This window comes from Thamnophis sirtalis, unplaced genomic scaffold (genome assembly GCF_051295495.1).
Source record: "Thamnophis sirtalis isolate CommonGarterSnake01/CBP01778 unplaced genomic scaffold, rThaSir2_p1.2 scaffold_5, whole genome shotgun sequence".
Classification (NCBI taxonomy): domain Eukaryota; kingdom Metazoa; phylum Chordata; class Lepidosauria; order Squamata; family Natricidae; genus Thamnophis; species Thamnophis sirtalis.
In genome coordinates, this window is record NW_028261385.1 from 132288907 (window position 1) to 132409720 (window position 120814).

General features: G+C 40.0%; 5 protein-coding genes across 6 annotated transcripts; 3 read left to right on the forward strand and 2 right to left on the reverse strand.

Annotated features, from left to right (window-relative positions):
- The first annotated feature begins 2459 nt into the window (after window positions 1–2459).
- Window positions 2460–6883, forward strand: PROB1 (proline rich basic protein 1). Its single transcript, XM_014054083.2, has one exon. The coding sequence runs from the start codon at window positions 2471–2473 to the stop codon at window positions 6872–6874; it is 4404 nt and encodes a 1467-aa protein (XP_013909558.2). The 5' UTR covers window positions 2460–2470; the 3' UTR covers window positions 6875–6883.
- Window positions 6884–20847: 13964 nt separating this feature from the next.
- LRRC63 (leucine rich repeat containing 63) lies at window positions 20848–45368 on the forward strand. The gene is made up of 10 exons (XM_087716920.1): window positions 20848–20969; window positions 22122–22225; window positions 24948–25406; window positions 26825–26986; window positions 30600–30757; window positions 33562–33660; window positions 38604–38740; window positions 40082–40165; window positions 41428–41667; window positions 44699–45368. The coding sequence occupies exons 2-10, from the start codon at window positions 22141–22143 to the stop codon at window positions 44856–44858; spliced, it is 1584 nt and encodes a 527-aa protein (XP_087573046.1). The 5' UTR covers window positions 20848–20969; window positions 22122–22140; the 3' UTR covers window positions 44859–45368.
- A 1373-nt stretch (window positions 45369–46741) lies between these two features.
- ESD (esterase D) lies at window positions 46742–62099 on the reverse strand. 2 transcript variants are annotated; one of them, XM_087716922.1, is made up of 9 exons: window positions 61983–62099; window positions 54889–54961; window positions 53202–53290; window positions 52609–52707; window positions 51204–51328; window positions 50406–50525; window positions 50032–50130; window positions 48550–48717; window positions 46742–46968 (listed from the first exon to the last, which is right to left on the reverse strand). In XM_087716922.1, the coding sequence occupies exons 2-9, from the start codon at window positions 54954–54956 to the stop codon at window positions 46888–46890; spliced, it is 849 nt and encodes a 282-aa protein (XP_087573048.1). In that variant the 5' UTR covers window positions 54957–54961; window positions 61983–62099; the 3' UTR covers window positions 46742–46887. The 2 variants fall into 2 exon arrangements, with proteins under 2 accessions (XP_087573048.1, XP_087573049.1); XM_087716923.1 differs by having other exon boundaries at window positions 61921–62031.
- A 135-nt stretch (window positions 62100–62234) lies between these two features.
- On the forward strand, window positions 62235–85943 carry NHLRC3 (NHL repeat containing 3). The gene is made up of 7 exons (XM_014054104.2): window positions 62235–62395; window positions 69166–69318; window positions 73838–73991; window positions 77170–77370; window positions 79124–79215; window positions 80122–80234; window positions 81327–85943. The coding sequence occupies exons 1-7, from the start codon at window positions 62291–62293 to the stop codon at window positions 81553–81555; spliced, it is 1047 nt and encodes a 348-aa protein (XP_013909579.2). The 5' UTR covers window positions 62235–62290; the 3' UTR covers window positions 81556–85943.
- A 1054-nt stretch (window positions 85944–86997) lies between these two features.
- Window positions 86998–115104, reverse strand: LHFPL6 (LHFPL tetraspan subfamily member 6). The gene is made up of 4 exons (XM_087716924.1): window positions 114822–115104; window positions 111938–112536; window positions 88665–88763; window positions 86998–87149 (listed from the first exon to the last, which is right to left on the reverse strand). The coding sequence occupies exons 2-4, from the start codon at window positions 112332–112334 to the stop codon at window positions 87031–87033; spliced, it is 615 nt and encodes a 204-aa protein (XP_087573050.1). The 5' UTR covers window positions 112335–112536; window positions 114822–115104; the 3' UTR covers window positions 86998–87030.
- Window positions 115105–120814: the final 5710 nt, after the last annotated feature.

The following is a 120814-nucleotide window of genomic DNA, read 5'->3' on the forward strand; positions in this document are numbered from 1 at the left end:
TCACCAGATGATAGCAATACACCACTTCATAATGATTTAGAGCCCTCTCTAAGTGGTTTACAGAATCAGTATATTGGCCCCAACAATCTGGATCCTCATTTTAAGACCTTGGAAAGATGGAAGGCTGAGTCAACCTTGAGCCGGTCCGGAACTCTTGTTTGTGGACAGATTTAATTTGCAATACTGCATTCTTATCACTGCAGCTCCTATTATAATAATATAATTATAATAATGCCACCTGATACCCAGCTATACGCTAGGCAGTTTACAACTTTTAAATCAGCTGCAAAGTATAATGCAAAAACAGCCATATTCCAACCATCTACTATCTGAGTTTAAGATTTAGTCCGTCATTAGATTTTATATTTTTTATTTCACCTTTATTATTAACTCAAGATGGAAACTTACCTAATATTCCTTCCACCTTCAATTTACCCCACAATAACAACCCTGTGAAGTGGGTTAGGCTGAAAGAGTAAAAAGAATACTAGCTCAAAATCACCCAGCCTCCTTTCATTTCTAAGTTGGGACTAGAATTCATAGTCGCCTGGTTTCTAGACCTGTAGCTTAATCATTAAATCAAACTGGCTCATGCAATGATCTCTTTTCTGCTTTTACTGCAAAGCAAAGGGCTGCTACTTATGTGGCTGTAATAACCAATGGAAACCAGAAGTGGAATTCAGCAGGTTCTGACCAGTTCTGGGGAACCGGTAGTAAAAAGTTTGAGTAGTTTGGAGAACCAGTAAATACCACCTCTGACTGGCCCTACCCCCATCTGTTCTCTGCCTCCTGAGTCCAGCTGATTGGGAGGAAATGGGGATTTTGCAGTAACTGTCCCCTGGGGTGGGGAAGGAATGGAGATTTTACAGTATCCTTCCCCTGCCATGCCCACCAAGCCACGCCCACCAAGCGATGCCATGCTCACCAAGCCACACTCACAGAACCGTAAAAAGTTTTGAATCCCACCACTGTCAGAAACCCAATTTCCTCATCAACCTTTACACTCATTTTTTTCTCCTCATGGTTCACAGATGGAAGCCCATTTGACAGAAAGCTCCCTTTCACCAGCACATAATCATGTACATTAATAGAACAACCCAAAAGAGGCCTTTTTATGTTTTACTTTTGATGTGTAACAGGAGAGAGAAGGGGCACTTGTTGATTTCATGGAGCCCTCAGAAATAAGATTAAAGTGAACCCTGGCAGTGTAGATTTATTGGTGGAGTCAAAACTGAGCAATTGGCTGATTTGAGGAGGAGAAGGAGAAAGGGCTGAGAACGACAATGAGTTTCTGCAAACTCATTGCCATGAAGAATCACCAGATGGAGAAAACAAAGTGGAGTGAATTATGTACTGGGTTTCAGATGTAATAGAATAACAGAGTTGGAAGAGACCTTGGAGATCATCTAGTCCAACCCCCTGCTCAAGCAGGAGACCCTATATCATTTCAGACAAGTGGTTGTCCAATCTCTTCTTAAAAACGTCCAGTGTTGGAGCATTCACAACCTCTGAAGGCAATTTGTTCCACTTGTTAACTGTTCTGTTAGGAAATTTCTCCTTAGTTCTAGGTTGCTTCTCTCCTTGCTTAACTTCCATTCATTTCTTCTTGTCCTGCCTTCAGGTGCTTTGGAGAATAAGTTGATCCCATCTTCTTTATGGCAATCCCTCAAATATTGGAACATTGCTATTATGTCATCCCAGTCCTTCTTTACACTAGACTAGCCAGACTATTCATCTTTAGGATGAATTGCTAATACAGTGGATGCTGTACAACAGAATTCCTTGACTCATAACCTTATTCATGGACATTTCAGTTATATAAGTACAAAGTTAGAAGGTTTTTTTTTTAATTATCCCACAACATCTTTCTAGATACTTCCCCCCTTTTTCTCACTACTATTTAATGCAACTGTATGTAGATAAACTTAACACAATTCAAAGGCTAACATTTCTTTAATTGGATTGCAAGCTGAAGATTCTGGTGGTTACTGTAATTTTATGTTAACTCATTATATTTATGGGCAAAAGGTGTTCTGCAAAGCATTCACATTTCAGAGTAAGTTGCATTTTGAAACCAGCTATTGCATATTGACATGTGATAGTGTTTTCTCTCTCTCCCTCCCTCTCTCTCTCTCTCTCTCTCACACACACACACACACACACACACACACACACACACAAGCAATCAGAGGTAGCACTGATATTTTTGTTTATATGCTGTTTTTATAGCACACTGTTTATATGTGTATGTGTGTGTGTGTTTCTATTTTCTCGGCACGGTTTGCAAAGCCACATGACCTAACCAAGGATTTGGCCTTTTTTCTCATGAGGGGATTAAAGGCAGGGGGAGTGGAGGTGGAACCTGAGCTTCAATTAGGAGATCAAGTTCTCAGGGTTGAGTGGGAAGAGTCCCAGCTGCACCCAGGATGAAAAAAGGATCCAGTCTTCTATTGTCTCATTACAGACTCATATGATCTCCACAGCACCAAAAATGTTCTCCTCCGTGTCAAGTAAGAGCCCACTTTCTTCTCAGCCTGTTGGAGCGAATGAAGAAGAGCTTAGAAACTACAACTGCAGAGTCCATTCTACCCTGGAGAAAGAAGAGAGCCATGTTTCTAGCAATTGTACCTCCGACACTTCTAGCTCTTATCGTTCAGCACCAAGCTCAGAAGAGGCCGAGAGTTTTAAAGACTGTATTGAATATTTGGAAGAAGCTGGGGGGGATCGTATCATGCAATGCACTTACTGTGACGCGGAATACGAACAAGCAATGTTGATCCTCTCTGCAGATCAGACAAAACTTGCTCGCAAAAGCAGAATCTCCACAGCTACGGCCAGGCAACCACACAGGACTTTGAATGATTTCAGCAATGCTTACCAAGGGAAAAGAAATAGTTCTTCTGCAACTTCTGGAGACATCCAAGTTCATTTCCCCCCAAATAAGAGCAAGACTTTAGGAGGCTCAATGCCAGTCCAAGGGGCAAGAGTACAGAGCCTGCAAGCAGACCTCCCCAGTGCTATAAAAGATCAAAACTGGAGAGACAAACTCTGTTCCAGTGGTAAAGAAAGCCAACAGGTTCAGACGTCAATCAAAGCTAATAATAGCTCAGACCCAGTATGCAGTAGTGGAATGGGTCTAGTCACACCAAGGCTGCAGCCAGGAGACAGCAGCGGATCTAAATACTTGGATCATTCTGCACAACTCAGTGCTGATAAATCCAAGGAAATGTTGCCCAGTGCTCGCAAGCTGAAGAAGAGCAGCCTTGGCAGTCGACCTCATGGTCCTGTAAGTAGCAAATTGGCATGCCCCAGATATTTTGTTGAAAATTCAAGTGTTCTGAGTGATTCCGATGAGGCTGATAATGAAGTGGAAAAGCTCACCGCTGGGTCTTTCCAGAGCCTCTCGTGTCCCCAAGGCAGTTATCTAGATATGTATAGTTCTAGTAATGGGACGTCATCCAGCCTGTCCAATTCCTTGCCAGAAGATTGTAATGGACTGAACAGGTGGCCGCCGTGCAGTGATCAGAGGAAAACAATGGTGGTTGGCCACAGCAAAGGAAACTGGCCATTCCCACCACCAGGCAAAGACCCAGAAACAGAACTGCTCAGTGGAGTCCTGGGGAAGGAACACTTTGAGTGCATTGATCTCAGACAAGAGAATGCGGATGGCAAAAAGAGCCTGTCTAAAAAGAGAATGGTGCCCAAACGCCAGATCCAGTTGAGACGGAAGGACAAGAAGGAGATGGGCTTTTGTGTTCCTGGCGAGCCTGCGCCCGTGCAGTCATTCACACAGCCAAGGAAAGACCCGTCTGCAAAGGGGAGGAGTATTAGTGATGAGTTTCGGATAAATTATAAGCAGTTTCTAAAAGCATCTTCTCTAGGCAACGCTTATAGCAAAACCAAGCTTGCTTCCAATCTAGTGAAAAACGTCTTAGCTAAAAAATTGCAATATGAGCAAAGGATTAAAATGGAACAAGCTTCCATCCAGGACAGTTCACCTTCTTCGGTACCTTCCTCCATCAGTACTGATCTCCAGGGAGATAGCTTGGAAGGCAAGTCAAGTTCTTTGTCCAAATCCGATTGCAGCTTCTCAACCGAGGATGTGCAAAGCCATTCCACCACCAGCGAGCGGTCTGAACCTCTTGCTATCAGTGAGGGCGGAAGAAATGCCTTAAGGCCAACGAAGGGAGTTGTGCTTAATAAGGAGCTAAGAGAGAATGTTTACAAGCTGAAAAATACATTTAATGAGCTGAATGAGAGAATGAAGTACCAAGAAGACGCTCCATTGGACAGACTCCCTGTCTCAGCAAAAGGTGGGGTGAATGTGCTAGAATCGAGCAACATCAGAAAACAGGCCTCAGGGGAAAGGCAGGAATATTGGAGAGCCCGAGCCGTGTTTGAGGCCATGCAAGATGACCCCAAAACCTTGCCTCTGGTTCCCAAATTTGCAAAGTCCCAAAAGCCATGGCCAAATCTGAAGCAGCGAGCTATCCAGCAAAAGAAGGCCCTGCATTCAAAAGAAGATACCTTTCCTTTTAAACCTTCAAGCCTGGCGGTGCCCAAAGATACCCCTAGGAACACCTTCGTATCCAAAACTAAAGAAATGAAACTCATCCCACAAATGAAGGATAAGCACAGGGCTCCCAATGCCTTTAGGCACACGTGTTGGGACAGAGGTTTCGCCATCAAGAGGATGCCGACATTTCAGAGCATGAAACTGTCCTCAATCATTATTCCAGATTCTGGCAAATTCCACAACACTGGCAGATTCGATTGTCCTAAAGCATCTTTCACCGAGGGAACTGCTCACATGCCAGACAAAGGGAATGTAAGGACACATCAATCCAGAGACGTTAGAAAAATAGTGAATGAGACTTACAACCTTGGCTTTAAATCCGCAGAGGGTTCCAGTGCTGACCAGAGTTCTAGTGCAGAAAAAAGTGAAAGCGACAGCTTAACTTGGTTTCCAAAGGAATCCGCTACCATCTCTCCTCTCTTCATACACTGCACTTCAATATGTAGGAAAGACTATGTACCGGCAGGAAGTTATGCGCAGGAGAAAAAGCAAGCTCAACCTGAAGGCTTAGATATGTCAACACTTTCTCTCCAGGAGGCCAGTACAAGGAAGTCCAGGGACCATTTTCCTCCCATGCTATCAAACAAATGTTCAGCAATAGGTGAATCTGGGGTGCATATTACTACAATTCAGTCCAAGAAGTTAGCTGTCGAAAATAAAGAATTTCAGCCCCCAGTTGAAAAGAAACCAATACTTTGTGAGCGGAGTGAATTAAATGTCAGACCTGCTTCCACCCCCACCAAGAAAGAATCTCAGCTTAATATTCAAGTGAACAGTTCTATCTCCAAGCAGCCACACACAACAGCAACTGATTATTTCCCCTGTATGGGTTATTCTGCAGTAGATGATAGGACAAACAAAGAAACCTGGCCTCACTTTAATCACAGAGAAAATAAAGCTGTTGCTTCATCTGAGATCATTGTGATTCCACCATCGGCATATGTCCAGGAAATCTCAATGAGAGAGAATAATCGTTCAACTAAAAGTCTCATGCTGGACTCTTGCAAAGTGCAAGAAGCTGAACTGCCCTATCAGAAACATCGATCCTGTGAGACCCTCACAGTGGGTCCCAAAGACGGTAAAGATTATTCTGTCCTTTCGAAAGAAGAAAATATATTTTCTGAATCTCTTCCTTCCTGTGAAAACTATAGATACCCACAAGCAACCCGAGCTTCAGTCATAAATACTCCGAATTTGCAGATGCAAACTCCGGCACATAATCAATATGTTGATAGAATATATGAAACAACAGCAATGGAAGACAGAAAACCCTTAGATGGACACCACAGAATACATTCAGAAAGTATAATTTCAGATAATCCATTAACAGCAAGAGAGTATATGGAGGGAATCAAGCTTGTGTCGAATTCAATGTTTACCCCAAAAACATCTGGTGAAAACATCCACGACTCTGGATGTGATTATTTTAATAACAGCCACCAGGCAACAAATGAACAGTATTTTTCTACCACCCAAGCTGACAACACAAATTACTTAACTATTCCTGTGAAAACACATCCATCTGAGCAAGACCCTAAGCTGTCTCCACCTCTGCACATGGATAACACTTCATTCACCTCCAACGTTTCTTTCCAGCCAGGAGTGGACCTACCTGGAAATAAAATGAGCAATGAATTTTTCCCATCAAGACAAATGGAGAAGAAAACTCCCTCCGATAATGTGATATACTCTGCCCCATGCCTTAGACAACTCCCCTTAAGACATGAAGAGTCCCCCAGTTTCCCAAGAAGAAATGAAAGAGTTTCACCTTTGGGTAAAAGTGCTCCAAGCCCAACAAGACATTTTGCTGCTCCTCTACAGGCACACCGAAAAATGTTGGTTGACCCCGAGAGTGGAAAATGCTATTATGTAGAATCCCCAAGACAACCTCAGTTGAAGATGCTTTATGACCCAGAGACAGGGCAATACATTGAAGTGTTAATACCACCAGCTCCTCTGCCGTCACACAGTGGACTTTACCAACCGGCTTTTCCATCAATGGTCATGAATCCAGGAAGTTATGGGCAACCTTACATGACCTACTCTGGATGTCCGGGTTTTCCCCCTCCACCTGCACCACCTGGCCCTCTGGATCTCCAAGACCAACCGCCCGTTCAAGAAAATGCAAACTTTAGTGATGGTTTTAACCATTTTGCAAAGCATGAAGCCCCTTCAGTTCCTGATGGCAACTATATGGAAAGTTTATATTATATTCCCACTGGGATGAATTCGAGTCCTAATCCTAGCCAAGTTTTATATTCTCCGTCTACAAGTTCTGGTCCTTTGCCTAGGATGTGACATGCTATGAAACAAACAAACACTTCTGCAAAAAACTGGGTTGTGGTTTCTTTTCAGATCCTCCTTCTTTTTCTTCTCCTTCTCATAAATGTCAAGCCAAACCTCTTTGCCTGGATCTTGGAAAAGGACATGGCAGGAAAGTTGGTTGCCTTTTGTTCAGTTCATTAATTTGTTGGGTTCTGAAGGATTTGAGAGGTAGTGAGAAATCATGCCTCATTGAACATACTTCACTTCCTTGATAAATGTATTTTTATGCAAACATCTCTGTCAATAATACACCACATTCTGGTGCCAACAGAACCCAATGAGGTTTTTGGGAGGCTTTTCCAACGGAAGGACCAGGATCAGCCTACAAGGTTTTCATTTACAGCTCTCAGTTTGTATCTGGAAGTATGTTATAAAGTTCAGTATTCTAAGGTTGATCCTGCTCCTGAGGAATCCAGTTGTTAACAACCTTTGACTCTTCTGTAGAAATGAAATGTTCATTCAGTCAAGTTTTATGAATATTATGGACAAATCACCAATAGTTACAAACACCCTTGTTTCTTACCGGTATTCCACTTTTGCCATTAGAGTTCAGTCAATTAGTAAAGCTTTGTTATGAGAACCGAAGACCACGTGAGGTTGGACAACCTGAGAGAAGGCTTGGATCAACCCCTGAGCTTCATCTTTGCCAGAGCTCTGTACGAGAGCGACAAATCTTGTGACTTCAGCCTTGGTGAGTAGCACAATAGAAATGGTTAAAAAAAGGGGGGGTGTATTTGTGAGGAGATGGCAAAAGGTATCATGTGTGACACCACATGTGCAAGGATATCATCACACAAATGATAGTGTCATTTTTATGATGACATCACGATACTTGAAGCTTCTTCATGGCTAGTGCTGAAGGCCTATGTTACAAATGCCAATACTACAGACTAATCCTCGCCAATGGACAATGGACAGGAGAGAGTTCGTTGAAGAAGGCTTGGTAATTATGTGTGATTAAAGTGAGCAAGTAAAAATCTGGCTTCACACTTCATGATTTGGTTTTGCCTTAACATAATTAAAAAGCAAACTGTAGCTTATGAAACCAAATGATGAATTCATATCTGAGAAAGATGCCCAACATAGGATAACCAAGCACAGAAGCAGGCAACATGCCTGCTCCTATAATAATTACGTAGGACAGAGAATTTGGGCAGGTGCAGTTAATATCTCCATTTCTCCAGGATTATGAATGTGCAGGAGACAGACCATATTGCTATGTGATTACCAGATGTTGTTAAACCTCTGGGAATAAGGAGGTAAAGAAGGGTTATCGCTTCTGGGCTGTAAAAATCTAGCTGTCAGTGAAGAAACACATAAAACCCTCTTTGCTGCAATCTCATGATCATCCCGAGTTTTCAGACTATATCTGACAGCTCTCCGATTAAAGGCCATCTATGCTGCCTGTAGAGTAGAGAAGACAAAATAGCTCTTCTTCCTTTGACAGCCTCTTCCAGTAGCAGCAATGCCAGTTGCTTTCAACAGGAAAAATACTGCTGTTGATAAAAAGTGGAAGTAAATCTGTTGTTGCCACTCTTTACTTTGATCCATTCTTATTGTATGTATGTATGTATGTATGTATGTATGTATGTATGTATGTATGCCCCCTTTACAGACCTCTTAGGAATTGGGTGAGATCCGTGGTAGACAATTTAAGGTTTAAGTTTAAGGTTTTTATCAAAGGCTAGAATGCCAAACTAGAGTAAGAAGATAATAATAAGCACATTTACTGACTCTGGGATAAAATCACTCTCTCCTTTTTTTGTTGCCTTTCGTTCCTATGTTATTCTAATTCCCAGCCTTTTTTGGTACAATAACATAGAGACCAGATTTCCATGAGGTTAGTTTTTCTCATCACAACACTGTAATAAGAGAAATTTTGCAAAGCATTTCCCCAGTATGTGTCTTTTCAAAGGGTTCTCATTCCTCCACTCCTGCTTTGGTCTTCTCTTCAGGTTTCCCAACTCTGTACCCTTCCATGTAATGCCTAATAAGGACACAAAACCTCGACAATAGTACAATCTTTACTAGTCTAGCCTTTTCCACTTAATAGAAATGTATAGCTACGTGCAAAGTTACATGATGGGCAGAAACATGTCAGTGATAAGGAAAATAATATGCAGTGTTTCTGAAAGAGTAAAGCTTTTAAAGACAGCAAAGTCATGCCAGAATCAAATAAAAGATTGAAGGTGAAGATGAGGGGAGGGAAGCAACCACAACATTTACAAATACACCTCTAGTTCCTTCTCTTGATTTGTACTCTTAAAATGTAATTTTTCCTGCAATTGTCTAGATAAGACCTAGAAAGTTTTTAAGCATATCTGATCCCTGCAATTTTGAAAATATAATTTCATTCAATGTTGCTTTCCCTCGGTGTGATTTACCTGAAAAAGGTGCACCTCTTTGGATCTTTTTTAAAAATGGGTTGATGCCCTCATGATAAGCTATGGCTACACAATAATGGTTTATCAAACACATTCATTCAGCATATTAGGCCATAAAACCAGTTTTACAAATCATAATGTAAGGACTCGTACAACATCCAAGTTTGTGTGTGTGTGTGTTTGTGTGTGTGTGTGCATGTATATGTATAAACTTGGATGTTGTATGGCTTAGCATTGTGTATGAACCTCATTGTAGCCATCTAAGTACTCAAGAGTTTCTCTATTAATGTATGTTACAAAGGTATAACTTCTTATTTTTCAATTAAACTGCTTTCTTCTTTAGCCTGCTTGCAACTGTAACATTTGTTCCAGCCTAGCCTTTAAGAGGCAGCTTTCTCCAATTCTAAGGGAAACTTCTAGATGAGGCACTTATTAGCTATATTCTATTTTGTAAATGGACATAAGTGATCTAGATAACATGATTTTCTATTTATCATCATATACCTTTTCTATGTCCCACTGACTTTTCCTTGTGCTAGAAAAAGAAAAAAAGATGGCTGAAAATATGACTTTTGTCTCTGTTTGCATATCTTTGCACGAATGCTATAAACTATGATCAGCAAACCATAGCAGGAATTTCATACCACCTGTTTGCCAAAACAAAATCAATCAGATGGTGGTTTAATCTTATTCTGAACTGAGCGTTGATGTGGAAAGTTGTCTGTCCTGTTTACTGGACACAGAAAGGGATTAATGTTTCCTCTCTGCACTGTGAGGATCCTGCCAGTTTTTGCCCATCAATTGACTGATGGGAACTAAGACACAGGATATTTTGTTTTCTTTTAGATTTTCTGCCAACTGGCAACTCAAGGAGGGAGGCCCAGCCTGTGCCACTCCTTTGGAACTTCTAAAGGGACAACAAGCAGAAATAGTTGGGTTAATAGTTATGCAAATTATTCTGACCAGATTTCTCCAAGATTGGTCTCTAAGATGTGAATCTAGAACTCCTATCATCCTTGACCACATGCCTTGATCTGGAATCCACTAAGGTGGCAAAGTGATTCAAGAAATCCCATAAATTCATTCAGAGCAGTGTCTCTGTTAGATTAGTTCAAGGTCATGAGTGTTTGTTGGTTGTGTTTGCACAACACACTGAACTTCAAACCAGTCAACCTCATACCACAGTAATGGTGCAACTATAATATTACTAAGAAAACAACAACACACGGTTGCACAGTTATCAGCATGCTATTCTTTCACAATCACAGACAGCAAAAGATTTTACAGAGGAGGCTGTAATTTGAATTTTTTTTTGACTGTGCTGAAATGGTTAGATTAACCTTTAAAATTAAAGATCAAGAAGATACAGAATATTATATGATTTGCAATAAATTCTATGAATGGATAGAAGCAAGAGGTAGGAATTAGAGAAAAGTAAGATCATAAATGTTTACCTAAGAAGGTAAATAATTACAATAGTTTAATGTGAGAAGAAACCTAGCTACAAGCTTTTGGGGTTTTTTGGACTTTTTGCAGATGCCTAGAAAATTGCACACAGTACATGCTGGGATGAGCACTGGCAATTTATTTGACATCTTTTTAGAATAAAGTGGAGAATGCAAGATATTTTTTTTGCTGCTCCAGCAAAAGGAGTGGGGGAGGGGTTCTACTTTCCTACTGGTTGGTTGGCTTGAAGGATTGCAGTGATTCGTTCATGCTGTTCTCTGCATTTCAGATTAGGAGAAATGAAGAAATTTTTTTTGTTCCCAATTGGTGGAAACACTGTGGTATGAATGTGTTCCTAGTTAGCTGCAAACCTGAAGTCTTTCCCTTATTAACTATCAATCTCTATTTCTCTCTCTCCTTTCTATCTGTTTCTGAGCAGATCAGGCTACCCAAGGATCACGTCACTGCTGGAAAGGGAAATTTTCTTCTGCGCAGTAATTTGTAACATTAAGCTTCTTCTGAAATGAGAGAGAATATCTTTGGTGTCTGGTTGTCACAAGCAAGTCAGTACAAGTAATATGTCAGAGTTTGATGTTGTTCAGCTGTCCTGAAGCAAGCTTACATCCCAGTTCTCAAATGTTCGTGTATTTGTAAAAAATAGATGATAGCTATTGCTTGTAGCATAATTTGTTGCTAGGTTACATTAATTAACTATTTACTCTGGTCCAATATGATAGTGAATCTTTTTTTCTACATTCTAAACCAAGAGGAAGACATTTGTTTTGGTCTTGTTCGAAGAGAGAAAACTATAGTTTATAAATACGAGGATTCTTGAAGCAACTGGAATTCGGGTCCATCTCTACCTCTGGTTCATTTGACATGTCTGACTGAGTACATCTTTTAATCAATATTTGCACAATTGAATTGGCTTTAGTGAGGCCGGAACCAACAGCTTTTATGTAATCATATCACAGCCACTTCCCTTAGACATCAAGTAACCTGCCAGGTTTCACTTTGAAATGAAAAGAGGTTGGAGACTTTGACAATGAAGTTCCAAAAGTCTAGGCTTCTTCATCTCAACCATCTAAATCAGTGGTCTCCAACCTTGGCAACTTTTAGCCTGGAGGACTTCAACTCCCACTTCAAAGTGCATTGACTTTTTTGCAATTCCTTGCTCTGTTGTGTGTGAAGCTTCGTTCATGTCTATGATAACGATTCTAATCTAGATGAGTCATGTCTCCTGCTTAAGTCTAACCTAAACTTCTGGAAATATGTAGTTCGCTACTATTTGTTGCTGAACTGACTTTTTTTTCCTGATGTTAAAAAAAAACACAAATGCAGGTTGAAAACAAAATTGAAAGTGAATTTGGATAAGGAAGAAGATGGGATAGGGAATCCATTGAACATGGATTACTAGTAAGGAGACCTAGGATAATGGAGCAGTTTTAGATGAAAGGCCTAAAGATTGTTAGCCAGTTGTATGTTTTTCTACTCTTTCTTCCACATTTTTTCTTTGCCCCACAAAAGTATCTCAAATGGGAAAAGGTGGAAAAGTTACAGAATAATTTTTGAAGATTACAGACAGAAATATAGATTCATCAACAGAGTGAGATGACACCCCTCCTCCTATACAGGTAGTCCTCGATTTAAAACCATCGTCTAGTAATTGTTCAAAGTTGCGACAGCACAGAAAAAGTGACATGATCATTTCTCGCACTAATGACTGTTGCAGAATCCCTGTCACGATTAAAATTAATATGCTTGACAATTGGCATGTATTTATGACATTGCAGTATCCCGGGGTCATGTGATCAGGGCCAGAGTGGTGCAATGGTTAGAATGCAGTATTGAAGTCTAACTCTGCCCAGTGCCTGGAGTTCAATCCTGACAGGTTCGAGGTGGGCTTGAGGTTGACTCAGCCTTCCATCCTTCTGAGTCGGTAAAACGAGGACTCAGATTGTGGAGTCAAATGCTGATTTTGTAAACTGCTTAGAGAGGGCTGTAAAGAACAATGAAGTGGTATATTCAATAGCAAGTACTATTGCTACTGCTATCACCTTTTGCAACCTTCTGGCAAGCAAAGTGAATGGGGAAGCCAGATTCATTTAATAACCATGTTACTAAAAGGTTGTAAAATGGGGCATAAATCACTTAACAACTGTTTTGCTTAGCAACAGAAATTTTGGGCTCAGTTTTTATTGTAAGTCCGGGACTACTTGTATTCCCATGACAATACTAGCCCAAGACTTGTGCAGTAATGCTAACTTCAAATGCTCAGTTTTAAATTAATGAGTTTACACCTCCATCTCTCTCTCTCTCTTTATCTCTTTCTCTCTCCTTCCCTCCCTCACTCCCTCCCCCCCCCCTCTCTCTCTCTCTGTCCTTCCAGTTTTCTTGGCATGCTTTATGGCTGGAGAATTCTGGGAGTTGAACTCAACATATTCTAAAGTTAGCAAGTTTGAATGACACTGATCTAGCAGGTACCAAGCAGGAGCTGCCTAGAGTTATTGGACAATAAGCATTCCATGTAGAACCACCCTCACTATGAACTATGGCTTACAAATTCTGCAAGAGGAAGGTAGAGGAGATATATGAGCATTCATTTTTGGCCATCAAGCAAGATGAAGAAAGACATGGACTGCTTTCCCAACACACAGGAGCAAAGGGTTAGGGTTGCTTGTTGTGCCTTTGGAGCCTTTCTCTAGAAGTAAGAGTCAAGGGAAGGTAATATATAGAAGAAAGGGGGGAAGAGAGTGAGAACCAGAGAGAATCAGTATTGAAAATAAAACATCTGAATCCCGAATATCCTGAAAAGTTCTTCTGTTTTTAATTTAATGTGAAAGGTGATTTTTTAAATAGAGCAACCTTAATCAAGAATCCAGGCACCACTGGATTCCCCCCCCCCTTATGTTAGAACCCTATGTGTTTTAGGAGCAATATTTTGCAAAAGGCTAGGAAAGAGAGTTTTAAGCGAACCCTATCAGCACACAGGAGTCTCCCTATGTAAGCCCCACAGCCAGACACACAACAACACCCTCATATTTCATATGCCACATTACCTTATATTGGCAGCCAGGCATGAAAGGATATCGGGAACAGGATTTGTCCGCATGCCTGCAGCAAAAAGCCAAAATAGATTACCTTGAAGAGCAGGTGAATATCCGTACAGAAGGTTATCTTTTGCAGCATATAAACTGCTAGACTTCTTTCTCACAATCTTTGAGACCAATCTGCACCATATATTTGCCAAAAGAAGATCCACTTGATGCATCTCAGTTGGACACTGATCCACAAAAGCATATAATATCATAATATATTATGTCTGTCAATCTCATATGTCATACTCGATTCTTGTTTGTGCTTTCTTTTTAAATTTTATATTAATACTTGGTTTGTGGTGCAAAGTACTTTTTAATGATTATGACTCAAACAGAGCTTTTAAGTTAGCTTTTGGATAAAGTCTGTATCTGATGGAGTGAATGTAAGAGATCATCATTTTGTAGCATTTACTGTATATGTTTGGCTTGGAGGGCTTTTAATGATAATTTCTAATGAAAAAAATGTTCTTCTTAAACACCCGATGGTTGTTTTACAGTACTGGGATATACTTGAACAAGCTCAGTGTCTGGAAGGGTGTCCTTCTATCTGTGATGTGTAAAGAGGAATTACTGACATCATGCAATGTTTATAATATTTCTTAAGTTTTTACAATGTACTATTTATCCTTAATAATAGCCATGAAATTTTTAAAAATGCACAAGGTATGTAACTAGGTATAATATATGAAAACTGAAATGAATATTGTAATTTAATAATAAAGACTTTATATAGGTAAAGAGGTATTGCCAGGGGTGTTATATATTTACTTATCAGCCTTGTGGAGCATATCCAGTGGCGGGTTTCGGCAGGCACTACTGCCGGTTTGCTCATGGGTGCATGCTTAATGCCCGCTATATACTGGGTTCTGGATCCCGGTGCAACCGGTATGGTGCAACAGGGCCCGGTGTCCCCCACATGCATGCGCACACACGCCCGCAGCACATGCAAGCGTCCTTAGCCCCCTTGACATCTCTGCGATGCTCCAGCTGCTTGGTGGAGCGTCGCGCAGGTGCCATACGCTGTGTGCGTGGAAGCGCCGAAGAGCTCAACTACAGGCAAGGAGCTCGTGTGGGTGGGTGGTTCCTCCGAAGCACTGTACCATAATGGTACCCGGTGCTCCCGGCAGGCACCAGTATGCTCGTACCAGGGCGTATCGCCTGCAACCCACCACTGGCACAGTGGAATAAAAATTCTTCTGCGCATGCGCAGAAACAAGATGGCAGCGCCTATGGTGATGCCTGGAGAACCAGTTCAGTGGTGTGGCAGGCTTGGGTTGCTGCCAGTTCCAGCGAACCAGGCCGCCAAACCACTACTGGTTCAGCCGAACCGGTCCGAACCGGTAGGAATCCATTACTGAGCATATCAACAAGACTAGGGATGTCAAACTCAAGGCCCGCAGGCCAGATCTGGCTCACGGGGTGCTTAGATCTGGCCTGTGAGGCTGCCATGGAAGCAGCAAAGAACCGGCCCGCAATGCCTTTGCTAGCGAAAACGGGACTCAGGAAGGCCCTGTGCACTTCTGTGTTCGTCTGTGACCTGCTGCCAGCAAAAACAGTGTTTTGCTGGCAGAGCATTCAGGCCTCCACAGGCGCCCCTGAGCTGGCCATGCCCACACACCCCAGAGATCAAACACAACCCTGATGCGGCTCTCAATGAAATCGAGTTTGACACCCCTGAACTAGACTATATCAAATGAACACATTTTGATTCTCAAGTAAAAAGAAAAAAGAAAATACTTTTCACCATATTTATTAAGATCTAGTTCATTATGCTCAGCATAATGGGTGTCTTTGCCTTAAGGTCAATATTTATATAAATATAGTCCATCGGCTTTCATGACTTTGTATGTTGTAAGAATCTGATTTAAATCAGAAGGCTACAACATGTGCATTTACTGAAATGGTGGGTAAACAAGTTCCAGTTCTGAAACGTCCACTGAGCTTTTCATGGGTAGATTTTTTTATATGAAGCCCCTCTGGTGTTGACCCTTCCTACCTAACATCTTTCCGTGTGGTGTATTCCTTAGTAGGTGAAGAGAAGAACCATAATTTTACTTTTCTTCCAGTTATTTGGGCTAAAAGGAAAACTTGACTGAGCCAGTTGCAAAAGAAAAATAGGGAGAAAGAATAGAACATCTGCTGTTCACTGATCCACCAGTGAACCTGCTTTTTTTAAAGTTCCACCAGTCCACTAATGGAAAAGAAGAAAAGCTTTTGACTGTTAATTGCCTGTTTGACACACTGGTTGCACAAATGGATATGAACTAGTAAGCTGAGCAAACATATTGGAAATATATAAATAATCCATATAATATATCTTAGCTGAGCAAACATATTGGAAATATATAAATAAGCCATATTGTCAGATCCCTAAAAGTGAACTGCCATTCAATTGGGAGGAGGGGAGCCTCTGAGTTAAATCATTAGCTACATCTGTAACAACTGAGTTTTACAACTTCACAACTGGTTTCCTGTCACCAGGAGACTGAAGGTCCCAACATCTCTGGAGGGATGTTTATGATAGCCATGTGGGATATATTACTTTGATGTCTAACTAGAGATAGCCATGGGAACGTGTGTTTTATTGACTCCCAGGGTAGAAGAGTTAAGGAAGCATCTTCACACTTGTGTATTGGTCAGAATCTGCATTCGGACAAAGGGGAGGGGTCATTATCAGCTTAATCCCATTTGCATGGCCTAAAGGTTTTCAGATGCTGCTTTGCCTCTAATGGTTTCCATCCTGCCTGATTAAAGGTTCCTTTTGAAATAATCTGTTTCAAGAGTCTTTACTAGAGCACAGTGGAGTGCAGAATTTATGTGTCCCTGGTTTTTTTCTCTTAGAGATATAACACCTCTAAAATGGGTGACAGCAACCAGTGACTAGAAGGCATGTCAGCAGCTCCATACAGCAACCAAGAGGAATGCAAATGTGGCTTAGATAAAATTAAACTGTGGAATTCACAAGGTTGGTTTCATACTGGTACAAGTTGTAACACACCAGTTTTGAAGCAGAGTAGGAAAGCACGATTGTAGGATAAGTTGAGGGTGACATTCTCCATCGAAGGCACTTCAATGAACTTGTTAAAGCATTGCTAGCTAGCAGGTTATGTAGAAGAGCCCCACTTATAAATTGGATTCACAAATCATGGTTTCTTTAATCAAAATTTATGAGGAAAACCCCTCCATTTCCTAACATGCAGAGCCATAAAGAACAGCTTATAAACTACAGTTCTCGAATCCATATGATTCTTACAAATGGAGCAGATTTGGGGACAACCCCATGGTTGTAGTGATGTTTCACATTTATAATCTCACCCACTACATGTCCTAGATTAACCACTGAATAGCTTTGAAGAGCAGCTGGAATCCCACATTTATTCCATTTTTCTATTTATACAATTTTACATCCCCACTTAATCCAAAGGTGCTTTTTCAAAAGACAACTAGTCTTTCTTTGTTTTTTCTTTGAAGATGTTTTGTTTCTCATCCAAGAAGCTTCTTCAGTTTTGACTGAATGGTGGGGAATTCAGTAAGACTTCCCACCACTCAGTCAGAACTGAAGAATCTTCTTGGATGAGAAGCAAAAGATCTTCAAAGAGAATACAAAGAAAGCTCAGTTGCCTTTGAAAAAACACGTTTAGGACAACCACAACCTGTACGACTGAAAATCTCCATAGACATCTCCTCTTAAGTGCTTGGATGGCCCACAATCCTCAATGTCTGAGCTGCAAGAGATCTACAGTGTGTGAATCAGTTCCTTAGTTGATTATGTGGATTCTTCCCTTCTAATTCTTTGTAGAATGGAATGGTCATTTATTCCCTTAGCCAATCACAAAGACCCTTCCGTCATATTGTTCCTTTGTCTCCCAGAACGTTAGGTACACCTTCCCAGTGTTTAAGTCCAGCAGAGCATTGCTCCCAGCTTACAATTGGAAGGTAGTAAGTAAGTAATTTTTTTATTACGGTCAAAGACCAGCAATACACATTAGCAATTGGAAGGGAGGAATTCACTAGACAACATGGCACACCATTAAGTTTCTCCATTTCCTGAGAAGAGTTTCTGTTCCACAACTAATTTCGGAAATCAGCATTGCAAAAGGATTTTGTGATCCACCATCTGACCAAAGAAAACTGTTTAGATGCAACCCGAATACTGCTGAAATAAATATTTTGATCCTTCTGAACAGGTGCTTCTGATCTATATAGGCATTCTGAATAGACAACTGGGAGATGACAAGAGGGATTTATATTCTCAGTTTGAGGTTACATCTTAGGATTTCTTCTATAGAAATGGAACAAAATCATCTTCAGGAAGCTTTGTGTAATTAGATCTTCTGAGGCAGGAACTTCACGGCTGAGTGGAGTACTAACATGACATAGATCTGAATCAACTTTCGGGGTCTATATGAAAGTTACTGATGCATGTGCCTTAGCAGTTGTTAAGGGCCATGTAATTTTAGGTAAAAGTTCTCCCTGCTCTCTTTTGATAGTAATCTATATTACTTTGAAAATGGGGTAAAACACCCTTTGGCACTTGGAGATTTCCTGCTCATTCAGAGACTTAAATTCCTGTTCTGCCTTTCTAATAACTTCCTTGCACTTAAGCCAATGATGGCAATGTCAAAAATTTAGAAATTGCCTAATTTGACTCTGCTGGTGTGTCACACTCCCACCCTTGAATAAAATACAAAATGAGAACAATTTTCTCTCTTCCCCTATCTAGTCTACCCTGAACAGTAGCACTCAGTGGCAGTGCTGAGGCTGGGTCTGAAGTAGAAACCTGGGCCATTTTCAGCTTCAGCCCTAGTATCACCACTACCATTCGTAAAGGCTGCCTTTCAGGCAGTGGTGGGTTTCAAATTTTTTAAAAACCTCTTCTGTGGGTGTGGCCTGCTTTGTGGGAGTGGCTTGCTGGCCATGTGACTGGGTGGGAGTGGATTGGCAGTCATGTGACTGGGTAGGTGTGGCCAACTTGTAAAATGTGCTGAAACTCACTTAACAACGCTCTTGCTTAGCAACCAAAATGTTGGCTCAGGAAGTCTGGCATTAAAGTGTGCAAGTCTTAAAGCTGTCAAGTTACAAGACCCTTGCACCCCTAACCCTTTAGAAAAAAACCCCCAGGGGTGTTCAAACTTGACAGCTTTAAGACTTGTGGACTTCAACTCCCAGAATTCCTCCTCTCGCTCTTTATCTTGATGATGTAGGGGTGGGAGGGGGGAACGGCACTATAGATTTTTGGAACCTTTTCTATAGAAGAGGTTAGAACTGGCAGGAACCCACCCCTGCTTTCAGGCCATTTTCCCCAAAGTGGGAAGCCTTGAGGAATGGCACGATTGCTCACCGAAGTCCAATACTTCCCGGGATCAGCCATGGGTTTCTTACCTTCAGGCAGTGTTTTCTCTGTTCACAGGCCCCCGCAGCCTACTCAAAGCTGCACAAGGCCTTTGTTCTTAAAACAGTTTTGGAGAATGCTCTTCCACATCCTCTGAAAACTATGTAATAGTGCAGGCCTCGTTCTCGTGTAAAGCCCAGAGGCCATGCAAGAGCACACTGTATTCAAGTGCAGCACCAAAAATTGTATGAGAATAGGGAATGGTGTCAAGAATAGCTGTTGTTCGGTGTTGTGTCATCCAAAATGTTGTGGTGTGTCACCTTTTGACACATGTATCATACATTCGTCATCACTGACTTAGACCTTTATAAAATCTAATGGCCTTCAGTTAATTCAGACAACTGTAGCAACAGTTGTAAATCTATGACAGTTAGAACTTGGACCAAATTACCTAAAATGAGACTTGTAGTGCTTTTTTCTGTAGAACATAGTAGCTCCAGGACAGTGATGGCTAACCTTTTTGCCCTTGTGTGCCAAAAGCACGTGCACGACAGCGTGTGCACATGCCCACACCCATAATACAATGTGCACCCCCATACACACCTGCGCATGTGCGCCCCCACATCCCATTTTGGGCTTAGCAGGCCTCCCTGAAGCCTCCTGGGACCAAAAATAGGGTGCGAGGGGCGCTCTTACAGGAATTATGTCGACCTTGTATGCAGCTTTATTCCTCTCTGGCATTCATCTACATTGTTCACTGATGCATTTCCTGCCTCTCTAGGATTTACCTCTATCTGCTCCTGTGAGGCACTTCCTGTTCCTGTTGGATGTATATGGATGGCATCTATAGTGTTTTGCAGAGACCTGAAAATCAGCTGGTCGGCAGCACATGCTTGGTGGAGCTCAGTTTGGGGCTCACGTGCCAGCAGAGAGGCCTCTAATGTGCCACCTGTGGCACGCGTGCCATAAGTTCACCATCACGGCTCTATGAGTTATGCATTTCTTTCCAAAGTGATTAAAGGGTTAAACCAGGAACTCTGGGAACACTAAACAAAAGTAAAAGAAATCTTAAGTATTTGAAATGATAGTAAAGTGAAGAAAAGTTCAAAGAAATGTTTTAGAAACGTGTATAGTAATATTTCAAGGATTGGAATTGAAATGAATGCTATAAATATTAGTATCAAAGAAAAAATAAGAAAAACAAACATGAAGTTTCTATAATATTTGTAAAGCATCAACAGTCTGTTTGTAGCAGGATAACTACCGGTATCAAATAAATAAAGACTAGAATGGTCATGACTTCTAGTCCTGTCTTAGGCCCAAAGCCAGTTATTCTCTCTTAGCCCTAGGAAGAAGGTAATCTGGCAACGGTTTCTGAAAAGCCTTGCCAAGAAAATTGCAAGGACTTCTTCAGGCAGTTACCAAGAATTAAAAACTGATTTGCAAGCACACAAAAAAGTGTGTCTAGGCCCCATGCTTTTAAATAGAGAAAACCAAGAGTTACTTTTGTCCAGGTTTGTCAGAACTCAAGCGAGAAAGAATAGATTCAAATCTCCTGAGTGAATGCAGAGCAGAACCTATGTAAGTGATGGTTGAGAAGGGTTGTCGAGATCAGACAAACCAAACTTGAAAATCTTTCTTTATCTCTTTCTCTTTTCCTAAAGCCAGAAATTCAGCAATGGAAGCATGGGTGCCTCCCCTTCTGAAAGATCTGACAGCTTCCCATTGACTTATTCCAGGGCTGCCTAGTGGAACCCATCCATGCAATGAGAAGCTGAACTGCTCCAAGACTGCCTTCAAAAAATAGAGTAAACACATTCTCAGCTGCTTTTCAAAATAGTCACTTCATTTTATTATTATTATTATTTCAACGATTTGTATACTTGGTGATTTCAGGGAGCTTGTGGTATTTCTACTGCATGATCTTCGTTTACTTCTATAGAATGCCTAGAGAAGGAGATCAAACGGGTTGGACAATTATAACTGGAAAATACATACAGAGGTTCAAAACGAGGAATGAAGTTACTGAAAGATTCCTTCACATGCCCGCATACTATTTGCCTCTACTCAGAATAAGTCAATTTTACTATCTCTGCTTAATTCTATCATCCCCTACCAACTATTCGTCCATTGTGGGTATTTCAGATTTTTTCCATTTTTGTGTGTATAGGAGTCTCACTACAGTTGTCATATACAAAACATATATTCCATATCTTTTTTTCTAATTATCTATCATTTAGTCCCAGCAAGAAAAGTTCTGAGTTCAATTGTTATTCTGTGTCTTTTTTCTAACTATTCTTGGTATGTTAATTGTTATTCTTTACCTGCTGAAATACTTTTTGTGCTGAGATCCACAAAAGCATATTCGGGCACAGTTTGAAACAAAACATCATATCTATTCCATATTCTCAATATGACACTTATAATATAATGATTTTTAAAATAACCCTAATCACACCATAAAAACCATGCTATCTAAATCTCAGGTCATACTTTTTAAATTTTAAAATTCTGATATTTTTCAGCAATACCCACTCTTTCATATTTAACTCTTCGCTATTCTCCTTGTCCTACAAACCAAGATATACCGGTATCTTTCTGCTATTGGTTGAACAATGCATATGTTGTCAAATATTGTTTGAAACAAAACATCATTCTAGGCAATATTCATTTTTATTACATAAATTAACCCCAGTAATGACAACTGAATTTTCTCCCATCTTAACATATCCTTCTTAGTTTCATTTGTTGTCTGGTCTTCTTTTCATAAAGGATTAAGGAAAAACATTTTCTTCCAAGCAATTTGTTTAACAAAATTATTTTAAAAATTGGAAGTTCTATTTGTTTACAATATAATCCTCTATCTCCTTAGTGCTTCCTTTAATGTTCTTTCAGAATGTTAATTATTTTGATTTATTTTTTAAATTTTCGTTCTCCCTATGTCTCTTGACATACCACAGGTTTAACGAACATAAGACCATGTCTCAACTTCAGTTGCTCCGGAGACCTCTGTCTCCAAAGACGGAAACTGAACAATATATTCCAAAGAAGAAATGCACGAAAGGTAAGGTAGTCTTGTTCAAGGTTTACCTACATATAGCATTACTCTTTATTGTATTGCAAAGCTGATGTATAACTCAGATGTGGGCATTTAGTATTGACTGTGGCTGATTCTGTGCTTTGTAATGATAAATATTTATATGAATAAATATTTGATGATTTATGACTCAATTGTTTCCTTAAAAGAAAATCTCATTTGTTTGTAGTGAGCATAGTTAGAACTTTTCCTCAATATTCCATTCTCTTTCAGTGTAAGCAGCTTCATGCAGAAATGCCTTAGTATGCCAAGGAAATGAAAGGGAGATTTAAAAAAAACAAAAACAGAAACATAAATTAATCTCGTTTTCATTGACACAATTCTGAACCTCTATTTCTTTCCAGGTTTACAAATCATTCTTGTTTCTGCTAGATCCATAAATTGCTTTATATACTGAATTCTATTCGTAAACTTTCTTCTTGAGATCTAATCAACACCTCCCAACCATCAACCTTTTTAAAAATTATCTTCCCCTTTTGATATATACTGTATTTGACTAAGAATTCAGTCCCCATTCATTCTACTCTCAAAAGATAACCTTTTGGGACTGGTCACTCTTCTTTTCTGAATTCATCCCATATTCATTCTTGATTGTACACAGAGTTGGGTACAACTCTGGGAATAACTGGGTTGTTCCCGGTTTGGCTGAACCAGTAGTGGTGTACAGCCTGGTTTGCAGAACCGGCAGCGGTCTTGGGTGGCCATGCCCCCGAACCAGTTCCCCAGTCTCTTCTGCTGTTGCTGGCATGCTTCTGCGCATGCGCAGAATAAAATTATAGTGAACTGCCCATGTGCGAGCAATGCGCGGCGGGTGCCCATGCAAGCGTAGCAAGCAAAGTGAACCAGTACCAACCAATACAGGAACCCAGCCCTAGTTGTACAGCATCTTACCAATATACACTTCCTATGTGCCCCATTCCCATTGTATTCAACTTACTTTTACGTTTCTCTTGACATATCCTGCTGTAACTTCCCTGTAACAAAATGTAACAATGTGAACAAATTTTTACATATCACCATTTTCACATTGGTCAGCAAAATCTCCTTCTTTGCAACTAATCACATACTTGCAATAGTGGAGAATATCTGTAGCTCAGGTGTAGGATGAGGGTGAGGGTGAAGCTTGTGGGCTGGTTTCCGAACATTTTCTTAACAGATTAGGTAACATCTTCAGCAGAGTTTAGGGCCGGGGCCCTCAAACTTTTAAAACGTGGGGCCAATTCACAGTACCTCAGACTGTTGGGGGCCTGGACTATAGTTTGAAAGGCTGTTTCCAAGGGTGCCTGAATTATGTAAAAATAACAATATTAAATCCATTATACCTTAAGATAAATAAAATACTTTTCATGAAATAATCTATTTTAACAGGTAAAAAATAATGACAACAATGATACTGTCTTACAGTTTTGCAAATGTCTTCAACATCTGGCAAATAATTTTGATTTTTGTGGACCTCTGAGACAGTCTTGGGGGACTCCAGGGGTCCTTGGATCATCACATTCTTATAGAGCATTTCCTTCTAACAGCGAAGTTGGTACTATTGTTTTTTTAACATGCCAGAAGTTCAACAAAGCCCTCAAACATTTACCCTCAACCTCTTCACATTATTCTCTTCAGGCTAAAACCTCTAATGTAGAGTCTACCTTGCAAGCCAACATAAGGTGGGGAGGTATTTACAGTGTACTGATTCAACATTATCCAGGTTTCAGGAATGTTTCAACTCACATCAGAGCACAGAAGCAGATATTTTTGTGATGCAGTGTGATGCGATTCTGAAATTGCTATAAACAGTTGTGAAGTGCATTACTGCAGTTGTTAAGTTAGTAACATGATTGTTAAGTGAATCCAGCTTCCCCATTGACTTTGCTTGTCAGAAGGCCAGAAAAAATGATCACGTGGCCTCAGAACAAAGAAACCGTCATAAATGTGAACCAGTTGCCCAAGCTTCTGAATTTTGATCATTGACTATGGAGATAGCAATAGCAATAGCAGTAGACTTATATACCGCTTCATAGGCCTTTCAGGCCTCTCTAAGCGGTTTACAGAGAGTCAGCATATTGCCCCCAACAATCTGGGTCCTCATTTTACCCACCTCGGAAGGATGGAAGGCTGAGTCAACCCTGAGCCGGTGAGATTTGAACCGCTGACCTGCTGATCTAGCAGTAGCCTGCAGTGCTGCATTTAACCACTGCGCCACCTTGGCTCTAATGCTGCAATGGTCATGTGAAAAATGGTCCTGTCACTTTTTTTCACAGCTGTGTATCTTTGAAGAGTCACTAAACTAATTATTATAAGTCAAGGGACTTCCTGTAGTTATTTCTGCTTCAGGGGCAATTGCCAATGGGCTGTTCTTTATCATCTTTTGGTGGATGCTGGTGTGAGAATACGTACATATCAATATAATGACTGGAGACAGCAATTTTGCTCTGCCAAATGTATGTCATTTTTATTTTCCTGATAAAGTTTATAGATGTTGTTGTTAGTTGCAAAGTCATGTCCGACCCATTGCGCCCCATGGACAACGTTCCTCCAGTCCCACCTGTCCTCTACCATCCTCTGGAGTCCATTTAAGCTCAAAAAAGTTTATAGATACATAGCAAATATACATTCAGCTTTCCAGTTGACTAATTCTGATGTGGTGTGTGTTGTTTTATTTTTGACATCTGTCATTTTTGTTTCTACAAAACAGCTGTTCGTGAAAAAGAGAAAGAACCCGAAAAAGTGCTTGGAGATGTTGACAGTCAGACTCCTCCGCCTGAAAAGAACCAATCAATTTCTTTGTGCTTTCCAGACGATGATTTTAGTGTTCAGCCTCCATACCCTGTTAAGAGAGATTTTGTTATCCCTGTCTTTTTGACGGGTCCCCCTAGCTTCCCAATGCAAAACCGTCGTGCCCCTATGCGGTTACAGCAGCCTACGCTGCACCCATCTCACTTACCAACAGATTTTGTGGTGAGCGGTGTGACTATGGTAACCTCGCCTCTCCCTTCCGTAACCCAGAAATATGTCCCTAAAAAGCCATTCATTTCTCATTATAATTGTGAAGTCTTCAGTAACAAGCTGATTGCTAAAGAGACGAAAGGTCCAGAGAAAGTTGCCATCATATACTTGAAACTGAGCGAATCTGATAGAGCACTGGAAAGTCCAGGTATTGCGTCCGTTTCCCAAGTTTGGGTTTGTTTTAGAGAAGAAAGGGGAGGAGTGAGGATTTATTTTATCTATTCATTTTATCTATTCAGAAGCAAACATATGAAATAGTATTGGTTGAATGACTGACTCAAAGTCAACCAAGGAGTTTCTACGAGTGAGAAGGGAATAGAACTCGGGTTTGGGATTCTAATAATATTCTTATGTGAATTATGAGTTGTCATAGGGCAACGTAGGTGGATGAAAGGCTGAAGACATTAGAAGAAATTCTTTTTTTTTCTCAACTGAGTATATATGGCCGTGATGGCGAACCTATGGCACACATGCCACAGGTGGCACGCAGAGCCATATTTGGTGGCACACCAGCCGTCAGCTCCAGCATGCATGCGCGCGCCCACCAGCTGATTTTTCACCCTTCTGGAGGGCCAGGAAGGGCCGTTTTCACCCTCCTCAGATTTCAGGAAAGCTTCCGGAGCTTGAAGGGGGGGATTGTGCACGCATGCACGCGCAGGGGAGGTGCTGTTGCGTGCACATGCACAGGTGGGCAAGGTGAATTGAGTGGGCATGCACATGCAATTTTGGCATGCCGTAAGAAAAAGGTTTGCAATCACTGGTATATGGGATCTTGCTCTAGTCTAGTTGGGACTTAAACAAAAGCAATCCTATTACAAGGTACAAACGCAGCATTTTGTTGTAAATCTCACTTGTAAAACACATGGGATGTACTGCTTCCCAAAAGGGTAAAAATATGATACATTCAAGAACTGATTAAATGAAATATATCCCAGCCTTCCTGTGCTGCATGACTTCCGTTGAGTTATAAATAAACCATATTTAAATTGACTACAGCAAATACTAATTAGGCATAACAGTAATCTCTCAAGTGCCAATATAAAATATTTCTTTCTTTCTTGATAATTTGAAGCAATAGCAATAGCAGTTAGACTTATATACCGCTTCATAGGGCTTTCAGCCCTCTCTAAGCGGTTTACAGAGTCAGCATATCGCCCCCACAGTCTGGGTCCTCATTTCACCCACCTCGGAAGGATGGAAGGCTGAGTCAACCTTGAGCCGGTGAGATTAGAACCGTTGAACTGCAGATAAAAGTGGCCTGCAGTATTGCACCCTAACCACTGCGCCACCTCGGCTCTTTTCTGCACCACCTCGGCTCTTTTCTGCTCCACCTCGGCTCTTTTAGGAGTTTCAAGGAGTTTCAAACATAGGAGGATGTCACATAGCAATACATTCCCTGAATGCATCTTGCGTAGCAAACCTATTTTTCAATTCCTTACACTGTACTCCCTTATTTCGGGGTGTTTTTTTTATTTATTGTGAATGGCAGATAGACATTCAAAGGCTGCAAGTATTTCTCTTCTTTATGAATGAACCAACCATAGTTGGATGGATAATATTTTTCAGAAATAAGTCAAAGGAGCAAAAAAAGTGAAAAGAGCACAGGGGATGAAAAACAGATCTTGCAGGAGGAGGAACAGATCATGCTGGATAAGGAACAGATCATGGAAGATAAGGAGCAGCAGATCATGCAAGATAAGGAGCAGATCATTCTGGAAATGGAAAAGGGTATGAGAAAACAGAGCATGCTCTATGATGGTATAACTTGTTTTTATTTTATAGTCTGTAGTGGAAGTGACTTGGAAGGGTGTACTAAACTGCCAAATGTAGATCCATGCTTAAAACCACTCTTTCATACCACTAAACACAAGCACATTGGCTGATTTATACATTACATTATGCAATTACTTGATTGTAACCATGGCTTATTGAATAAGCCATAATTTCCTAGATTCACAATTTGCAAAATCCTAAAACATCATTTAAAAACCACCATAGCTACGTTCATCAATTATGCTAAATTTATTCTTTGGATTAATAATACATTGAACTCAGGAACAATGTGCATAGCTGACCCCTTAGTTTCACAGTGGTTTATACCCCTTCTTTCTTTTATATTGTACATTATATTTTGTATGATAAAGCAATGTTTGCTGAGATATCCCAGAAGAGAAGTATGTGTAGCACTGTTGAGGAAATAAATAGGATTATTTCTAGCCCTTTTCTGTTGTCTGGATTTCTTCTTCTTCTCCTCCTCCTCCTCCTCCTCCTCCTCCTCCTCCTCCTCCTCTTCCTCCTCCTCACAATCCTGCATGCATTCTCCCATTTGCTCCCATTCCAAATGTAATAGAAAATCCCTATTTCATTATCTTTTCCCTGCACTGCTTTTCTGAAGAAAGCAACTGACACAGTTCATAGTCTACTCCCTATCAATTATATTGCTAAACCTTTCCTGTCTGAATAAATAAGTTTGATGTCCCTTAATTGGGTCATTTACAAATGTAAAAGCCTAAAAGCATTTTTATTCACTAGGGTGGTAGGTTAGCAAGCCTTGTGAAGCCACGGTTACCTGGGAGAGTTACAAGGGAGGGTATGTTTATAAAGCCATCAGCTTATAGAAGCCTGTAAAGCCTTCTCTTTACCATGAATGCTATGTCATCATGAGTTCCGTTCAACGACTAGGCTGGACTAGACTGGACAGTATTGAAACATAATCTCAAGCGAGTGGCAAATAATTCATCCAGTAAGCAAGAAAATGTTTACAAATCCAGATGATGTTGCTTCATGAATGCATGACCAGCAATATCAGAAGCTCATGTTTTGCAAGAGCTGATGATTTATTAGGTACCATCAAGTCAGTCAGTGTCAACTCTTAGCAATCCAATAAACAGATTTTCTCCAGGACTTCTTGTCCTTAACCTGGTCCTTCAGATCATCTAACAATGCATCTATTGCCACTGTAACTGACTCCATCCACCATCCTCTTCTGTTGCTTTCTACCTTTCCCAGCTTTGTAGACAGCGATGTGCGGTAAAGTTTTAAGAATCAATCTGCTGGCTCCATTGCTAATGCTGTGTGGCACTGCCAACTGTAGAACTGTGGATCAATGTGCTAGGCATTACTCCTCAGCTTTGCTCTCAACCAGCTTGCAAAATTCTGGAAAAATTAGCCTTTGGCTCTCTTTAGAGAGGCCTCCTTTCTTTTTTTTAAGTCAGATTGAGCACCTTCCAAATTGAAGTGAATATCACAAGCTGTACTAAATATTCAATTATGATCAGATCAGTGGTGGGAGTCATTTTTTTTTACTACCAGTTCTATGGGTGTGCCTTGGTGGGCGTGGCGTGGCTTGGTGGGTGTAGCATGGCTTGGTGGGCATGGCAGGGGAAGGATATTGTAAAATCTCCAGCCCCTCCCCACTCCAGGAGAAAGTTACTGCAAAATCCCCATTCCCTCCCTATCAGTTGGGACTCAGGAAGCAGACCATAGATGGGGGCGGGGCCAATCAGAGGTGGTATTTACCGGTTCTCTGAACTACTCAAAATTTCCACTACTGGTTCTCCAGAGTTGGTCAGAACCTGCTGAATACCACATCTGGATCAGATGTTAATTCCTTGTCAAGAGAAGCTTGTCATTGCTGTTGGCTAATCATCAATACCACTGGAATGCAAAAACGTATAGTTTTGATTTTGACAGGTTACGAGTCAGAAAGGGTATCTTTTCATTTTGTAACCAGCCGTTCCCACCTGACTAGAAGCATCCCAAAATTATTCCAGCTATTCTGGAAACGTTTCAAGTATGAAATAGCCTAGTGCAAAGCATTTGTTTTAAAGCACATGTCCCTTTCAAAGTAAGAATATTTCCAGAGTGGTCGTGTCAAAGGGAGCGTAAGGCTGGAACAACCCATCCTATTAGCTTTTTCCAAATGTCACTTCAAAAGATTAGTTTGGGAGAGCAAGACATTACATTTTTAATGCCTTATGCCTACGTGACACAGGGCCAGCTCATATGTGAGACCACCTCTCTTTGAGGGTATCTGCCCATGCCATCAAAGAACATAGAATAGACATGCTCCACATCCCTTCCCTTAAGAACAGCAGTCTCTGCCCCATAAAACACCCTCCCTCCTGAGTTAAACAGACAGACAGACAGACAGACAGACAGACAGATACGTTTATCTTTCTGGAGAGAACTGATTCTTTCCCCAAGCGATGGGATAAGAGGAGGTCAGGATGAGATGAGAAGTGCTTTTTCAAGAGGCAACAGAACTTTCTGGCTTTTCTTTGAAGACGTTTCACTTCAAGGTGAAGAAGCTTCTTGTACGAGAAGCGGAATGTCTTTAAAGAAAAACCAGAAAGTCCAGTTTCCTCTTGAAAAAGCACCTTTGGGACAACCATGACCTGGATGACTGAGAATCTCCATAGACAATGAGAATTGTGGGTTTCATCAGGGAAGTATGGTCATGGTGCCTGGGTTTCTTCTGGCTTTGTAATGTAATTTTTTAATAAATGTATATAATAGTTATTTATTATTTTATTGACTGAAATTGGCTTTAAGATGGGTGCCTACACAAATGTTTTAAATAAATAAATAATCACGTATGGACTGAAAACTGAAAAAGTCAATAAGAAATAGGGAAGAGTTTTGAACACCATCTCCAATCCCCATGCTAACCTTAGTTGATATACAGATAATTCTCAATTTAGGATCTCAATTGAGCCTGAAATTTCCATCGCTAAGTGATGCGGTTGTTAAGTGAGTGGTGTCTGATTTTAAAACCGTCTTGCCGTGTGTATTAAGCAAATCACCACATTTGTTAAGTGAATCGCATCATCATTAAGAGAATCCGGCTTCCTCCACGGACTTTGCTTCCCATGGCTGGGAAGGGCATAAATAGCCATGACATGCAGAGGTGCTATTCTACCGGTTCGGACCGGTTCACCCGAATCAGTAGCAGAAATCACGGGTGGGCCAGCCCACCTGCCTTGGCTCTATTTCGTCCTGTTTTTTGAGCAAAGCGCATGCACAGAATGACAGGTGCATGCATGGACACGCGCGTGCAAACATTTGCGAACCGATAGGGAAGATACGGTAAGCGAAAACCACCCCCCTGATCACATGACTCTAGGATATTGCAACCAGTGTAAATACATGTCACTTGCCAAGCGCCCAAATTTTGATCATGTGACCATGGAGACCCTGCTGTAAGTGTGAAGATTGAGTTTAAATCACTATTTTAAGCACCATCATAACTTGGAACAATCCAAATGATCGTAAGTCAATGATGATCTGTACTCTCTCCTTGCCCGTTATATCCTAATACTCTTTGTTATGTTTATTGCAGAATTAGAAGAAGAAATGGACTTTATTAAATCATTTATCTCCGGAGCTGGATACGATACTGAATTAAGTGCATTAGAGAGAGCCAATGAGTTTCTACAGAAGGCTGAAATGGCAGTTCTGTTTTGCATCATGCATAGAAAAACTGGACTTAGTCTTAAGGTATAGTCCCCAAACAGACAAGTATACTGTCTTGTAAATGTATGCTAGTTTTAGGATTTGGTAATAACTGGAATCACTTTCTTTTCCAGAAAACATCATTGTGTCTAGAATTGCTAGTTTGGAATACTCTGTAGAAACACAGAATAGATTTTGCATATGGCTGTTAAATAAAATGCCAATTTGTAAGGCCATATATTAATTTTTATGTAATATAATCATTTCATATACATACTTTCTGTCCATTGTCATAAGACACAGAGTAATGTTTTCTGGTGAAATTTCCATTTATTGCCTCAAAAATCTTTGTGGAAAATTAGGCTGCGCACAATTGCTCTCTGATCTTAATAGATGAGCAAGAATTGAACTTTGGACTCTCATTAAAAATTCAACACTATCATGTACGACATAATGGCTTCACTTACATGAGACAATAAACCATAGTAAAGATTATCTACAGTATCTATCTGCCTGTCTTTTATCTAGCATAGCATAACATAGCACAGCATAGCATACGAGGGTGGGAGTCTACCGGTTCAGACTGGTACAGGTGAACCGGTAGCTCTGACCATCAGCTGGGAGTGAACCGGTTGTCTCCAACGATGAAGGGGGCCTGCCTGCCCACCCCTGCTCTTAACTCACCTACTGTATATCTTAGCTGAGTCGCGTGGCAGAGCAGATTGCCATGTCAGTTAGTTAGTTAGTTTGTTAGTTTCCTTTATTTGTATGCCGCCCTTTTCCCTGGGGGAGACTCAGGGCGGCTCACAATTCAAAAAAAGGGGAAGACAAACAGTAGACAATACAACATGTTAAAAAAAAGAGCACAACAGTCACACAGTTCGGGTGGGGCTACAATCTTAACCCCAGGCCAGCTGGGACAGCCAGATCTTTAAAGTGGCGCGGAAGGACTGGAGGGTGGTGAGGGTCCGAATCTCCACGGGGAGTTCGTTCCAAAGGGTCGGAGCAGCCACCGAGAAGGCTCAGCTGTTTTCCTCCCCAGCAGTAATGCGGAAGTTACTTTTTCTCAAAACTGCACATACAAAGCGCATGATCACCGAACTGGTTGTTAAACCAGTAGGATCCCACCACTAATAGCATAGCATAGCATAGCATAGCATAGCATAGCATAGCATAGCATAGCATAGCATAGCATAGCATAGCATAGCATAGAATTCTTTATTAGTCAAGTATGATTGGTCATACAAGGAATTTGTCTCTAATGCATAAGCTCTCAGTATACATATAAGCAAGTAATAGATCATAAGTCATAAATCATACCAATCATTAATCATAAGTTGCAAACAACAATTGATAAACCATAAGAATCAATAGGAGACGATACATGAGAAATGAGACAGTGGTGTGGGAATTATGTGTTCAGTAGATCAGTGTTTTTCAACCTTGGCAACTTGAAGATGTCCGGACTTCAACTCCCAGAATTCCCCAGCCAGCATTCGCTGGCTGGGGAATTCTGGGAGTTGAAGTCCGGACATCTTCAAGTTGCCAAGGTTGAAAAACACTGCAGTAGATGGATGGCATTTGGGGGGGGGAATTATCTATCCATTTTAAAGAGTTGCCAGTCATAGATGCTATTATCTACTTCCTTCTTGTCATCCTTGGCTTGTTAACCAGATGTGGAACTTCCTGAGATATAATGTGTACTTTCCAGTCCCTAACTGGGATTTGGATTTGTGGAAACCAGAATTTAAAACCAAGATTTATTGTAGCTTTCTTCTCTGGCTTCTATAGTTCCAAAATGGTCCCCATCTAATCCAGAAGAAGGACTAAGCCTCAAACAAGGGTCTGACAGATTTTGTGAGAGATGACTTATAGCAAATATACAGTACATTCTACAAGTAGCCTCACTTAATGACCACAATTGAACCTGCAGTTTTGGTTGTAAATTGTTGCAGTCATTAAGCAGGTCACCATATGACCTAACTTGATTTCATGACTATTTTTTTATTATAGTCATAAAGCAAGTCCCTGTGGTTGTTAAGTAAATCATGTGGTTGTTAAAAAAAAACCCACACATGATTATTAAGTAGACCCGTTCTGCCAAATGGGCATTTTTTGGGTTGGAAAGCGACAAAAAAAAAATAATCACCAAAAACTGGCAAAAGATATTGCAAATTACAGTCACAGGACCCGAAGATGCTTCAGTGAGTTCACATGAAAGGGTGTGTGTGTCAGGCAACCTCTTTTCCCCCCTTCAAATCACAATTCATTGAACAAATCATAGGGCCTTGTTTATATATACCCTAACATAAAACCAAAATGGCAAGTGGGGGCCATATCTGGGCTGCAATAAGCCAGATGATCAGTACATGCTAGGAGAAAGAGATGCAAAATTTGTACTTTTGTAAGTAATAGATGAGTTGGCAGATTAGATTTGTATTCCTTTCTTTCTCTCAAAGATGCATGCCACTCACAGTCCTATTATTATTAGTGTCTGGTTGATTAATGAGATGAAATGATGAATTTTTTTTCTCTCTCCAATAACCATTTTGTTATTTAGAGTATTGTAGTATCAAGGGGCTGTTAAACAAATGTTGTGATAGGTGGTTATAAATCCAGATCTCCCACACATTTAGCTTCAGTACAAAACCAGTTTGATGCAGTGGTTAAGGTACCAGACCAGAAACTGGGACATTTTGCGTTCCAGTTTCACACACCTCAGACACAAAACCTGGTTGGTGATCTTGAGCCAGTCCCTCTCTTTCAGTCCTAGGAAGTCTAAATTCTGACAAATCTCCATTCTTTTTAAAAATAAATATTGATAATTTTTTTTGCTTGATAATCTTTAGGCACATTTTCTCTCTGATCTTCCTGACCTCTCGCGTTTGTCTGATTTCTTGTTGTACCTAAACTTGTCCTATAATAATTTGGATTGCTTTCCATTACAGGTGAGTGTAATATTTACTCTTTTTTTTAAAAAAAGTGTATATTAGAGAAGCTTTTATTAATGTAATCCATAAACATATATATGTGGCCTTATGATATATTCCTCACTGATTTGCTAGATATTTATAAATTACTGCTTAGTGGCTTAACTGCTGATACACAAAGTTTCTTTGGTTTGAATTGAGTTGAGTTGAGTTGAGTTTATTGGTCTTGTATGCCGCCCACTCCCGAAGGACTCCGGGCAGCTTACAATAAACAAGGGAAGGGGATAAATAAATAAACACAACACTTTAAAATACACAACATTCACAGATTACTGTGGGGCTGGATATTTCACAAGCCCCCCGGCCTGCTGGAGCAGCCAGGACTTGGTGGCTTTGCGGAAGGCCAGGAGGGTAGTAAGGGTCCGGATCTCCACGGGGAGGTCTTTCCAAAGGGCTGGAGCTGCAACAGAGAAGGCTCTCCCCCGGGGAGTCGCCAGCCAACATTCGCTGGCAGATGGAATCCGGAGGAGACCTAACCTGTGAGATCTAATTGGTCTATGGGAGGTAATCGGCAGGAGGCGGTCTCTCAGGTACCCAGGTCCGATGCCATGTAGGGCTTTATAGATGACGACCAGCACCTTGAAGCGGGTTCGGAGACTAATGGGTAGCCAGTGCAGCTCCCGGAGGATAGGTGTGACGTGGGTGTACCTGGGTGCACCCACAATTGCTTGCGCGGCTGCGTTCTGGACTAACTGAAGTCTTCGAACACTCTTCAAGGGCAGCCCCCTGTAGAGCGTGTTACAATTGATCATAACCACACATTGAATAATTATTTTACTGTATATTTTTATATGAGTTTCTTCTATGAGCTTAAATGGTATATATGGAATTTCCCCCTCACTTTATTTTCAAAAGATGCACTCTGTGGAGATAGATGGAGCTATCAATGATATACTTCAAAGAGAGTGTGCACCATGCTGATGTAAGATTTGAAACTGGGTATCTCCAGTTCAGTGGTGGGATTCCATTTTTTTTATTACTGGTTCTGTGGGCCTGGCTTGGTGGGCATGGCATGGTGGGCATGGCAGGGGAAGGATCCTGTAAAATCTCCATTCCCTCCCCACCCCAAGGGGAAAGTTCCTGCAAAATCCCTATTTCCTCCTAATCAGCTGGGACTTGGGAGGCAGAGAATAGATGGGGGTGGGGCCAGTCAGAGCTGGTATTTACCGGTTCTCTGAACTACTCAAAAATTCCACTACCGGTTCTCCAGAACTGGTCAGAACCTGCTGAATACCACCTCTGGTACAGTTCCACTCTAATGTCTTTACTGCTGCATCTTAATAGTTATCTGAGAAGGCATAACTACTGTATGTTCCAATCAGTGGTGGGTTTCAAAAATTGTTCGAATCTACTCTGTGGGTGTGGCCTCCTTTGTGGGAGTGGCTTGCCACCCATGTGACTGGATATGAAGATGCCGACGACACTTGTCAGAACCACCTTAAATTACCTCACACACAGCACTGGCATGCATAAGAATATGATGTAAACTTGTTTTTTAAAAGGCATCTTTGGTTTGCGTTAAAACAACTTCAACACACGCAATGTTCTGATTGCACCACAAACGCAGTAGTGATCCTTACCATTCACAGAGGCACTGAGTTTTATAAATATGAGCATGATAGTGTAGAATAATCATATCCAATGTAACTTTCTCAAATTGGGGCCCTCCAGCCATGTCAGGTGGCTGAGGAAAGGTGTTTGTGAGCAAGCCATCTTCTGCCCTGAGCAGGAAGACAAACAACAAAACCTCTAAGGTCCTTTTCAACTTCCATATGTGCTTCCATATTGTTTCCTTGTACAAAAACTGTATCTCCTCAGAGGCCTAGCGATGCAAGGGAAAGAGAACGGCCTTTGCCAGTGGTGTATTAACCATTAAGCAGACTAAGCACATGATTAGGGCACCAGGCCCAAAGGGGGCACCACAAAGTTAAGAAGGGGAAAAAAACCAAACAATGAAGATTTGTATAGTACAGTGTTTCTCAACCTTGGCGACTTTAAGCCCTGTGGACTTCAACTCCCAGAATTCCCCAGCCAGCTATGCTGGCTGGGGGATTCTGGGAGTTGAAGTCCATAGGGCTTAAAGTCGCCAAGGTTGAGAAACACTGGTATAGTATATACAAAGGAGGGAGGCACCAAGATTTGTCAGTGCTTAGGGCACCAATGAGCCTTAATCCACCAATGGCCTTTACTTTCCTAGTATGTGGGTGTCAAGGTAAAGAAGTAGAGGAATCTACCCGTAAGGACCTGTGGACTGCTAGACCACATCCAGACCAAGTCCCTAGTCCAGATCAGTGCCAAAGATTAAAATCCAGAGAATGATTTCTAGCACTAACTTTATTGCCCAGGAGATAAACAACTTAAGCTTCTCATGCAGAATTGTCCTCAGTCTTTTTAGTCTATGTTTTTCGGACTGTCTGGGTTCAAATCTTTTCTCCCCCTGCATGGTATTCTGACATGTATGCTTTTCAGAATATGCTGCCTGATAGTCTTCCTTAGCTACACACTTAGTTGTTCTTCCGAGGTGGCGCAGTGGTTAGGGTGCAGTACTGCAGGCCACTTCAGCTGATTGTTATCTGCAGTTCAGCGGTTCTAATCTCACCGGCTCAAGGTTGACTCAGCCTTCCATCCTTCCGAGGTGGGTGAAATGAGGACCCAGACTGTGGGGGCGATATGCTAACTCTGTAAACTGCTAGAGAGGGCTAAAAGCCCTATGAAGCGGTATATAAGTCTAACTGCTATTGCTATTGCTATTCCTGACACCTACATTTCTACTCCATGCATATACCATAACTTTCCAACAATATGTGCTTCTCACAGGGTTTCCCCCATATATTTTCCATATATCCTCTCCCCGCCCCCCAGAAATCTGTATCCTTCTTTTTCTTAGATCCAGTTTTGGCCCAAGACACTTTGCTGTTTGAGGTAAAGCAGCAAAGGCCCAATTCAATCATATGTCCAGTCTAGAGCTGCATAAACATACTTCAGATACCTCCAAACATTGTTACATTGTTTTTGATTTGACTGAAGAACTGTATTTAATTATTTTTACGACATAAATGAAACAAAACTTATAAAACATGGTTTTTGTTTTGGTCCCATCCCTTAATTTGAGAAATGTAGTCTAAGCATGGCCCTTGGCCCAGAGAAAGTTGTATGCCTGCCACCTGTAGCATATGGTAATTTATGGAGCATACTAAGGGCTGATCCTTCCTAAAGCAATGTTTTAAACAATCAATTCTTGACATTTGAATGCCAGCTCCATTCTATCCCCCTTGCCTCTAAGACAGATTTCAATCCAATCACTATCACCATTGACTGGGGAACCTGGCAATATCCAGAAAAGCTAGAGAGGGTTCAGGGTGAGAAAAAAATAATATATTTCCTTGACTCATTATCTTTGCTCAGGATTTCTTATCTGTGCTAACCGAATCTTTCACCACCTGTCAAGTCTTTCCATGATTGCTCTTAAGTTATACGTCAATAACTTTGCCACCTACTTTACTTAACTCACAATCTTTGCCTTGGCTTTATTTTCAGTTTATTTCTTTTCTGCTCTGCCTTTTCCATTGTTGCCAAGACATGTAATTTTATCATGTACAACTTTCTGAAAACCCACTCTTGTATCCTACGAGCGAAATCTTTGCTTCATAATCTCCCATAATTATTTCCATGTTCCGCTTTATGCATCTCTATTAGGAAAAGAAAGGAAAACAACAGTTATGTCATTCTTCACCATACAGTCCTTATGATGTTATAACATGGTGGTGTCGAGACTTCATTTATGTGAATAACACAAACACTAGGCCACCAACATGGTTATTGCCATCAACTGTGTCAGCAGATTCAAGGAAACAAAAATGGGGGTGATTAATTTTCTGACTTTGTCTATGTTCATATAAAAGTGTAGCCCATTTATTAATTAATCCAATTGCCTGTGGAACTAGCCAAATTGCTGTATGACCTTGGCCCTTGTTTGACAAGGAAGGGTGATTTGAGCCACAGTGCAAATAGTTCTGGTTAATTATTATTAAGAAATATATTTCCTGAGATGTGTTACATTCAGGGGTTTGCACAGAAAAGTAAATGGCTTTTTTCATCCTGCTGTGGGAAACAGTAAACTATTTGTCGGAGTCATCCTCTCCTTGTCCAACAACAGCAGAAACATAACCTAGTAACTAATTTTTTTGTAACACGAGCTCATGATGTAGCCTTCAGTTCAGCTCCAACCCATAAGTGATCCGTTTGTCTGTCTGTCTGTAGGATGGACACAGACCAAAGAGATATCAGAATCAGCAAAATATATGCAATGTTTGAAAGGAAGGGAACTAGCTGACTTTCATAGCTGATGCATTTTTGGAGGACTACATGGTATAAGTGAGTCCAGTCCAAGAGAAGCTAATGGAAACAGCCACTGCTGACAAACTCCTATAGATGGACTAATAGAAGAAAGGGCAATCCACCAGTTTCTTTCCTTTGCTGCCTTAAAATTGCAAAAAGAGCCCCAATTGCTGGTTTTCTTACTATAATGGAAGATATCTCAGCTGACATAATACTCTCTCAGCTCAAGGCCTACTGAATAGAGCTTTAACACAGCCATCTAGCTGTCCCTGTAGTTAATGACAACATCAAGGAGAGATAAAATCTGACTCAATTGAAGAACAGTTGTCCCCCACCTAACTATTGTCTTGCAATGAAGTTTCTTTGAAATAATCCTGCCTCTATGGAAACATCAGGAGGAAGAGAAAAGTACTGTAATCAGTTTTAAATTCAAGTGCGGGAGGGTAACATGAAACAGGAATTCCCATTAATGAAGAAACCAAACTTACTAATGTTTTTTTAAAAAAAATACTGACCTTACGGCCATTTATAACCCCTTACACACATTTTTTTTTCTTTTATAGGTGGTTCAGCTGCAATATTTACAAGTGCTAAAGCTCCGAAATAACCCCATCAGATCCATCCCAGGGGAGATCTCTGATATGAGGAATCTTACATACTTGACAATGTCCTTCAACCTTCTGACTACTCTCCCAACTGAGTGTGTAATAATTTTAAATAATAATTAGAAATATATGGAAAGAGGCTTCCAGGTTTTTTGGGGGGATGGGGGGCAAGGAGGCACAGGCTTCTCATAAATTATTGTATCAGTTATTTTTTTAAAAACCTTATCTGCTTTGACTAGGGTTTTTCACCACAGCTTCAACTGAAGCCTGTCTATCTCATGGGGATGCAGGTGAGATGAAATTGGCAGAATTGGTTTCTGGCCCAAAAAAGAAATTATGTTTGTACAAGTGGATAATGGCCTGAAACACAGAGCCTCAATTGGTTCACCGACAAAAGGGCGAACGACAAAACCGCGCCTGACTAAACCGCGGTGACAAAACCACGTGTTCTAAAGCGCTCTAACAAATGAGCGCTGAATCGCGCCGACAACAGCGCGGCGACAGAAGCGCGCTGTAAAACTAAACCTAACCCTAACCCTAACCCTAAACCTAACCCTAACCCTAAACGTAACGCTAACGCTAACCTAAACCTAACCCTAAACCTAACGCTAACCCTAACCCTAACCCTAAACCTAACCCTAACCCTAACCCTAAACCTAACCCTAAATCTAACCCTAAACCTAACCCTTACCTTAACTTAAATCGCCCCTCTGTCGACTGAAATCGCCCTTCTGTCTCCGCGCTGTGGTCGGCGCGTTGATGACGTCGCGGTTTTAGCGATGTGGTTTAGTCGGCGCGGTTTTGTCGTTCGCCCTTTTGTCGGGTCACGGCCTCAATTCCATTAAAAATTGAAGCCCTGATACAAGTTGTTTCAATACAAAGACTGTGAATTTACTTTAAAAAAAACCAGCATTTTAGAAATCTAAAGAAAGATAAAACTTTCGATACTTTTCAATATTTTCAAATCCAATACTTAGGGAAAGTATGCTCAGGTGGTAAGATCATGGATCTTATATCCCATCTCTACTTGCTGTAAATATTCTTTGACAGGAATGAATTCAAGAAGAAGGCAACAGGCTGGGTGAGGCAAAATGGCTACGGTACAATATTTCTGTTTTACAAACAGTTAGGAACCTTATGAGAGCTTCAAAAAAGATCTGGGTGATGACATAAGCTGCCCATGATGTGGACCACAAATGTTTGCTTCATTTAATGTAGAGGCTATCTGATTTCTTAGCAACTCTGGTCAACTAACTGTACAATAAAAAAACAACAACCATGCCCCAATATATGTACCTGTTCACACAAAAGGTGTAGTTCACTGAGGAAAGCTCAACAAACACTGACCAAACTCTGTTTTAAGGGCTCTAGGACTGACAAAATTTTTCCTGCTTTTCTATGATTACCAGTGACAGGAAGGCCTTCTGTTTTTATAGGCTATTTACCCTACCAAGACTTCAGAGTATTGATGTTTCCTATAATGAACTCGAATATATCCCTAATGAAATACAAAATCTCAGGTATTGTACTGATTTTCTGGTTTTGAGAAGAGGACTTTTCTGGTCTTCCAGATGTTGTTCCAGGCTCAACCAGCATACATAATGATTGGACAAGCTGAAATCTGTAGTTTGGAAAGTATGGTTTTCTCCATTTTATAAGTAAGATGCATTGCTTTTCTTGAATTGCCTGAAATGTGGGAAGCTTAATTAACCGAAACTTTTCTCTCCCTATATGTTCTCTCAGAAAAGACTAATACTGTGCAAAAGGGACACAGGACTCTGCTTAGACTTAATGAGACTATCTTGAGCTATTTAGAGTCCTTGGGACCATGTTCATTTTTGCACAGGCTGCTGTTAAATGAGAACATTCTGGCAGATTAAGAAAAGCATTCACTGATGCTGAGGCTTTTCTTAATCTGCCAGAATGCTCTGTTTTTTAACAGAAGCTTTGTTGAACTCCCTTGTAATTCACTTTAGAATTACGGTAAAGAAGTGTATTTCAGACTTGACAACTTTAAAATGTCTGAACTTCAATTGCCAGGATTCCCTAGCCAGCACACTGAGGAATTCTGGGACTGAGGAATTCTGGGAGTTGAAATCTATACGTCTTAAAGTTGCCAAGTTTGAAAAACACTGAATTAAAGTATGCAAAAAGAGTTGGCAAACAGTAGGATAGGGCTCACACATCTCTAGATTGACACATACTCTTAATTTGTCTCTCCCCTTTTCACTTCCACCTTCATTTTCACTGGCGAAGACCTGGAAGATCAGGCTAAGAATAGATCACCATGGAGAAAATCCATAAGCTCTCTAAGACTTAACAATGGCTTGATGGCACATGACCAATTAATCAATCTTCCTTCGTTTCACTGTGTGGGAAAGATGCTATCCATCTGTCATGGTTCCTGATGAGTGTTGCGAGTAGCTTTCCCAGCACTTGTCAACTGTGTCTGGTAACAGAGAAATGCATAGATTTAATGTGGTAGAAAGCAGAGATCACTTTCTCCTGTGCCCTGTCTTGACAGTGTGAGGAGAAAAGTCAACTAGAGAGTCTTAACTTTCTGTCTTTGTGTGGAGAGGAAACCCGCTAGTAGTGGAGGTAGTAACAGTTGCTCCTTGGTGTGAGCTGAAAGAAAGGGTTCTGCCAACTCCTAGTTTCCTGTAAAATTTCCATGCCAAGATAATTTTGTCCTCCCATACCTGGGCATCCAAGAGAACCATGCCCAAATAGACCTGATGACTGCATAAATGGTGGAGTGATGTGTTTTTTATTTTATTTTCAGGAGCCTCCTCTACCTGAACTTGGAAGGAAATCTGCTTTACTCCTTGCCTTGTGGGATTCTAAAACTTCAATTAAAGCAACTACTGGTGGAAAACAACTTCTTGCATGCCTGTTTCTGGACGGAGACTTTCCTGATGCAGCCTCAGCGTCTTACGGACATGGCTGCCCTGTGCTTCGTTAAGCACCAGCTGTGGAAAATATATCATCTTTTGCCAGAGGAGGTTCACAATATCATAAGCAAGTAAGTGAGGTGCCATCACTGCAAGCACTCTGTTGAGTGCAAAAAGGAGATGATGAAAAAGTTCACCAATAATCACAGGACCCCAAAAAAAAGTCTCCTCAGAGGCAACCGCCAGCCTGTACCAAAATGAGCAGGACCAGGTTCTAAAAAGTGTTTGTAACAGGGTGGAGCCACATTTGACAGCCATTTGATGTGATGCAATAAGGTGGCGCAGTGGTTAAATGCAGCACTGCAGGCTACTGCTAGATCAGCAGGTCAGCGGTTCAAATCTCACCGGCTCAGGGTTGACTCAGCCTTCCATCCTTCCGAGGTGGGTAAAATGAGGACCCAGATTGTTGGGGGCAATATGCTGACTCTCTGTAAACCGCTTAGAGAGGCCTGAAAGGCCTATGAAGCGGTATATAAGTCTACTGCTATTGCTATTGCTATTGCTAAACTAAGGGACGTGGTGGCTCAAAGGCTAAGACGCTGAGCTTGTTGATCAGAAAGATCAGCAGTTCAGTGGTTCAAATCCCTAGTGCCACATAACAAAATGAGCTCCCGTTACTTGTCCCAGCTTCTGCAGTTTGAAAGCATGTAAAAATGCAAGTAGAAAAATAGGAGCCACCTTTGATGGGAAGATAACAGTGTTCCATGTGCCTTCAGCATTTAGTCATGCAGGCCACATGTCCACAGACATCTTCAGACAGCACTGGCTTTTCAGCTTTGAAACGGAGATGAGCACCGTCCCCTAAAGTCAGAAAGGCTAGCATGTGTGTGCAAGGGGAACTTTTACCTTTAATAAACTATAATACCTAAAGTAATGGACTATAGATACTCACCATTTAAGTCATGGTTTATCAAATAAGGCTGATGTAATGGAAGGATTTAGTAAATGGGTGAAGCAAACATAGTATAGTAAAAATGTCTTAAATTGGCCTAATGAAAAAAAGAAATCATAAATAAGAGTGACTCAATGGCTATGTATGTTTGAAATGCAGGCATGTTTTCATGTCATTTTTATTTCCACTTTTCCTCCAAGGAGCTCAGCATTATGCACATGGTTTCTCTACTACTCATTTTCTCTTCATAGCCACCTTGAGCTAACTTACAGCACCAATCATACTTTTTATTTATAACCTTGCCACCCCAAAGCTACTCAGATTGCATTCCTGTGAATGGACTCTCACATCATATTTAGTCAGGAGTTTAATCATGGTTTATTGAGTAAACCAGAATTGGCTAGATTTGTAAACAAAAATGGCTGGATTATGCAACGTGCTAACCTCAAACCAATCAAATTCTATCGTTGCTTAGATGGTTATGTGAACCTGTCAGAAGTTAGATCTATTAAATTCAATTGGACTTATCCCCAAATAAGACTCGAAAATGCAAGTTTTTCAATCAACAAAAGAAATGACTCTGAGGCTCCCCAGTTCCAGTCTGACACTGAAGTTAAAATCAAATGCATCAAATTAAAATGCAGGGTTTTATTTATCATCATAAGACGTGACTTGAATATTGATCTCTGCTCATTATAACATTCACTTCTCAGTTTAAAATTTTATCTTTGCATACTTTAAAGAAACAGTATCCAATATGTTACAAAGTGCATATTAGATCTTAGTATGGGTTAATAAAGTAGTCTGTGAACCAGATGACTAGCAATAGCAATAGCAGTTAGACTTATATACCGCTTCATAGGGCTTTCAGCCCTCTCTAAGCGGTTTACAGAGTCAGCATATCGCCTCCAATAAGAATCCGGGTCCTCATTTTACCCACCTCGGAAGGATGGAAGGCTGAGTCAACCTTGAGCCGGTGAGATTTGAACAGCCGAATTGCTGAACTGCAGTCAGCTGAAGTAGCCTGCAGTGCTGCACTCTAACCACTGCGCCACCTCGACTGTATGCATTCATATTTGATTACCCAAGATGTTTCATATCTGGTTCATTTCATGAGACAAAATGGAAGCCTTCTGCCTTGCTCTTCGGTGTGCAATGCTAACATTGAGAACTATGTATCCACAGCAGTTTCTTGGGCATAAGACATAAGCAATCATAGGCCAATTCCTTCTTCCGAAACCCAATATGAGGCACAGGGATATTTTAACAGTCATTGGTAGTTTTCTTCTCTTTCTGCTACAGATTTGTATTAGTTACACTTAGAAAATCCTTTTGAGCAGATTTTGTATCTATATATTTACTGTATATATTTGCGTATAAGCCCCGTATAAACCCATCCAGGGATAAGCTGACCCTCGGGTTTTTTTTAATCAAAATTGTGCTGCCCATGGGTAAGCTGATCTGCAGTTTTCATGGTATTTTGAATAAAATGTCAACGGTTAGCTTAGCCACAGATGGGCTTATATAGAAAAATATACAGGATACTTTATGTGGGTACTTAAAAAAATATTACTGTATATTCAACACAGATAAATCCATCCATGGATAAGCCAAACTCAATTCTGCAGGTGCATTTGGCACCTAAAATTCTCATCTGTGAATTTGTACATTCTTAAGCATAATATTTGCGCAGTGCTTGATTCCAAACAGTTCTGGTTCAGTATTAATCGTAAATGACAAATGCCATATCTTTTCCTGGTTTGATTCCTATTGATTTTTCACCTCTAAATGGCAGATAGGAATTTAATACATATTTGCTAAAACTTTCTGCTTTGTAGAAGCACCATGCAAAGAAAGCTGCACCTGTTAAAAGAAGGTAGAGGGTAAAGTATGGTAATATCACATGGTAATATTATACCGTTAAGGAGGGTAAAGCATTGCAATAGTATAAACCTTACAAAAGCACATAGCTGTACTTGATTAAGAAAATTTGGAGATGTTCTACAGCCTGATCGGGAAGGTTTCTAGAGTTGTTTACTCCAATATACTCTGCACTTAGCTGCCCTTGGAAACTGATACACCAGCAATGCCAGCACGCTTTTACTTCAAATCGCACATCTGCCCTAGACTTTCAGTAGTGAGTTTAAAGGATCCGCTTCAATTTGCTCTCCCTAGTATGTGACACTGACCTACTTTCTCCTCCTGTTTAGCTTTACAGGCTGTGACTGCTGCAATGGACCCTTGTATGGAAAAGGTTTCCGTTTTACCCTCATTTATAGGAATGCTTATGGACTAAGGCTCCCGTATCAATTTTCAGCTTGCTCACCCGACTGCTATACAGCCTTTGTCAAGTCAGCTTTGCCAACCTGATGGGTGTTAATGTTTAGTCAATTGAGATTCGGGAGAAGCGACTAACCAGTTGAATAAAGCAAGCAAGCAGTGCTTTGGGTATGGAAGTGTTGGGTTTTTGTGGGTTTTTTTGCAATGTAGATTTCTTGTGGGGGTGGGTGGGCAAGTCTAAGCATTATTGTGACATTCAAAGTTCAGTTATTTATATATCACATTTAGAAACTGTCGATCTCCCTCCTTGGGCAAGATTGGGCATTCTCTTGATTACTATGCCCATCTGTAAGCAACGTCGTGAAAATCCTAGCAGTTTGCAGCTGTTAACTTTTTTTTAAAAAAAGTAACATTATTTTAAGCCTTTTAATGTAAATTAGTATTCAGGATTTGGGGATTCTTTTTCTTAGCACAAGCTACAATGTCAATAGATTGTGTATATGATTAAAGGGATATATATGCATCTTGATAGGTATAATGCTTCTTTTTACTGCTGTATATTCTGCCTTGTAATAAAATAAAACACTATGCACTGATATATTGCTTAAGAATGTGATTTTCCTGCTTTAAGACAAACTAAATGATGGGCATCTACATTCATGAGTATCCAGTATATATGAGGCAAGACAATCACAGCCATTTTACTCATGATATGTGCCGCTAGTTTCTTGTGCTGTTTGTAGACATTTAAATAAACTCAGTAAACCAACAAATGTAGGCAGCAGTGTATTTAAAATGCAATGTAGGTGGCAATAGATAATACTTTGGTCAGCATACAAGAGGATACCAATGGTACTTGAGGCTTTTGGAATGTAACATTTGCACAAATCTTACTTTTGCATGGCTTATAGAAATATTGTTTGCAGATGCATATATTATGTAGATTTTCTGTGAGTCTAAGTTTAAATTTGACATTACGAAGTTTTCTTAACTGCTACCCAAATGGTAGTCAAAGTTATCCAAGTTGGTTGTGATAATCCTAGCATCGCTTCCTTTGACTCTAAAGTAAAAATATGATTCTGTAAATACCGTTTTCTTATCATTTTCGCCCATTATGCATCTGGCAAAACAAACCCTTCCATGAAGCTACAATAAAATCAGGACTCATATGTTATTTGCTATGGCAAGCTACAAAAGGCAGAATGCAGAAAAAGACTCCAGCATTTCTGCAAATGTGTGGAAAGTGCTTAAGTTGTGGAGAGTTCCTTGCCAACTCTCCTCAACTAAATGAAAGTAATGGCCCTTTACTGTAAAAAAAAACTGATTGATTTCCATTCAAAAATACATATACTGTTGTAAGATGCCGTGGCACGACAAAACCGCGCTCGACTAAGCCGCGCCCGATTAAACCGCGTCGCTGACGTCATCAACAGGGCGACAACAGCGAGCACGGAGAAAGAAGGGTGCTTTAAATAGCGCTTTGAAAGCAAGCCGATTCAACTTAAGGTAAGAGTTAGGTTTAGGGTTAGGTTTAGGGTTAGGTTAAGGGTTAGGGTTAGGGTTAGAGTTAGGTTAAGGGTTAGGGTTAGGTTTAGGGTTAGGTTAAGGGTTAGGACTAGGTTTAGGGTTAGGTTAAGGGTTAGGACTAGGTTTAGGGTTAGGTTAAGGGTTAGGTTTAGGGTTAGGTTTAGGGGGCTTAGGTTTAGGGGTTAATTTTAGGTTTAGCGTTTACAGTGTGCTTCTGTCTCCACGCTGTTGTCACCCTGTGATGACATCAGCTACGCGGTTTCGTCGAGCGCGCTTTAGTCGAACACGGTTTTGTGGTGGAACTGTAAGATGCAACATGAGATATGCCTGGGGACATAAACATGAAAGAAAGTGTGTACATTTATATATTTGTATTACAGTTGCAGCCTTTATTGCTTTGGGTTATCTGAAAGAGTGATGATCTAATTCATTCAAAATTAGACAGGCATGTTAAAAATATTTATTTTGAATCATTAAATCAGGACTTCATTGCAGTTTGTAGAAATAGTAATCACAGCAGAGACTCTGCTGTTTATTTCCACTGATCATTTCAGGATTTTTCACTGTCAGACATTCCCATGGCGAGATGCAATCAAGCATTGAGGTATTTGGCATGATGCCTGATATGGTCATTAATGAATGTTGCAATAAAGTAGAAACTGTGATCGTAGCCCTAAAGAAAGAAAAACACCAGATGGCTTCAAAAAAACAAGCAACAATGTCAAAAGCATATGCATATAAGACTACTTTACAACTATCACTCTGGCACTGCCACTAAGGCAGTGTTTCTCAACCTTGGCAACTTGAAGATGTCCGGACTTGAACTCCCAGAATTCCCCAGCCAGCGAATGCTGGCTGGGGAATTCTGAGAGTTGAAGTCCGGACATCTTCAAGTTGCCAAGGTTGAGAAACACTGCACTAAGGGCTGAATTACAAACACATGGTAAGATTGTAAATCACCTCCTTATCAGTTTCTCAAATGAATAAGAATTTAAGGCTTTAATCTCATACAATAGCTACCCAATTGTAAACAAGCTTCAACAGAAAGCATAGCGTTGTAGTATAAATGTTTCATATTTCTTTTAAAATGTAATTAATGTCCAACTGGGTGCATCATGTTTCAAACCTGAAACACCTATTACAGCATTACTGTAAGTGTGCTGATCCTGTTCCAGTCATTCTGGAAAGGTTCCAAATATTTGTAAACTGAAACATCCATTCCAAACTTGGAATGGATGTTCCAGAACAGTCAAAACTCCTTGGAAAAAGTTAGAGGACCTATTTCAAACGGTAAAGAATTGATGAATTTGAAAAGTCTCTCCCACACTCCAAGTTTTCTCCTCTGTGTACAGTATTTAAATTCATAGCAATCTCTCATTCATTGATACCACAAACCCAGAAAATTACATCTTAAATCTTTAAAGCCACTACTGAAAGCAGTGTCAATGCACCTTTTTCCCTCAAAAAAGAGGCTGAAAATCTGGGTGTATCTTATACAGTGAATACAGCATTTTTGGCCTCCCGAAACCCCGCTCTTTCACCAAAATGGCAGTGCATAGCCTTTAGGAGGCTTCCAGAGTGCTTCTGGGGGCTGGGGAGGGCAGAAATGAGCGAAAAACTGGCTGTTTTCCTAAAGGCTATGAATGTCCTTTTTTGACAAAAAATGAGCCGTTTTGGGGAGGTCTGCAGAGTGCAAAAACTTTTTTTAAAAAATTTGCCTCTTCAAAATCTTGATGCGTCTTATACTCTGAAAAATATAGTAATTCTTTTTCTTCTACTTTGCTCCTCCCTTCTAAAAGGTTTTATTTGAATTGATATTGCAGGGAAGACAACAGAAATCATAAACCAAGTACACACATTTTTTATGATTTCTAATTGGTTTGGAAGCAACAAACCAGAACAAAGAGTTCCTTCTTATGGAAAAGTAATTCATTTTAGTGGTAATGAACGGGCTGCAGAAAAAAAATGCAGCTGATTCTTAGCAAGCTAGCATTTGCCAGGGAAGGAGCAAAGGCCAGAAAAAAAAATCTAATTAACCACTAACATTCCTAGATACTTTCGCTCAAAATTAGTAAAATGGAAAAACCTATATGATACACAATTCCAACACCTAGATTTTCAGATCCTAGGAACTGATGTAGTCATTTAAAAAAATCCATTTAATTAAACAATCACTTTTTACTTATCTGTCCCTTTCCAAATAAGACTTCAGCACTAGATGCAAACAAACGAAAGCCCAGTTTTGGAGCATTACCTGCTGCAACCTAAAAACGACTGGGATTTTCCGTTCTGTGCAAGCAGCAATGAAATTATCGGGTAGCAACTGTCCTGCTGTAAGGAACTGATCATCTTTGCCTTGGTCTATTAGGATATCCAGAGGAGAGCCTTGATAAGATTTCGCAATGTGTGTGGCATCATAGGCCTATAAGAAAAAAAATGCATTTGAAATAGAATAAAATTGAATTGAATAGAATAGAATACTTTATTGGCCAAGTGTGATTGGACACACAAGGAATTTGTCTTTGATGCATATGCTCTCAAGTGTACATAAAAAGACAAGATACGTTAAGAATCATAAGGTACAACACTTAATGATAGACATAGGATACAAATAAGCAATCAGGAAACAATATCAATATAAATCACAAGGATACAAGCAACAAAGTTACAGTCCTGCAGTCATAAGTGGAAGGAGATGGGTGATAGAAACGATGAGAAGACTAATAATAGTAATGCAGCCTTAATGAATAGTTTGACAGTGGTGAGGGAAATATTTGTTTAGCAGAGTGATGGCATTCGGGGAAAAACTGTTCTTGTGTCTTGCTGTCTTGGTGTGCAGTGCTCTATAGCGTTGATTTGAAGAGAGGTATGCTTCTAACAATAGCATCAACCAGGAAAGATTAAAAGGTGAGAAAGACAAGGGAAACTGCAGACAAAAGGGAATTTCATGCAACAGACTTATAACCACTTGGCATCTATTAGCTACAACGAAATACATATAATTTGAATTCTTTTCTGTTTTAGAAGCCCTAAGGACAGAACAATTTCCCTTTCATTTGCAGCCACTATCAGCTGGAGGAATAAAATACTTTCAATCTGGCATTCATCTGTCGGAATTATTAAACAGGAGGATCTAGTATTCCAACTTCACATCTCCCTGGCATCAACAAATAAGGATTATCTATCTTTTTTCTGGCAGTAGCTGCTTTAAAGTCAACATCCAGATTGTAAATCACTTGCTATAAAATGATAGTTATAATTACAACATTAATAACTCAAGTCAAAAGTAGATGAATAAGAATCAATAAAATGTACAGGTATATAAAAAAAAATCTTCAAATTGAAAACACCTCTTTTGTCTTCCAAACAAACTATTTCCAACCATATCAAAGTTGGAAATACTTGTACCTGAGAAAGAGTGTTTTGCGTTGCTTTGGATGCAAAACACATCGAAATGATCAAAGCAGTCAATTCTGAATGGGGAACTGATTGCGACTCAGAATGGATGTTTCAGATTTGAAATGATCTGAACTAAAAATACTGCATCCATTAACAAAACTGATATAACAAGTGTTCTTGAATGCTGAAAGCTGAGTTGCATACTTTTGTCTGCTGGCGGAATCACAACTGGACTCTGCAGGGTTAGTGTTGAAATGGTAAAAACAGTTTATTGATATTTTTAAAACAATTGCAACTTATTCTATATTATATATGTGATGAGATTTTCAGTACATACTTCCCAATTTGTTGCGTTCGATCCTAGATATCCACTAAATGCCTTTTTCCCCCATGGACACTGTATTGGGTTGCAGATTGGAGCAAATGCTGAAACAGACTATTTAGATATTGGTGATTAATGATTCCATTTTTTTTTGCACTACAACGTGAAATTATTTTTCTTCAAATAAAACATTTATGAAATTCCCGTTTACAGAGTTCCAGAACATAGCTTGCATTTATTTATCCTACAAGGCTGCTTATCACACACAGTGCTTCTAGGGAGGCTAAACAACCAGAATAAAAACAAAACAACCTTTTCCCCACCAGACCAACCAGACTTATCAATTATTCCTTGATTTAATTTGACACATTAAATAGTTTGAACCTTACTTTATATTTTCCAGGATTCTTTAGTGCTAGGATGAGGGCCCCATGGCCTCCCATGGAATGGCCTGAAATTGACATCCTTCCAGAATCAACTGCGAAACTGGCATTGATCAGATTGGGCAACTAACAGAAAAAGACAAAGAAGAGGAAAGTCAGCACTATACTGCAGTCTGTAATTATATTATGGTAATTATCTCTCTCTCTCTTCCTCCCTCTCTTTTTCTTCATTTATATCATCGTTTCTCAAACTTTTTTTTGGGGGGGGGGTTGTCACTGTCCCTTTACTTGTTCCAAGTTCTTTGCAACACCCACTGTCCTGTGTATGTGACTTGCAATTATTTTTAAAAAAACATTTATTGCATTTATTTCTTTGCTAACAATTACAAATACATAGTTAAGTCATAAAGTTACAAGTCATTGTAGTAATAGTTTAATATTTAATGTATAACCAAGTGTGCAGCTTATGTGAATCATATTGTTGCACTAATACCTAGCACAATTGTATGCTTTACAGCAATGCAGTCAAAACAGTCCAAAATGTGATGCTATTTTAAGTATGTATTTATAATAATCAAAGAACACGTTTAGAGTTTTATACACTCAATAAGCATTTGATGGATAGGTGATGCGTAATCTTCTGCTTTCATTATCCTAATCCTCCTCCTCCTGTTGGCTTCATGTCAAGTAATGCCCCCCCCCAGCTGTCACCCAATGCCACTCAAAATAATTCAAATGTCCTCCAGAGGACAATATCGCCCACTTTTAAGAAACACTGATTTAGATTAATGTAATTCAAATTACCTCATCTTTTATGTAAGAGTACATGCGATAATTTGTTTTCCATAATTCTTCTGTGGCATCTACATAAAAACCGGCTCCAGTGCCAAAATCCCAGCTCTCGTCTTCTCCTTGAATATTGCATCCACCTGCCACGGAAAGAAATGTTAATAATCAGCAAATTACAGGAACGGAGGTCGATACTTTGTCTTCATGAGCAGGAGGGCTAGCCCACAAGGCTAAGGGAAAAATATCTCTCTCAAAATCAATAATATCTTCTGAAACTAATTCTAGGCAGAAAAATCTACATGGTAATTCAAAAATTCTTGCAGAAACTTTGCTGAGCTGTGGAAAGTCAGTTCTGAAACTTTAAGTAAAAGCTCAATAACTGGCTTTGTGTCTTGTAAGAAAAGACAGATATTCAATGCGGGTGCACATTTTTTCCCAGTAAGAAGACTACTTCTTGGAAAAACATATTATGACTGGATTTCTGGTAATCAGAAAGAGCCCACTGGGAAAATATTCAGATAGGATATCAAGATAGGAATATAGCCATTATAGTTCCTGACCCAGTCTTAAGAGTTATGCCTACAGGACCCCCTTCAAAATCTATCTACCATTAATATTGATGAAAGACCCCGCCAATAAGCTAAATTTCATGGCTGCCAGTCGAGCAGGACCACCCAGTCACTGATAAACTGGCTACATTTATACACAGGAAGCCCATCCCCCAAAGTGTACGCTGTTCAGCCCTTTTGCTAGACAAGCTACTAAACAACAGCTACTTCAATTCAGGAGCAAAATGCAGGGAAGGCAGGACAGAAAGATAATAATTTCTATTCTTGCTGTTGAGAAAAATTTAAACCAGTTATTGTCAAATGTAGCGGCAGATACCCTAAACATGAGATACAACCAATAAAATTATTACTATTTACAGATGTATTTGTACATGCAGATAGTCCTCGCCTTACAACTGTAGTGAAGCCTGCCCAGTTGTAAATCAGGTCACCCACATGACTGATTCAATATTATGAACACTTACTTTGCAGTAAGTGTTAAGTGATCGCCGCAGCAGTTAAGCGAACCAATGGTTTGCTATAGGGCCAGTTTTGCTGAAAAATGAAATGTTCCAGTTCTAAGCAAAACTGTCCCACATGATAACAAGATGTTGCAAGCAGCCATAAATGCAGGACAGGTGACAAACACCAGGTATGTGGTCATGTAACCATTGGGGGGGGGGGGGAACAGGGGATAGCAGCCATTGGCACTTGGGAACCAAGATGTACGTATCCCCAGGGAGGTCCATTATAACTCTGAACAGTTGGTAAGACTACCTGTACAATCTGGCTTAAGTTTACTAGAGTCAGAACATCTGTATCAACGCCATGAGTAAACCAATTAAGCTGATGCTTTTTAATAAACCACTTACGTGGGCTGGTATCTGGAGCGACTACAATAAGGCCATGTTCAGCTGCAGCTTGATGGAAACCACCTTTGGTTATGAAGTTTTGTTCTGTACATGTTAGTCCTGAGAAGAGAGAAGAGCATCTTAATATTCCACATTCCTGGTTACATTTTCATTTCCTAGGGAAAAAATGAATCACTTATTTGGTTTCTAGATTCTAATGATCAAATCAACTTAGATATTTTTATAATCATTGTTCTTCAATTTTGGGAACTTTAAGAATTCTGGCAGTTGAAGTCGAAGTTCCCAAAGCTGAGAAGCGCTGTATATACTCCTCCAATCACCATGCTCTGGACAATTTATTGTCATCATAAGCAAATGTGAGATAAATTCATAAAGTCCCAGAACTGCCACAATGATTCTCATGCAAACCAAAATAAGGAATATAAAAAACTGCTCCTCCCAAGCCCCCAAATCAGAACTACTACAGTCCAATAAATACTCAATTGCGTATAGTAATTTAGATTGGGAAATAGCATTCAACGCAGAAGCAAGAGAAGTCCATTAGTGAAATCAAGTGCCTTTCTTTAATTCACAAATAATTTTGAAATGCTCACCTGACAGCCAGTACAACACAGGGCATTTCTCAGTTACTGCCTTCGGTGGTAAATAAATCCCAAACTTCATTTTACATTTCAGCTCCACACTATTAACAACAATATTGGAGTTAAGACAGAACATTTTTTAACAGTCTAATGTTTTTACTGGACTGTTTATTACTGCTTCAGCAGTTTTGCAACTTCCTTGGCTTACTCTGGCTTTGGGAGCTGATTAATATATAATAAATCACTAAATCATGGGTCTCCTACCTTTTGGCTTGCCTGGGCCACATTGAATGAATGTTTTGGGCCACATATAAAATATATAGTATAGTTAATGCATCTAAATAACAAACTTCCTTTATTTTTAATATTTTTATTATATCCTGTGGGGCAGCATTCCTAGCTATCCAGAAGTACGGACATCCCATGTCCTGTGGGTTTGACACAGATGCACTAAATAATCTAATCGTGTATCTAAATTACAGCTTGTAAAAATTTATTGTTGAATGAGTTGTTTTTATCACTTAGTGTATTCTTCTTGGCAGGAGAGACTATAAAGCTAACGTGACAGAAAATAACTAAGGAAAAATACTAAATTATTGACACATGTAAAAGGAATGGGATGCACTCCAGTACAAAGACTGAAGGAAACAGAGCAGGTGCACCTAATCAGAAACAACGTGGTATCTTTTCAAACTAACCACTGAATATTGCAATTTGCACCATAAAGCCTAATAAGCCAAAGTAATATAGTATGAAAATAAAACTGCTAATAGAGTCAGTTTGGTGCATTAAGATTAAGGAATCAGCCTGGAAAGCAGGAGATTGTGAGTTCTAATCCTGCTTTAAGTGTCTTTGGTCCAATCCCTCTTTCTTAGCTCAATCCACCTCACAGAGTTATTGTTCTGGGGAAAATAAGGGGAGAATGTAGTGTTAGGTATATTCAGCTCCCTAAGTTATTTATAAAAAGAATAAAAAGAATAAAGATGGGATTAAAAAAAAAGTATATATATATATATATGTATGTATATATATATGTGTGTGTGTGTGTATGTATATGTATATATATATATATATATATATATATATATATATATATATATATATATATATATATATATATATATATATATATATATATAATGTTATATTTATGCAAAAAGGCAACAGTAAAAAAATATTGGGTTTCTGTCTGGATGGTCTCTTGTGACGAGCCTAGTGACAGAGAGTGGAAGTGTGACCTTCCTCCCATACTTGGGCATACCAGGGGTTGTGACTTTAAGTATATATATTTACTTGGGCATACCAGGGGTTGTGACTTTAAGTATATGTATTTATCAGCACAAATACAACAAATATATATATATATATATATTTGTTGTATTTGTGCTGATAAATAAATAAAGGGAGACTTATCAGCACAAATACAACAAAATGTAACAAAAAGGCAACAGTAAAAATATTGGGTTTCTGCCTGGATGGTCTCTTGTGACGAGCCAAAGGACAGAGAATGGAAGTAGTGATCTTCCTCCCGTATTTGGGCATACCGGGGGTTGTAAATATATATATATATATATATATATATATATATATATATATATATATATATATATATATATATATATATATATATATATATATATATATATATATATAAATATATAAGTCAGTATAAAATTATTTAAATAAATAGCATATTGACCTGTCATGTTCAAACACTTTCTGAAAACCTCCAAAGCATTTGTTGCTAGAAACTTCCTTCAAGGCCATGATCTCTGTTGAGGAAAAAAATGAGATTTCATAAGTTAATTTTCTTCAGCAAAATCACATCATTATACATGACACCTTTGTATAAACATGTTAGCAATAAGATGCTAAAAAAAATCAAAGATTTTGAAATAACAAAATTGCTTTAAAGCGCTAACATGAAAATATACATAAAATTGTTATTTTCTCCCATCAACCTTCATTTTTCTCCCTTCCTCTTCACAATTGAAGACAATTAAACCTCTCTCATCACATGTAGTATTTCTTGTTCAGCAGAAACTTTCACAAATCAGCCAGCCAATAAACGGAAGTGCAAAAGAACGAGTAATAGCTACTTTAGAATAAAGAGATCTGGTAAGATCAAAGATACTGGATTTAGGATCAAGGAGACTCAAATTCAAACCCACATTCAGCAATGAAAACTGACTGGATTAGTTTAGATCTACTATTAAGGGGAAATCCAGCAAAGGAATGCTATACCCACCTTATTATTAGCTTATTATTTTATAACCCACCTTCCACTTAAGATTTCTTTCCATTTTTTCCTTGGTGTGAGGTGGGCTGAGAAAGCCCAACATTACCTAGTGAATTGCCTAACTTTACCAAGTGAAATTCTGTGGCTGAGAGTGGACTAGAATCTGGGTCTTCTCATCATAGTTTGACATCTTAACCAGTATACCACACTGCTTCTTACCTTGAGCTTCTGGAAGAGAAGATGGGGACAGAAATCACCAGCCAAATTAGACAACATAAAGCTTAGAAAACAGAATTATTCTAGTACTGCAGATCTTTTCCAACCAATACAGTTGATTAAAAGGCTTAAGCTTTCATGAGTTGTCAAGATGACCTTCTCTGCCCTCTCCCCATTCTAATTGAAAGTCTACATGAATCAAACCACTCTATTTATCTGATGAAGTGAGTTACAGCTCACAAAAAGTATGCCTTTTAATAACATGTGTTAGTTTAAAGAGGTGCTATTAGATTCCTTTTGATTTTTTGCTATCAGGCCTGGTGCTTTGCCTAACATTTGACACACAAAATCTTACTACTTCAATCTGAACCCATGCTCCTTCGGGTGGGTAGAGAAGCACTCTTATATTAATATTTACAATTGTTTTACAAGCCCTTGATAAGAAGGGGAGGTTTTGGAACACAGCCTTGCTTAAGGCCTAACTCAAATAAGCCCATGGTCTACTTTGGGAGGTAGGGCTCCATGCCAAGGATAGAAATCCGACTGAATTCCATTTAGAAGTTCCTGCCAAGGAAGTAACAGAAAAATGCTGTTGAGAGGGAAGGCCAAAATTCAACTCTTTTGCAGTTACAGTGCTTACATCCATTTATTACTATTTTCGTTTTAAGTTCTTCCCAAGATTTGCAGAAAATAAACCAGCACTACTTCAACTTTTCCTACCAGTATTTGGGCTCCATGCAAACTGAATCTGATTATTTTTGCCATAATAATTGATGTCAAAGAAGAAGGGTATAAAAGTTATAATAATACTTGATTTCTACTTTATGTAGAAATTATAGTTTTACTTCTGGAAAAACCATTTACAGAATGAAAGCTTAGCATGGAATTTTTTCATCTGTAACACCTGAGCCTTTTAACACACACATCTTAAAACTCTTCTACCATCTTCATCCATTTAACATCGCACAGAGCTATACCACACTAAACTATTGATTCTTCGCTGAGCAACAAGCCATGATCTGCAAACCACAATAATAGGAGTCTGCCCAATGCATTAAACCAAAACCCGAAATAAAATAAATCACAGGGTGGCTTAGCAAAATGCCTATAACTATCTAGGGGGCAATTCAATTTTTCTCAAGCAGATGAAGTGGGTGGAAACATCCTGAATCCTTTCTCGTGTAAGCAGGATCAATACTGGGAAGGAAATAATTCACTCAGTTCTGATTTAGATACCACTGAACATGGGAAATTCCCCAGAGCAGATTGCAGCACCTGTTTGCTCTTCATAAATTCAAAGCTTTTGGCATCAGAATTATCTCTCAAAAAGGGAAACAGAAGCACCCACAAACAATATTTTGAAACTTTATTTGCTCTTCAGAAATTTATCAAAATGGCCTGATGCAACATGGATAGAATGAACAACATCCAAAAACAAGATTACCAATTAAACACACACATTTATAGTTTCTGCATGTTACACTTAGATGAAAGAATATGGCTTGTGTCATTAAGAAAAACTAGATATAATAAGAATCTATCACGGAGAAAAATTTTCTGATGAAAAAAGAAGCAATCTTCTTATAATCAGTGAGGAAGGTTGATTCAATTTTAACAAAATCATGTTTTCCTTTTTTTAATCTTGTCTTAATTTTAATTTCCAGGATTTTTTTTTTAAAAATTCTCATATAAATATCATTAAAAAAAACAACCCTTAGACTGCTTCCCCCTAGCTTCAGATATACTAGCACTGAAAGTCTCAGGGACATATTTGAGAATGCAATAGGGAGAGAAGCTGAATTATCCAGCTGTTCAATGGTGCTAGTGCAGCAGTAAAACGCAAAATTGGACAATGTCTTGGCAAAAGCAGGGACAACAGCACACTATATCCATTAGCCATATTCTGTCAAGGGGTTTGTCAGCACTCCTCCATTGAATAATTAGGAAAGGAAACCACGAGACTCCATTGATAGAAATCAAGTGTACTTTTACTAATTATAAATGATTAGAAGCGTTGCAAAGTGAAGACTGATTATTTAGGCGGGAAAGCAAATGATATATAGAATAACCCATTCCCCACCCGTTGGCATCCCAGTTACAGTCCAATCATAATTCTTCCAAGTGTCAGGTGCGAGATAACTTCGAAAGGCATCACCAAGATGGAATGTCGGTGCCGTTGGCCTTGGTGGGAACCTCCTCCGCATGCGCAGTAAGACAGGCAGCAGAAACTCCAGAATCTTCCTCCAGCAAAATTAGTAATCCCCTCCCAAATACCATGCCCCCCCTCCCCATTTCAATGGCAGCCGAAGCAGCAGCAAAGCAGAGACTGACAGGGTTGCTGTCTCCCATTTTTTTCCAATTCCAAATTACAGCGAGACCCACAGCTAAAAGATAAATTCAGGTTTTCTCCACACAAAAAATAAGAAGAAAATAGAGAGGGCAATTGAACATGACGTCTAAATTGTTTTTTCTTTCTTTAGAAAGTCTGCAAAACACCCTTGTCCAATGCAGGAACATAGGACTACAATCAGCCAATCATGATAACTGCAAGAGATTGCAGGAAACTGGTCTTCAACTGAAGAATCAAAGGTCACATGTTACTACATTAAGCCTAATATAAGGTGGATTGTAATAGCAATACTATCATATCAATTTATCAATCAACAGAGATACACACACATATACATTTCATACAATGATGTGTTAAATAAACCTCACATCTAAAATGTAAGATAATGGTAATCAGTTACCAGGAGAAACAGCAACGTCATTTGCATTGTGGCATTAAAGCAAGTACATTGTCTTACAGTTTTCTGGCTCTTACAATGACAGGTTTGCAAGTATGGGGAAGTAAAAAGAGAAAGGTATGAAAATGACACTCAGCAAGGAAGCATATTGCACTATACACAAACAGCAGAATACCAACATTCAGGCCAAATCACACAGATTAGACCAAGAGGGAAAAACATGTGACAATATTGCCAGTCCAGAACATCTTTCTTTCCCACAAGACTATGATTTATAAGATTTGTTTTTTTGCATGAGGCTGAATACTGCATTCACTTTTGGTCAACACAATACAAAGAAGATGTGGAGACTCTGGAAAGAGTACAGAAAAGCGCAACAAAAATGATTAGGGGATTGAAGGTTAAAATGTACCAAGAACTGTTACAGGAATTGGGTATGTCTACGCTAAAGAAAATAAGGACTAGAGGAGACATGATAGCTCTGTTCCAATATTTGAGGGGCTCCTCCGAAGACGAGGGGGTCAGATTATTTTTCAAAGTGCCAAAAGACAAGAAACAATGGATGGAAATTAACCAAGGAGAGAAGCAACCTAGAACTAAAGAGAAATTTCCTAATGGTGAGAGCAATTAACCAATGGAATAGCTTCCGTGATGGAGCACCTACACCTTCAGAAGGCTTTCAAAAAGAGACTGAGTAAAGAATTCTATTCTATAACTATTTATCTGAAATGATATAGAGTCGCCTGCTTGAGCAAGGGGTTGGACTAGATTCACAGTGGTCTCCAACCTTGGCAATTTTAAGACCTGTGGACTTCAACTCCCAGAGTTCCTCAGCCAGCTTTGCTGGTTGAGGAACTCTGGGAGTTGAAGTCCACAGGTCTTAAAGTTGCCAAGGTTGGAGACCACTGGACTAAGAGTTTAAGAGTTTATTAACATTTATAGGCCGCCCTTTTCCCTGAGGGGACTCAGGGCGGCTCACATAAAATCAGGAAAAGGGAATACAGACAATGACGTAGACACACATAAGTAAAAATAATGAGCAACATTCATTCATCATTCGGGAGGGGCGGCTATCTTTGTCCCCAGGCCTGACGGGCTAGCCAGGTCTTAAGGGCTATGCGGAAGGCCTGGACGGTGGTGAGAGTACGAATCTCCACGGGGAGCTCGTTCCAAAGGGTCGGAGCTACTACTGAAAAGGCCCTCCTCCTTGTAGTTGCCAGCCGGCACTGGCTGGCAGATGGAATTCGGCCCAATCTATGAGATCTAATTGGTCGCAGGGAGGTAATTGGCAGAAGGCGGTCTCTCAAGTACGCAGATCCACTACCATGAAGGGCTTTATGGGTGACTAGTAGCACCTTGAAGCGCACCCGGAGATTGACAGGTAGCCAGCGCAGCTCGCGGAGGATAGGTGTTATGTGGGTGAACCGAGGTGCACCCACGATCACTCGCGCGGCCGCGTTCTGGACTAGCTGAAGTCGCCGGATGCTCTTCAAGGGCAGCCCCATGTAGAGCACATTGCAGTATTCCAGCCTAGAGGTCACAAGGGCCCGAGTGACTGTTGTGAGAGCCTCCCGATTCAGGTAGGGTCGCAACTGGCGCACCAGGCGAACCTGGGCAAATGCCCCCCTGGTCACAGCCGTCAGGTGGTGGTCAAAGGATAGCTGTGGATCCAGGAGGACTCCCAAGTTGCGAACCCTCTTTGAGGGGTGTAAAATTTGACCCCCCAGCCTGAGTGATGGAATATTGGTCGAATCTTTGGGAGGGAAGCACAACAGCCACTCGGTCTTTTCTGGGTTGAGTACAAGCTTGTTAGCCCTCATCCAGTCCATAACGGCCTCAAGGCCTCGGTTCATCACGTCTGCCGCTTCATTGAGTTGGCACGGGGCGGACAGATACAACTGGGTATCGTCCGCATATTGATGGTATCTTATCCCGTGCTTGCGGATGATCTCTCCCAGCGGTTTCATGTAGATGTTGAATAGTAGGGGGGATATGTTAGGGGCCTAGGGGTCGATCTCTGCCCTCCCACTAACACCGACTGCGACCTGTCCGAGAGGTAGGAGGAGAACCACCGCAACACGGTGCCTCCCACTCCCACCTCCCGCAGTCGTCGCAGAAGGATACCATGGTCGATGACTAGAAGACAGCTGAGGTCTATTATTGTCAGTGTGACTAGTAGTATTATGAAATAAACCAAGGAGCAAGACACAGCACACTATTAGCCAATTAATAGTGGTTTATATATACAGAAATACATACAAACATACATATAGAGATAAAAATCCCTTACTACACACCTCGGACACAAGGAGACAAAGTGAGATACACAATGAGAGAGAAAAACACCCTCTAATGACCACCTATATATATAGACACCATATTGCATCAGCCTTGCCTTACACTGCATCAGCTGATTACAGCTTACAACCTTTCATCAGCTGGCAGCTATTAAATCCTTAGTACCTTGACAATTATTCTATGTACTATAAACTCAACAATTACTGGCTTCCAATAAGATTTGTTTTGACAAGGACTTACAATAATATTAGTAAAAACCACAAAATAGTCAAATTAATGGAAAATGAAGAAGTTACAGTATTCTGGGATTTTAGAAGACAAACAGTTAAGCGTGAAACCTGGCTGAGTGACTTTTGGGCCAGTCATTATACTTAGCCTACAATGTCAGGCTTGGGCAACAAGCCAGTCAGTTGCAACCAATGGATCAACACTTTCTTTTTTAAAAAAAGCTGAGTCTCATTAGTGTGGAAAAACACTTGGAAGAAAAATGTATGGGCTGAAACTGCAACAATATACAATATAACATGGCTGGCCACATGAATTTGACAACATAGCATTTAAAAGTCAACAGTATTCTATAATTAGTTCATGGGGTAACTTTGTTGTATGTGGAACAAAAAAAAGTAACTCACAATTCTGCTTAAATATCTATTCTGTACAGAATCCAATTCGACTAATACATCTTCATTTACTTGTTTCAGTTATATATTTTGCATTTGTTTGTGCATGCTTTGTTTTAAATTATAAGCTGGTACATCTAAAACGGACACGGCCTTCCTACTTCAGTGAGACAGGCAATGTTGGAAAGCGGGTAGGTCTGATTCCTAAATCTGTATTATTTCTTTTCTCTTTTTTGGTTTTGTTGGTGTGCATTTGTCAAACAAAACGGTTGGGAGAATGCAGGGCTGCCCCGGGGGCTTTGATACCTATCTCTACTCTCCACTTGCTCTTTCCTCTATTAAAAGCAAAAAAAAAAATGAAGTCTCTTTTTAATAGCCTTGTAACTCTGTAACCTCCACGTTTAAGAAAATTAGATATCATTAATTTATCCCAACTAATAAAACCGTTTAAAAAGAAAGCTCAGCGGGAGGAAATATAGGTAATTTATCCCTGGTTCTTTGATACAAACCCAAAGTGCACATACTGTTTCCCGGATTTCCCCCTTTTTAAAATACATGAAGTGTAGCTTGCACATCTACGTTCCAGCATGAAGAAAATAAACCCAGCTCACCAATCTTTTTTACAATGATCACGGAAAGAGCGGGAAGCCAGCACCGTTGCTGGAGCGCTCACCTTTTTAATGGTTTTGCAATTGTTGCTTGCGCTCCAATTAGTCACCCCAGGCCCCGGATGGAACGAAGAAAGGTGACTGAATTATAGGGGCCCTGCTTAGAGTCAATCCCTCGCTTTGGATAGGCTCGCCCACCCAACCCCGATGCTTCCATGGGAATCGTAGTTCTCTAAAGCCCTTCTCCTCGTGATTCGGAACGAAGGACAGCACTCAATCTCCCAAGAAGCTTTTCGCGAGCTCGTTGTCGCTGCGGAGTGAGCATGCGCGGGCCAGTGTGCCTGTTTTCGTAAGCAGCCGCTGCTGTGATTCGATGGGGGCTCACGACCATTCTCGGGTGCGGTTGTTTGCAGGACTCGGAGGGGCTGGTTTGTTCCTGTTGTTCATAGTCCTGTATAGAGTCGGGTCCGAATTGGAGGTGGGTTGGCAAGCCGGGTGATAAAACCAACCACTTATATATGCCCCTGTATAACAGTGTTCAAAAGCTTGTCCAATGATTATGCCATTCTTAGACCGTATTCGCATTTTAATTCGCTCAGAAGTAGGTTCAATTGTAAATAAGGCTGCCAGATTTTTGCATCGCAAACCTGATAGTTCTAACAGGGGGGGGACGTGATTGCCCTAAGTGATTTTTGAGCAAATAATTACAAATAGTCAAACATGATTATCTTTATCTCTTGACAAATTTAAATTATTAATTGATTAAGAAATCTAGAATAAGGTGAGAGCTCTGGTAAAATAATTTTGGATATTGAGTCCAGTCAACTAAAAAAAAATGAAGTCTACCATTACCCTTGTTGAAGATGTGTTGAATTACAATTGCCCTCAACCTCAGGCAACAGGATCAGTAGATTAATATTGTGATACATCTAAAACACAAACAAACAAATGATTATATTGTTTAGTTCATTTAGTTTATTGTGGCAATGGAAAACGGAGCAAGGGCAAACATGGCAGTATTTTCTTTGCATGTACTTTATACATCAATTGCTATATTTAAATATATATATAGCAAATCTATGAGTTTATGAACTGCAGGCTATAACTGAAATTAGAAAAAAATTTCATTAGATGAGTTAATTGAAAAGTGTCATGGAGTTTCAGCTGAAAATAAAACCAAAAAAGGAAATGAGACAATGTAGTATGGGAATTGCTGGCTAGGGCTCTTGAGAGCTTAAATAAATATTCTTGATGCTGGGGGGAAAGAAATATTTGGAGGTTAGCTTGGGCCAAGTAATGTACAGTTTATGTTCTTTATATTCAGAATAGAAGAAAATATTCAGAATAGAAAGTTGATTTCCTTATTTATATTTCAGGAGAAGAGGAAAACTTGTGTCCTCTCCACATACCACTCTGTCCAAATTAAAAAAAAAAAAATAAGGTTTGAGGCTGGCAATTCTCTGAACAGTTTAAGACTCTCTTGCAAAGGCTCAGTATGAGGAGATGGGGGGGAGGTGAAAGGTCATTTCTTAATTTCTGATAGCTTTATAACGTTCTTCTGATGCCATTTAGAGTGGTATCCTTGTGCCCCAGCTGCTATGCTTATCCATAAATGGTTTTAATTTACTTTTCTCCAGCAGTCCATTTTGTTGTATCTATCACTCCTTTTGCTACACTAAGCTTCAGAGTCTGTGGAAGTACAATGCAGAGGCATCAGCTTCCCTTTTCCATTCAAGCTGAACCTATGGAAAATTTGAACTGGTATCTGACATTTAGGAATGGATACAGTGAGAGGCGTACACTAAAACCTACTTCAAAGAAAATTTATTTTTATATTTCTAAACTGCCTATCTCCCTCAGATGCCAATAAGGTATCTGGGAGAGGGATAGGGTTTGCCTAACCTGGAAGATGTCTTTCATTGTCTTTTAAATGGAACTGTATTTCTGATACCGTTTTAAGTTTTAAAGATATAAAGACCTCATCTTTCATCAGGTTCTGGTCCGGTCTATTTTAATCTGAATGATAATTTAGTACAGTCATAAGAACTTATGAAGGGCTCAGTTGGATAAGATCAAAAGCCTAGCTCAGGGATCGGCAAACTTAAACACTCAAAGAGCCATTTGGACCCGTTTCCCACAGAAAAGAAAGCACCAGGAGCCACAAAGGTTCTAACCGGAAGCCTCCTGTTCAATTCTGGAGCTGACCGGAAGTTCAGTTCCCCCACCATAGAGTCTCCTCCTAGCACGGCATATTTTTTCCTCTACCTGTTATAACCAAAAGCCCTATCAATTGTGGAGACAACTGGAAAACCCTCCCCTTGCCATAGAGTCTTCTGGCGCACTGTGCTTCTCTCCCCCTCCCCCACCAGGAGCTCCTCTCAAAATTGTGGCGCTGACCGGTGACGGAGCAGCAGCAGAGGAAGGAAAGAGCCACATGCGGCTCCAGAGCTGACCCCTGGCCTAGCTGATCCAAAATTCCATTCCATTACACATATCTAGTCAAATATATATAAGAAGCTCTAAAGCAGGGCCTTACTGAAGCAACCACATCTCCTTATGTTCAAAATGAAATGATCTGTGATTCATGATGTTCAAAATGAAATGATTTGTGATTCATGATGTTCAAAAGGAAATGATCTGTGATTCATGATGTTCAAAATGAAATGAGCTGTGATTTTGGAAGATAATGTACTCCTTTCATGACTTGTAGCTATTGTTTGCTGATCCTTGTATATACAATTGATTGCTTTCCTTTTACAATTGCCCCAGGTGACAGCCATCACTACATCTTGTAGCCAATTCCATTATTCCAACAGGTCCTGTATAAAACTTTATTTCATTTTATCTGTTCTTGAATCACTGCCCAGTTTTATTGCCTCGAGATTTATCCACAGGGCACACTTTTCTGCACCTCTTGACATTTTTTTCATTTAGTGCCTTTGTAGAACCAGATATGCCCCAGCAAGAGGTTCCTCAATGTGAATGGCTCTAACTCTGCCAAGAATGTGTATATTACAACTCCCTAAATTAATCAGCCAACGTGTTTATTGCTGGGAATTCTAGGAATAAATATCATAGTAGGGCGTTCAAGGGAAAGATAGCAATAGCACCTGGACTTATATACCGTTTCATAGTGCTTTACACAGCCCGCTCTAAGCGGTTTACAGAGTCAGCATATCACCCCCAACAATCTGGGTCCTCATTTTACCCACCTCGGAAGGATGGAAGGTTGAGTTAATCTTGAGCCTGGTGACATTCGATCTTCCAAACTGCTGGCAACCGGTGATCAGCAGACGTAGCCTGCAGTACTACACTAACCACTGTGCCACCTTGGCTCTTATTCTCTAATCTTCTGATAATTTTGGTTGATGCTTAGTGCTTTTTGGGGGGGGGGGGGTCTTTAATTTCTTTTGGTGGGGGGGATGCAGTAACCAAAGCTATATACTGTACAATATTCCAATTGTGATTACCGAGGTGGCGCAGTGGTTAAATGCAGCACTGCAGGCTACTTCAGCTGTCTGCAGTTCGGCTGTTCAAATCTCACCGGCTCAGGGTTGACTCAGCCTTCCATCCTTCCGAGGTGGGTAAAATGAGGATCTGGACTGTTGCTGGGGGCAATATGCCGTGGCATGACATAACCGCGAATGTCAAAAGCGCACCGACAACACCGCGGCGCTAAAACCGCGATGTCAAAAGCACGCCGACAACAGCGCGCCGACAACAGTGCGCTGACAGAAGCACAATTTAACTTAAGGTAAGGTTTAGGGTTAGGTTTAGGGTTAGGTTTAGGGTTAGGTTTAGGGTTAGGTTTAGGGTAGGTTTAGCGTTAGGTTTAGGGTTAGGGTTAGGGTTATTTTTAGGGTTATGTTACAGCGCGCTTCTGTCGGCGCGCTGTTGTCGCGCGGTTTTGAAGGTGCAGTTTTGTCACCGCGCTTTAGTCACACGCGCTTTAGTCTACCGCGGTTTTGTGGTGGAACCCAATATGCTGACTCTGTAAACCGCTTAGAGAGGGCTGAAAGCCCTATGAAGCGGTATATAAGTCTAACTGCTATTGCTATTGCTATTGCTATTTTTTCTTCAGTCATGTCTGATTCTTGGAAACTGCCTAGACAAGTCTGCCATTTTTTTTGGCGAGGTTTTGAGGAAGTGGTTTGGCACTGCCTCCTTCGTAGCACTGAGGGAGAGTGACTGGCTGAAGGTCACTCAGCTGATTGTGCGCCCAAGGTAGGACTAGAATGGTCTCCTGATTTCTAGCCTGATGCCTTCAGCACTATATCAAACCGATTACAAAGTATATCCATGCAAAATCCAGAAGTATAATACTCCATGTTTTACATTTTGAATTCAACTATTTGCTTTAAAGCACTGTTTGTGTGTTGTTTGAGTGCCCTGCATACTGAGGAGCAGCTTTGTCAAAGTGTTAACTTAGTGCTTTTTATAAATGACAAGTTCAACCACTTCACAATCTGTCGTAATTATCTCAGAGCACCTCACTGTATTACCTCGGCTGTTGGAAAGTTTTGTGCTAATATGCAGGATTCACAGTTAATTAGCAAACTAGCATATCTGCTGTTTTAACTATCAGTTTCCCAATGTGAAGGGAACCTTTTGAACTATTTCCCTTTCCTTTTTAATTCTGAATTATTTATGTGTAAATAAGCTCAAGTTAGATTTTTGGAAACCTGCATTGTTTTTTTCTCCTTCAAGGAATTGTATTTACACTAGCCTTCTCCTGTTGAATATCATTTAATTGTAGTGAGACTGAAACCCCAAGAAGTCTCAACCAGATTTCCATATTATGGAAATGAAGAGAAATGCAGTTAAAATGCATCTTTTGAAAAACTATAGTATATAAACCATGCTTTCCGATTAAACCCTATTCATGTGCCACTGTCCAACAGAATTTATCCTAACAGAATGATGTTGATTCCCTAGCATTATTTGGTCTTCTTTAGCTGAACATGTCAGTCAGAAAGGTCGGCAGTTTGGCGGTTCGAACCCCTGGTACTGCATAACAGAGTGAGCTCCCGTTATTTGTCCCAGCTTCTGCCAATCTAGCAGTTCGAAAGCATGTAAAAATGCAAGTACAAAAATAGGGACCACTTTTGGTGGGAAGATAACAGTGTTCCATGTGCCCTCGGCATTTAGTCATGCCGGCCACATGACCACGGAGTTTTCTTCGGACAGCGCTGGCTCTTCAGCTTTGAAATGGAGATGAGCACAACCCTAGAGTTGGGAACGACAAGCACATATGTGCGAGGGCAGCCTTTACCGTTTACCTTTAGCCAATTAGAGAAGCCAAGTCATTGGACTTTACAGTATAAATACTGATGGGGATAAGTTATAGTTTATTGTTGTGACTCAGCAGAAGTCTTCTGTGAGTCTTTTCGGGATGCAAGATTAGCACTGCAGCTGGGGCTTGTTAGTGGCGTGTTCTGGGGATAAAAGGACGGATGGTGCCACGCCCTGGTTGCAGGAGTCAACGTTCCTTCGTTCGGTTAACATTGATCATCGGCCGTGGTTTATTTGAGAGCACTCGGAGAAGTGATTTGCTTTCTGTAACCCTGATTCAAGGAGGCACTTGGAGAAGTGCATTGCTTTGTAAGAGTTTTTGTTTTGTATTCTGTTATCTGGTCAGAGACTTGATTTCTGTTTATTTTTGGGCTCACAGCCAGTCTGAGCCGAGAACTGATAGAGTTCCTTTTAAGTTTGTTTGCCTGTCGTTTCTTAACGAGCGGAGAAGGGGGGACAGAACAGTTTATGAGGGTATGGATAGTGATACATTGCAATTTTTGTTTGTGTTGTTGTCATTGGCTGATTTCTGCAAAGCTAAACAGAGTAGGTTGTGAAGGCGACCTCTCCTCTTGTAAACTAGAGTAGGAAGTTGAGAAAATTTCGAAGAACAAAAATGGAAAATCAGTTCCATATAATTGCCAGGTATACAAGTAGTCCTCAATTTACAACCATTCGTTTAGTGACCATTCGAAGTTACAGTGGCACTGAAAAAAGTGACTTGTGACCCCTGTAGCATCCTCATGTCACATGATCAAAATTCAGATGCTTGACAGTTGGCATGTATTTATGACAGTTGCAGTGTCCCGGAGTCATGTGATCGCTTTTTGCAATGTTCTGACAAGCAAAGTCAATGGGGAAGCCAGATTCATTTAACAACCATGTTACTAACTTAACAAATCCAATGATTCACTTACCAACTGTGGCAAGAAAGGTAATACAATGGGGCAAAACTCACATAGCTGTCTTGCTTCGCAATAGAAATGTTGGGCTTAATTGTGGTCATACATTGAGCATTACCTGTATGCATGTACCAGAATGCATGTCTCTATAGTGAGAAGGAATTGTTCAACTTGGAAGGAAATGATACTTACAACCAGAGGTGGGTTCCTACCAGTTCGCACCTATTCGGTAGAACCGGTTCATCAAATCTACCGAACCGGTTAGAAGAGGTTCCACCAGTGGACCCGGAAAGTAGGCCACACCTACAGAAGAGGTTCCAAAATTTTTTGAAACTCACCACTGGTCCTTGGATAGGATTATTCTACACTATCATGCTCATATTTATAAAACTCAGTGCCTCTGTGAAAGGTAAGGATGACTACTGCGTTTGTGGTGCAATCAGAACATTGTGTGTGTTGAAGTTGTTTTAACGCAAACCAAAGATGCCTTTTAAAAAACAAGTTTACATCATATTCTTATGCATGCCAGTGCTGTGTGTGAGGTAATTTAAGGTGGTTCTGACAAGTGTCGTCGGCATCTTCATATCCGGTCACATGGGCGGCAAGCCACTCCCATCCAGTCACATGGGCGGCAAGCCACTCCCACAAAGGAGGCCACACCCACAGAGTAGGTTCGAACAATTTTTGAAACCCACCACTGCTTACAACCTTGTCTCTGGATGGGGCTGTTTGAAAATGTTTTGAAGGGTTTTTTGTTTGTAAATTAATAAAGTTGTTTAAAGGTGTTTTTTCCCTTCAGCTACATCATATGGTTTTAAGAAGGATGTTTCCCTTAAATTGGACCTAAAGATTTGTCTTTCACTGTTCTCTCAGCCTATAATCTACCTCAAAGGATTGATTGTTGGGAAAAAGAGGAAACAGTGCTGCCTATCAATCTAACAAAGAGGTGGAGTTAACCCTTTCTGGAAAGATCCATTCACTAATGGCCGGAATGATGCTTCACGGTAAATCAGACCACCGTTTAACAGTATTGTTTTTGTGTTTGATTTGCAAGGTGCTAAATCAGTGGGCTACTTATTCATTGTGGCGGATACAGAAACCACTCTACAAACTTGATCTAGAGTGGCCAAAGTTTTCAGAAGAATTTACTGGTCAAACATTTTGTGTTGCTGTTGATCATCTCCAGGGATTAGTCTACGTGGGACAGGTAAGACACAACAAGATCAAAATGTTTTTGTTACCCAAGATGTAGTTATTACATTAAGGAGATGAATAATACAATGTTGTAATCCTGCATGGTTCTGCTTGCCTCCTTCAGGTTATTTAACTTTTTTTTAATAGAAAAAAGCTAATTAAGTGCTGATTTATCGCTTGACCATAAATCACTTTTTTTTTCCATTCACACTTTTTGGTTTTGTTTACCGTTTTAAAAGCTTACTTTTTGTTACTTTTCATTGTTACAAGATTTGTCTTAGTAATGATGTTCTAATTATGTTGATGAATTATTTCTTAATTACATTTCTAGACTGCTCAGTTTCAAAATGACTCTGGGCAGTTTTATACAGTCTAAAAAAATTACATTAAAAAAAAAACCCTGCTTGCCTTTTTCCTATAGTTCTTCAAATTACACACACAAAAATGTACTTGAAATTAGCAGTTCAATAACAACATTTTATACCAAAAAAATTTACAGCATCTGAGATTATCTAAAATATTTATTCTTCCAATTCGACACAGAGCCCTTTATTTGGCTTCCGGCGTCTTGGTTCCTTACTGCATTATCAAAAATTATTCTCAGCTTTATTAATATTGAACCTGTTTCAATAACTTCGCTTTATTGTCTATCAAACTATGGTTTTCACTGAAAAATGGAGATACTTTCAAGCTAAAAGCTAGATTTTATATTTACAGAGATGTGACGGTGTTTTTATTTTGGCAGCTTTCTTTCAGATGGCATCCAGATTCTCCTATTTTAGCATCTGATAGTACTTTGCTCAGATGTGTGAATTTTTCTCACAGTTTTCCTTTGAAGTCTGTGGTCTGGTTTGCATAACATATTGTGACTTGGCCTAAAATACTGTTTGAACTCAGACCATAAGACAGGCTGATTATGATCTGAAACCATGACTTTATTTTTATTAGTTTATTCAATAATGGTCCAATCTGTCATCTGAAGCCTATGCTAGCATATGGACTTTGGATTTCTAATAAAATGGCGCAAGGTAGCAGGAACAAATTGGAGCTAATCCTACATAAATGAAGATTGAATTAGGGACATAGAGGAGGGTGGGGTGAGTTACCTCTCCTTGTTATATAGGCTGTGCTGCGAGCCCCAGTTGGATTAGTATGGGCTTGTTAGTTTGTGGGTATAAAATTAAATCAGAAGGGCTATGTAGTCATTCAGCCAACATAAACGTATATAAATTTTGATTGAAGACTGGGAAACCATGCCATGCCGTATTTGGCTTTTGTTACATGTTCACTGAGTAAATGCCTCACTGTGATCCACAATCTTTTAACATGTTGTGTGAACACATCTGTAACTAATGCAGATTCCATTTTTTTCCATACGTTGCCCCAAGAGGAATCTGATCATTTCTTTCTTTAATTTATACAGCCACCCATCTCATGATGTGACTCTATAGACCTTTGCATAAGTAAACGGGCTGTTTTAAAGTTTATTGTGTATTTTCTTAATAGCTTAAAAATCTAACGCTAGAATAGTGAGCCAGCTGCTTGTACTGTTTACTCAGTCTCTTTATAGTGACAGGCCCAAGTAGTCTGTCTTAATGTCTAGTTTTCTAATGTAAATCCAACAATAAGTACATTACAGGTCTGTGTGTATTTTTAAATCATGGTGCTCTCATACTTTTCAAGCTGCAATGGCTAAAAACAATTAAACATTCAGGGGGCATTGTATAATTGCAGCATTTAAAGATCAGAAAAGCTCTTTAAAGCCTGAAATGTGCAATGTCTGAATTTTTAAGGGATGCAATTCATCTAAAATTAATCTGAATTCCCACTGTTGTAATTACAAAGTTTAATAAAATTACTGCAAAAGAATTAAAATTGGCCTGAGCACCCAAACTATTGAAAGGCCGCCAGGGCGAGACAGATTGATATAAGGAAAATTGAAGACCAGACCGCTCGATTTCTGGATCTCTGATGAATTGCTGAAAAAAAGTGATCTGTTTCCCAGCTGTAGCTTTAACAGATTATACCAACGTGGCAGAAGCAGAAGAGGCTGCCTTTCCGTAAAGAGTTTTGCTTGGGGAAATATTTTGTGACAGTCAACTAGAGACATAAATAGAGCTGCCTTTTTGAAAATAGTCAAGGAATTTGGGGTTAGTACAACAGTTCTAACAAACTCCAGCATTATATATGTCCTATGCCAGTATTGTAGGATTCCTGGTGAATTTCTTGGGGCAGTTAAAAATCAATGCTTGCCCTCTTTAATGTACTTCCTAGCCCCCCCCCTCCCTCCCCCAATGTAGCCATTGAACCATTCTTAGAGTCTGGCAGGTGGCTAGGAGAGCCGGTGCTTTTCTTTTTCTTTCTTTTTTTTTCATCACCCTCTGACAGGAATGCTCATGAGAGTTCAGGCTTTCTGAATTCTCAATCTAAAGCAATATGATCAGCACCAACCAGGCTGATGTGTAAGTTGGACTGCAATTGTCCTTCATTTTGCTCATATCTCTGTATTGTATAACAGCATTCTCAATTTGGGGAAAGTACCTATCATTAATGCTAGTGTATTAGCATGCTAATGTATTTTAGCTTTGGTTAAGCTAAAATACATTAGCATACTTTGTGGTTAAAAAAATGTTGAAATGTGTTTCATTTTTATGTGGATATTTTAAAAAGAGAGCCAAGTTGATGTAGCGGTTAAGGCATTGGACTGAATACCATCATGGCATGACAAAACCGCGCTCGACTAAAGTGCGCCCGATTAAACCGCGTCGCTGACGTCATCAACAGGGCGACAACAGCGAGCGCGGAGAAAGAAGGGCGCTTTAAATAGTGCTTTGAAAGCAAGCCGATTCAACTTAAGGTAAGGGTTAGGGTTAGGTTTAGGGTTAGGTTAAGGGTTAGGGTTAGGTTAAGGGTTAGGGTTAGGTTAAGGGTTAGGGTTAGGTTAAGGGTTAGGTTAAGGGTTAGGATTAGGTTTAGGGTTAGGTTAAGGGTTAGGGTTAGGTTTAGGATTAGGTTTAGGGGGTTAGGTTTAGGTTTAGGGGTTAATTTTAGGTTTAGCGTTTACAGCGTGTTTCTGTCTCCACGCTGTTGTCGCCCTGTGATGACGTCAGGTACGCGGTTTCGTCGAGCGCGCTTTAGTCAAACGCGGTTTTGTGGTGGAACCGAATACCATGAGTCTAATCCTGTCTGGGATACAATGCCATTCCAGGTAACTTGGCCCAATCCCTTTTTTTTTATTCCTAAAAAGTAGGCAGTGAACAACCACTTTCAAAATCTTGCCAAGAAAACTACAGGGTTTAGTCCAGGCAATCACCAGGAGTCAACAATGACTCAATAGCATTAAAAAAAAACCTGTATTTATGTGGCAGTAATGTGACAGATTGAGGAATGAATAAATAAAGCAGTACTGGTTGGAAATAGTCTGTTCTCTGCTCTCTGTTTATGAAATATCCTTAAGTGGCATGGATGGAAGGGCAAGTTTGCATGGTGCCAAGTTTGAGGTATTTTAAGCCAAGCATGAGACTTAAAAATAAGTGGATCTTTTAAAATGTATCGTGATCCTTTAACTTTTCTTACCGTTCTTTTATTTCACCCTGTTTTACTTTTGCAATAGTTAATTTGGAACCCTCTATTGTTAAATATTGTCCATATGGTATTTCTCTTGTTTTATAGTTCTTTTGGAATGTTTAATTATTACGTTTAGTTACGTTCTGTTTGTCCTTCAGAAAGGCTTGAATAGCGAAAGAAATAGATTAAATTTGGACTTATTGGAAGTTTCATATGTTGAGAACAAGTAAGAGGGAAAGGCCATTGTCTTCTTGGGCTGCTGTAAAACTTTCTGAAAGTATTTTTCTCTATCTTTTGACAAGAATGCCTTGCGCTAAATACTTGGATACCTTTCTTACATTTAGCATTCCAAATGCAGAATTTCCCAGCCAGTGTGGCCATTGTTAAAAATACTGAAAATTAATGCCTGCACAATTGAAGGATGCTTGGGTTATGGAAGGGTGGACTAATTTTCTCAAAACAGCTGCAACAATTTTTTTCAATCAGCACACAAAATGATGGATATCATCTATTGCAGGGGTCTCCAACCTTGGCAACTTTAAGACTTGTGGACTTCAATTCCTAGAATTCCTCAGCCAGCAATGCTGGCTGAGGAATTCTGGGAGTTGAAGTCCACAAATCTTAAAGTTGCCAAGGTTGGAGACCCCTGTGTACTACTACATTGAGTTTTCCAGCAACTTTAGTTTCTGTAGTCTTCTTGGACACACCAATTACTTACCTTTTACATAGCTGCACTGGCGCACGCTAAAAACCTGAGAGGGGCGAAATGACTAGCATTTATAAAATTATTTATTTCCCTTGTTTTTTGGAGGTAACTCTACTTGATCAATCTCTTTGAAGTTACAATAGACTAATGCTTAATTTAAAGCTATTTACTGTATAAGTAATGAAAAAATGGTTGGGTTTTTCTGTCTGCCATCCATACCTTTCTGATTCTCTTCTTTATTATCTTTGTGCACCTTGAGAGAGGTAATGATGACGTGCCAAAGGTCTCAGTATTCTCGGAGGAAGGCTATCTTGTACAAACGTGGAAAACAGCCACCATTGAGATGCCCCATGGAATCTTTGCACTGAACACACCTAATGGAAGCTCTGTGTGGATTACAGATGTAGGAAATGGTGCGTAGAAATATTGTTGTTTAACGTGGATAAAGAATACTGTTGCGTGTCTTATGTTTAGCAACTGAAGTATATTTTGGATTGAATTTAAGTTGAGATGCTGTCCTTCCCCAAAATAAATTGGAACCCAAGATTAAACATATAGGTCATATATATTTACAAGATTAAACATATAGATCATATATATTTACAAGATTAAACATATAGATCATATATATTTACAAGATTAAACAAATAGATCATATATATTTACAAGAAACGTATAGAGTATCAGTTTAGTACTCCAGATATTTCAGTTTTCAAATCCCATAAGCCCAAGTGAGTGTGGACAACAGCAAAGAAATCTGAAAGATAGTCATTTTAAGACATCGTATCAATATTTAATTTAAAAAAGCATCAATAATGAGAAGCTCTCTGTCACCATTAAAATGTCAGCATATAATAACCAATAAGCAAACCTAGAATGAGTGTCTTCAAAACTCAACAGTTGGTTAGGTTGCTTACTTCTGATCTAGGTTGACCTTCTTAAGCCATTATCCCAAGAGATTGGACGGCCATTGGTCAGAAATGGTGTAGGGTCTCCTGCTTGGGCAGGGGGTTGGACTAGATGACCTATAAGGTCCCTTCCAACTCTGTTAATCTGTAAAGCCAAGCATGCTTCCACCAGGAACGTTTCTAGTCATAGTAATCAAAAGTCCTTGATGTATCTATTTCATCTCCATAGTGGGTTTTCAGTGATAGAAAAATATGGTAGGGATACTTCATGGGAGTTGGCATCAGCAGTTAATATGCTTTTTGAAATTCTGTGAATGAGGAGAGGTGATGGCACATCTGTGCAAGCCCCAGAATCTCACACACTTTGGGTAAGGTTCTGCAGGTAATGCCGAAATAAGCGTGGCACGACAAAACCACGCTCGATTAAAGCGCGCCCGATTAAAGCGCATCGCTGATGTCATCAACAGGGCGACAACAGTGAGCGCGGAGAAAGGGCGCTTTAAATAGCGCTTTGAAAGCAAGCCAATTCAAGTTAAGGTAAGGGTTAGGTTTAGGGTTAGGTTTCCTGTTAGGTTAAGGGTTAGGGTTAGGGTTAGGTTAAGGGTTAGGTTTAGGGTTAGGTTAACGGTTAGGATTAGGATTAGGTTTAGCGTTAGGTTAAGGGTTAGGTTTAGGGTTAGGTTAAGGGTTAGGGTTAGGTTTAGGATTAGGTTTAGGGGGGTTAGGTTTAGGTTTAGGGGTTAATTTTAGGCTTAGCGTTTACAGTGTGCTTTTTTCTCCGCACTGTTGTCGCGCTGTGATGATGTCAGCTACGCGGTTTAGTCGACCGCGGTTTAGTCGAACGTGGTTTTGTGGTGGAACCGAAATAAGTGCGCAATTTGGCTATGATACAGCTCCTACAAAGCATGCAGTGCAGATAGCTGATGACTGCATTCCTGTTTTAATAAGGCATTTCTCCCCATCAGAGTGGGGAGAAAGGGGATTGTTAATGGACAGTAGCATTGAAGTCTTCGGGCAGTGTGAGAGCAAAAGACACATGACACTGTTGGCGCACTGTTTTCAGTGTCTTCACAAGTATAACACTACAACCGACATGGCTGCAGCCTGATTCTTTTTTATGCTTGACAAAAAAAATCTGTTTTCCAAATATTGTAGCATTGAAGGTTTAATTAAAATTTGGCTATATGAGATATCTGCAGCTTGCACCATATTCTTGAACAGGTTTAGCCATATTCTTTTCACACCTCTGCAGATCTTATTTATTCAAAGTTTCAGGAGAACGAAGAAGAAAAGGAGTTGCTAATCAAGGGGTAGTGAGAGAAAGAACAGGAACAAGGGTTCATGATGAGCAACTCTCTGTGATGCAGAGCAGAAAGGTTCTATACAGGTAGTCCTCAACTTACGACCACAACTGAGCCTAAAAATTGTGCTGCTAAGTAAGACATTATTATGGAGTTTTGCCCTGTTCTATGACCATTCTTGCTACAGAATTGAGAGACCGCCTACTGCCAATCACCTCCACTCGACCTATTAGATCCCATAGATTAGGCCTCCTCCGAGTCCCATCTGCCGGTCAATGTCGACTGGCAACCACGCGGAGGAGAGCCTTCTCGGTGGCAGCTCCGACCCTATGGAACGATCTCCCCGTGGAGATCCGTACCCTCACCACCCTCCAGACCTTCCGCACAGCCCTCAAAGTCTGGCTATCCCGTCAGGCCTGGGGCTAAAGACTGTAACCCACCCAAATGGTATGAATGCTGTGTTTTTTTTAATGACGTACTGTCCTACGTGTTAAATGTTTGTTCCCCCCCCCCTTTTCGAGTTGTCCCCCCAGGGAAAAGGGCGGCATATAAATAAACTTCTAAATCTAAATCTAAAACTTCTAAATCTACAGTTGCTCAGTTAGTAATACTGTTGTTAAGTGAATCTGGCATCCTCATTGACTGCTTGTCAGAAGGTTGCAAAAGGTGATCACATGACCCCACCACACTGCAACCACCATAAATATGAGCCCCTCGCCAGGTGTCCACATTTTGATGATATGACCATGGGGCTGCTGCTACGGTTGTAAGGGTGAAAAGGGGTCATAAGTAACATTGTAACTTCGAATAGTCACTACACAAATGGTTGTAAGTCAAGGACCACCTGTACATAGAATCCAGAAGTTATACCAATTTTCCTCTGAACAAGGTAGGGAATAAATTATTATTTTATCTGTAAATTTGTAATTTGAATTTACTTTATTTGTATGCCGCCCTTTTCCCTGAAAGGGACTCAGGGCGGCTCACAATTCAAGGGAGGGGGAAACAAACAAAGTTACAAAATATATAGACCATACACAGTTAAAAAACACAACAATCATACCATTCGAAGTGGGGCTGCAAGTCTTTAGCCCCAGGCCTGTCGGAACAGCCAGGTTTTAAGGGCTATGCGGAAGGCCTGGAGGGTGGTGAGGGTACGAATCTCCACGGGGAGTTCGTTCCACAGGGTCGGAGCAGCCACAGAGAAGGCCCTCCTCCGGGTAGTCGCCAGTCGACACTGGGCGGCTGATGGAATTCGGAGGAGGCCTAGTCTGTGGGATCTTATTGGTCTAGTGGAGGTAATTGGCAGCAGGCGGTCTCTCAAGTACCCAGATGTAATACACGTGACTTTGTTGGAAAGCCTCAACTTCTCCTTGATGCAGGAAAATATGGCCATACAGTGAAACAGTACAGCCCTTTCGGTGAACTCCTTCGAGTCATAGGTACTCCAGGTACAGCAGGTTCTGATACAGACCCTCTACAATTTGACCAGCCAGCAGAGGTTTTTGTGGAATCAACCGGAAACATTTACATTGTGGACGGTGATGGAGGACTAAATAACCGCTTGCTCAAATTGACAAAAGGTAAGCAAATGTATGTTTTAAATGTGGATGGCGGCTTTTATTTCTAATGTGCTGATATACCATTTCCTAATCTGATAATGTTGATTGGACCAGCGGCCCCCAACCTTTTGGGCACCAAAGATGGGTGCCATGGAGAGAGGTTTTCCCGCGAACCGGAGCGGGTGTGGTTTGGCTTGCTGCCTGCATCCTGCGGCTGGGGCTTTGCTTGTTTGCGTGGCCCAGTTTCTGGCATGCTGTGGCCCAGTGCCGGTCCACAGATCAGGGTTTGGTGACCCTTGGGCTGGACTATAATTTATAGAATATGAGATTCATATCTGGAGACATAAGACTGTGAACGGCTGCCTTAGTGGCTTTTTCTACGATAAGAGAACACATTAGGAGTGGTTAAGTGGTTTGTGTTTGATGCAATCAGCATTAGCTGTGGACCACATGAATGTCTCCATGTGGTTTTCTTGGCAACAATATGCCAACATTATCTTCTTTCCAGAATATTATTTTTAAACTTTATAGTCTAGCCACAGTGATGGTGCTTCCAGGTAGGCTCTCATTTTCAAGCATTAACCAGGTTCAATTCTGCTTAGCTTTTTTGAGATTAACCAAGGTTTTTGGATAAAAATCGATGATTTAAAAAAACCTTAATCATTTTTTTAAAAAATTGAATCGGAATTTATTTTAATAAAATGCTTTTGGAATAAAAATCTATCTGTTTAAGATGCATTAATAATTTAGTTTATTCAGCATGAAATGGAGCTTAGTTATGTAGCATGAGGCTGTATATTCTGCAATATTGGGACTGTCATGAGTCAATAGCGAGTCAGGAGCTGCTGCGGGACAAAGTTGCAGTTGCTCTTTAAAAATTATGATTTAAATCAAGTTGATTTAAATCAAGCCGTTTTACTAGTTATTTAAATCATAATTTAAATTGTGATTTAAATCGGCTTGATTTAAATCAAATCCATCCTGGTTTTTGGAGGTGCAGCCATTTGCCCTAAGACATTTGCACAGATTATAGGATTCTAAATAAGGAAATAGTTTCTTTTCCCATATACCTCAATTCTTGGTGAATCATATGTTATGATCTTAGGGCCTCCGCAGTCATAAGCCACCAATATGCATACAATTAATGCTGCAAATTTACAGGTACCTTATCTTTTTATAAGTTTCGAATACTTTTTCAATATGTTCTGGTGATATCTTAAGATCTTAAACATATCTTAAATAGCGTTATCTTGCAGAAAGAAAATAGAGACCGTGTTATGTTAATAGTCGGAAAGCTGAACTCCTAATGTAGTATTCTGCAATGGAAAGCTAGATTATATCATTTAATGAATATCGGTGAAATATAACATGGTATTTTATGAATTTTTATGACACAAATATACCTGCTTTCTTTTTCCTAATAATAGGCCTCCATTTTCCTCTATTGTGATAGAATAGCATGGCTATTCTTTACAATATATTAAACTCCTTTAAATTGTGAGGCAATCTTTTGTTTGATCTTTTGTTTTATTTCAAAAGCAGTTTTGTAGTTTTTAAAGTAAAAATTGAGTTAAAAGCCTAAAAGTGTCTGATTGCACTCATTTTTTATATCCTTTATATCCTGATTAGGTGTATGAATAAGCACTATAAAAGGTCTAGTCATATCCCTGGACTGTGGGTTCTATACTCCTGCCTTTGTTTTAATCCTGATACTGTATTATACTGTAAACTCATTGCAGGAAATAATGCTTCCTCAACATCTTTTTACCCACAGATTTAAAAATTCTATGGCTACGTGGAGAAAATGGTACTGCGCCTACACAGTTCAGGATTCCACACAGTGTAACTGTGGATTCGGTTGGGCGGGTAAGAGAGCAATGATAATTTTGACATAATAGCATAAAACATTTTTGTTGTTGTGAAATCATGTCCGACCCATCACGACCCCATGGACAATGTTTCTCCAGGCTTTCCTGTCCTCTACCATCCTCTGGAGTCCATTTAAGCTCATGCCTATTGCTTCAGTGACTTCATCCAGCCACCTCATTCTCTGTCGTCCCCTTCTTCTTTTGCCCTCAATTTTTCCCAGCATTAGGCTCTTCTCCAGTGAGTCCTTCCTTCTCATTAGGTAGCCAAAGTATTTGAGTTTCATCTTCAGGATCTGGCCTTCTAAAGAGCAGGCAGGGTTGATTTCCTCTAGAACTGACTGGTTTAAATACTTTGCAGTTCAAGGGACTCAAATACTTTGCAGTTCAAGGGACTCGCAGGAGTCTTCTCCAGCACCATAGTTCAAAGGCATCAATTCTTTGGCGCTCAGCCTTCCTTATGGTCCGACTTTCACAGCCATACATTGCAACTGGGGAAACCATAAAACATTAGAATACTACTAACCACACTGATGAGGATACTGTTGGCCAAGCAAACAGCCATATGGCCTTTATTGTCTCAGCACTTTGTATGTGCCCAAGATAACACATACAAAGGAAGAGAGTTTCACTTGTGCAGTTTGCCAACTTGACTTTTTTTAATCCCCAGACCTCCCTCCACTCCCAATGCCCTTAAAAATAATGATTGAATGGTTGCCGTGAGGCTATGCAAACCATTTGGGTGGATGAAAGTGATATGTATTGCTCGATTATATCAAGATTTGGTTCCTCTCCGATATAGGATAATGAGAAGCTGATTATTAATTTAGAGTACAATCTGTTTAAGTTAGTAAATGTTTGTGTATTTCTTTCTCGGTGCTCAGAACAGTGTCTTTCTTTGTACCAGGTCTGGGTTGCGGATAGAGCCAACTGGAGAATCCAAGTTTTTGCAAAAAGTACTGGGGAATGGTTAGGATCTTGGGATAAGTGCTTCACAGAAGATGGTCCTTACTCTGTAAGGTATATCTGTGTGTATACATGCCAGTGTGTGTCCATTGGATGGAAGAGAAAAACCTTTCAACTAACTATAGTTGAACAAGAATCTTTGTGTATAGGATTTCTGATGAAGGTTTCAATTCCTAGGATAGAGCCAAGTAAGGTAGCTTTCTGACTGCACCAGTGAATTCACTAACAATTCACATCCCCCTAATATTGAAATGTGTTATAAATTTAGTTATAAATTTTTCATAACTGGTATATTTTGAAAATGATCTGCCAGCAGCTGGTAATCCTGGCACTTTTTCTGTGACTCTGACCTTAAAAAGCTCAATTTCACTTTCCTGGAAGATATCATGAAACTGCCTGATATTTTAAAATAGCATTGGGTGGGATCCAAGTATTCAATGAGTGGAGTTGGAAAGTTCAAATGGAAACAAACTAGAATGGGAGACGATATTCGTCTTTGTTTCACATACACTCCTCTCCCCAATATGTTTGAGGGAAAGGGAATGTTGAGTTCTAGGAAGGGTAAAATTTAGATGAAAATTTGTTTTCTTAAGCGAGAAACCCCGCACCCTGTTTTGGATCATGGACAATTTGAATAATTTCCATTCTATTTAAATGTATACTTGCAGTGAAGAGATGGGATTTTATGCATTCTTTTATTGACATACCGTTTCATGTGGAATAATTTCACACTATTTTGGAACTGTATGAAAGAATGGTATCCCTGGACCAAGTCCGCGGATCATGCTTGCTTACTATTGTTTTAAAAAAAAACAACACCCATATTTCATATATTCAGATAATACCTTTGAATACTGATGTTTTGTCCAAAGAACTACAGTATAGTTTTTTTCTTATTGTCAACTGTCACTTTTCTCAATTTGTACCCAACATCTCCGTTGAAAATTGGCTCGATGACACAGAATCCCACCAATAGGATTTTCAAAAAGCTCTTAGGACAGAATTTCAGGCAGTGTGGGTATCTATAGAGACAGTAGTGTTGCCTCAGATCCAACAGAAATACATATTGCTCACATAATGGGGTCTTTTAAGATGTGGTTTCCTTTTTTTTAAAAGTTTCCTTTTTTCCCCCTCTTCCATTTACAGGTTTACTCCTGATCAGCAGTATATAATTGTGGCCCACCTAAACGTTAATAAGATTTCTATTTTGGCAGCCCCGCCAGTAGGATTAATTGGGGATTGCATTGTAGTGGACACGATCCAGCTTGCAAGAGAAGTCAAGCCTCATCTTCTGGATGTCAGCTTAAGTACTGGAGCCATATATGTGGCAGAAATTGGAGCTGAACAAGTACAGAAATATGTACCTTTGGACTAACGGTATCTTTCATGCCATACAAGCAAGTGTGGAATCTCTCATCTGTCACAACTTGATGTGGTTCTTAGACTCCTCTCTGTCTCACAGCTGATTGCTGTGCTAGTTGGGGCGGGGCGGGTGGGATCTCTAGGAGTAACTGGCGGCGGGATTTTGCTCTACTTGATGGCCTGCTCTCCCCAGTTGTGCAATACTTGAAATAACTACTGATGCATTCTGTGCATTTATCTCAGGGACTAGTTTGTCTTTTAGTATTTTAGCTAAGTTTTATGGACCACATTTTAATTGGTTTTTCATATTTCTCTTGCAAAACAATTCCAAGAGTTTTTCTGTTCATTCTTTTAACATAATCAGAGTTATGTGCTTGCAGTGGTTTTATTGCCAGCCTTAAATTTGTTTACAGTCAGTGGGAGACAACAGCATATTTGATTAAATAAACAAACAGGGAGGGTGGGAGGGCTATTGCAGTAATCTCAGGGAGCAACTCCTACTCCATGAGCAGGTAAGATCTTTGAAAAACACATATACTTCAGCATTAGCGGAGCCTCGGCTAGTGGCAATCCCTGTCCACTGAAGGTTTTTCTAAGCACAGCCCCTATTCAAAGGCAACTTAAAGCATTCCTTCAATTGCTGATTTGTTTTCCTGTTATATTTTGTTATAGTACTCTGAAATGGATATTTTAAAAAAATTGGTATGTTGTGATTGTTCAGCCTACCAAACCAGTCCTATACATTATAGTTGCCTTGTTTTATACTCATCGTGATGGTTCTCATCTTTTAAAGAAACTTTTTCTGAATAATGAACGTGTTCATTGTTTTTTTTTTAAGCAGACCAGAACTAACAGCAATCTGCACAGAATATGGGAATATTGGGATATGGATATGTTATTAACATGTTAAAGACAGCATTATATGTGAACCATTTGTGACTAACATATATTAAATGTAAAGAAGACCAATTTAAGGACAGTGGGTAGAACCACCACCTTAGAATTGACAATACAGTAATCAAAATAGCAGATAGCCTCGGCCTTTTAGAATCAACCATCGACAATAAAGAAATAAGCCGTCAAGAAAAAAGGCTGCAAATTGGGGCTCCGTAGAGCAGCAACAAAGGTCTTGGAGATGATATTCCAATGTTGAGTTGCATCTATGTTGTGATGTGGTCCCTAGGAATCAAAAACCTGATGATATGTAATCCATCTATCAATTAACTAATATTGTTCCTCAGAACTTTGCATCTTCGTTACTCTGCTCCAAAAGTTCCTGCGAGAGATTAGGATATTAACAACTTTGACACTACGTTGCTTTGAACCCGAAATCACAGGATTGTGAACTAAATCCTAGGAGGCAATGGCAAATCACTTCTATATTATACCACACATACACATACTGGAAAAAAGTCCAGCAAGAAGCTTCTGCTGATTGGGAACTGACCTCTGCATGAGAAATATCTGTTACCTTAGTTCTGGAACATTTCCATATTATTTTAATGAAAGTTGCTCTGGTCACTGGAATAATTCACCTTTCCTCGACTTACAACAGTTTGTTTAGGGACTGTTACTCATGTTTATAACGGTTGCCATGTCCCAGTCACGTTATTCCCCTTTTGCAACCTTCTGACAAGCAAAGTCAATGGGGAAGCCCAATTCACTTAACAACCATGTTACTAACTTACTTATTTTTTGGAATATAAGACGCGCTTTTCTCCCCCCCCCCCCCAGAGTGTGGAAATGTTGGTGTGTTTTATACACTGAATATAGCCATTTTTCGCCACCCAAAGCCCCGCCCCGTATCCCATTTTTGTGAAAAATGTTCCGTTTTTCACCAAAACGGGGGTGTTTTTGCCTTCCCCCACCCCCCAGAAGCACTCAGCAGGCTTCAGAAGGGCTGGGGGAAGGGAAAAATGCCTCCGTTTTGGTGAAAAACGGGAGAGTTTTTGCCTTACCTTAGTCCTGAAGCCTGCAGAGTGCTCCTGGGGGCCGGGGAGGGCAAAAACTTTTTCTTACCTCTTTGAAATCTTGGTGCCTTATACACGGGTGCATCTTATAGTCCGACAAATACAGTACTAACGACTGCCGTGATTCGCTCAATTGTGGCAAGAAAAGTCGTAAAATGGACTCAATTGTGGTTGCAAGTCTAGAACTACCTGTCTACTCTTACCAAAATATTCACATATATTTTGATATTTCAGGTCCTACATCTAAAAGAGCCGTGGGTTCAGGGCCCCAAAACATTCCATGTACAACTTCCCTTTTATGACCATTTTGGAACTTGATTCCACATACGGAGACAAGGGCTACTGCTGGTACCTCTTCCCTGCTGCCAGAGGAGTCAGGCAGCTTAGCATTAGGAGGCATAAGTGGTTGGGACCTTTTAACCCTTCCCTTTTTGTAAAACAGTGGCTCTCAACCTGTGGGTCGGGACTCTTTTGGGGGGGGTCGAACAACCCTTTCACAGGGGTCGCCCTGTGAAAACACATATTTTCAAAAAAATACAGAAAACAAAAAATAATTTTATGGTTGGGGGTCACCACAACATGAGGAACTGTATTAAAGGGTCACGGCATTAGGAAGGTTGAGACCCACTGTTGTAAAAGGAAGCAAGGGCGCCAATTTCCCCCTTATTCTGTTGAGTTCTGTTCCAGCACATGGTATGGCGTCATGTCTGCAAATATCTTGCTCCTATGAGCCATACGGAGAAAGATTAAACCACAGGCAGTCAGCATTTGCTTAGGTTTAGGACAAAGCCAAATGCTTGATTATATGAGGAAAAATGTACAGTTGAAGACGACATTTATTTATACAGATTCTAAAGTACTAACAAAATAGTACATTTTATATTGCGTTATAAAAATGAATATTAAAATAAACAATACAGCACAATACAACAATAATTACAGTATTAGTAATAAAACCTGGAAGATGCTTTTCATTGTCCTTATATAAGTAGTAATAAGTCTACTGTGCCATACACATTAGTGTCACTGGACCGAGGTGTCCCTTTGTAGGGATACTCTTATCTAAAAGGCTACATATGCTGATTATAATATTGCATTTTTAATAACATAGAAAATGTTGAGATTAATAAAATTGATATAGTTCTGAAAACGACAATAAAACTTGAGATCACATCTACACTATATAAAATACTGGAGAAAAAAATGGCCCGTAAGTCCATTAGAGTCGTTTGTTTAAAATGTGGCATAATACTGAAATTCAAATTTATCACACGCACACACACAAAAAAACAAACTAAGTGCACAGAGTACTTATTGCAACTGCTCTATTCCACAGTATTGGTATTAGGGGGGGGGGTCTTTCCCCCATAATGCAATGGAATGGGAGGGGCAAAGCATTTTGTCCCTGAATGTTCCAACTCCGATAATGGTGGTTTGCTGATCCGATCCCTTCTGAAATATTTTGGTTGGAACATTCCGGTTGCAGCCTTTGTATCCCGTAGCAATGATAAGATAACGCAGGGAATGTAGTGGTTGCAAAGAAATAAAACTGGCGGCCTGAGCTGTGTGGCCTTGTGCATCATCGAAATAGGTGTGCTCTCTCTACGTAAAACAGATTTTGCATTGCAGCAAGCATTGTGCAACCCTTCCCTTCACATGAGAGTTATGAGCAGAGGTAGTGATATTTCCCCTGCTGTCCTTCCCAGTAAAATATATGAAGGAAAGAGAGGAGTAAAGGACATATTTATATCATATGTTAATTCTCTCCAAGGGAAGGGGGAGAGGGAAAGCTTGGCATTGAGGGGAAATGTTCCCTTTTTCTTGTTTTAATTACCTGATAAAGGCGAGGTTTGTGTGTACCATGCTTAAGAAAAAGGCATAGAGTGTGTATGCTTGATCATGGATGAAAAATGGAAGTTCAAGGGAAAATGCATTGATGAAGATTTAAGAAAAATATGGAGTAAATAAAAAGCGGAAGGGACATAATATCTAAGAGGGAGGGAGGATAATAAGATTATAATTATCTGTTGAAAAGCCTGTCAGAAATCATATATTCTTTAAATGTGTTTCCCCCCTTTTCTCTCTTGCATTTCCTTTTTTTTTTAAAAAAAAGGCCTTAAATCTATGAAAAAAAAATCTTAATAAATATTTTAAATGTACAGGGAAAGGAAGTTCAAGGGAAAATACATTGAAACGATGTATGTGGCTTTGTTCATTTGGATGAAAAGTCTTTTGAATGCGTACAATAGTATGAAAATTAGGGCTGATCACACTTCACACTACAGGTGTGTGATATGAAAGCTTTTCTTGATGTGAAAATCCGCTTCAAGGAGGCATTTGGAAGTTGAAGAATATGTTCGTGTGGTCTTAAATTCATTCTACACCCACCAGCTTACTGTTTCCAACTGTCCATTAAAATCGGTGTTTTGTTTTGTTTTGTTTTCATTTGAAAAAGCAGATGCATTTCACTACCTGGGCTTTTATAAAATAGGTAATTTGGCCAAATCTGCATGTAATCTGTAAACGAAACAATGAGCTGGTAATATGCTTAGGTGAAGACAAAGAAATGTCTGGAGTGGATTTCTGTGCTTTTAGGCAGAGGTGACAAGATGTATATTGGCTTTAGAAATTTGCCTGAGTAACAGTAACTGCCACAGCAATTTACTGCTCGAACTGCTTTGTTTTACACACACACAGACACACACGTGTGTGCGTGTGCACACACAAACACACACACACACACACACACACAGAGGCAGGCAGATTGGTCAAATACCTGAAAGCTGTACATTTTTTTTAAAAAACGGATCCAGGAGGCTAACATTTGTTGTGTATGTTTGAGGGGAAAGTATCTGTGCAAATGTAGGAAGCTGTGCTTTTAGTCCCACAAAGAAGGCCCCTTGCCTACTTCAGATTCAAATTCGAGAGAGAAAAAAAAAAACACCACCATACTCTGCAAAAGGCCAATCCGCCAGCCCGTGATGCCCTTAAAGGCAAACTGTGTTAAGGCCTAAAAACAGGTCTCCCTATAGATACGCAAGGGATAGCCACACTTCTAAGAAAATTGGCACTTGTTCCACAGTACAAGCAGGTTGCAAAGGGGAAGAAACACTCCCTTTCTTCTCTGTTTGCTGAGAAACTTTTCTAAGGCCCAATCCTCGTCTTTGAAGACAATGTTCTTCAACTCTCTTCAACTGATAGTGTGCTTAAAATCTCTTTTCCCCACCCTTCATGAGAGGGGATACTTCATGTGGTTGGCCGATGCCCATAACTGGCAAAGAAGAATATAGTTAGAACCTAGGGCCCCCTAAGATTCTGAGATCCTCCTTAAGACCCAGAGAAACTCCTTCCTATTCACAGTATCACACATCAGTTCCAACTTCACTGACTCTTTGTTTGCATTTATCTGGCTACAATAAAGAGTTAATATGCATTTTCTCAAGAAAACATACAAACTGTTCCCCACCCCACCCCTATCCCCAAAACTTGTTTTCTTTTTGTTCTGTTTTGCTCTGGCTTTAATAAGGATATTGTTTTTGTTTCTTGCCAGAGAAACAGGCCAGCCAAGTGCATATCAACATCGCCCCTGCAGCTCCTCCTCCTGTACAATAGTAAGCCCAGCCAATTTCACAGGTGCCTGCAGGGGAGACAAAAGGCACACAAAGACAGTATTATTGGAAGTTGGGTCCTCCTTTTCTCTATCTCCCCCCCCCTCCCCCGCCTTTGGATTACTATCGGTAGTAGCCAGTGGTGGGATTCAAATAATTTAACAACCAGTTCTCTGCCCTAATGACCAGTTGGGTAGGCATGGCTCGGTGGTCATGTGACTGGGTGGGTGTGGCCAATTCAACGTCACTCACGTCAATGGGCGCTTCGCATCAACTGTTACAATGTAATAAGGGTTAACCAGAGAGGCAGTTTCTGTAAGCAGGGCCATAAAGATAAGGCTAGAAAGAACACCAGAATGTTTCCTTCCTGCCTTCCTTAACAGGATTAGCCCTGTAAAGTGGAAAAAAATAAAAGGAGATTTCTTCCAACAACTGGTTTTCCGAACTGCTTAGAAAGTTAACAACCGGTTCTCCCAAATAGGTGCGAACTGGCTGAATCCCACCACTGGTGGTAGCATTCTAATCCTGTATTCAATAATTGAAGGAAAACACATGTATTCATAGGCCATATTCATTTGTTCCTCACCCACCAAGTTTGTAAACACGTAACTCCTTGGTATGAAAATAGGCAAAGGCCTGAAGTTTTCTTACCTTCAAGAGATGCCTGCACAGATCAAATGCCTAGGGTTTTTTTGGGTGGGGGAGGTTTGTATAAAAACAGGCATGTATCAGAGGGTTTTTTAGGGGTTTAAAAACTCCTTTTAGATTCAAAAATGTGTCCAGATATCCACCCCTAAACCTAGTTTAGCTTGCACTTGAGTATATCTTCAGGAATCAGGAAATATCTCTGAAAACAAGGGCATTTCTCCCTCTACTGCAGTATGATGGGTGGGGGGAGACCCCATCCTTTTTGATTTCTGTATGTAGGATCCTCCCCATTCAATTCAGGATGACGGTTTCAAAATGAGTTTAACTTTACGGAATAGAGGACTCACAAGATTTAAAGTAATAGAGCAGGCAAAAATCAGGGAAGAAAAGATACTTAAGGATGCAATTCACGCTACAGTCTAAAAACCATAATGGGTTTTTAAAAATTATATACACAACAATGTGAAATCACAATTGCCAGCTCTGTAGCTGGTGCTGACCTTCATACGCATTGAGTTTGGATCAGGATGAATCAGCATAGTATATGTGTAGATCCAAGCTGTGTGGCCTCTTTGCAATCAAAAGATGTAAATTTATAATTATATTATTATCATTGCTTTACAATTTAAGCATACCCAATAATTGCAGTTTATAGATGATTTATATCTTAGCATGTTATGCAAATCCAGCCAAGTCCAAACCACAGTTAAACTAGCACATAGGCATGAGTCTCTGAAGTTGCTTTACTTTATTTTGGCTAGGCAGCTGTTCCATTTCTTAAAGAATAGAAGATTCTTTCTTAACTTCTTTCATTCATGTGTGTTTTTCTCTTTCTGGTTTTGTTTTGTGAATCCATTTCATTTAAGGTCATTTTCCATGAGGTTAGGATTACTCACCTAGTTCAAACTGGTCGGAAAGATTGCCACAGGCTTGTCTGACTTCTTCACTGTCCCAGCCCAGAGGATAGAGAGCACACCCAGAACCAATCAACAAACCTACAGGTGAAAGAAAGCAACATAATTTTAGCCAGACTACATAGCCAATGAATGAAGGTTGGAGGCAGAATCCTCATTTTCTGTTTATCTCTCTGTCTTTGTGTCCACAGTTGGTGGACCACTGAGAAAAGAGTGGGCTACTGAGTGCTCTAACTTTTTCTCTACTGAACAACTAAAAAAATCCAAATGTAATGTTAATCCTTTGAATTTATAGAAAGACTAGCTGGATACTTGTGCTTTGCGATGAAACTATGTGATTGGACAATCCAGGAGAAATGCAATTCACTCTGGTTCAATCTTTTGGCTCAATGGTATTCGGTGATTGAAACACATAAGGGAATATCACTCCCGCCTTCTTGAGTCCGGAGGCAGTTCCAGAGGTGGAAGGCGTTGACATTTTGGTGAGATACGACATTTAGTATTGTAAAGAGCCCCAGATCACTCCTGAGTGAAGAAGTGGAACGTCTGCCAGTTTGAACTGAGGTAAAGGAATGTGAGGTAACTAGCAGATGGATCAGAGTTCTTTTCAGGTGGGGAGGGGAAGTAGAACTCCTTAGCATCAGAGCATGTTAATTACTGTATAATACTAATGATCTGATGGTCATTTCGAAAACTCCTTTCTTAGCGAGTACCTAGAAGCCAAGAGGAACATGCTTGCCAAATTTCAAGTTTGTAGGCTTTACAGTTCTGGAGATTTCGTGATGAGTGAGTGGTATTTGCCTTTTATATAGAGAGATTAAAGGATATGAGTTGAAACATCATGTGCTATGTTGACAGCAAGGGGGAAATTTGTATTGGACCAAAGAAAAACTGACCGAATTGCTGATCTTAAGAGTTTCCATCAGGTTTAATTTAGCTTAGGGTGATGTTATGGGCACATGCAGTATGTAGTCTTCCTGACAACAATATGAAATGATTCACAATTGTCTTCTTCCAGAATGTGTAAGTCCAGCTTTCAGTTTTGGAGTCTTATGAAAACAACAAGCACAACCAAGTTTCAATCTTGCTTAGCTTCTCAAGCTAGATAGTTCAACCAAGTATTGCTATCTGCAGAGGCTCATCTGATTCTCTGCCCCCCCCCCCCGCAAAATATCCCTAATACAAAGGTTGAGAAGAGCAATCTAAGTGAAGATGTTATCCTATCATTGTTATATAATTATTATTTTTGTGATTCACCCTGCCCAGCATTCATGCATGCATTTATGATTCTTGATATCTTGATAAATTCTTCAGAAGTGTTTGCCTCTAAGAATACATAATCTAAATCTAAATGTATTGGGTGCCTTAATTTATGCACTTGGAAGCAATTCCTTAGGCACAGCCATCAGTAAATGCAATGCATTTAACATCAAATCAATAAACCTATCCAGGCAGATTATCTCTAGTTATTCCTTTGAAGCGTTTTTGTGGGGTCTGTTTTGCATTCATTTCAGCTTTACATCACAGTCCACCAGAAAATGGTTTTCCTTACATCAGCTGCACCAGAGTAATATTTTTAAATTGATTTTTTCTATTTTTTTCTAAGAACCAGCTTTATTTAAGATCCGACCAATTTTACTTAACATCATCTAGCATAATTTCCTCTCTCCTGCCCACTTTGAAGCCTCAAATCCTGAAATCAAATAGGAAAAACTAAGAGCCAATTAGGGCTCCCTCCAGCTGACTAAAGTGACAAACCTCGCAATAATGCTTGTATCTTTACAATTTACATTTTTATTTGTTTCCTAACATGATTTGATTGCTTATTAGTAACCTGTTCTGCCCCCCCCCTCTTCATACACCAAAGCACGCCAAGACAAAGATACTTCAAGGATTTATTAACACACAGACTAGACCTTGGCAGCAATCCAGCACAGACCAGACCTTGGCAGCAATCCAGCACAGACTGACCTTGGCAGCAATCCAGCCTGCCAAGCTAGCCACGATAGCTTCTCCAGCTCTAGTGAATACATTGATTCCTGTGACGAGCATGTGGAAAGTCATTCCTTTTATAGTCTTGAGAGGAGCCTAATTACCACCAGCTGAGTTCAATTATCTCCTGTAACTGCATAACTGTTCTTTACGCCTATTAGCCCTCCGTTGCCAGGCATCCAGGACCAACTCCCTTGTCTCTTTCCCACTGCTCCAATGCATGACATCAGGATCACACTCCCTTGTCTCCTCCCCACTGCTCCAAGGCTCAGTCACCAGAGCTTGGTGGCCAACCAGCCTCTCTGCGCCCTGCTCGGAGTCGGAACCCTGTCCAAGGTCCTCCACATCCTCCAGAGCCGACTCATAGGGCCCCTCGCTGTCGGGGTCTGGTGGCAGCTCCAATGGCTCCTGCTGGGCCACAACAGTAACCTATGGCTATCACTAACAAATCACACTTGGCCAGTAAAGAATTCTATTCTATTCTATTCTATTCTAAGTGTGCCACTTCCTAAGATATGGCAGTTTTGGGGTAAAACAAGCCCTTTGCCCTTGTTTCACGATGAAATGGGTAAAATTAAATTGAGGCTTCATACTTGTGGGTATGTATTTGGGAGGAGGAGGAGGAGGATGGGGGAAGGGGGAGGGGGAGGAACCTCCTGGCTATCAAGGTTTCATTATTTCTTCTTGCATTTAAATACAACGTGCGGAAATCTGTAATGACACCATGATTCTGTAGCCAGGTATTTGTTCCGGACAGGTACATATATGGCTAGAGATTGCAGTGCAGTCTCTCTGCTTGGGTGAGTGGGATGGGAGAACTATGGCTCATTTGAGCCTAGAAGCTAAGTGATTGGGATGAGGCAAGCATCTGGGGTGGTGGACTGTTCATATAAGCAGAAGAAATGAAGCTGCACATTTTTAATAGGATGTGAACCGGACCAGAAACCAAATAGAAAAATCCAAATCATATTCGTTCATAAAATTTAATCTACTGATGAGTTGTGAAATTAGAGACCAGGAAGTTCAACAAGGGTTTGTCAAATGAGAAAACCACCTGCTCCTGAGCCCTCTGGAACTCCAGATGGAAGTTTTCCAATCTGAACTGCCCTAAGTTGACCAGAAGCTCACAATCATGTTCTCCAACATTAGTTCCTGCGTTGACTTCTGCAAGAGGGGCGTGTGCACAAGCAGTCCTTTTTATAGTCTGGAGAGGAGCTTAATGACCACCAGCTGAGTGCCATTACCTCATGTACTTGTGCAACTGTTCCTGACGCCTATTAGCTCTTCAGTGCCGGGCATCCACAGGAACAACTCACTGCTGGAGTCCGGATCACTCTCCCTTGTCTCCTCCCCACTGGTCCAAGGCTCAGGCGCCTCCTGGTGGCCAACCAGCCTCTCTGCACCCTGCTCGGAGTCGGAACCCTGTCCAGGGTCCCCCACATCCTCCAGAGCCGACTCTCAGGGCCCCTCACTGTTGGAGTCTGGTGGCAGCTCCAACGGCTCCTGCTGGGCCACAACAGGGAACTATAGCCCTTTTTTGACTTGTGGACTTCAACTCTCAGAATTCCCAAGCCAGCGTGGTCATAAAGGGGCCATAACTCCCCACCTCTGCTAAATGAATGGATGAAGCAGCTGCCCCCAAGGTGGAAAAATAAATAAAAAGGAAACTAAAATGTAACTGATTGCCGCATGTGAATTCATGGCATAAACCCCAAGCTAGTTCCTTATGAATCTTTTTCATAGTTTGGAATCATAATTAAAACAGTTAATAGGACAAAGAAGGATTTATATACAGGAAGAGCTATTTAAAAAATTGTTTCTTTGTTCCCAGTATTTTCAGTTACAGCAAGAAGAACATAAGATAATAAAAAGAACCATTTCCAGAGGTCAAACAACATATGGAGAACTTCATGAAAATTCAAACAAAGGAAGAGTATGGAAATCATATGCAATTCCTGTTGAAATAAACTGCAAGAATGTAAAGGAATAACTATGGACTAAGCTATCCCATACAATAAGCAGCAATTTAATCTTGTTTATACAAATGAATGCCCAGTTTCAAGTTCAATGAATAAAGATTAAGTTACAAAATAAACATAGGAAAGAAGAATGAATGGATGGGAAGGGAAGGGAAGTTAGAGAAAATCATGGCCAAATTAATGCAATCCTCAAAAGATTAAAGAACAAAGGGCAGCGTATAAAGCAATGTATGCATTTGGTGAAAGCCAAAACTGGTAGTTTGCATGAATAGAAAGGAATGGAATAATACAGTAAATAGGGTGAGTATAAACTAGTTGTTATGCAGGTAGTCCTCATTTAATGACAGCAATTGGGACACTGCAATTTCTCTCTCGCTAAGCAATGTGGACACTATCATGTGACCACATCACTTTCTGACTGCAATTCCAGCCGTCCCTGTTCCCATTTTAAAGCAAGGATCCCAGTTAGTTAAGCATTACAGGGAGGATTTGATTTAAATGAGTGATTTATAATTTAAATCACTAGTAAAAAGGCTTGATTTATATCAACTCGATTTAAATCATAATTTTTAAACAGCAACTGTCATCTCTGTCCCGCAGCGGCTCCTCCTCTTGTGACCCGCTGTTGACTCACCAACAGTCCAATTCACTTTAATGGGACGGCTGATGATGCGGCAGTGACACAACAAGGTGAGGGACATGGCGGGCTGCAGGTGAGTGGATGCCTACTAACAGGTGCTGCCATGATGCATCTGAAATGACAGGTGCTATTTAAATGTAAGGACTCATTCTTGCTGGTAGTTAGACTCTTTAATATTATTATTTGCAAACAAAATGAAGGTTTCCTATTTAAAGTGCACGCTATCTCAGCTTGCACTGGATTCATTGAATGAGTTTATCAAAAATGTAAATATTGCAGAATATATAGTCTCAGGCTACATAACTAAGCTCCATTTCATGCTGAATAAACTATATTATTAATGTATCTTAAATAGAAAACCATCTTTAGATAGATTTTTTTACTCCAAAAGCATTTTATTAAAATAAATTTGATTTTAAAAAATCCGATTTAAATTTTAAAAAATCCGATTTTAATTTTTAAAAATCCAATTTTAATTTTTAAATATCTGATTTAAATTTTAAAAAATCCAATTTTAATTTTAAAAAAATCCAATTTAAATTTTTAAAAATCTGATTTAAATTTTTAAAAATCCAATTTAAATTTTTTAAAAATCCAATTTAAATTTTTTAAAAATCCAATAAAAATTTTTTAAAGATCCAATTTAAATTTTTAAAAATCCAATTTAAATTTTTAAAAAATCCAATTTAAAAATTTAAAAATCCAATTTAAATTTTTAAAAATCTGATTTAAATTTTTAAAAAATCCAATTTTAATTTTTAAAAATCCAATTTAAATAAAGCGTGCAGTCACCAAACCAATTGTTAAACCAGTTGCATCCTATCACTGATTGTAATATCGAAGTGATGTCAGTAAAACCTAAGGCTAAAATCCTAGGGATAATAAATGTACACAATGAACTATAGACTTTAAGAGTGATACTGGCTTTTGACTAATCATGCATAGGAGCACACCTGAATACTGAACACACTAGAATGAGATAGCAATTCAATCTAATTTATTGATTGTAGTGCAGTGCTTGATTGCATACTGGTAGAAAAAGAAGATTGTGGTCTTATTTAAAATAAGTGTTAGTGCTCTTTGTTATCCGAAGACCACATCTTTATTAGAGACAGAATTGATACAATAAATATATTTAAGAAATCCTCAAAGACAGTTCAAAACTGAAACAGAACCAGAAAATACTGAAGATGATCCAAATAAGATTCTATTGTATTAAGATGATGGTTTTTGTTATAATGAAGCACAGGAATTGATATTCAGAAGTTTTGGTCTGCATGTCACTTTATTATTTTCATTATCTATAATGAAAATCAGTAATACATAAAACAGGAAATGGGAAATGTTGAACAGGAAAGAAGGCAACTCTATCCTTTGTGTACTTGTATTCTGTGTTACAATCAAAGTACCAACAAACATAATTTATATCATGATGTCTCACTGCACATTATATTACTTTGGCATCATCATGTCTAAGGTTGCCCATGTATCATGTGTGTTGACATATTATATAGGCTCAAAAATTAGGGTATAAAATGAGGAGGGGTATCTATACCTTCCTTTGGACTCAAATCCTGATGAAATGGAAGCAGTAAATATTGTTTAACATCTACACTCACATGGACTCTCTTGAGGGGTTACTAGAATTGTTTTAACATATGTTGTATAATCATTTGAATAAATGTTTACCTGCCCATAACATTAGCAGTACTATATAGATAAGTAGATTCTTTTCTAAGCTAGTAATACCAGCACACAGAGAGACGCACACACACAAATGCACAGTCTTCTCTGTACAACTAGGAAAGATCTGTTTCCTATTCTAGTCTTCCTTCTTAGTGCAGTTAATTCACAAGCTGCTACATACTTGCTTGTGAAAGCTTCATCAATCACACAGGAAAAGAATGGAAAATACAAGTCATATTTTGCTACGACAAAAAAAGTACAATGCAAAAAGTCCTGAGAGAGTTCATAAATTGGACTGGACGCCCTGGGGGGAAAATGTTGTTGTCCTCTTATATATTCCTTACACGGAATGACTTTAAAGACATATACACATGTTTAGAATTAAATAATCTTGAACTGATGTTATGATATTTAGGACTGGAATTCCACTGTCTTCAATGGTGCATGAAATGCATGCATGATTTGAGAACGACGATATAAATGTTTCTCACTATTTGTTAAGCAGACCTGAAACAACAGGATATTGGTCTTTACCCAAAAGCCAAGGAACATAGCTAAATTGCAATGGATTTCCAAGGAGGAAGCTAATAAACTTATGCATTCTGCTTTCATCAGAAATCTACAAGAACCTTCTCATAATTTTAATTGTATGTAAGGATTCATTGCATTCTGCTCATTTTAGAATGTCTTCTCTTGGCTTTTATGCTTTTAAACAAATATGCAATTTTAATTGATGCAACCCTATCATCACTGTAAAACTATTTTAAACCTTCAAAGTAGCCTAACTGCACATCTTATGTTTAAGCATCACGTACCTTCTCAATCCCAATACTTTAAAAAAAAATATTCAAAGTGAATTGTTCATCTCTCTTTCTCACCGATCTTTCTAAAGATTTGCATGCAAATGCTGCAAGCTGGCTTGAGAGACAGCCCTGTTTTTATTAGGCAAACTGCCCAGGGTTCATGAAAAATTTAGCTACAGCTGAACAGGAAAACATTGACTGTTGTTGATACAGCACACACAAAATCTTTGGCAAGAATCCATGGCCCGGGGAAAGAAGTGACCTAGCTATTATCTGATCTGCCGCTTAGATGCAGCTGCAAGAACGTAACTCTTTATTATTGAAACAATTATTTCTGAACAGCAGGGGTCCAAGAAAGCATGAATTAATTTAGTAATATATATTCATGGATTGTGAGGGGCACAAGCAACTGCATTGGGGGATAAAGGTTGTGCCAGTAATTGCTGAATTGATTGTTTTTAAAGCTCCACTAACACCCAAGCTGCCATTAAATTAAGCTTTATTTTTTGCAAAACAATGTTAGGACTCTATTTTTTTTTAAAAAACGCCTCTGTTGTCTCTCAACCTAGCAATTAAATATTGTGCAAAGAGCAATGATTGCTTCCCAAGTGACCGTTGTTCACAAAAAGGTCTTGTAGCCAAACGTTCACGACCGACTCTTCAATCCACTAAATTAATAATAAAGGTTACACACCGCATTGCTCTTCTCAAACGGCATCTAAAATAGCTAATTAAACCCCCTTCATTTCCAGCAAGAGGTGCACAAGCCCAAGGAGGAGGAGCGCAATCTGATAATGCAATTACATTTTCAACCCAGACAATTGTTTTAACAGGGTGTGCGTGGTGGAGGATAGTTTTAGCCCTTTTGCAATCCTGAAAAAGTGGTCTCCTTTGGGAGGGTGTTTCACAAAACCGAAGCCATCAAAAACTCGCAGCTCTACTAGAAATTCTGCCTTGATGAGCCTTTCCTTGATCAGCTATGTTGCATCCTCCACAGGACACCAGACAGGGAAAAGCCCATAGAGGATTGGAAGCAAGTTCATTTAACATAAGAAAGAAACTCTTGAGAGCTTTATATAGGACACTTTGACCCCTGATTTTGTGCCTGGAAACTGGATGGCCAGGGCAGTGACTACCAAATACGCTCTTGCTTGTTCCTGCCAACCCCATTTCATCCGCACAAGTTGAAGCTTCTGACAATGCCTCACGGGCAGAACATACATACAGTTGATTGCATACATTCATCACAGACAGCAGACCGAGTCAATCCACTCATGTGCAACACAACTGGGAAGCTTTCTATTTTCAGTGGCTTGTTTTCCTGCTCCTGGACAATGAGGTTCTGTGTAAAATCCCGGCGTTGCAAAATATCAATTGTTTGCTTTAAAATCGCCATGCGATTCTGGGCAGTGGACAGAATGTTTGTTATTGCAAAAAAATAACAAGAAGCTTGCAGCATCTTAAAGACTGGCAAATCTACTGTGGGACATGCTTTTGTGTCGGGCTATCTTTCAATATTTTATGTATAATCATCTGTCAGCAGTTTTAATATTGGGGAAACTGGAGCATGTTTACAAAAAAGATTAGACTCTCAAATCAAGTTTGTCATCTGGAGATGTCACGGATTTTACTGTTTTCTTGGCAGCAATATGGAAGACATTTGTCATTTTTCCTTCTTCCAGAAATTTTTAACACATTCTTAGTTTGATTTACAATCTGCTTTATTAAAGAACTAAGAAGGTCCCACCTCATTTAGTTTTTTAAGACAACTCAAGGTCAGCTTGGTGCAGCAACTTAGCTGGTCACAGAAAGTACAGTGAGCATTAATTTGAGATTAAAAATAGGCAATAGCCAAAAAATTACAAGTAGAACATTTTGTTTCTCAGGATGCTATCCCCTAATCTGGAGATGCCTATCTAGTCAACAAAGGAATTCTAAGGACTTCCATTATCAATTAGAATTAGAATTCTTCAAGTGACTTGTGCATATTTGATCATATTCATACTCCATGTAGACGTAATCATTCCGAATATCTTCCCACATGGAGAAAAAAATTCAAAACATGAATATGCCCTGCATTAAGCACTGGGAAGTTTTCCCATGGGAAAAAAATGGGTAGATAATAAATGGATTGATAGGGCTCACCTAGTAATTTTCCCAAAGCAGAAGTGGAAAAAACAACTGTGTGAAGAACTTCAGTTGAGGTCCTTCAAGCAGGATAGTAGTAGTAATCTGGTGAGTTTGCTAGTGGCCAGAAGTTTCTTATATCTATATAAAGAGTTGCTTTAGGTTATCTTCATTTCAACTTATTGGGGGAGGGAGTTATTTTGCTGTTTTCATTGCAAATAACTCCGAATTTCAAAAGAACCTTTTGTTACTCCAGGGTTCATCCAGACAATTGTTTTAGCATGCTCCAGCCATGAGATAATACAAGGTAAGGAAAAGGTAAAGGTTCTCCTTGCACATATGTGCTAGTCGTTCCCAACTCTAGGGGGTAGTGTTTATCTCCATTTCAAAGCTGAAGAGCCAGCGCTGTCCAAAGACGTCTCCGTGGTCATGTGGCCGGCATGACTAAACGCCAAAGGCGCACGGAATGCTGTTACCTTCCCACCAAAGGTGTTCCCTATTTTTCTACTTGCATTTTTGCATGCTTTCGAACTGCTACGTTGGCAGAAGTTGGGACAAGTAATGAGAGCTCATTCCGTTACGCGGTGCTAGGGATTCGAACCACTGAACTGCCAACCTTTCCGATTGACAAGCTCAGTGTCTTAGCCACTGAGCCACCGTGTCCCATCAACACAAGGTATGCTGATGCAAATTGATTTTCACCCATATCAGAGATCACTTGGGAAAGGAGTGACCTCTGTATAACCAAAGGAAAAATAAGGAGCCAACAGATCCCATTTCCCAAATAATGTCAATAGCTCATCATGCAAATAGCAAAACTTAGGTAGAGAGAAGTTGGCAAATACCACTTCAAACGTCACTTTGGACAGAACTTGGGAGTTGTATCTATTCCATTTTCTCAATGTGGCATGTCTAATATAATAACTTTTAAACCAGATATTAACCTTGGCTTTATTGTCAATTGTCAAAACAAGTATTGTCCGAAACCAAAACATCATTCTAAGCAAGACTTTCGTTTATTTTTGTCACAGAAATTTTTCTCAACAATCAGTGTTATAATTTCTCCCATCTTTTTTAATTTCATTTCATATCTTCCCAAAGAACGTTGAATATGAAATGCATTGCATATTTGTCATGGTATTACCATCCATTTTACTTTGTCCACAATCTTATCGCTCATTTTATTCCTCAGTTCTATTTGATCTTCTATTTTCATTTTTTTTATTAACATCTTCATCTTCTGTTGGAATGTACTAATTTCCTCTAAACCTGATCTTCCAAAACCAACACCAAATCATCTGTAAAAGCTCTTAACTTATAAGTTTCTTTTTAAATCTTTACTCGCACAATCCTTTCATGTTGTCTCATATCTCTATTCAATATTTTAAGGATTAAAATAGATAAGAGACAATGGGTATTTGTGCTTTGTTCCGTTTTGTATCTCACAAGACTTCGATAGATCACCATTATAGATTTCTGCAACTACATGCTTTCCTTGAATTATACATTGATCTTATCCATTTTATGAAGTTTCTTCTAAAGTTCATACCTTCCAAAACATTAAACAGAAAAGCCCAGTTCATACTGTCAAAGGCCTTTTCTGCAACTACAGTAAGAAAATCAATGCTAGCTTTTTGTTGTGTTGTTCCAAGTACTCCAAAATTTTTGATATTATTCTGTAACTACCCTGTTTCCCTGAAAATAAGGCCTCCCCGGATAATAAGCCCAATCGGGCTTTTGAGCACATGCACTGAAATAAGCCCTCCCTGAAAATAAGCCCTCCCCAAAAATATTGCAACACAGCAGCAGCGATGAGGTGACCATGCTTGCCGCCTCCTGCACGTCAAAAATAATAAGACCTCCCTGAAAATAAGGTCAAGGGCTTATTTGGGGGGTCAAAAGAAAACAAGATCCTGTCTTATTTTTGGGAAACACAGTATCTTTTAAGTAAAATACATATTGATCCTCATTGATCCAATAAATTATTGTAAAATTATTCTCAACCTATCAGCCATAATTGTTCTAAACCTGTAGGCATTGTCCAATAAATATATTTGCCTACATAGTTTTTTGTTAAAATCAAATCTTGCCCTTCTTTATCATTTAAATTAATTCTTTATTGGCTTATTTCCAGTTCTCTGACATCCTTTCTCCCTGTAAACTAGAATTCGCTGTATTTTATAAGGGTCATAAAAGGCATCTGCAAAAAATTTATAATAAGAATCTTGTAATCTATCTGGTCCAACCAACTTTCCAGTTTTAATCTTTTTTAAAGCTTCGCAACCCCTCCTTCCACCATGCTCCATTTGTAATCTGTTTTTGTTCCCCTGTAATCTGCAGTAATTTTGTTTCTTAAAGTATTTATGTATTTTTTTTCAGAGAAATATGTTGTCCTTTATGCAAATTGGAATAATATTGATGAAATGATTTTTTTGCATAGCCATATTATCCACTAATGCAGTCTCTCCCTCTTGCAGTTTCAGTATCTGCAACTTGTGCAGATGTTAAGCTTTTTGATAAAAGTTTTTTAAATCTTTGAAGCTCCCTCTCCTCCCCTCACTTTTAATCCAATAAGAATGCTGACTCACCAAGTGGATAGCTTTTATCTTGCCACTCAGAAAATCTCTCTTTAGCTATAAATTGATTACATCCAGAATTGTTTACGAAAGTGAGTCTTTTGCAAACATTGTGTTCAGATAGGGTGCCTTACAGCTGTGCTTAACTGAAATTCCTTGACTCCCATTGTTTGTCTCATGAGTCAACCAAAAAACCCTCAATTCTTGCAGTTTCCTCACAAGGAGCAGTGTCTGGAGTGGGGGATTTCACAATCTCTCCTTGTCCAGGAAAACTATGCTGGCCAGAATTCACCTTCTGGTGGCCAATCTCTGTCACAATGCTGTGCTCCATAGTTTTTTTACCTGGAAGCTCAGGACACGACATATATTATTGATGGCTCTTTGGTTCCACCACAAAACTGCGGTAGACTAAAGCGCACTCGACGAAAGCGCATACGTGATGTCATCACAGCGCGACGAAAACAGCACGCTGTGAGCGGTAAACTTAAAATTAACGCGTAAATCTAAACCTAACCCCCCCAAACCTAACCCTAAACCTAACCCTAACCCTAACCCTTAACCTAACCCTAAACCTAACCCTATACCTAACCCTTAACCTAACGCTAAACCTAACGCTAACCCTTAACCTAACCCTAACGCTTAACGTAACCCTAAACCTAACCCTAACCCTAAACCTAACCCTTACCTTTACGTGAATCGGCTTGCTTTAAAAGCGCTTTTTAAAGCGCCCTTTTTTCTCCGCGGTTGTATTTGTCGCGCTGCTGATGACATCAGGTACGCGCTTTAATCGGGCGCGCTTTAGTGGACCGCGGTTTTGACGGGTCACGGGCTCTTTTCCCTGCCCCAAATTGCTAAAGCCTCTTCACTAAATTTGGTCTCCTTCAAGATTGCTTTCAAAAGGACTGGCAAGATTTGCCCATTTGGACTGGTAATCTAGAAATTTGGACTTAAACCAATAAAAGAATATTGAATGTTAACAGCATTTTATTTGTTAGATTTATACCAAGCTTCACTGTGTGTCTTTTCAGCATGCATTTAAATGCATCCATGTTTAATAATTACCTTAAGAAAAATACAATGAAATTGGAATACACTAAGAAGTCATCTGAACCTCTTCATTTTAAACATGAAGCTATATAGGGAATCAATGAACTATGGAAGAGGGACAGTGGTGGGTTTCAAAAATTGTTTGAACCTACTCTGTGGGTGTGGCCTCCTTTGTGGGAGTGGCTTGCTGCCCATGTGACCGGATGGGAGTGGCTTGCCACCCATGTGACTGGATATGAAGATGCCGACGACACTTGTCAGAACCACCTTAAATTACCTCACACACAGCACTAGCATGCATAAGAATAGGATGTAAACTTGTTTTTTAAAAGGCATCTTTGGTTTGCGTTAAAACAACTTCAACACACGCAATGTTATGATTGCATCACAAACGCAGTAGTCATCCTTACCTTTCACAGAGGCACTGAGTTTTATAAATATGAGCATGATAGTGTAGAATAATCACATCCAAGGACCAGTGGTGGGTTTCAAAAAATTTTGGAACCTCTTTTGTAGGTGTGGCCTGCTTTCCGGGTCCACTGGTGGAACCTCTTCTAACCTGTTCAGTAGATTTGACGAACCGGTTCTACCGAATAGGTGCGAACTGGTAGGAACCCACCTCTGAAGAGGGATGAGTTGCCAACATTAGAAAAGAAGGAAAAAGTATTTTTGCTTAGCAAGAATCTCCAATTTGGCAACAATAAGAACTACGTTTCTGAACCCAAAGGTGTTTTTTTAAGAGGCAACTGGACTTTCTTGTTTTTCTTTGAAGATATTTCACTTCTCATCCAAAAAAAGCACCCTTGGGACAACCATGACCTGGATGACTGAGAACCTCCATAGACATATGTCTCTGAACAAAATCGATCTAGTATTTCAGTTTTAAGTAAAGGAGGAAAGGGAGAGAAAAATCCTAGAATCCCAACTGAAGATTGAGGCACAAAAGTTTAAAATCGTAACTTGATTACCAGCTAACTTTCTGGATCATTTTCTGGCTACTAAAGGTAGTCTTCAACATACAATCACAACTGGGATTGGAATTTCCATCATTTGTCAGTCTGGTCATAAAGCAAGTCACCACCGGACCAGATCGCATTTTACCACCATTTTTTACCACAGCTGCTAAGCAAATCACCATACTTGCTAAGCAAATCCAGCTTCCCCGATTAGCACTGCTTGTTGGAAACCAGCTAAGAAGGTTGCAAATCACAATCACATAACCGCACAATGCTGCACCCAGTTGTAAATATGAGCCAACTGCAAGGGTGGTATGATGGTCTTCATTTCAAGAAGTCACAAATATTTTTTACAAGAAATAACTTTGAACTGTCATCAAACAAATGGCTATAAGTCAAGGACCACCGATATGCAGTACTCCAAGGAGTAACTTTCTTGCAATAAAAATTGTTATTCTCCATTTATATCAAAGTGCTGCCTACTGATGCCAGGGATATTCGCTGGCAGCATGAGTGCCAAATGCATGCCTGGCGCTTGCCTAAGCTGGCTGATATGATTACTGGAAAAGGAAGCAAGGGATTATTATGATCCCCTGCTATTTTTCTGCAATGAGAGGAATCTCTACTCCTGGCAGTTTGGCAACACGAATGATAGTTGTGTTGGACTAATGACAGCCTGCGAGGGACTAATCTATCATCTTCCATTTCTTAGAACATTAGACATATGGCTAAATATTTTATCATCTCCCACATTTCATGGGAATGTGTTCACACATGACAAATACATGGCTCTAGGTGGCTATATAAATCGGAATAATAAATACATAAATGGGAAAAAGAGCTTTTAGCCATGTGTGCAAAAGTGGGGACTAGAAAAAGGACCTTTGTCAGAAATGTTTTATGGGGCAGAGGGATGTTACTAATAGATCACACATTCCCATGAAATGTGGAAGGCAATAAAATATTTAGTCTTATTTTTAATACAACACAATGCTCAGCTAATATTTTTTTTCCAGATACTTTGCAACAGCCTGTCTTTTACTAAGTAAAAAGAGAAAAAGAGGCTAAAAATGTTTGGATGAAGAAAATTTCCCAGAACAAAGTCTAATGAAAGCTTAAGCAAGTAGGAAATTTTTGTGCTGTTCCTTCTACAGAGGAATCATTGGAGCAATGGTTAATTAAGCACTTGGGTTTAATCATTACAGCTGATTTGCTAAAGATATACCTGAAGTATACCTGGGTACTTGATTAAAGATATGTGTCATGGTGGACTTGGAGCAATATCTTCGGTGTTATGTGAACTATCAGCAAACCAACTGGGCTGAGCTTTTGCCTTTTGCGGAAGGCAAAAGGCAATATAACAACACTGTGCATAGTAGCATTGGGTTTAATCCTTTCGGGGTGGACTGTATATGTTTGGTCAACAATGAACAGTGGGTGGCTCAGGGAGAAAGGGGGATTTTTTAGCTAAGCTGCTTTTCGCATGAAAAAAACCTCAGAACTGGCTCTGCTTCTTCTGTACCCATATGGAATATTATCAGTAAAGCTATACTTTTAGAAAAACAATGCCCCAGAAGTTTCTTTTGTGGCATGTGCAAATGAGACAGTTGACATTATGTCAGCTCTCCACAAAAGAACACTCTGACTGATGTTTCTACACGCCATGCCTGCACAAGAATTGAACAGGAACACAGGACTTCAGGGGAGGAAAGAAAGCAAACTTGTTCACCTTCTCTTCAACTCATGTGCTTCCCTATAACCTTAGTCCAATCTATGTACCAAATATATATCCTAGTAAATGTTTCCTTACTAAAAAAATTACTATAATCCCAAAGCAGAGATATAACAATTAATTTTTGTTGTTGTTGTTAGTTGCGAAGTCATATCCAACCTAACGCGACCCCATGGACAACCTTTCTCCAGGCCTTCCTCTCCTCTACCATACTCTGGAGTCCATTTAAGCTCACACCTACTGATTCGGTGAGTCCATCCAACCACCTCATTCTCTGTTGTCCCCTTCTTCTTTTGCCCTCCATCATTCCCAGAATTTGGCTCTTCTCCGGTGAGTCCTTCCTTCTCATTAGGTGGCCAAAGTACTTGAGTTTCATCTTCAGGATCTGGCCTTCTAAAAAGCAGTCAGGGTTGATCTCCTCTAGGACTGACCGGTTTAAATACCTTGCAGTTCAAGGGACTCACAGGAGTCTTCTCCAGCACTATAGTTCAAAGGCCTCCATTCTTTGGTGCTCAGCCTTTCTTATGGTCCAACTTTCACAGCCATACATGGCAATTGGAAAAACTTGACTATACACACTTCTGTTGGGAGGGTGATGTCTCTGCTTTTTAGATTACATTACAAAAGCTTAAATTCATTTCACAGGATAGCAAGACCAACAGCAATGGTGATAGCAACCAAAATCAGTCACATCGGCCACCTAAATTCAACAGAAAGCTTTCAGGAGCAGATGACCTAAACTGGTACCAGATAATGGCTTCGCATCAAACTTGCAGGGCAGTATTTGTGGAAGGACCCCTGAAACAGGTCTTCTTTTGGATTACTCCACTGTGAATTATTGGCAGGTAAAACATCATCAAAGAAATGTGCCACTAGATCACAGTGGACAGATTGGCAGGAAAACAGGTAGAACAAAATATCAGATATTTAGATCCCCAGCCATGCATGTATCATTATCTGGGCTCAGCAATATTCTGGCAGCCTAAATGGGTTCTTCACAAATGTTTATACCAAGTTTATAGAAGCTCGTTTCCTTTGATAACTTTGCACCAAGATGGCAATTAGTCTTAGAGTGGAAGTGCACCGTATTTCAATTCAATGGTGCCTGGTTTATCACTTTCTGATCAAACTGTGTAGGATCATAGGATGATGAAACGTTCCCTCTTGGTTCTTTTTTCTTCTGTGCTAGTTTTTATATCCATGCATTTCCCTGGACAGAGTCCAGAACCTATAACCAAATTTGGCATTCAATTAAACATCAACCTCCTCCAAAAGGTTACCTCTTAGTTAACGTCTGTGGGTGAAGTTAGTTAGTATTGTGGTCCAGGATATTTAATACTCAATCTGGATTTAAAAAGTAATTAGGAAAAAGGAAAGGTTTAGTTGAGCTAAAAATACTGGTAAAACAACAACTTCAGGCTCTGCCTAAATTGCAGAGCATCACAGAATAAATGAACCAACACATGAAATAGTTCACAAAGACTTCTTCTACTTTACGGTAATTGGGGCTACTTTTGGGGGGACAAAAAACATCAACAAGAACATATTTTAAGAGAGATTTGAGAAACCAATTAAAATAACGACATGTAATATTACCTGAGCAACCCCCAGCAATATTGTTTAAATAATAGATATTTCATAAATGTCTATGGAGATTCTCAGTCATCCAGGTGTGAAAAAAGCACTTTTGGGATATATTTCATAAACCTCTCCATTTTTACCATTTCATAAATCTAACTAATAAACTTTCATTCCATGTCAATGTATGAAATGCTATGGGCTGAATATGTCAGGCATCCCTTTTTAGTTGAAAAGAAAAGTGTTATTTAACACAATTTCTATTACCCGTGTAATAAATTAATCATATGCTTTATTCCTGCCATTTCACCTCTGTCTCTCTGCAAGTCCAGGCAGGGCTGCGGGGGGTGGGTGGGTGGGATCTGAAAATTTGAAAATGCAGTCAATGTTCACATCACACACCCACGGTACACTGTAATTTGTGTAATTAATCTAAGTGCTTAATTTATTTTGTAAATTGAATAATAAGCTAATTTATATGCTGGCTTTGCACAAAAACTATGCTAAAAACATGTTCGTCTGCCTTGCAGTTCAAAGCATTGTGTGAATCTGCTAGCAATCTGTACTGGTGAAAGGTCTGATTTAGGAGAAAACATTTGATATTTTGCTATTTCCCATGTTTTCCATTTCTCCTATTATTTCATCACTTACGGGTATATGTCTTGTTTTTTGTCTGAAAAGCCTGAGGAAAAGGCCTGTGTTATATTTGCAATCATGCACAATTTCCTTCCATAGTCATTATGCACTGATTTTTTAATTGTTGTAAGAGACATTGAAAAAAATATTTGCTTAAAAACTAGTGCAGAATCAAAATATGACGAGCAAGAGAGAGAAACGTAGAATAACTGAGACAAACATTTCAAATGAAGAACAAACAACAATCACCTCTGCAACAGAACTTAGGGCTGTGTGAGTTTCATCGCTTTGATACATTTTAATGAGCCATGGGGGAATTCCTAAGACAAACATCTACCTCTACAGAAAAGAACTGGAGTTTGTTGCTCGCTTTATATATAATAAGCCTCAGGACTACCTAACTGACATATTTCCACTGCTGGGGAACTTCCCAATGGATCAATTACATTTATATACCCCATTTTTTATTATTTCAAAGCAAATGACTCACATCCCTGACACATGGTACACAAATAATGTAACTTGAAAAACTGATCTCATTTCTCACCTAGCTCTTTGTTATGAGGTCAGGTAAATACATCAAAGAGAAAATGGAAGTGAATAAGAGTCTGGCATCTCTTGAGATCTGAAGGTGCGGGAACAAGTTTTTTTTTTTTAGAAGTAACTACATTTTACAGACTTTTGGGTCTCATTCATCTGCAGTCCTCCAATGTATTCTAGGATGTACTTGAACATTATTGATTCCTACTATTAGACACACTTGACTTAAAAGGAATGACAATCAGACTAAGGCTAATGAAGCTTGGAGAAGGCAAAGAACTTGGAGAGAGGGACAGATTAGGAATCACAACTGAAGAGGAGAGAGACCCAAAGGTGTTTTTTTTCAAAAGACAACTAGACTTTGTTTTTCCTTCAAGATGTTTTGCTTCTCATCCAAGAAGCTTCTTCAGTTCACTGAAAAAGCTTCAGTTCACTGGAGAAACTTCACTTCAGTTGACTTTACTGAACTGAAGAAGGCTCTTGGATGAGAAGTGAAACCTCTTCACGAAAAAACCAAGTCCAGTTGCCTTTTGAAAAAAAGCACTTTTGGGACAACTGTGACCTGGATGACTTAGAATCGCCAAAGAGAGAAGGAGAGAAAGAAGGATCAATCTAGACTCTAGAGACTGAGCAAATCAAGAACAGTCAACCTTGCTAGTTGATATAATAAAACTCCCAACGTGTCCCTCTGAATTAATAATACCAAATCATATAAATTTCCAAAATGAAGAATGAAACAGTACTGGAATTTTCCTCAACTGAACGGAACACAGAGAAAGTAACACCTTAAATAGGCTGTGGTATTAATTGCAAAAAGAGCAAATCACTAAGCACTTAAAATGTTGGCACTGACCTTTCTAGCCCTAAACGGCTTACAAAACCAACCACTTAGTCATTATGGGTTTAGGGGATTTTTTTTTAATTGTTGATTTTAATCCTTATTTTTAACTCCTTATATTATATTATATCTTGTTTAAAATTTTGTTGGCTACCTTGAACAGGTATAAATGAAGCCAGTGTTTTTCCTCTACATGAAATGCCCACCCCATAGGAGGTTTAAGAACAGAGATTCAGCCAAATTAATAGTACTACAAAATACAACACAAGAGGAGAAACCACCCGTTTAGCTTTTAGCTGGCTATTCACTCTAATATTAAAATTGTGAAATGTGTAATCTTTGGGATGGGCCATGTTTTGTGTACAAACAGGATTTGCTGTTTATTAAACGCAGAGTTCCCAGGATGTGTGCTTCTGGCCCTTTTTTTTTCCTGGCTCCAATGCAGTAATTTAGCAACTGCTGCTCTTCATAGAGGCTGGCCAACAGGTGTAAGGTTGGACTAAATTTAATTCAGCAAGGACTAAATTTAATTCAGAATGAGAAAGGTTCACATATGAAAAAAGGGAGCAATGATGAATGAATAAATAAATCATATATTTATTCACATCCATGAAGCTACATGTTAATACAATAAATCCATTCTTCTTGTGTTGGGTTAGATTTTTCCTTAGAAACATAACTTCCCTTCACAGCCTTTCTGTACAATGTTAAAAAGGCTACATCCATTATTTTCTTTCTCCAATGCCTTGCTTTCCTACAGTCCACCACACTTCTGCACAATTACATATCAAAATGTTTTGTACGTTATACTAAGATCTTGGTGCTTCTTATCTTTGTTTCAGCATGAAAACCTGATGCAAAATCTCAACCCCTTGATTCCCCCTGATCACTCTGTCCCCATGGAGCTGCAAGTGAATAGCTGAGCAAATAATACAAAAGGCCTTTCCCCCCCATCTTCAGCCCCAGCCATTGCCTAAAGGATGGGGAAACAAGGGGTTAAACATCATCATTTTGAGTTGCTGTCCAAGTTGGGCCTATTGATTGGGGCTTTCTAGCCCAGGGTTGCTAGGGGCGTAGTCTGTCCCTGTTGTTGCAACTAGAGGGAATAGTCTCTGTCTGGCTATTAGTTATAGTTGCCATGTTTACTATCCTTGTCACATTGTTCAGCTGCTGAATGAAGGATCCTAGGATACTAACTAATTTGCATGGGGCAACTTGTTCCTCTCCACCAACCATCTTAGTAGGACGCAGAATAGCACTGCTCAACTACTGTTTGGAGAACAAGACAACAAGGGAGGGTCCAATTCAACATTCACAACCTCATTAAATAAGAATTTGAATTTGAACCTCATCAGAATTTGTAAGCTGTTTTCTGAAGTAGGAGTTATTCTTCAATGTGTCAACTAAACAGGACTGCAAAGCTCTTAATATTACCGTAATCATATAACTAATAAGGCAATAAAAAAAGATTTGAATTACAACAATTCACAGTGAAGCACACAAAGTATTGAACTTGATTGCTTTCTTTAGTATTCACTGCCTTAAGATATATTCCTAGTGCTTTTCACTGACACACACACACACCAAAAACAAGTTGCTAAATTGGCACTATATACTGTACAAATCAGTACAAATAGTTATCGTTCCAGTCATTTTGACTACATCAAAACTACATTAAAATACTTTCATTCTGCCTCCCCATCAGCAGTACTTATGGAGTAAGTTTATTTAGTTTCAAGTACATTGCAAGACAAATGCAAATTGTTAGGGTAAGATTCTCCATTAATGAAAAAGGTGAAATTTGGTAAAAACAGCCACAAAGTGAAACTCTTGTACAGAAAATTATTAAAAATTATGGTAGAAAATGATGGCAAAACTAATTTAAAAAACAGACAAATATTACTGCGTAAGCACCTATTTCTTTGGTAGAAATGTGAGTATTCTGGAAGACTTCACATTAGAATCTTTTAAAGAAAGTTTTCCAGCTCAGTCAATGGAAAAATGTATACCAACAGTTCATTTTTATTTAAATATAGTAAAAACAAAGCTAATCATGAATATCATGTAAATTTCTCAAAAATCTTTCTATTAGCTGAAATAAATGATTTATTCAGCAGAAAAAGTAGAAACTAGGAAAGAGATGAATATGTTATATTCAGATTAAAACCTTTCTTTGGAAATTGTTTTATTACAATGCTTATAATTATTCTAAACATAGTTAATTGAGTACATTTTCCTTAATTAAGAAAAATAATAGATATACTGCTACACATCACAACATTAATTTTAGCACCTAAATTTATCTGCTTCCATAAAAGTCATTTGGAGAAATTAATTAAAATTGTCCAATTGAATTTACACCAGGTTCATGTTACTTCATTGCTAATTTTTTATCACTCAATGCCCTTTGAAAAGTATGCTTGTAAAGTAGAAGAAATCCCCCCAAATAGGTGAGTGGGATATTTTCTATTGACATTGGAGTTCATTCTATATCTTTGTATATTTTTAATCAGCTTGGATCAGGGGTATCAAACTTGTGGCCCGCGGGTCAGATGTGTCACATGCTGGCCATGCCCACCCCCATTTTAGCGAAGGGGGGGGAAATCATGATACGTCACATGACAATGTGAGTTTGACACCCCTGGCTTGGATGGATCTGGCTTTAAAGAGAAATTGAGAGGCAGCCATTAGTATTAACTTATATTATCAAAATAGAAATTTGATGTACTCTCTGAGTTCTACATTGCAACATCATTCCCCCACCCCCAGAATGCTTAGAAGGGAGAAGATGAGACCATTATCAACAAGCCACTTCCATTTCTACCACTATCACCTCCCTTTCAGAAAACAAACTTCCCATAAATTTATCTTAGCAGGGGGTAGCACTTGGCCAAACGTATCCAGATCTGGAAGCTAAACAAGCTTAAACCTGGTCAGTGCTACCTGATTCCCCGTAAATAAGACCTCCCTGGATAATAAGCCCAATTGGGCTTTTGAGCGCATGTGCTAAAATAAGCCCTCCCTGGAAAATTAGACCTCCCCAAAAATATTGCAACACAGCAGCAGCCATGAGGTGAGTGGGCTCACTGCCTCCTGCACCTCAAAAATAATAAGACCTCCCGGAAAATAAGGCCAAGCGCTTATTCTGGGGATCAAAAGACAATAAGATCCTGTCTTATTTTCATGGAAATACGGTATGATGACACATCACCAGGGTATTTCAAGGCTGGAGGCCAAATTGGGGAAATCAAAAAAATACGCCAGAGAAAGTCATGGAAAAATCACTTCTACAGAGTTGACCAAGAAACTGCATGGATGTGTTTGTAAACAGAACTTCTCAGCTCAAGGGAGATCTGCTTTACCTCCTCACAAAATGTCATAAAATGTGACTTCCTATATAATTCTTGCGGGGGGGGGGGTTCTCCCCCTTCACAGCTGCAGAGGTTGGAATTGAAAACAGCTGCAAATACACACATACACACACTCAGACGGATTACAGCCACAGACACACACAAAGGAAAAATTAGAATTAAAACCATATGGTCAGAAACAATAAACTAGAGGAAATGGTCTCTGAGACTTGAGCAGACTTTGGGGAAGGGAGAATAACTTTCAAAATGTGATATGAGCTCCCATCTAAAAATATAGATTTTCTAATATGTTATGTTCCCCATTTTAATATGAACTGTTGAGGGGATGTTCCAAGAAACACAATGGTCTTTCTGTTTGGTACAAATGGTTAGAATTGTGGTGTATTGTGTTCCCACCAGAACAATTCCTTCAGGCAAACATGACTGAGTAGCAGTCAAGTACTCTCTCCCTGCAAGTAATGGGTGGAAAATCTCACTACTTCAGGGGCAAGAGATTAGAATGAACTCTGAAACAGTTATTTTCCCCATAGGAAAAAACAACAACACGATAGAACTGTAATAAAAAGAGTTCAGCATTGGAAATTCCATTCACTGTCTTTTTTTTCCATTATACATATTTCCCTCCCATATTGTGGAGGCTGGCCCTAGCAGGAAAATGAATATAAGAGAGAGTTTGATTCAGCAAGAACAATGGAGGCATTGTGTCTGCACTGGCAGGCCTTGGTTCCAAGGTCAGGAGTTTGCAGGTACTTACCCCCCAAGAATTGGATGCCTCCAGCCACCCTGCCCACAGTTCTGGAGATCAGCTCATATACACAGCATCCCATAAGCGCAGTGAGGGCCACTAGAAGAAGGAGGCCGCTGCCCAAACCGGTCACCACTGTGCAGATCTGCCACTCCACACTTGGAATGGCCTGGAAGGATGCGTAACGTCCACACTGCTCTACCATGACTGTCATCTGGCGGCTCTCATCTCGAACAGGATAGGAACATCTCCGGAAAGTGCCAAAAGAGACTGGTTTCTCCAGCTGAGAACCCAGCAGCCAATAAGGCATGAAGAAACCCACACAGGAGGCTCCAGCGCAAAGGAAGGAAAACAAGGCCCAGATCACTCCGGCATAAGTCAGGCTAGAGGCCATTTTCCCAGTCATGATGACCCAAAGGAGCTTGGAACAAAATCCGCCACCTGATAAACTAGTTTTGGAGATCTGCAGGTATTTCCTCAGTTCCAGGAGTCTTGGAGTCCAAGGAAATCTTCCATAAGCGCCGTCAGACTCACTTCTTTTATCCTTAAGATTCCTGGTATGGCAGAGATGGAGCTTCTTCTTGTTACTTCTTCATCCCCAACCAAAGCTGTAATTTAACAAGAAGCATTAAGGAAGGGAGCAGGATAAGGAGGTAAATTATAATGAGTTCTTTCAACATGGGGAAGTGGACCAAGAAAGGCAGTGATGAGAATTAAGCTTAAACTATGAAACCAAGCTGGGGGGGGGGGCAATGCAAGAAATGCAAGACTGAAGGTTGGGTTAGAGAAAGAATAGCTTGTCCCAGTCCAACAACCCTCTAATGAAGGTGTTCAGAATGATAGGATGGGTAGTCCTACCAGGCATCAGGCTGGGAGAAGCTGTAGGAAGGTCACCAGATCTAGCCCTGGGCTCTGCTCTTATGGCTTTCAGTGTCAAGTGAAAATGAACTCATGGATCACAAAGCCCCACCTTTTAGTTTGGTGAAGAAACAGGTCAGCCTCTCTCATCTTTCCTACCAAGTCTGGTTGTCAGTTGGCAAACAAAAATAAGAGCTCTCTTGTTCTTTTGACATGACAGTGGAAGTCAGCAGTGGAAGCTTTATGGAGTCTGAAAATACCACCCAACAAGGCCCATGGTCATGTCACAGAAGTCAGCTGGACAGCCCACATCTGCCTTGCCTTCCGACGGAGATAGCAGAGAACTACTAAAAAAACCCAGCGACAGTTGAAGGCAGCAAGCACATACTAAAAGCTCTCGCTGCTGTTGTTACCGTGACCCGTCAAAACTGCGGTCCACAAAAGCGCGCTCAACGAAAGCGCGCATTTGACGTCATCACAGCGCGATGAAAAAAATTAAAAATTGAAATAAAAATAAAATTAAAGCAAGCCGATTCACATAAAGGTAAGGGTTAGGGTTAGGTTAAGGGTTAGGGTTAGGTTTAGAGCGTTAGGGTTACGTTTAGCGTTAGGTTAAGGGTTAGCGTTAGGTTTAGCATTAGGTTAACGGTTAGGTTTAGGGTTAGATTTAGGGTTAGGTTAAGGGTTAGGTTTGGGGGGGTTAGGGTAAGGTTTTCGCTTTATTTTTACATTTATCGATCACAGCACGATGTTTTCGTCGCGCTGTGATGACGTCACGTACGCGCTTTCGTCGAGCGCGCTTTAGTCTACCGCGGTTTTGTGGTGGAACCCTTGTTACGGTATGTAGTGGCCATCCATATTTTTGCAGCCTGGTTAGCCTTGCAATATCAATCTTGAGTTGCATGGAAATCAGTGCTGAATAAAATCCTGCCACTTACAACCCCTGGAAGGGCTACGAAAACCTTGGGGGCAGAAAGACTGGTGATTAAGAGAAATAAGATAGCAATGTACCATGACTTTTTCCTCCTGTTATTCCTCTTTGTGTACAGGAACAAATTGAGCCTCGGAGATCAGGAAGACAATAAAACAAAAACGCAAATGGTCTTTTGCCTTTATAAGAGGCTGTAAAAGAGGGAAGTTGAGGCATTCACAAATTAGGCTCTGCCTCCACTGTTTTGCTTCTCGGGAGTTACGGCATCTGCCCAGATCCCAACCAAGAACAAGCACCAGCCCAGATCACTTTTCACAACAGAAGGGAAAAGAATGGGCTTGATCGCATTTGGCAATAGGAGGAGGAGGAGGAAGGAAATCTGCCAGTCCTTTCAAATCCAAAACCCAGCCTCCACTTCTGGGAAGAAGGCCCGGATCAGGCAGAGGAGCCTTCTTTGAGCATCCCCAGATTTTCTCCCCACCCACCCACCCGCGGCAAAGCGAGACGCACGCCGCGCCCCTCCCCACTCCCCCGGGTGCCTGCTTCGCCCACTCCACGCGATCAAAGAAACTGTACCGGGCAGCGACCGAGAGGAAGAGGCGCAAAGGGGGGGGAGGGCTGCGAAAACAGCCCCCCCTCCCCAAAGCTCTTTGCAAACTCTCCCCCGCTGGCTGTCAATACAGGAAAATGGGGTGCGCGGGTGGGTGTCTCCTTCCCCCCCCCCAAGTGCTGAGTCACGGCCTTTCTCCGGACGGCCGGGCGTCAACGCCGAGGGGGCGCTTGCCAGCCTGCCCCGCTGGACTTGCTGCTAAGTTTGGGTTCCGCTGGGCTCCCCATTGCCGCCTCGAAAGGGGACGATCCGGCACTGAGAGAAGAAGACGCGAGGCTGGTGTTGGGAAGGCGCAGGAAAAGCGGGGCGGGGGTCCGACCCCACCTTCCCCTGCTCTTAGATCTGGGGCAGGCAAGGTCTCTTTTTTCGCCTTTTGCCCCAAACGGCTTCTCCGCCCGCCTCGCCTCCAACCGAGCGGCGCTGGGCTCCTTGAATCGGACTAGGATCGCGTCCCCGTTCCTCCCGCCCTCCCACGGTTAACTCCTTTTACCAACCTGCCTGCGCCGATCCGGCCCGGGCACACATGGAAGCTTGCAAAGCGCGGCCTTTTCTGCAGCTGCTCGGCACGCGTCGGAGCCGGCAGGCGGCGGCGGCTTGAGCAGCAGCGGCAGCTTTTGGTCCGGAGCGCAGGACCAGCTGCGGCCGCCGCGCTCGATTCTGGGAGGAGGGAAGAGCCAAGCGGGGTCCCAAAACCTCGGCGCGAAGAGCTCCTCCCCCTGCCACCTACCAGAAGGAGGAGGGGGAGCTTCGCGCGCAGCCTTGTAAGGCGAAGGAGGACAACACCCGAAGAGGAGCGATCGCGGCAGGGCGGAAAACCAGAGCGCATCTCTCCAGCATCCTGGCGGGGGGGGCGGGGGGGAGGACCAAGCAGAAGACTGAGCGGGGGAGTAGGGGGGCGGGGCGGCAGAGGTGTGAAAACACCACGGCCCGACTTGGGGAGAGTCTCACTTTTTGAAGAGCCGAGGGAATACGGGAGTGTCACGTTGCTGTTACCACCGTTAAACGCGTGAGGTGTCTGGAGGAATAAGGGGAATTGGCAGTGCTGAGCGCCCAAATCCCTGCAAATACTGTTTTATTTGTCTGGCAGGCAGGAGGGGCTCCTAGGAATCTCTTGGTTCTTCAGTTTCTTAAAAGAATAGACTGTGCAATGAACCCTTTTCCCTTTTATAGTTTCGGAAATGCACTTCATAAATTCAATCAATCAATCAGAATAGAGGTTTCTTAGCAAGAGAGGTCTATATAAGAGGTTTTAATTTGTGAAACTGCCTCTTAATATTTGTATCAGAATAACAGAGTTGGAAGGGACCTTGGTGGCCTTCTCCTCCAACCCTCTTCTCAAGCAGGAGACCCTACCATTTCAGATAGGTGTCTGTCCAGTACAGTGGTGGGTTTCAAAAATTGTTCGAACCTACTCTGTGGGTGTGGCCTCCTTTGTGGGAGTGGCTTGCTGCCCATGTGACCTGATGGTGGTGGCTTGCTGCCCATGTGACCGGATATGAAGATGCCGACGACACTTGTCAGAACCACCTTAAATTACCTCACACACAGCACTGGCATGCATAAGAATATGATATAAACTTTTTTTTTTAAAGGCATCTTTGGTTTGCGCTAAAACAACTTCAACACATGCAATGTTCTGATTGCACCACAAACGCATAGTCATCCTTTTCACAGAGGGACTGAGTTTTATAAATATGAGCATGAGAGTGTAGAATAATCATATCCAAGGACCAGTGGTGGGTTTCAAAAAATTTTGGAACCTCTTCTGTAGGAGTGGCCTGCTTTCCGGGTCCACTGGTGGAACCTCTTCAAACCGGTTCGGTAGATTTGACGAACCGGTTCTACCGAATAGGTGCGAACTGGTAGGAACCCACCTCTGGTCCAGTAGTTTCTTAAAAAACTCCTGTGATGAAGCACCTATAGCTTCTGAAGTTATAATGTAATCATAAATTAATGGAAGGAAACCCATCTAAATTAAACCTGTCATTTGAATTGATTATTTTAGACAAGATAGGACAGTGATGGTTGCGCTGAAATGCACGCACACACGCTTGTCAGGGCCATGCTCTGGAAAAGCCAAACTTCATGGTTCTAGCGTGCATGATCAGCTGGCCAGCATGCATGCGCAGGCCGGTTTTTGGCACTGCTGCACATGCGAAGGGATCACGCTCTGGAAAAGCTGAACTTCTGGGTTCTGGCATACATGCATGCCTGACAATCAGCTGGCCAGTGTGCATACACATGCTGCTTTTTGGCACTGCCGCATGCACAAAGGACAGCTGATCATCACATGTGCATGTGCGCTAGAAATCCAGAAGACAAACAGGCAAGGCCGCACATGCCAGGCGACATAGCTTTGTGTGCCACTTTGGGCACGCGTGCCATAGGTTCGCCATCCAGATATAGGAGTATATTTGCAGCTCAGGGTTGAAATGATGGGTCCTTGGTGCTCTGAACTTGGCTGGAGTTTTTTTGCAGGTGTTTCATTACCCAAACTTGGTAACATCATCTGTACCTGCACTGATAATGTTACCTACTTTGGCTAATGAAACATCTGCAAGAAAACAACCAAGCTCAGAGAGCATCAAGGATCCCTTATTTTTAGACAGCTAAAAATGACTGAATTTATGAGCATGGCTCTTCATTATGTTAGTGTTAATATATTTATCATTTTTAGCAAATTGCTTTTCTTAAAAAGTCAATATAGAGAATTGCCAACTACTCCCTCTTATGTGTTTAAGGATTCCAGTAAAACGGCTTTTATTATATAACCTGCTTTTTCATTATTAAAATGTATCTCAAATTTGACAAAGAAGTTTGCACTACTTTGAACAACTTTTAAGTCTCATGATACCACATTACATTTATTTGACTCACATGCATTGCAATCAAAAGAGACTGGTGATTTGCAGTAGTTCTGTAATAATATTATAAAACACTAGCTGTTTGCTGAACTTAAGTACTTTAACTCTACAAAGTAGATGTTGAAAAAAATGTTGCAGTGGTTATACAGCTTGTAACATTCATATGCTACATATGCCTTTTTTACTTCAAGTTATAAATTGTTAAGGCATCTAAATCTGATTTAGAATAATTGGTCCCCCCTCCCCCGAATCATAGTTTTTCACTTAGGAATCAAGTAATATTGATAGAAATATGGTCTTGGTTTTAACGTCCAATTTGCACCTCACATGTAAATTTTTAAGTTAATAGGAATTTGATGTCCACATCTATGACATAATTCTGTGTTCAAATTTAAAAACAAGTGCAAGTATTAAGCTACGGCTTGCCCTTGTAACATTATACATCATCTTGAATGTCTGTGCCACCATGATTTCCAACATCTCCATAGGCACAATTTTTTCCAGACTAAGAGTTATATGTAGCCTTTGATAGCATGCTAAAGGACCCCAGTACTTTCTGAAAAATAATGGTAGTATAAGGGTGGGGGAGCTAAATTTGATTTATTTTATATAGGGATCATTTTTTAAAAAAACCTTCCTTTTTACAACCCTGTAATCCCTTAATTCAGGGTAGAGTCAGGGCGATTGGATGGAGCTGAGCATTTATGGGCCCGATGCCCTTCCTGATGCCACAGCAGATATTTTTTCTTTGAGCTCTAGGAAAGAAACATCTGCTGCTACCTAGGATTGAACTCTCAACCTAATCATTAAACCTATTGTTTTTATTATCATGTTTTCCCCAAAGTATGACCTACCCCCAAATAAGCCCCAGCCTGGGTTTATGCATGCACCTAATATAAGCCCTCCCCAAAAGTAAGCCCTAGTGAAGAGTTGGGCGTGGCCAGCATAGGAGGTGGCGAGTGCACATGGGCCGTCAGTGTCTGGTAGCAGCCGCAGTTCATTCAGCACAGGTGAGTTGAATACCTGTGCAAGCAACAGACAGAGACGGGGGGGGGGGGCAGGCAGGTGATCCGGATGCAATATTTCCTAGGAACTCCAAGAAATCAGACTGGATGTGGATGCATACATCTGAAGAATTATTCTACATTCCAAATATAAATCCCAATCCTATAATTAGACTGTTCAGAGAGAAAGGCAAGAGGCTAAATAGGTGGCAGATGGAGCTCTTGAAACACAACCTTTTGAAGACTATACTTTACTAGTGCATCAAGCATTATCTACCAGGCAGCTGCAGAGGCCCCAATGAAATTTCACATAGTTGGGAAAATTCACAATGGAGGACTATACCATGGTTAGATTTGGCCTCTTCTCTCGTGAAGCTAAAACTGTAATTTTATTTTGCCTTCTGCCATAGCTGTCTCTGAGCTGAGACAGAACTTGGCAGAAGCTTCTAATTCAATGAAGATAATGTTACTGTAAGCTCAGAAGGCAGTTGAATATAATTTCAGGTAACTGCTTCACTCTATTTTTCTTCATCTAGTACCTTTTGAATGCTGGTATTCAAATAAACTGAAGAAGACATTTCTTGGGTTTTATTCTTTGAATCAATCTTCCCTAAAAGGCAGAGGACTCTTTTGTATAGACTGATCCTCAACTTATTAATCATATCAGCTAAAAAGAAAGATGCAGCTGGGGTAACATCAGCACAAGGGTGAGAGCCATTTCCCAAAGTCTAGATCAGAATTTTTCAAACTGTCTTCTACAGATCCCTAGAACACTATAGGCAGTTCTCAACTTATGACCATAACTGAGCCCAAATTGGTGTTGTTAAGTGGGACATTTGTTTTGCCCCATTTTATGGCCTGTCTTGCTATAGTTGTTAGTGAATCACTTCAGTAACACGGTTGTTAAGTGAATCTGACTTTCTCTTTGACTTTAGCAATAGCAATAGCAGTTAGACTTATATAGCGCTTCATAGGGCTTTCAGCCCTCTCTAAGCGGTTTACAGAGTCAGCATATTGCCCCCACAGTCTGGGTCCTCATTTCACCTACCTCGGAAGGATGGAAGGCTGAGTCAACCTTGAGCCGGTGAGATTTGAACCGCTGAACTGCAGATAACAGTCAGCTGAAGTGGCCTGCAGTACTGCACCCTAACCACTGCGCCACCTCGGCTCCTTTGAGTTTGCTTGTCAGAAGGTCGCAAAAAGGATCACATGATCCCAGGACACTGCAACTGTTATAAATGTGAGTCAGTAGCCAAGCATCTAAATTTTGATCATGTTATTTTTTTCAGTGCTGTTGTAATGTTGAATGGTCACTAAAGAACTATTGTAAGTCAAGGGCTACCTGTATAAGAACCAGCTGGGGTTCCATGAGAGACTAGAGGTAAAAAAAAAACCTGTTAACTCCAACACAATAAATCTTCTGTCACCAAAACTATGCTTTTTGATCACAGATTCCAGTTTTTTCTTTTTTAAAAAAGAAACCTCTAAGAGGTTCCATTCCCTGAAGAATGGAAAAGCCTCTGCTCTAGATCACTTCTTCTAGTTAGCCAATTCATATCATGCCATTATGATGGATATAGCCAGCCATGAAACAATATTTATCAGAAGATGAACATGTGATGTACTTTAGCAGCCTTGATATTCTCCACCATAATAGTTGACCTTTTACTGTGTTTCCAGATTGTCCCAATGCATAATTTTTATTGGCTAAGAATCATAATGAGGTTCATATAGGTGCATGAGACTTGTGCTGTGATTTAAAAATAAAATGCATTCATCAATAGATTGGCTTTCTTATGTACTGGACACCATCTAGAATGTTTTATAAAAGATTAACAAATGATGATTTGTATTGGTATTGCAAGAAATCTGAGGACAATTTAATCATATATTATGGCCATATTTTTGGTTATGCCCTTTTTGGAGTAATGTTACACATTACATTGACGGAATTATTGAGGAAATCCTAGTTTTTAAAGATGCCTACATTGTAGTCATTTATCCACTAATTACTTAGAACTTGACATGTTCAGAACAAAGGAGAGTTTTCATGTTTTAACAATAGCAAAAAGTATAATCCTTAGATGAGAAGATACTATAATTCCAGGTATGAAGGACTGGATTTCAGAGATGCATGATTTAGGAATTTTTGAGGGAAATTATATATTTGGTTAATCAAGAATTGTCACTTTCTCTTCCTTTGGGAAACATTTTTTGAATATTGATGGTCAATATTTTTTTTAAATGTTCCTTTTGAAAGATTTGTAAAATCAGGTGAACTTGGGATATAGCTGTAACTATTGTTTCTCTGTGTGTTTCAAATGTATTATTACTTAAAGTTTTTCTTTTATATATGGTAATTTTATTCTCTGTGTGTCTGAAAATGAATCAATAAATGTATGGGTTGAGGAAAAGCCTGTCAGGTATTGAGGAGAAAGATCACAAGCACACCAGTATCATGTTCAGTATTCTATCTTCTGCTGAGATAAAGGGGCAAAATGAAGCCCCAAGAAACCCTATAGATCATCAGTCCACTGCTAAACACCAATCCTGCTTGGAGGTTTTCAGGGAGAACTCCAGAAGCAAATTAAGGTTGGTATTACTGAATGTAGCTGAGAA

Bases quoted from the DNA above. Each gene is read 5' to 3' on its own strand.
- PROB1 (XM_014054083.2), top strand. From the start codon at position 2,471: ATGATCTCCACAGCACCAAAAATGTTCTCCTCCGTGTCAAGTAAGAGC.
- LRRC63 (XM_087716920.1), top strand. From the start codon at position 22,141: ATGTCTCAACTTCAGTTGCTCCGGAGACCTCTGTCTCCAAAGACGGAA. The intron at 33,661-38,603 runs GTGAGTGTAATA...TTTCTTTTATAG, and splicing joins TGGATTGCTTTCCATTACAG to GTGGTTCAGCTGCAATATTT. The intron at 40,166-41,427 runs GTATTGTACTGA...TTTTATTTTCAG, and splicing joins AATGAAATACAAAATCTCAG to GAGCCTCCTCTACCTGAACT.
- ESD (XM_087716922.1), bottom strand. From the start codon at position 54,956: ATGGCCTTGAAGGAAGTTTCTAGCAACAAATGCTTTGGAGGTTTTCAG. The intron at 50,131-50,405 runs GTAAGGTTCAAA...ATATCTAAATAG, and splicing joins AGAATCCTGGAAAATATAAA to TCTGTTTCAGCATTTGCTCC. The intron at 46,969-48,549 runs GTAATGCTCCAA...TTCTTTCTTTAG, and splicing joins TCGTTTTTAGGTTGCAGCAG to GGCTACGATCACAGTTTCTA.
- NHLRC3 (XM_014054104.2), top strand. From the start codon at position 62,291: ATGGGGGCTCACGACCATTCTCGGGTGCGGTTGTTTGCAGGACTCGGA. The intron at 69,319-73,837 runs GTAAGACACAAC...GTGCACCTTGAG, and splicing joins GATTAGTCTACGTGGGACAG to AGAGGTAATGATGACGTGCC. The intron at 73,992-77,169 runs GTGCGTAGAAAT...TCCTTGATGCAG, and splicing joins GATTACAGATGTAGGAAATG to GAAAATATGGCCATACAGTG.
- LHFPL6 (XM_087716924.1), bottom strand. From the start codon at position 112,334: ATGACTGGGAAAATGGCCTCTAGCCTGACTTATGCCGGAGTGATCTGG. The intron at 88,764-111,937 runs GTAAGTACCTGC...TTTCACCTGTAG, and splicing joins AGGCATCCAATTCTTGGGGG to GTTTGTTGATTGGTTCTGGG. The intron at 87,150-88,664 runs GTGAGTAATCCT...TCTCCCCTGCAG, and splicing joins TTCCGACCAGTTTGAACTAG to GCACCTGTGAAATTGGCTGG.